Source organism: Pseudophryne corroboree, chromosome 10 (genome assembly GCF_028390025.1).
Source record: "Pseudophryne corroboree isolate aPseCor3 chromosome 10, aPseCor3.hap2, whole genome shotgun sequence".
Classification (NCBI taxonomy): domain Eukaryota; kingdom Metazoa; phylum Chordata; class Amphibia; order Anura; family Myobatrachidae; genus Pseudophryne; species Pseudophryne corroboree.
This window is the reverse complement of record NC_086453.1, coordinates 320,656,231-320,800,409: the sequence shown is the minus strand read 5'-3', so window position 1 is coordinate 320,800,409 and position 144,179 is coordinate 320,656,231. Positions and strand designations below refer to the sequence as shown.

The 144,179-nt window shown below is 47.0% G+C and overlaps 1 protein-coding gene across 1 annotated transcript; it reads left to right on the top strand.

Annotated features, from left to right (window-relative positions):
- The first annotated feature begins 46,927 nt into the window (after nt 1–46,927).
- LOC134965585 (nicotinamide N-methyltransferase-like) lies at nt 46,928–139,797 on the top strand. The gene is made up of 5 exons (XM_063941940.1): nt 46,928–47,009; nt 52,431–52,540; nt 56,812–57,055; nt 122,868–123,075; nt 138,013–139,797. The coding sequence occupies exons 3-5, from the start codon at nt 56,905–56,907 to the stop codon at nt 138,452–138,454; spliced, it is 801 nt and encodes a 266-aa protein (XP_063798010.1). The 5' UTR covers nt 46,928–47,009; nt 52,431–52,540; nt 56,812–56,904; the 3' UTR covers nt 138,455–139,797.
- Nucleotides 139,798–144,179: the final 4,382 nt, after the last annotated feature.

The following is a 144,179-nucleotide window of genomic DNA, read 5'->3' as shown; positions in this document are numbered from 1 at the left end:
ACCATTTTCTGGATTTCCAGAGCCTTTTCCACTGGAAGAAATACTCTCCGTACTTCTGTGTCCAGAATCATCCCTAAAAAGGACAATCTTGTTGTCAGTTCCAACTGCGACTTTGGAAAATTCATGATCCAACCGTGTTGTTGGAGTATTGACAGGTCCCACTGGAATACTCTGGCATGAAATCGGCCAAACTGTATGGCCTCTAAGGCCGCTACCATTTTCCCCAACAACCGAATGCATTGATGGATCAACACGCATGTTGGTTTCAATATTTGTTTGACCATTTTCTGGATTTCCAGAGCCTTTTCCACTGGAAGAAATACTCTCCGTACTTCTGTGTCCAGAATCATCCCTAAAAAGGACAATCTTGTTGTCAGTTCCAACTGCGACTTTGGAAAATTCATGATCCAACCGTGTTGTTGGAGTATTGACAGGGAGAGTGCGATGTTCTGCACCAACTGTTCCCTGGATCTCGCTTTTATCAGGAGATCTTCCAGATAAGGAATTATATTGACTCCTTTTTAACGAAGGAGGACTATCATCTCCGCCATCACCTTGTTGAATACCCTCGGTGCCGTGGAGAGTCTGAACGGCAACGTCTGGAACTGGTAATGGCAATCCTGTACTGCGAATCTCAGATAAGCTTGGTGAGGAGGATAAATGGGAACATGCAAGTAAGCATCCTTTATGTCTACTGACACCATGAAGTCCCCCTCCTCCAGACTGGAAATCACTACCCTTAGGGATTCCATCTTGAACTTGAACCTTTACAGGTAGAGATTCAGATTTTTCAGTTTTAAAATCCATCTGACGAGCCGTCCGGCTTCGGAACTACGAAGAGGCTTGAATAAAAACCTTCTCCTTGCTGAGACAAGGGTACCAGGACAATGACCTGATCCTGATATAATTTTTGAATTGCCGTTGTTATTGCCTCTCTTTCTGGAAGAGAAGCTGGCAAGGTCGATTTGAAAAATCGGCATGGGGGACGTCTTGAAACTCTAGTTTGTACCCATGGGACATTATTTGTAAAACCCATGGGTCCAGGCCAGATTGAATCCAGATTTAACTGAAAGGTTTCAGACGTGCTCCCACCCGAGCGGACTCCCGCAAGGGAGCCCCAGTGTCATGCTGCAGATTTGGCAGAAGCAGGGGTGGACTTCTGCTCCTGCGATCCGGGAGACGCTGCAGATTTTTTTCCTTTTCCCCTTCCTCTTCCTGCAAAAAAGGGGGAACCTTTTGCCTTTTTGTATTTGTTGGGCCGTAAGGACTGCATGTAAGAGTGATGTGTCTTTTTCGGCGGTGTAGGAGCATAAGGCAAGAATGTTGACTTACCTGCGGTAGCCGCCGAGACTAACGCATCCAGCCCATCACCAAACAAGGCCTCACCTTTATACGGGAGAGCCTCCATATTTCTTTTGGAATCTGCATCAGCATTCCACTGGCGAATCCACAATGCCCTCCAAGCCGATACTGCCATGGTAGCGGTTCTTGATCCCAAGAGACCAATATATTTCATGGTTTCTAGTATGTACGCAGCAGCATCTTTGATATGACCTAATGTTAGGAGTAGAGATGAGCGGGTTCGGTTCCTCGGGAACTGAAACCCCCCGAACTTCACCCACTTTACACGGGTCCGAGGCAGCCTCGGATCTTCCCGCCTTGCTCAGTTAACCAGAACGCGCCCGAATGTCATCATCCCGCTGTCGGATTCTCGCAACATTCGTATTCTATATAAGGAGCCGCGCGTCGCCGCCATATTCACTCGTGCATTGGAGATTGAACGGAGAGGACGTGGCAGCGTTCTCTCCCTGAAAAGATCCGTAATCTGTGCTCAGTGTGCTGAAAATATCTGTGCTCAGTGTGCTGCAAATAATCTGTGCTCAGTGTGCTGAAAATATCTACGTTCTCTGCCTGGAAATGCTCCATATCTGTGCTCAGTGTGCTGCAAATCTCTGCGCTCAGTGTGCTGCATTGTGGAGACTGGGGACCACCAGTATAATAATATATACTATTCTATAGCTTCTATACTGCTTGTCAGGACACATGGTCACAGTTACACCGCTCTGTACTGATATATACAATAGTATATATACTTTTCTATAGCTTCTATACTGCTTGTCAGGACACATGGTCACAGATACACAGCTCTGTACTGATATATACAATAATATATATACTTTTCTATAGCCTCTATACTGCTTGTCAGGACACATGTGTCACAGTTACACTGCTCTGTACTGTTATATACAATAATGTATATACTTTTCTATAGCTTCTATACTGCTTGCCAGGACACATGTGTCACAGTTACACCACTCTGTACTGATGTATACAATAATATATATACTTTTCTATAGCTTCTATACTGTTTGTCAGGACACATGTGTTACAGTTACACTGCTCTTTACTGATATATACAATAATATATATACTTTTCTATAGCTTCTATACTGCTTGTCAGGACACATGGGTCACAGTTACACTGCTCTGTACTGATATATACAATAATATATATACTTTTCTATAGCTTCCAGTATTACATTGCAGCATTTTGGTGACCAACAGTATACATATATAGTACAGTACAGTAGGCCATTGCTATTGATATAGTACTGGCATATAATTCCACACATTAAAAAATGGAGAACAAAAATGTGGAGGGTAAAATAGGGAAAGATCAAGATACACTTCCACCTTGTGCTGAAGCTGCTGCCACTAGTCATGGCAGAGACAATGAAATGCAATCAACGTCGTCTGCCAAGGCCGATGCCCAATGTCATAGTAGAGAGCATGTAAAATCCAAAAAAACAAAAGTTCAGTAAAATTACCCAAAAATCAAAATTAAAAGCGTCTGATGAGAAGCGTAAACTTGCCAATATGCCATTTACGACACGGAGTGGCAAGGAACAGCTGAGGCCTTGTCCTATGTTCATGGCTAGTGGTTCAGCTTCCCATGAGGATGGAAGCACTTATCCTCCCGCTAGAAAAATGAAAAGACTTAAACTGGCAAAAGCACAGCTAAGAACTGTACGTTCTTCTAAATCACAAATCCCCAAGGAGAGTCCAATTGTGTTGGTTGTGATGCCTGACCTTCCCAACACTGGACGGGAAGAGGTGGCGCCTTCCACCATTTGCACGCCCCCTGCAAGTGCTGGAAGGAGCACCCACAGTCCAGTTCCTGATAGTTAAATTGAAGATGTCACTGTTGAAGTACAACAGGATGAGGATATGGGTGTTGCTGGCGCTGAGGAGGAAATTGACAAGCAGGATTCTGATGGTGAGGTGGTTTGTTTAAGTCAGGCACCCGGGGAGACACCTGTTGTCCGTGGGACGAATATGGCCATTGACATGCCTGGTCAAATTGCAAAAAAAAATCACCTCTTCGGTGTGGAATTATTTTAACAGAAATGCGGACAACAGGTGTCAAGCCGTGTGTTGCCTTTGTCAAGGTGTAATAAGTAGGGGTAAGGATGTTAAGCACCTAGGAACATCCTCCCTTATACGTCACCTGGAGCGCATTCATCAGAAGTCATTGACAAGTTCAAAAACTTTGGGTGACAGCGGAAGCAGTCCACTGACAACTAAATCCCTTCCTCTTGTATCCAAGCTCCTGCAAACCACACCACCAACTCCCTCAGTATCAATTTCCTCCTTAGACAGGAACGCCAATAGTCCTGCAGGCCATGTCACTGGCAAGTCTGACGAGTCCTCTCCTAACTGGGATTCCTCCGATGGATCCTTGAGTGTAACGCCTACTGCTGCTGGCGCTGCTGTTATTGCTGCTGGGAGTCGATCGTCATCCCAGAGGGGAAGTCGGAAGACCACTTGTTCTACTTCCAGTAAGCAATTGACTGTCCAACAGTCCTTTGCGAGGAAGATGAAATATCACAGCAGTCATCCTGCTGCAAAGCAGATAACTCAGGTCTTGGCAGCTGTGGTGGTGTTAAACGTGTGTCCGGTATCCACCGTTAATTCACAGGGAATTAGAGAATTGCTTGAGGTACTGTGTACCTGGTACCAAATGCCATCTAGGTTCCATTTCTCTAGGCAGGCGATGCCGAGAATGTACACAGACGTCAGAAAAAGAGTCACCAGTGTCCTAAAAAATGCAGTTGTATCCAATGTCCACTTAACCACGGACATGTGGACAAGTGGAGCAGGGCAGACTCAGGGCTATATGACTGTGACAGCCCACTGGGTAGATGTATTGCCTCCCGCAGCAAGAACAGCAGCAGCGGCACCAGTAGCAGCATTTCGCAAACGCCAACTCGTTCCTAGTCAGGCTACGCTTTGTATCACCGCTTTCCATAAGAGGCACACAGCTGACAACCTCTTACGTAAACTGAGGAACATCATCGCAGAATGGCTTACCCTAATTGGACTCTCCTGGGGATTTGTGACATCGTTAAACGCCACCAATATTGTGCGTGCATTACTTGTGGGCAAATTCCAGCACGTACATTGAATTTAGTGGTGCAGAATTTTTTTTAAAAACGACAGGGGCGTGCAAGAGATGCTGTCGGTGGCTCGAAGAATTGCGGGCCACTTTCGGCATTCAGCCACTGCGTGCCGAAGACTGGAGCACCAGCAAACACTCCTGAACCTGCCCCGCCATCATCTGAAGCAAGAGGTGGTAACGAGGTGGAATTCAACCCTCTATATGTTTCAGAGGATGGAGGAACAGCAAAAGGCCATTCAAGCCTATACATCTGCCTACAATATAAGCAAAGGAGGGGGAATGCACCTGACTCAAGCGCAGTGGAGAATGATTTCAACATTGTGCAAGGTTCTGCAACCCTTTGAACTTGCCACACGTGAAGTCAGTTCAGACACTGCCAGCCTGAGTCAGGTCATTCCCCTCATCAGGCTTTTGCAGAAGAAGCAGAAGAGATTGAAGGAGGAGCTAAAATGGAGCGATTCCGCTAGGCATGTGGGACTTGTGGATGGAGCCCTTAATTCGCTTAACCAGGATTCACGGGAAGTCAATCTGTTGAAATCAGAGCACTACATTTTGGCCACCGTGCTCGATCCTAGGTTTAAAGCCTACATCGTATCTCTCTTTCCGGCAGACACAAGTGTGCAGAGGTGCAAAGACCTGCTGGTGAGCCACTTGTCAAGTCAAGCGGAACGTGACCCGTCAACAGCTCCTCCTTCACATTCTCCCGCAACTGGGGCTGCGAGGAAAAGGCTATGAATTCCGAGCCCACCCGCTGGCGGTGATGCAGGGCAGTCTGGAGCGAGTGCTGACATCTGGTCCGGACTGAAGGACCTGCCAACGATTACTGACATGTCGTCTACTGTCACTGCATATGATTCTGTCACCATTGAAAGAATGGTGGAGGATTATATGAGTGATCGCATCCAAGTAGGCACGTCAGACAGTCCGTACGTATATTGGCAGGAAAAAGAGGCAATTTGGAGGCCCTTGCACAAACTGGCTTTATTTTACCTAAGTTGCCCCCCCTCCAGTGTGTACTCCGAAAGAGTGTTTAGTGCAGCCGGTCACCTTGTCAGCAATCGGCGTACGAGGTTACTTCCAGAAAATGTGGAGAAGATGATGTTCATCAAAATTAATTATAATCAATTCCTCCGTGGAGACATTCACCAGCAATTGCCTCCAGAAAGTACACAGGGACCTGAGATGGTGGATTCCAGTGGGGACGAATTAATAATCTGTGAGGAGGGGGATGTACACAGTGAAAGGGGTGAGGAATCGGATGATGAGGAGGAGGTGGACATCTTGCCTCTGTAAAGCCAGTTTGTACCAGGAGAGATTGATTGCTTCTTGTTTGGTGGGGGCCAAACCAACCAGTCATTTCAGCCACAGTCGTGTGGCAGACCTTGTCACTGAAATGATGGGTTTGTTAAAGTGTGCATGTCCTGTTTATACAACATAAGGGTGGGTGGGTGGCCCAAGGACAATTCCATCTTGCACCTCTTTTTTTTATTTATCTCTGCATCATGTGATGTTTGGGGTTCATTTTTTTAAGTGCTATCCTGTCTGATGCTGCAGTGCCACTCCTAGATGGGCCAGGTGTTTGTGCCGGCCACTTGGGTCACTTAGCTTAGTCATTCAGGACTAAAAATAATATTGTGAGGTGTGAGGTGTTCAGAATAGACTGGAAATGAGTGGAAATTATGGTTATTGAGGTTAATAATACCATGGGATCAAAATTCTATGATTTAAGCTGTTTTTGAGGGTTTTTTGAAAAAAAAACACCAGAATCCAAAACACACCCGAATCCGACAAAAAATTTTCAGGGAGGTTTTGCCAAAACGCTTCCGAATCCAAAACACGGCCGTGGAACCGAATGCAAAACCAAAACACAAAACCCGAAAAATGTCCGGTGCACATCTCTAGTTAGGAGTATCTTGTCTCCATCTATTCTGTCAATGTCTAATGACAAGTTTTCTGACAACTTCTCAATAGCATTACTTGGGATCCGGTCTGAAGATCGACAGTGTCTAGGTCGACAATGTTTAGGTCGACCACTATAGGTCGACAGTCACTAGGTCAACATGGATGGAAGGTCAACAGGGTTTCTAGGTCAACATGTGCTAGGTCGACAGGTCTAAAGGTCGACATGAGTTTTTCACATTTTTTATTTTATTTTTATTTTTTCATACTTAACGATCCACGTGGACTACGATTGGAACAGTAAAGTGTGCAGAGCGAAGCGAAGGCACCATGCTCGAAGCATGGCGAGCGAAGCAAGCCATGCGAGGGGATGCGGTGCACTAATTTGGGATCCCGGTCACTTTACGAAGAAAATGACACCAAAAAAAAAAAAAATCCTCATGTCGACCTTTAGACCTGTCGACCTAGCACATGTTGACCTAGAAACCCTGTCGACCTTCCATCCATGTCGACCTAGTGACTGTCGACCTATAGTGGTCGACCTAAACATTGTAGACCTAGATACTGTCGATAAAACGAACCACACCCCATTACTCACCCACGCACAGACAATGGTAGGCCTGAGTAGTGATCCATTGGCCACATCAATAGATCACCTCCCTCACTTGCGCCTGTCGGCTCCTTAAGTGAAGCCATTCCAGGTGCAGAGAGAAACACCTTTCCTCTTTTATGACAGGGCCCTGTCTAAAATGTGGGATGACTCCCACCTTTAGGAAAAAGGTAAGCTGCCTGAATTCCTTTTGGGAATCTGAATTTTTTTTTCAGGTTAAAACAGACTCCCTCCAAGAGACTGTTCAACTCCTAAAGTGGAGGGAAAATTACATTACTTCTTTACTAAAGTAAACCCTTTCCTTGTGGTAAAAGAGGGGGCTTCATAACTTCTAACACCACCTTTATAGCTAAAACATGTTTTGAATGCTTTTTTGCTAACTTAGGACCTATTCCCCTGGAATCACTAGTGTCGACACAGGAATCAGAGTCCATGTCGGCATCAGTACTATTTGTGCAAATTTGTATGTGACCCAGAGGGGTCCCTGTGGATGAAAGGCAGAACTATTAAAAATCACATCTTCAACAGATTATTTTCAGTTTTCTGTATGAGATTCAGTCCAACCTCTTACTGATATGATTCACACTATCATGTAACCTTTCACCCAGTCAGGCTCTTGGTGTCATATTACACCTCTGTGTCCATAACATGTCTCCCACAGAGGAAGAGTTCCCTGCCACAGACATGTCACACACGTGCACAACCACACCACAGACACACCGGGACTTATAGGGGACAGACCCACAGTAAAATCTGTCAGAGGGACACAGATAGGATTTGCCAGTTCACAACCCAGCGCTAGTAACACAATGTCTGTGAACACAAAATGCCCACTGACATGCAGCGCTTTTATAATGTTAATCACACAATTATATAGCACCAAATTCACTGTGGCCCCCCCCTGTTTTGCACCCTGATACTTGTTCAGCAGTGGAGGAGGTACAGCATTCTTCTCTGCAGTCTGGAAGAGAGAAAATGGCGCTGAGCAGTGTGCTGGCTGACTGAGGAGGAAGCTCCACTCTTCAATGGCGTGTTTCTCCTCAGCTTTTATGAGGTAATTTTTTATACTGGCGGGGGTAGGACTGTGTCTCAACAACTAATGCCCCTTATTTATGCCAGTTTCCATAGGTTTTATGCTGCCCAGGCCCCCCCACGCCCTGGCGCCCTGCAGTGCCTGTGTATGTGTGGGCAACATGGTGCGCTGCGCTCCCACCAGCCGTGTGGTACCTTTAGCTGTCACTTTCTTGATTGAAGATCTGTCTTCTAACACTCACCTGTCTTCTGACTTCTGGCTCTGTGAGGGGGGTGACGGCGTGCTGTGGGAGTGAGCATCTAGGCACGGCTAGCGTTCAGTTCCCTTCAGGAGCTAATGGTGTCCTGTCAGCCAGAAGCAGAGCCATAATACGCTTTAGAAGTTGGTTCCTACTTCTGTTCCCTCAGTCCCACGAAGCAGGGAGACTGTTGCCAGCAGTCCTCCCTGAAAATAAAAAACCTAACATAAGTCTTTTCAGAGAAACTCAGTAGAGCTCCTCTGGAGTGCATCCAGTCTGCCTGGGCACATTTCTAAAACTGAGGTCTGGAGGAGGGGCATAGAGGGAGGAGCCAGTTCACACCCCTGAAAAGTCTTAAAGTGCCCATGGCTTCTGCGGAACCGTCTATACCCTATTGTACTGAAGAGGACCCCAGCATCCTCTAGGACGTATGAGAAATATATATATACTAGGTGCTTCATCGCGCCCTACGGGCGCTCTTTACACTGTCGCAAGGGGCTACGCCCCCTTAACCCTTGCATGCCTTTCTGGGGTTCAATATTTGTATTATATGGTGTATTACCTGCATTCCTTTGTTAGTGGATAAATATTGCACAATGAAAGGGTGTCCAATGGTGAAGGAGGCGCAGCCCCTTGCGACGGCGTGAACAGCATCTGCAGGGCACGATGTACAGAATGTAGCGGGTGCGGGGGGGACTGCAGATGGAGGAGGGTGTCTGCAGATGCTGCAGGTGGAGGGTGGCAGGTGTGGGGGGAGACATATATGGGGGGTGGATGGTGGAGGGAGTCTGGAGGTGCTGTGGGTGGTGGAGGGGCGGAGGAGTGGGAGCCACGGGTGGTGTAGGGGGTCTGGAGGCACAGCGTGTGGGGGAGGGGTGGAGTGCTGCATGTGGTGGAGGGGAAGGTGCGGAGGTGTGGTGCATTGAGGAGGAGTCTGGAGGCACTGCGGGTACTGTACCTGCCAAAAAGGTAGTTGGAGGGCATGCAGTAACAGGGCCAGGACAGGAGTGACAGGGTCAGAACAGGGGTGATGGGGCCAGGACAGGGGTGACAGGGACAGAACAGGGGTGACGGGGCCAGGACAGGGGTGACGGGGCCAGGACAGGGGTGACGGGGCAAAGACAGGAGTGACGGGGCCAGGACAGGGGCGACGGGGCTAGGACAGAAATGACAGGGACAGGATAGGGGTGACAGGGCCAGGGTAGGGGCGGCAGAACCAGGACAGGGGTGACAGGGCCAGTATAGGGTTGACAGGGCAAGCACAGGGGTGACAGGGCCAGGATAGGGGTTACAGGGCCAACATAAGGGTGAAAGAGCCAGGATAAGGGTGACAGGGCAAGGCCAGGGGTGACAGAGACATGACAGAACACAGGGCACGGGAGAGATTGGTATTAGGGACAAAACAGTGGTGACAGACAGATGTGTCTTACCGGAGTCACTGCTGCTGGCTGCTGCTGTTCCACTCCAACCTATTGGGATCTGCTGCTGGTGGAGATTTGGCATGGCTGACTCTCTCAGGCTGGAGTCCTGCTTCCTCTGCCCGTCTGCATCCCTCCCCCCCACTCCTCAGTCACACACCGCGGACCTCACGCAGCTGCCGGGCACTGTGGTAAGGGGAGACTGGGAGTGACTGGTTAGCCCCCAGGAGACGCTGCGACTGGAGGGAGGAGGGGGTCATAGCATGCACACGGAGCAGACCTCACGGCTGCTGGGCACTGTGGTAAGGGGAGACTGGGAGTGACTGGTTAGCTTCCAGGAGACGCTGCGGCTGGAGGGAGGAGGGGGTCAGAGCATGCAAGCAGCTCGGACTTCTGCAGCGCTACCCTCTGGCTAAAGTGTGTGAAGGAGCTGGGCGCACCTCACTGCGGGAGGCAGCGCTGCAGCTAGCGGTGGGTTTGCCGGGGCTGGAGATAACAGAGGCAGTACGGAACCTGCACAGCAGCAGGTGCCCCACAAAACTGCAGCTAAGAAGCGTGGAGTGTGCTAGAAAGTGACGCTCCTCCACGCCAGAGAGACCCTGCTGAGTATGCTGATGTGGGGGGTCAAGCACACAGTGAGCCGGTGCCCGTCTGTCTGTATGGCATACCCCCTCACACACCCACATACCTCCCAACTGTCCCGGGGGTTTCGGCAGCAGAGCCGGATTAAGGGGGGGGCAGGGGGTACGTACCGTGGGCCCCTAAGTTTTAGGGGCCCCCCCGGCTGGAGTAGCTCTGTCCCAGCTCAGAAGCTCCCCCGTCCTGCCAGCAACAGCGGCAGCATTGTGCTACAGTCAGCACACACTGCTGCATGTTGGTGTTGGCAGGTCTGTGGTGTTGCAGGGAGGCAGCAGTCTCCCTGCTTTCTTCTGCCTGTGCGGGTGTGTAGGGGGGAGCGACCACCTCCTCTGGATTTAGCCCTAGCTGAGGGGCCAAAATTCCATAAAAAAAAAAAAAAAAACAGGAATTTGCATAATGGGCGTGGCCACGTGGACATCAATTAGGCCACGCCCACAGCCCCACAGCAGGCACAGCAATGAGATAGGGCTCCCCTGTCTCAAGTGCCCTGGGCCCCCCTGACTCATAATCCGCCCCTGGAGGCATGCCAGCAGCTCACAGAGCGCTGGGCATGCCCCCTAACTGACGAAAACGGGGGTACGGTCCTCCCGTGAAGCCATGCCCCCTTTCGTTGGCCACGCCCCTTATCAACGCGCGTGTGTCCATCCTTCTGCCTGAAGAAAGCTGGGAGGTATGCACCCCTGCCTGTGCCTTGCCCATACTATCTGCTTCTGCTCCTAGTCTCCTATAGATTTGCACAGATCTGTGACTCATTTGAATAACTCCGCCCAGTGTTGTGACTCCGCCCAGCATTAGCAAATGAGTCACAAAGTCACAGATCTGGGCTATTATATAGGAGATATATATATATATATATATATATATACATCTATACATATATATCTATATATACATATAGATATTTAGATATATATCTATATAATTGCCAAGAACTGTCACTCTGTGACTGTGTGGATATTGCTGGGAGTGGCTAGGAGCTCTCATTGGGTTAGTAGCAGGTCTATCACACCCAGTCCACAGCTGATTGGGCGAGAAATGCCTTCCCACACAGGTTACATCCAATGGGAGGCTCTGCCCTTTGGCTGCTGTGTGTTCCGAGAGCAGGATTAACAATTAGAGATGAGCGGGTTCGGTTCCTCGGAATCCGAACCCCCCCGAACTTCACGCTTTTTACACGGGTCCGAGGCAGACTCGGATCTTCCCGCCTTGCTCGGCTAACCCGAGCGCGCCCGAACGTCATCATCCCGCTGTCGGATTCTCGCGAGGCTCGTATTCTATCGCGAGACTCGGATTCTATATAAGGAGCCGCGCGTCGCCGCCATTTTCACACGTGCATTGAGATTGATAGGGAGAGGACGTGGCTGGCGTCCTCTCCGTTTAGATAGAGAGTGAGACACTTGATTTACTGGAGCATTAGGAATTTAGGAGTACTCAGAGAGTGCAGAGTTTTGCTGATAGTTATACTAGTGGTGACCACCAGTTTTATTTATTATTTAATATAATCCGTTCTCTGCCTGAAAAAAAACGATACACAGTCACATACCATATCTGTGCTCAGCCTCAGTGTGCTGCATGATAATATCATCTATGTATATCTGACTGTGCTGAGTAGTGCTCACTGCTCACACAGCTTAATTGTGGGGGAGACTGGGGAGCAGTTATAGCAGGAGTACATATTTAACAGTGCACACTTTTGCTGCCAGAGTGCCAGTGTGACTGACCAGCAGTGACCACCAGTATATTGTCTGCCTGAAAAAGTTAAACACTCGTGTGGTGTTTTTTTTTTTTATTCTATAAACGCATTCTGCTGACAGTGTCCAGCAGGTCCGTCATTCATTATATTTCTATCTTCTTCATACTAGTAGTTTAGGAGTCTGCAGTGCTGACAGTGTCCAGCAGGTCCGTCATTATACAACATATACCTGTCCTGCAGTAGTGATATATATATATTTTTTATATCATTATCATCCAGTCTATACTAGCAGACGCGCAGTACGGTAGTCCACGGCTGTAGCTACCTCTGTGTCGGCAGTCGCTCGTCCATAATTGTATACCTACCTGTGGTGGGTTTTTTTTTTTTTCCATCGTCTTCATACTAGTAGTTTAGGAGTCTGCAGTGCTGACAGTGTCCAGCAGGTCCGTCATTATACAATATATACCTGTCCTGCAGTAGTGATATATATATATTTTTTATATCATTATCATCCAGTCTATACTAGCAGACACGCAGTACGGTAGTCCACGGCTGTAGCTACCTCTGTGTCGGCAGTCGCTCGTCCATAATTGTATACCTACCTGTGGTGGGTTTTTTTTTTCCATCTTCTTCATACTAGTAGTTTAGGAGTCTGCAGTGCTGACAGTGTCCAGCAGGTCCGTCATTATACAATATATACCTGTCCTGCAGTAGTGATATATATATATTTTTTATATCATTATAATCCAGTCTATACTAGCAGACGCGCAGTACGGTAGTCCACGGCTGTAGCTACCTCTGTGTCGGCAGTCGCTCGTCCATAATTGTATACCTACCTGTGGTGGGTTTTTTTTTTCCATCTTCTTCATACTAGTAGTTTAGGAGTCTGCAGTGCTGACAGTGTCCAGCAGGTCCGTCATTATACAATATATACCTGTCCTGCAGTAGTGATATATATATTTTTTATATCATTATCATCCAGTCTATACTAGCAGACGCAGTACGGTAGTCCACAGCTGTAGCTACCTCTGTGTCGGCAGTCGCTCATCATCCATAAATATACTAGTATCCATCCATCTCCATTGTTTACCTGAGGTGCCTTTTAGTTGTGCCTATTAAAATATGGAGAACAAAAATGTTGAGGTTCCAAAAATAGGGAAAGATCAAGATCCACTTCCACCTCGTGCTGAAGCTGCTGCCACTAGTCATGGCCGAGACGATGAAATGCCATCAACGTCGTCTGCCAAGGCCGATGCCCAATGTCATAGTACAGAGCATGTAAAATCCAAAACACAAAATATCAGTAAAAAAAGGACTCAAAAATCTAAAATAAAATCGTCGGAGGAGAAGTGTAAACTTGCCAATATGCCATTTACCACACGGAGTGGCAAGGAACGGCTGAAGCCCTGGCCTATGTTCATGGCTAGTGGTTCAGCTTCACATGAGGATGGAAGCACTCAGCCTCTCGCTAGAAAAATGAAAAGACTTAAGCTGGCAAAAGCACAGCAAAGAACTGTGCGTTCTTCGAAATCACAAATCCACAAGGAGAGTCCAATTGTGTCGGTTGCGATGCCTGACCTTCCCAACACTGGACGTGAAGAGCATGCGCCTTCCACCATTTGCACGCCCCCTGCAAGTGCTGGAAGGAGCACCCGCAGTCCAGTTCCTGATAGTCAGATTGAAGACGTCAGTGTTGAAGTACACCAGGATGAGGAGGATATGGGTGTTGCTGGCGCTGGGGAGGAAATTGACCAGGAGGATTCTGATGGTGAGGTGGTTTGTTTAAGTCAGGCACCCGGGGAGACACCTGTTGTCCGTGGGAGGAATATGGCCATTGACATGCCTGGTGAAAATACAAAAAAAAATCAGCTCTTCAGTGTGGAAGTATTTCAACAGAAATGCGGACAACATTTGTCAAGCCGTGTGTTGCCTTTGTCAAGCTGTAATAAGTAGGGGTAAGGACGTTAACCACCTCGGAACATCCTCCCTTATACGTCACTTGCAGCGCATTCATCATAAGTCAGTGACAAGTTCAAAAACTTTGGGCGACAGCGGAAGCAGTCCACTGACCAGTAAATCCCTTCCTCTTGTAACCAAGCTCACGCAAACCACCCCACCAACTCCCTCAGTGTCAATTTCCTCCTTCCCCAGGAATGCCAATAGTCCTGCAGGCCATGTCACTGGCAATTCTGACGAGTCCTCTCCTGCCTGGGATTCCTCCGATGCATCCTTGCGTGTAACGCCTACTGCTGCTGGCGCTGCTGTTGTTGCTGCTGGGAGTCGATGGTCATCCCAGAGGGGAAGTCGTAAGACCACTTTTACTACTTCCACCAAGCAATTGACTGTCCAACAGTCCTTTGCGAGGAAGATGAAATATTACAGCAGTCATCCTGCTGCAAAGCGGATAACTGAGGCCTTGGCATCCTGGGCGGTGAGAAACGTGGTTCCGGTATCCATCATTACTGCAGAGGCAACTAGAGACTTGTTGGAGGTACTGTGTCCCCGGTACCAAATACCATCTAGGTTCCATTTCTCTAGGCAGGCGATACCGAAAATGTACACAGACCTCAGAAAAAGACTCACCAGTGTCCTAAAAAATGCAGTTGTACCCAATGTCCACTTAACCACGGACATGTGGACAAGTGGAGCAGGGCAGACTCAGGACTATATGACTGTGACAGCCCACTGGGTAGATGTATGGACTCCCGCCGCAAGAACAGCAGCGGCGGCACCAGTAGCAGCATCTCGCAAACGCCAACTCTTTCCTAGGCAGGCTACGCTTTGTATCACCGCTTTCCAGAATACGCACACAGCTAAAAACCTCTTACGGCAACTGAGGAAGATCATCGCAGAATGGCTTACCCCAATTGGACTCTCCTGTGGATTTGTGGCATCGGACAACGCCAGCAATATTGTGTGTGCATTAAATATGGGCAAATTCCAGCACGTCCCATGTTTTGCACATACCTTGAATTTGGTGGTGCAGAATTATTTAAAAAACGAGAGGGGCGTGCGAGAGATGCTGTCGGTGGCCAGAAGAATTGCGGGACACTTTCGGCGTACAGGCACCACGTACAGAAGACTGGAGCAACACCAAAAACGCCTGAACCTGCCCTGCCATCATCTGAAGCAAGAAGTGGTAACGAGGTGGAATTCAACCCTCTATATGCTTCAGAGGTTGGAGGAGCAGCAAAAGGCCATTCAAGCCTATACAACTGAGCACGATATAGGAGGTGGAATGCACCTGTCTCAAGCGCAGTGGAAAATGATTTCAACGTTGTGCAAGGTTCTGCAACCTTTTGAACTTGCCACACGTGAAGTCAGTTCAGACACTGCCAGCCTGAGTCAGGTCATTCCCCTCATCAGGCTTTTGCAGAAGAAGCTGGAGACATTGAAGGAGGAGCTAACACAGAGCGATTCCGCTAGGCATGTGGGACTTGTGGATGGAGCCCTTAATTCGCTTAACAAGGATTCACGGGTGGTCAATCTGTTGAAATCAGAGCACTACATTTTGGCCACCGTGCTCGATCCTAGATTTAAAACCTACCTTGGATCTCTCTTTCCGGCAGACACAAGTCTGCAGGGGTTCAAAGACCTGCTGGTGAGAAAATTGTCAAGTCAAGCGGAACGCGACCTGTCAACATCTCCTCCTTCACATTCTCCCGCAACTGGGGGTGCGAGGAAAAGGCTCAGAATTCCGAGCCCACCCGCTGGCGGTGATGCAGGGCAGTCTGGAGCGACTGCTGATGCTGACATCTGGTCCGGACTGAAGGACCTGCCAACGATTACGGACATGTCGTCTACTGTCACTGCATATGATTCTATCCCCATTGAAAGAATGGTGGAGGATTATATGAGTGACCGCATCCAAGTAGGCACGTCAGACAGTCCGTACGTATACTGGCAGGAAAAAGAGGCAATTTGGAGGCCCTTGCACAAACTGGCTTTATTCTACCTAAGTTGCCCTCCCACAAGTGTGTACTCCGAAAGAGTGTTTAGTGCCGCCGCTCACCTTGTCAGCAATCGGCGTACGAGGTTACTTCCAGAAAATGTGGAGAAGATGATGTTCATTAAAATGAATTATAATCAATTCCTCCATGGAGACATTCACCAGCAGCAATTGCCTCCACAAAGTACACAGGGAGCTGTGATGGTGGATTCCAGTGGGGACGAATTGATAATCTGTGAGGAGGGGGATGTACACGGTGATGAATCGGAGGATGATGATGAGGTGGACATCTAGCCTCTGTAGAGCCAGTTTGTGCAAGGAGAGATTAATTGCTTCTTTTTTGGTGGGGGTCCAAACCAACCCGTCATTTCAGTCACAGTCGTGTGGCAGACCCTGTCACTGAAATGATGGGTTGGTTAAAGTGTGCATGTCCTGTTTATACAACATAAGGGTGGGTGGGAGGGCCCAAGGACAATTCCATCTTGCACCTCTTTTTTCTTTCATTTTTCTTTGCGTCATGTGCTGTTTGGGGAGTGTTTTTTGGAAGGGCCATCCTGCCTGACACTGCAGTGCCACTCCTAGATGGGCCAGGTGTTTGTGTCGGCCACTTGGGTCGCTGAGCTTAGTCACACAGCTACCTCATTGCGCCTCTTTTTTTCTTTGCGTCATGTGCTGTTTGGGGAGTGTTTTTTTGAAGGGCCATCCTGCGTGACACTGCAGTGCCACTCCTAGATGGGCCAGGTGTTTGTGTCGGCCACTAGGGTCGCTTAGCTTACTCACACAGCTACCTCATTGCGCCTCTTTTTTTTCTTCTTTGCGTCATGTGCTGTTTGGGGAGTATTTTTTGGAAGGGCCATCCTGCCTGACACTGCAGTGCCACTCCTAGATGGGCCAGGTGTTTGTGTCGGCCACTTGGGTCGCTTAGCTTACTCACACAGCTACCTCATTGCGCCTCTTTTTTTTCTTCTTTGCGTCATGTGCTGTTTGTGGAGTATTTTTTGGAAGGGCCATCCTGCCTGACACTGCAGTGCCACTCCTAGATGGGCCAGGTGTTTGTGTCGGCCACTTGGGTCGCTGAGCTTAGTCACACAGCTACCTCAATGCGCCTCTTTTTTTTCTTCTTTGCGTCATGTGCTGTTTGGGGAGTATTTTTTGGAAGGGCCATCCTGCCTGACACTGCAGTGCCACTCCTAGATGGGCCAGGTGTTTGTGTTGGCCACTTGGGTCGCTGAGCTTAGTCACACAGCTACCTCATTGCGCCTCTTTTTTTTCTTCTTTGCGTCATGTGCTGTTTGGGGAGTGTTTTTTTGAAGGGCCATCCTGCGTGACACTGCAGTGACACTCCTAGATGGGCCAGGTGTTTGTGTCGGCCACTAGGGTCACTTATTTTAGTCACACAGCTACTTCATTGCGCCTCTTTTTTTTCTTCTTTGCGTCATGTGCTGTTTGGGGAGTATTTTTTGGAAGGGCCATCCTGCGTGACACTGCAGTGCCACTCCTAGATGGGCCAGGTGTTTGTGTCGGCCACTAGGGTCACTTATCTTAGTCACACAGCTACCTCATTGCGCCTCTTTTTTTTCTTCTTTGCGTCATGTGCTGTTTGGGGAGTATTTTTTGGATGGGCCATCCGGCCTGACACTGCAGTGCCACTCCTAGATGGGCCAGGTGTTTGTGTCGGCCACTAGGGTCGCTTTGCTTACTCACACAGCTACCTCATTGCGCCTCTTTTTTTCTTTGCGTCATGTGCTGTTTGGGGAGTGTTTTTTGGAAGGGCCATCCTGCGTGACACTGCAGTGCCACTCCTAGATGGGCCAGGTGTTTGTGTCAGCCACTTGGTCGCTGAGCTTAGTCACACAGCTACCTCATTGCGCCTCTTTTTTTCTTTGCGTCATGTGCTGTTTGGGGAGTGTTTTTTGGAAGGGCCATCCTGCGTGACACTGCAGTGCCACTCCTAGATGGGCCAGGTGTTTGTGTCGGCCACTTGGGTCGCTGAGCTTAGTCATCCAGCGACCTCGGTGCAAATTTTAGGACTAAAAATAATATTGTGAGGTGTGAGGTGTTCAGAATAGACTGAAAATGAGTGTAAATTATGGTTATTGAGGTTAATAATACTTTGGGATCAAAATGACCCCCAAATTCTATGATTTAAGCTGTTTTTTAGGGTTTTTTGAAAAAAACACCCGAATCCAAAACACACCCGAATCCGACAAAAAAAATTCGGTGAGGTTTTGCCAAAACGCGTTCGAACCCAAAACACGGCCACGGAACCGAACCCAAAACCAAAACACAAAACCCGAAAAATTTCCGGTGCACATCTCTATTAACAATGGGGCTGATGGAGCTGCAGCTCTAGCTCCACACCCCAAAATAGGCCCACTGCATCTGCAGCAACATACCCCCCAACAATTTACACATAAAAATGGGGACAAATTCAAAAAGGGGCGTGTCCACGGGTACAGTGGCGTGGCCACGTCCCTTTTCTTGTACTTTCAATGGAAGTTTGGAGAGCCAAAAATCAGTACAGACCTTAAAAAAAAGGTACTGTACCTGCCAAAAAGGTACAGCTGGAGGGTATGCCACTGCATCTGCAGCAAGTCTCTGTGCTGTAGATAGGGGGGGTGGGTGGGGGGGAACTTTTACTGCAGCGTCCTATTGGGGTCATTCTGACCTGATCGCTCACTGCAGTTCATTGCAGTGCAGCGATCAGGTCAGAACTGCACATGCGCCGGCACTGTACCGGCGCATTGCTGACAGCCGACAGCTGTTGTTGCCTAGCGATCGCCTCTGCCTCAGGCAGACGCGGTCGCTGGGCAGGAGGGGGCGGCACGGCGGCATTTGGCTGCTGTTTTGTGGGCATGGTCTGGCCAATGCAGGCGTGGACAGACCGTGAGAGGGTGGCCCGCAGCAGCTGTGTGACATAACACTCAGCCGCTGTGACCAGGGCAGCGACAAGTAACTCCCGACCAGCCGCAGTAGCTGTGCTGGCTGGGAGTTACTCCACAAGTACTCCACAAGTACAAAAGCATGGCCGCTGTGCAATGCTTTTGTACTAGTGCGGCCACTGGCATAGATGTGTAGGAAAGCGTTGCAGCGGAAAGCTTTCATAGCCCTCCCTGCACCGCATACTCTCTGAGCCCCAGAGCCTCCTCTGCGCGTGATGTCACAGAAGTGCCTCCCCGCCACAGCCGCACACAGATCCCCAGAGGCCCTGACTCCGCAACACAGCACTTGTGCTGCCGGCCTGTAAGCCCCGAGATGGCTAATGTAACGGATAGAGTAGGTGATTTTGCGGAGGTTAATGTTTGGACGCTGAATCAATGTAAAAGGTGACAGTGCTGTGCAGTGCAGGGGGTGTGCAGTATCACTGACACTACACAGCACTCTCACCTTTTACATTGATTCAGTGAGTCAGTCATTCTGCCAGCCAGTCACTATTGTTAGCGCCGGTGTCCCAAAGCGCTGCATTACAGGGAAGTAGATGCACTAAATAAACTACAGCTCCCAACAGCCATTAGCGCCAAAGCATTCCCGGCACTAAGGCCTGCTGGGAGCTGTCGTTTATTGAGTGCATCTTCTTCCCTGTAATGTGGCACGTTGGGACACCAGCGCTAACAATTGTGATTGGCTGCTGTGCGAGTCTCCACTGCCAAAGGGAGGACAGCAGCCTTGCTGCTTCCAGGAGAAGCATTACCCAGCCCTCCCACACTCGCAGTACCTCTGGGCCACATCCGCTGCACTCGCACACACTGCCTGCACCACCCACGGTGGCTCCGGACCCCCTCCCCCACCCGCAACACCACCGCACCCACACCTCCCCCACCTGCCGCACCACCGCATCTGGCCCTACCCCACCAGCATCACCCCCACACCCGCGGTGGCTCTGGACCCCCACCCGCGGCACCTGCCCCTCCCCCACCACCACAACAGCCCCTCCCCCACCTGTGTCACCCTTGCAACCACCCCTCCCCCACCCCCGGAACCCCTCCCCCATCCGTGTCTCCCCCCACACGCCATTTCCCCAACCATAGCACCTAGGTGATTTATCAGGCCCTGCGTGCGCTGTTCACGCCGTTGCAAGGGGCTACGACCCCTTAACCATCACACGCCCTTTGTCTGTGCAATATTTAACCACTCACATATAATACAAATATTGCACGCCACAAGGGTATGCAAGGGTTAAGGGGGCATTGCCCCTTACGACGGTGTGAAGAGCGCCTCACCATAGCAAACTCACTTATCCTCAACGCACAATAAATAAATGATGGAGGTTTAGTTAGTGAATTGGCCAATGCACAGAAGCCTGCAAACCGAACGCCAAGTACCTGCATGAAGGTGGGGTACTTTGGTGTTCGGTTTGCAGGCTTCTGTGCATCGGCCGTCCTGGCAAAAATGAGTTAATCATTGAAACGTTGACCAGTAGAACTGCCTTACTGTCCTTTTTATTCTGAGTGCAGCAGAGGTGTGACTGTGTATATATATATATATATATATATATATATATATATATGTAAATATATATGTATATATATATATATATATATATGTATATATATATAGTGTTTTTTTTACATTATAACTTCTCTTATGTCCTAGACTATACTGGGGTCCACATTAGTACCATGGGGTATAGATGGGTGCACTAGGAGCCTTGGGCACTTTAAGAAATCAATAGTGTGCACTGACTCCTCCCTCTATGCCCCTCCTACCAGACTCGGTTTAGAAAATGTGCCCGGAGGAGCTGGTCATGCTTAGGGAAGCTCCTGAAGAGTTTTCTGTATTTATTTTCTGTTTGTCATTTTCAGGCAGGTCTGATTGGCACCAGACTGCCTGCTTCGTGGGACTTAGGGGGGAGAAAGGCCCAAATTCCTAAAGAGTTAATGGTCCCGTTTCTCCACTGACAGGACTCTGAGCTCCTGAGGGAGTCATTTGCAAGCCCCACCTCGGCGAGCGTACCCTCCCACAGCACGCTGCCACCCCTAACAGAGCTAGAAGATAGAAGAGTGATGAGTACAGCACCGGCGTCCCGGTTAGCGGGTCGCCGGCGGGAATGGTGGCACAAGGGTAGGAGCGCAGCTCTTAGTGCCGTCTGCACTTCAGGGGGCTCAGAGGACATACACAGACGTGTGTCATGTGGGGGTGCGCTGAGCCACCAATGCATACACACACTGGCTATCATACTAACAAGGGTTGTAACCCTCTGTTAGGCATAAAAATTACCTCAGGCCAGTATAAAAAAGCGGGAAGCCGAGCGCCATTAAGGGGACGGAGCTTCACTATGATTGGATCCAGCAGCTCACCAGCGCCATTTTCGCTCTGCAGCTTACACTGACAGGAATCACACGGAATCGCAGCTCCTCCACAAAGACTCCACGTCTCCTCATCGGTACCAGGGGGTCTTAGAAGGAGGGGGAGTGTTGTAGTATACTAAGCCCTATAAAGGGACTTAGTGTGGTGACCCAGCTAGGTTTTAGTTGGCTACAAGGGTGCTGTGTGGCTGGCTCCTTTTTCTGTGTCTCCCTGAGGGCTCTGTTTGGGTTAAACTGTGTTTTCACCTTCTGTCTGTGGGTGGGTGTGTGTGTGTGTCCCTAGCGTTACCATGTCCAGGGACTGTGTTTCCTGCACAGCTGAGTGTCTTTCCTCCCCTGGAGACTCACTACCCTGTACTCAAGATAGTGTACATTCTCAGGCTAGTGGGGCAGAACCCCCCATGGTTAGCTTCCATTAACCACTTAACTGACGATTTTTCCTTTCAATGCTAATAACATTGGCCCTCATTCCGAGTTGATAGCTCGCTGCCGTTTTTCGCAGCGTAGCGATCAGGCTAAAAATCGGCTGTTCTGCGCATGCGTATGGTACGCAGCGCGCACGAGCAAAGTACTTTTACACAAAACTATGCAGTTTTACACAAGCTCGAGCAACGCTTTTCAGTCGCTCTAGTGATCGTAGTGTGATTGACAGGAAGTGGGTGTTTCTGGGCGGCAACTCAGCGTTTTCAGGGAGTGTGCTGAAAAACGCAGGCGTGCCTGATAAAAATGCAGGAGTGGCTGGGGAAACGGGGAAGTGGCTGGCCGAACGCAGGGCGTGTTTGTGACGTCAAACCAGGAACTAAACATTCTGCAGTCATCGCAAGGTAGGAGTAAGTATCGAGCCACTCTGAAACTGCATGAAATTTTTAGTAGCAGAACTGCTAACCTTTCGATCGCACTTCTGCTATGCTAAGATACACTCCCAGAGGGCGGCGGCTTAGCGTTTGCACTGCTGCTAAAAGCAGCTAGCGAGCGAACAATTCGGAATGAGGGCCCTTGTTTTTATTTATTTATTTTGTTTAATAAAGTTTAAAAAGTATTTTTCTAAATATTTAACCATTATATTATGCACATCTGCAGAATGGATCTCCTCATCAAAAACGGGGGGACAGGGTAGGACGGCGCAGTCGCATGAAATCTGACCATGCCAGTTAAGTGGTTAGCTTCCATTAAAGGGATGATCTCTAATATTTCTACTAAATTATCCCATAATGAGAAAGAGACGCAATTCTTAAGACAGTCTATGGATGACCTGATGAATAGAGATTCAGTTCCAATACCAGCGTCTCACACCCCCGCCATTTGCCCACAAAAGCGTACTCTGGCCCAGCTCATGCAGGATGATACTGATGACGATACATCAGATCCAGAGGAGGGTGGAGTGGATGCGAGTGGGGGGGATGCGGTCCTGTCACAAGGAATACAGGCCCTGATAGAGGCTATCAGAAATGTCCTGCACATTCCTGACAAGACGGCGGAGGTAGAGGCGGAATCTTATTTTAATGTAAAAAAGAAATACTCAGCTACTTTTCCTGCATCAAAGGAATTGAATGCCCTGTGTGAAGAAACTTGGACTAACCCTGACAAAAAAATTCAGATCCCTAAAAGATTAATTACATCCTTTCCCTTTCCTTTGGAAGATAGAAAGAAATGGGAAAACCTGCCGATTGTGGACGCATTGGTTTCTAGGTTGTCTCGTGAGGTAGTCTTACCTGTTCCTGGGGCTGCATCCTTAAAGGACACAGCTGACCGCAAGATTGAAAACACTCTCAAATCGTTATACACTGCTGCTGGGGTGGCCCAGAGACCCACTATTGCTTGCGCATGGATCACTAAAGCCATTGCAAAGTGGTCAGGTAACCTAATTGACGGATTGGATACCTTACCCAGGAGGGAGATAGTTTTACTCCTGCAGCATATTCAAGACTCTGCTAACTTTATGGTGGCGGCCATAAATGATATTGGCTTGCTCAATGCAAGCACCACTGCTATGGCAGTGTCAGCACACAGGGGCTTGTGGCTACGCCAATGGACTGCGAATGTGGATTCCAGGAAAGGCGTGGAAAACCTACTATTCACAGGTGAGGCCCTTTTTGGAGATGAACTGGATAAGTAGATATCCAAGGCTACGGCGGGTAAGTCTACGTATCTCCCCTCCGCAGCACCCCCAGCTAGGAAAACCTACTCTGCTCCAACTCTGCAGTCTTTTCAGACACTGACATTCAAAGGCAAATCCAAAGGTTCTTCTACAGCCTTCAAAGGTATCAGAGGTAAACCCAGAAAACCAGCAGCTGCAGGTTCTCAGGAACAGACCTCCGGGTCTGCTTCCTCAAAGCCTTCAGCATGATGGGGGACCGCACTGCCTGGAAGACAGGCAGGTGGGAGCTTGTTTATGTTATTTCAGTCACATTTGGGAAACATCTTGCCAGGATCCCTGGGTCACAGACCTTATCACCCAGGGATACAGACTGGAGTTTCAGGAACTCCCACCTCACAGATTCTTCAAATCAGGCTTACCAGCTTCTCCGGAAGCAAGTATGACTTTACAGGCAGCAATTAAAAAACTGGTATAGACTCAAGTCATTGTTCCAGTTCCACTTCAACTACAAAACAAGGGTTATTACTCCAACCTGTTTGTGGTACCGAAACCGGATAGTTCGGTAAGGCCCATTTTAAACCGCAAATCACTAAACCCATATTTAAGGGTGCTCAAGTTCAAGATGGAATTTCTGAGAGCTGGAGGACTGGTGTCCTCTGGACATTAAGGATGCGTACCTTCATATTCCAATTTGGCCGCCTCCTCAGTCTTATCTAAGGTTTGCACTACAGTACTGTCACTACCAGTTTCAGGCCCTGCCATTTGGCCTCTCCACGGCACAGAGGTAATGGCAAAGATTATGTTTCTCATTCGCAAGCAAGGAGTGAACATAATACTATACCAGGATGACCTGCTGATAAAAGTGCTTTCCAGGGAGAGGATGTTGGAAAGTATTGCCCTCTCAACTCAACTACTTCAGGATCACGGATGGATTCTGAACCTACCAAAATCCCACCTGGAACCAACATGGAGGCTTCCGTTTCTGGGGATGATACTGGATACAGAGGAACAGAAGGTATTCCTTCTGTTGGAAAAGGCATTGGTGATCCAGTCGATGATGCAGGATGTTCTAAAACCAGCCCGGATATCGGTGCATCTATGCATTCACCTTTTGGGGAAGATGGTTGCCTCTTACGAGGCTCTGCAGTACGGAAGGTTTCATGCAAGGCCCTTCCAGCTGGATCTGCTAGATAAATGGTCCGGATTGCATCTTCACATGCACCAGAGGGTACATCCGTCACTAAAAGCCAGAATTTCTCTTCTGTGGTGGCTTCAGACTTCTCACCTGACCAAGGGTCGAAGGTTCGGGATTCAAAATTGTGTTCTGCTAACCACAGATGCAAGCCTCAGAGGTTGGGGAGCAGTCACCCAGAGGGAACAGTTCCAAGGAAAATGGTCATGTCAGGAAACCATTCTTCAGATCAACATTCTGGAACTAAGGGCCATATACAACGCCCTGCTACTAGCATTGCATCTTCTTCAAAATCATGTCATTCAGGTTCATTTTGACAATGTGATGGCAGTAACATACATAAACCAACTGGGCGAAATGAAGAGAAGAGCAGCAATGTCAGAGGTACAAGAATTCTCCTCTGGGCAGAAAGACACGTGGTGGCGCTGTTGGCAATCTTCATTCCAGGAGTAGACAACTGGGAAGCAGACTTCCTCATCAGACATGACCTCCACCCGGAAGAGTGGGGCCTTCACCCACAGGTGTTTGAGTCCTTAACACGTCGGTGGGGAATTCCACAAATAGACATGACGGCCTCTCGTCTCAACAAGAAGCTAAAGCAGTATTGTTCCTGGTCGAGGGACCCGCAAGCAGTGCCGGTGGATGCTCTGGTGACTCCATGGGTCTACCAAATGGTTTACGTGTTTCCAGCTCCTCCACTGATCCCAAGACTTTTCAAAAGAATAAAAAGGGAAAAGGTTCAAGCAATTCTCATTGCTCCGGATTGGCCAAGAAGGGCCTGGTACGTGGATCTACTGGAGATGCTCCTTGAGGACCCGTGGCCTCTACCTCTTCTAGAGGATCTTCTACAACAGGGGCCATTCGTCTATCAAGACTTACCACGGCTATGTTTGATGGCATGGAAGTTGAGTGTTAAATTTTAGCCCGGAAAGGCATTCCGAACAAGGTTATTCCAACCCTGATCCAAGCCAGAAAAGGGGGGAAAATATGTCTCGTGGTGTGAAAACAGGAGATTTCCTCCAGTGGAATTTCAACTGGGACGTTTTCTCCTTTTTCTACAGTCGAGTGTGGATGTGGGCCTAGGTTTGGGCTTCTTGAAGGTCCAGATTTCGGCCTTATCCATTTTCTTCCATAAACAATTAGCTTTCATCCCTGAGGTTCAGACGTTCTTGAAGAGGGTTCTGCACATCCAACCGCCCTTTGTACCTCCCACGGCACCTTGGGATCTGAACATGGTGTTGCAGTTCCTACAATCGGAATGGTTTGAGCCCTTACAGGAGGTTGACATAAAATTTCTTACGTGGAAGACCGTTACACTATTGGCCTTAGCTTCTGCAAGGTGTGTGTCTGAACTGGGGGCGTTGTCTCACAATAGCCCCTATTTGATTTTTCATGAAGATAGAGCTGAACTCAGAACTCGTCAGCAATTTCTTCCTAGGGTAGTGTCTGCGTTTCATATCAACCAACCTATTGTGGTTCCGGAGCTTACTGACACCTCTGCTACCTCAAAGTCCTTGGATGTTGTGAGGACTTTGAAGATCTACGTGAAGCGGACAGCTCGTCACAGGAAATCTGACTCGCTGTTTGTTCTTTATGATCCCATGAAAATTAGGTGTCCTGCTTCAAAGCAGTCTATTGCTCGCTAGATCAGGCTTACTATCCAGCATGCTTGTTCATGGGCAGGATTGCCGGTTCCTAAAGTACAAGCCCACTCTACTAGGTCGGTGGGTTCTTTCTGGGCGGCTGCCCGGGGGGGGGTTGCGGCTTTACAGCTCTGCCGAGCAGCTACTTGGTCAGTTTCGAACACGTTTGCTAAGTTCTACAAGTTCGATACTTTGGCCTCTGAGGACCTTCAGTGTGGTCAATCAGTTCTGCAGGAACCTCAGCACTCTCCCACCCAGTTTGGGAGGTTTGGTATATCCCCATGGTACTAATGTGGACCCCAGTATCCTCCAGGACGTAAGAGAAAATAGGATTTTAATTACCTACCGGTAAATCCTTTTCTCGTAGTCTGTAGAGGATACCGGGCGCCCGTCCAGTGCTTCGTTTTTCCTGCACTGTTACTTTGTTAAGTAATGTTGTTGGTTCAGCTGTTGCTTTTCCTGTTCAAGTTGGTTAGTATGGTTTTCCTCTTGTTTCTATGTGCTGGTTCGACTCTCACCTCTGTTCTGTTACATCCTTCCTGAGGATATGCCTGTCTCCTCTGGCACAGTTTCTAGACTGAGTCTGGTAGGAGGGGCATAGAGGGAGGAGCCAGTGCACACTATTGATTTCTTAAAGTGTCCATGGTTCCTAGTGGACCCGTCTATACTCCATGATACTAATGAGGACCCCAGTATCCTCTACGGACTACAAGAAAAGGATTTACCAGTAGGTAATTAAAATCCTATTTTTAGTTTTCACTTTTTTATACTGGGGCAGAGCCCATGCATGGACAGACAGAGCACCCTTGGACAGACAGAGAACCCCTGAAGGACACAGCAGCTGCTTGCTGGATAGACACAGCACCCCTAGATGGACACAGCACCCCTGGATAGATGGACAGAGCACCCCTGGACGGTCACATCAGCCCCTTGTTGGACACAGCAGGCAATTGATGGACAACACAACAGCACCCCTGGATGGCCAACACAGCACCCTTGTACAGACACAGCACCAACACAGCTTCACTATACATGTTCTACAGCCGGAGTGAAAAATGTGTGATCACCGGGGACCTTTTTTAGAATCCAAAATCCTCAAGAATATGACAGCAGAAGTCTGACATTTTGCCTCGTTTTGGGATCTGAGCCAGGTAGGAAAACCCAGGTCGTATTCGGATCCTGCCTCGGGTCACAATGTTCGGGCTGGTCCGGTTCTAAGAAGAAACCAGACCCACTCTATTTGTAAGTAACCCTATGTTTATGCAGAATGGCCGCAGGAACTGAGATGCTGGCAACATGTTTTCTGTGTATGATTGCAGATGTACGCTGAGATATGCCCCAAAGACAGCCGCGACACGTCTGCATTTTTGCTGCCACTCCCCATTACCTTTTCCTAAATGGTCCCCGACTGTCAATTTGCAGATAAATTGAAGATGTGCGCCAGACCATTTTTGCTTGATTTGGATTTAGCTCTGATTTGCCATTCGGCTTTGGATTTAGATATGGATTTGCCAAACTGCTGTGACTGGTTTTTGATTTGGACCTGGATTTGCATTTCTTTTTCCAAAAATTTTCAAAAAAAGCTAAAACCACATAATTTGGGCATTTTTTGTTCCTACAGTATTATTAACCTCAATTTCCACTTATTTCCAGTCAATTTTGACCACCTCACAGCTCACAATTTTGTTTTCACAAATATTGGCCAAAGGCTACAGTGAGTAGGATTGTTACTAAGCAACACAGAGCAGCAACACAAGCACACGGCAGTTTATAACACGTTTATGAAACATTGCCATATCGTACTGGGTTACAGTGCACAAAATAGTGCAAACAATAGATCTACCTGTATATATATATTTTTTTTTTTTGAACTCGGAGCTTGGTTCAAGCTGTATAGAGTCATAGGGTTTTGAACAATGCACACTAGAGTAAAGCAGACCAAACAGTACATACAATTGAGATATATGTTTTTTTGTCTGTTTTTGATCTTGCAGCTTGGTTAAAACTGTGGAATCACAGGGCTTACAGATGCACATGCACATAGCACACCAAACAGTACAAACAATAGAAATAGATATATATTTTTTTCTGTTTTCTAACTTGCAGCTCAGTTTGAACTGCATAGATCACTGAGATTATAGATGCACGTGAACAAAGCACACTAGCGTAAAGCGTACCAAACAGTACATTTTACAGCCGAGTACACCACAGTATACAGCAGCATGCTCCCTTTTACAGTCACCATACAGAGCACAACCACTTATAAGTCTTGACACAGTACAGCCAATATGGCAGAATATAGCGTAGCATTCAGCAGCATTCGATGAGCCCCTATATACAGTCACTATAAGCAATGCCACTTTTGAGACTCTGGAAACAGCACAGTGAGTATAGTGTAGCATACGGCAGTGTACAGCATGCCCCCTATACACAGTCACTATACAGCACGGTCACTTGTGAGACTCTGGACACAGCACAGCCATCATAGCAGAGTATAGAGCAGCACACAGCAGCATGCAGCATGCCCCCTATACACATCACAATGCACAGGGGCGGAACTCCCAGAGTCAGTTGCCGCTGGGCTCCAGCCCTGAAGGGGGTACATGGCTACTTCATGTACCCTGCACACTGGTGTGCACATGCTAATGTAAAAGCTATGGCCACCAGTGGAACAAGTATCACCCGCAGCACACTGCATGGTGCACCCTGTGACCCGCCTTATCGCTGTTTCCCCGAGTCCCAACATGCCAGGGCTGCTGACAGATTGGAGCACGGTGCTGCATTACATCATGGCCACACATGCTCCCTGCCCTGTCTGATCCTGCCGGGAAGAAGAGGTGCCTGCCCTAACTGTTTGTCCATCGGATCACTGTATTACAGGTAGGGATGTGTACCGGGCAATTTTTTTCTGGATTTGGATTTGGCTCTGATACATCAGCCGGCTTTGGATTTGGATTTGCCAAACCATCGTGACTGCATTTGGATTTGGATATTTGTCAGCAATTTACAAAAAAAACGAAAATTACTTAATTTGGGACTTAGGCCAAAGTCTCCAGTGAGCTGGATTGTTTACTAAGCGATAGAGCAGCAGCAAAAACACAATGCAGTTAGTAGCATATCTATGAAACACTGACACACAGCAGTGGGAGAAATGAATGGTGGTGCAAGTTCGAACTGTCCTTTGCCCTTCCCATCCACTCTTATGTAAACAATAGAACTTCATTTTAACTTGCAGTTCGCAGATCACTGTGTAGAATCACAGGGCTTCTAGATGCACGTGAAGAACACGCACTAGGGTACAGCACACAAATTGTACAGAAAAAATAGGAATTTAATTACCTAACGGTAAATCCTTTTATCGTAGTCCGTAGAGGATGCTGGGGTCCATTTTAGTACCATGGGGTATAGACGGTTCCGCAGGAGCCTTCAGCACTTTAAGACTTTTCAACAGTGTGAACTGGCTCCTCCCTCTATGCCCCTCCTCCAGACCTCAGTATAGGAACTGTGCCCGAGGAGACGGACAACTTCGAGAGAAGAATTTACATTAAACTAGTGGCGAGATTCACACCAGCTCACACCATACAAAACATGCCGCCTAGCATGGCTTTCAACCTAACCCATGCTAACGTGCATGCATAACGCAACAGCAACAGCTGTGAACATCTTAACACATGAGAACCTGTGTAAAAAGATAAAACGTAATTCTGCAGGAAAAATGAGCACTGGGCGGGCGCCCAGCATCCTCTACGGACTACGAGAAAAGGATTTACTGGTAGGTAAGTAAAATCCTATTTTCTCTTACGTCCTAGAGGATGCTGGGGTCCATTTTAGTACCATGGGGATGTACCAAAGCTCCCAGTACAGAGGGGGGGGGGGGGTGCTAGTGTTCCTGCAGAACTGACTGACCAAACTGAAGGTCGTCAGCAGCCAAGGTGTCAAACCTGTAAAACTTAGCAAACGTGTTTGCCCCTGACCAAGTAGCTGCTTGGCAAATTTGCAACGCCGAGACACCCCGGGCAGCCACCCAGGAAGAACCCACTTTCCTTGTAGAGTGGCCTTTACTAAACTTGGTAACGGCAATCCTGCCGTGGAATAAGCGTGCTGAATGGCACCTCCGATCCAGCGCGCAATAGTCTGCCTTGAAGCAGGACCCCCAATCTTGTTGGGGTCATAGAGGACAAACAAAGATTCTCTTTTCCTTATCCGAGCCGTTCTTGCACCATAAATCCTCAACGCTCTGACGACATCCAAGGACTTTTGAAATGGCTGAGGTGTTAGAAGCCACTGGCACCACCACAGGTTGGTTGATATGTAAATAAGACACAACCTTTGGAAGAAAATGCCGACGCGTCCACAGTTCAGCTCTATCTTCATGAAAAATTAAATAAGGACTCTTGTGTGACAGAGCCCCTAATTCAGACACTCGTCTGCCTGAGGCCAAGGCCAACAGCATGACCACTTTCCAAGTGAGAAACTTCAATTCTACCTCTTGTAGAGGCTCAAACCAGTCTGATTTTAGGAACTGCAACACCACATTAAGATCCCATGGCGCCGCAGGAGGCACAAAGGGAGGTTGGATGCACAGAACCCTCTTCATGAACATCTGGACCTCAGGAAGGGAAGCCAACTGTTTCTGAAAGAAAATGGACAAGGCCAAAATTTGGACAATGATAGACCCTAATCTCAAGCCAGCATCCACACCCGCCTGTAGAAGTAGGAGAAGACATCCTAATTTAAAATCCACCGCAGGAGACTTCTTGGATTCACACCAAGATACATATTTTCTCCAAATACGATGGTAATGTTTGGATGTTACCCCTTTCCTGGCCAGAATAAGTGTGGGAATGACTTCATTGGGAATACCCTTACGGGGTAGGATCTGGCACTCAACAGCCATGCCGTCAAATGCAGCCACGGTAAATCTTGATAAACAAACGGCCCCTCGCGAAGAGGAAGAGACTGAGGATCTTCCAGTAATAACTCCTGAAGATCTGGATACCAAGCCCTCCTTGGCCAGTCTAGAGCAATGAGAATTGCTCGAACCCTTGTTCTTCTGAGGATCTTGAGAACTTTTGGTATTAGTGGAAGTGAAGGGAACAGATACACCGACTGAAAACACCCACTGGGTCACCAGTGTTAGGCGCGGCGGTGTTCGGCCGTGCCCTGACAGAGCAGCGGTCACGGCCGCCGCGCCTCTCTCTCTCCCTGCTTCCGCACGGCGCCTAGCAACGCCGGGACGGCGTGCACGCGATAGCCGCCGGGTCCCTGGCAACGCTAGGACGCCGTGCGTGCAGGGCCGCCGGGTCCATGGCAACGGGGACGCCACAGGTGGACCGCGTTCCCCATTGCCATAAGATTACTCACCTGTTCTCCCCTGGTCGTCCAGCAAGGCAGCTGCATGACATTTATCAATTAGGCTCTGTACTGCCATTGGAGGGTTCCCTGTTATATGCCTCCTCAGTGTCTCCCACAAACGCCGGTGATAGCTTCCTGTATGCTGTTCCTGCCTTGTATAAGTTTGTTCCTGGTCAGCTGCATCTGGTCGATCCTGCTCCCTGCCCTCTTGTATTCTGAAGTTCTGAAGCCGGTCCTGGGAATCCTTCTGGTCCTTGTGAACCTGTTACTGTCATCTGGGGTTCTCGCCCGGTTTCGTGAGTAGCGGCATCTGCCGCGTGTTGCGGCCTAGGCCGCTTAGTATTCGCGTTTCTTTGAGTTGGTGCTTTTGCAGAGGTTTCCGCTTTCACTGTCCTCCCCAGAACTCGGCGGTGCCGTGTGGGGGAGTGGACAGTGGTTTCCTTTGTAGTTCTTTTTCTTTGGCGGCGTGCCGCACATACGTTTAGTTTTCAGGTAGTTAGTAGCCCCTAGCTTGGTTGTTTCAGTTAGAGGTCCCCTTGTTATTACCCTGTCTCAGTTCACGCTTTGTCTCTCTTTAAGACCTAGGGGCATCGGAGTTGGGCAGACCTAATCCGCCCTTCAAACGCGGCTGCCGTGGGCCCAAGAAATTATAGTCGTTCAGGCGTGAATTGACAACACGGGTAAGACAACGGAGGTAGGGTGCTAGGGGCTATTTCCATTCCATTTCCCTATCCCAGCATCACGTCCTGGTGCTCTGGACTCACTGCATAAGATCTCCCCTGTCCTGAGCATCAGGATCGGAACATTATCACCGGCCCACAAAAAGGGGTATAATTCTTTTTCCTTTGTATTGGTGGGCCTAGAAATTCGGCCTCATGAATCCGGCAGTTTTAGGGCCAAATCCCAGTCAGCTTTTGGTCAACCAGATTCAGGAATTAACTCAGATGGTTCAGGACCTTACTCTTCGGGTGAGATCGCAGGAAGATCTTTTGCGAGCCTCCCCGAGTATGGTTCCAGAACCAAAAATGCATTTACCTGACCGTTTTTCGGGTAACCGAAAAGATTTCTTTAATTTTAAGGAAGCTTGTAAGCTTTATTTTCGTTTAAGGCCCCGTTCCTCTGGTACTGAGTCTCAACGGGTCGGGATTGTGATGTCTTTACTCCAAGGTGATCCACAGACCTGGGCTTTTGGGCTAAGAGTGGATGATGCTGCCTTGTTATCAGTAGACGCCTTTTTTAAGTCCTTAGGCCTTTTATATGACGACCCAGATAGAGAAGCATCTGCTGAGAGCCACCTGCGTGCCCTTAAGCAAGGTAAAAATCCTGCAGAGGCGTATTGTACCGAGTTTTGCCGTTGGTCGTACGACTGTGGCTGGAATGACCCGGCCCTGCGCAGTCAGTTTCGCCTCGGTTTGTCTGAAGTTATTAAAGACAGTCTCCTTCAGTACCCCGCTCCTGAGACTCTAGACAAACTCATGGAGCTCGCTATTAAAATTGATCGTCGTCTCCGAGAGCGGAGGGCTGAAAGAGGAACAACTTTTAGGCCTAGTCCATGTGTGTATACTTTCCCTGAGGACGTCGAGGAGCCCATGCAAATGGGTCTCTCCCGGCTGTCCCCAGAGGAAAGAACCAGAAGGTTAAATTCTGGTCTTTGTTTGTATTGTGGTGGCAAGGGACATATCGCACGTGGTTGCCCGAATAAGCCGGGAAACGCTCTGACCAAGTGAATTGTGAGGGGGTTCACTTGGGTCTGCAGTTAATCTCCTCTAATGATTCTTTATTAGTTCCTGTAAAGATTTCCTTTGGTAGCCTCAGTTCGTTGGTGTCGGCCTTCGTCGACAGTGGAGCTGCAGGAAATTTTATGGATTTAGGTTGGGCTAAGGCTTTAGGCGTTCCGCAGATACCTTTGGATAAACGTATCACCATGCACGGCTTGGATGGTGGTCCGCTTTCCAATGGGGTAATTACTCACCGCACACCTCCAGTACAACTGACAGTGGGGGCCCTACATTCAGAAAAAATAGAATTTTACCTTACACATTGTCCGGCAGTTCCAGTAGTCTTGGGTCATCCCTGGCTTGCCTTTCATAATGCCACCATAGATTGGCGGTCTGGGGAGATTTCCCAATGGGGTCCCTTTTGTGTAAAGGAGTGTATTTCCCATCCAGTCCGGGTTGCGGCAGTTACCCCAGAACATATTCCTTTGGAATATCAGGATTTTGCCGATGTTTTCTCCAAGGGTAATGCGGACATTCTGCCTCCCCATCGGTCCTATGATTGCGCTATTGATTTAACCCCAGGTGCCACTTTACCAAAGGGGAGATTATATGCCCTGTCTGGGCCGGAAACCACGGCTATGGATAATTATATTCAGGAGAGCCTGAAAAAAGGCTTCATTAGGCCCTCGAAATCTCCTTTGAGTGCAGGGTTCTTTTTTGTTGAGAAAAAAGATGGGTCGCTCAGACCGTGTATTGATTTTCGGGCTCTGAATAAAATTTCTGTTAAAAACACCTACCCCTTGCCCTTGATTTCAGTACTGTTTGATCAGTTACGCTCTGCCGTTATCTTCTCTAAGATCGATCTTAGAGGAGCTTACAATCTCATCCGAATAAGATCTGGGGATGAGTGGAAGACGGCTTTCAGCACACAGTCGGGTCATTATGAATACTTGGTGATGCCGTTTGGGCTGTCAAATGCTCCTGCGGTATTTCAAGACCTCATTAATGATGTTCTTCGTGACTTTCTAGGGAAATTCGTAGTCGTTTACTTAGATGACATTTTGATTTACTCTGAGTCTATGGAACAACATATTTCCCATGTGCGACTGGTCCTTCAAAAACTACGGGAGAATGATTTATACGCTAAACTGGAGAAATGTGATTTCCACATCACAGAAGTGTCCTTCTTGGGGTATATTATTTCTCCCCAGGGGTTTTTCATGGAACCGAAAAAACTCCAGGCCATCCTTAATTGGGCGCAACCCACGAATTTAAAAGCAATTCAGCGCTTTTTAGGGTTTGCAAATTATTATAGGCGTTTCATTCATACCTTTTCTGATTTGGTCGCTCCTATAGTAGCATTGACTAAAAAAGGAGCGGACCCTTCCAATTGGTCGCCTGAAGCTGAGTCTGCCTTTCTGGCCTTGAAGCAGGCCTTTGTCTCGGCTCCTGTTCTCAGGCACCCTAACCCGGAGCTCCCCTTTATAGTTGAGGTAGATGCCTCAGAGGTTGGAGTGGGAGCTATCCTTTCTCAGGAAGATCCGGAGTCTCAGGAATTACAACCTTGTGCCTTCATGTCCAGGAAATTCTCCTCCGCAGAATCCAACTATGATGTTGGTAATCGAGAATTGCTGGCAGTTAAATGGGCTTTCGAGGAGTGGAGGCATTGGCTGGAGGGAGCTAGGCATACCATTACAGTGTTTACTGACCATAAGAACCTGCAGTATATTGAGTCAGCTAAACGGCTTAATGCTCGGCAGGCACGTTGGGCATTGTTTTTTACTCGTTTCAGGTTTATTATCACCTTCAGGCCCGGTACAAAGAATACGAAAGCTGATGCCCTGTCACGTTGTTTTCTTCCGGTTCACAATAACCATCCTGCTACTACCCCCATAGTTCCATCATCTGTCATCTGGGCAGGCCTCACACAGGATTTATTTACTCAGTTAGTCCAGCTTCAACGGCAGGCTCCCAAACTTACTCCTGCTGATCGTCTCTTCATCCCTGAATTTCTGAGAGGCACTATTTTAGCTGAGTTTCATGACAACAAAGTCTCTGGTCATCCAGGTATCACTTAGACCTTGGAGTTAGTCTCTCGCTCGGTGTGGTGGCCAAATCTTTCTAAAGATGTAAGGAAATCTGTCTATTCCTGTCAGGTTTGTGCACAGCATAAGGTTTCTCGTTCGTTGCAGATCGGGCAACTCATACCTTTAGCCGTTCCTCTCAGGCCATGGTCACATATATCCATGGATTTCGTGGTGGACCTTCCTCTTTCAGCCGGATTTCGAGTCATTTGGGTGGTAGTAGATCGTTTTAGTAAGATGGCTCACTTCATTGCTCTTCCCCGATTACCCTCTGCTCAAGGGTTGGCAGTCTTGTTTCTCCGCCATGTGTTCAGGCTCCATGGGTTGCCCAGGGATATTGTCTCTGATCGGGGTCCGCATTTCATCGCCCGTTTCTGGAAACGTTTTTGTGCCTCATTAAATATGAAACTCTCTTTAACATCTGGGTACCATCCACAATCTAACGGACAAACCGAACGAGTTAATCAGTCGTTAAAACAGTATTTACGGTTATATTCGGCCAAACTTCAGAATGATTGGTCTGAATTTCTTCCTTTAGCTGAATTTGCCTATAATAACTTGTCATTCTTCCACCAAGGAGTCCCCATTCTTTTCGGTCGTTGGCTTTCATCCTAGAGCCAACTCTTTTTTCCCTCATTCTCCAGTCTCCTCGTTGACCTTAACCTCCCATCTCAGAACGATTTGGAGAAAGGTGCACCTTGCCCTGAAGAAAGCTGCCTTCCGAGAAAATAAATTTTCTGATAGGCTCCGACGTCCTTGCACTTTTAAGGTGGGAGATAAGGTGTGGTTGTCAACTCGCAACATCAAGCTCCGACAACCCTCGGCTAGATTGGGACCCAAATTTATTGGACCATTCCTTATCATTAAGAAAGTTAACCCAGTTGCTTTTCGGCTACGTTTGCCGAGATCACTCAAAATTGGCAATACTTTTCATTGTTCTCTTTTGAAACAGTATTTTTCTTCCAGGAGATTTCCTCGGAGGACTTCCCAGGGTACATCTCCAGTGGATGTTCAGGGACAACAAGAGTTCTTGGTGAAGAAGGTTTTAGATTCTAAGCTTTCTCGTGGCCGGCTTTATTTTTTAATCCACTGGAAAGGTTATGGCCCTGAAGAAAGGTCTTGGGTGTTGGATAAGGATTTACATGCTCCTAAACTTAAGAAGATATTATTTCAGGAGTTTCCTCAGAAACCCGGCTCTAGGGGTTCTTTAACCCCTCCTCAAGGGGGGGTACTGTTAGGCGCGGCGGTGTTCGGCCGTGCCCTGACAGAGCAGCGGTTACAGCCGCCGCGCCTCTCTATCTCCCTGCTTCCACACGGCGCCTAGCAACGCCGGGACGCCATGCACGCGATAGCCGCCGGGTACCTGGCAACGCTAGGACGCCGTGCGTGCAGGGCCGCCGGGTCCATGGCAACGGGGACGCCACAGGTGGACCGCGTTCCCCGTAGCCATAAGATTACTCACCTGTTCTCCCCTGGTCGTGCAGCAAGGCAGCTGCACGACATTTACCAATTAGGCTCTGTACTGCCATTGGAGGGTTCCCTGTTATATGCCTCCTCAGTGTCTCACACAAACGCCGGTGATAGCTTCCTGTATGCTGTTCCTGCCTTGTATAAGTTTGTTCCTGGTCAGCTGCATCTGGTCGATCCTGCTCCCTGCCCTCTTGTATTCTGAAGTTCTGAAGCCGGTCCTGGGAATCCTTCTGGTCCTTGTGAACCTGTTACTGTCATCTGGGGTTCTCGCCCGGTTTCGTGAGTAGCGGCATCTGCAGCGTATTGCGGCCTAGGCCGCTTAGTATTCGCGTTTCTTTGAATTGGTGCTTTTGCGGAGGTTTCCGCTTTCACTGTCCTCCCCGGAACTCAGCGGTGCCGTGTGGGGGAGTGGAGTGGACTTTGTAGTTCTTTTTCTTTGGCGGCGTGCCGCACATACGTTTAGTTTTCAGGTAGTTAGTAGCCCCTAGCTTGGTTGTTTCAGTTAGAGGTCCCCTTGTTATTACCCTGTCTCAGTTCACGCTTTGTCTCTCTTTAAGACCTGGGGGCATCGGAGTTGGGCAGACCTAATCCGCCCTTCAAACGCGGCTGCCGTGGGCCCAAGAAACCATAGTCGTTCAGGCGTGAATTGACAACACGGGTAAGACAACAGAGGTAGGGTGCTAGGGGCTATTTCCATTCCATTTCCCTATCCCAGCATCACGTCCTGGTGCTCTGGACTCACTGCATAAGATCTCCCCTGTCCTGAGCATCAGGATCGTAACAACCAGTGCATCCACTGCTATTACTTGTGGGTCTCTTGACCTGGATCAATATTTCTGATGCTTCTTGTTGAGAGATGATGCCATCATATCTACTTAAGGAACGCCCCAATGATCTGCTACCTCTGCAAAGACTTCTGGGTGGAGGCCCCATTCTCCTGAATGGAGATCGTGTCTGCTGAGGAAGTCTGCTTCCCAGTTGTCCACTCCCGGAATTAAAATTGCCGACAGAGCTTTTGCATGTCTTTCTGCCCAGAGGAGTATCTTTGTCACCTCTGCCATTGCCGCTCTGCTTTTTGTTTCACCCTGGCGGTTTATGTAAGCTACTGCCATTACATTGTCTGACTGGATCTGTATGGGTCGACCCTGAAGAAGGTATGCCGCTTGATGAAGGCTGTTGTACACAGCTCTCAATTCCAGAATGTTTATGTGAAGGAGTACTTCTTGACTTGACCATCGTCCTTGGAAGCTTTCCCCTTGCGTGACTGCTCCCCAACCTCGGAGGCTTGCATCTGTGGTCAGCAGGATCCAAGTCTGAATCCTGAACCTGCATCCCTCCAGGAGGTGAGAACTTTGAAGCCACCACAAGAGTGAAATACTGGCTTTTGTTGACAGGATTATCCTCCGGTGCATGTGTAGGTGTGTCCAGTAGGTCCCATTGGAACAGCCTGGCATGGAATCGGCCAAATTATAGAGCCTTGTAGGCCGCTACCATCTTCCCCAGCAGGCGGATGCACTGATGAATTGATACGCGTGCTGGTTTTAAAACTTGTTTGATGATCCTCTGATAACCTCCTTCTGGGTTCCAATTGTGATTTTGGAAGGTTTATGATCCAACCGTGCTGTTGAAGCACTGTCAGGGAAAGTGCAATGTTCTGCACTAGTTTCTCCCTGGATCTCGCTTTTATGAGGAGATCATCCAAGTATGGGATGACTTTGTCTCCTTTCTTGCGAAGAAGAACCATCATCTCCGCCATCACCTTGGTGAATATTCTCAGGGCCGTGGAAAGCCCAAAAGGCAATGTTTGGAACACAAAACAAGAAAAATTCCTGGCGCTGTGATTACATAGGTGTGTATGCTGCTCTCTCAGGGGCAATTGGTATTTTACCCCTACAATAGAAAAAGAAAAGGAAAAACCAAATGAGAGAGCGCTATTCACATCTAATGTGGATTTTATTTTTCCTTAAATATTAATATTTCCTAAACGCACATTATATATTTATAGTGCCGGCCGGCAATACACAAAATCAATAAAATATCACAATAAAATCAATATTTATGCTCTAAATGATTAATTTCATATGCACATTTGAGTTGCTGTGGTTATAACCCAAATGTGCATATGAAATTAATCATTTAGAGCATAAATATTGATTTTATTGTGATATTTTATTGATTTTGTGTATTGCCGGCCAGCACTATAAATATATAATGTGCGTTTAGGAAATATTAATATTTAAGGAAAAATAAAATCCACATAAGATGTGAATAGCGCTCTCTCGTTTGGTTTTTCCTTTTCTAATGTTTGGAACTGGTAGTGGCAGTCCTGCACCACAAACCTCAGGTATGCCTGATGCGGCGGGTAGATGGGAACATGTAAATAAGCATCTTTGATGTCCATCGATACCAGAAATTCATTTTCCTCCAAGCTGGAGATCACGGCTCTCAGGGATTCCATCTTGAATTTGAACCTTTTCAAATAAAGGTTCAGAGTCTTTAGGTCTAAAATCGGTCTGACCGAGCCATCCGGTTTCGGCACTACAAACAGGCTTGAATAAAACCCTTTTTCCTGTTGTGACACAGGAACTAAGGAAATTACGTTGTCTTGACATAATTTCTGTATTGCGTTCAGCACTTTTGCTCTGTCCTGAACAGAAGCTGGTAAGGCTGATTTCAAAAATCGGCATGGGTGAAGGTCCTGAAATTCCAATTTGTACCCTTGGGATACTATCTGCAATACCCAAGGATCCAGATCTGTGTGAACCCAGACCTGGCTGAAAGACAGTAGACGTTCCCTCACCCAATCGTAATCCGGGAGGGGAGCCCCAGCGTCATGCTGAGGGCTTCTCCATTGTAAGGTAGCACCTCAATATTCTTTTTTGATTCAGCATCAGCATTCCATTGGCAGATCCACTGAGCCCTGCGGGCTGAAATCGCCATAGCGGAGGATCTTGAACTCAGCAACCCAATATCCTTCATAGCTTCAACTAAGTAACCTGCAGCATCTTTGATATGGCCGAGAGTTAGGACTATTTCATCCTTGTCAACTGTGTCTATGTTAACAAGCAAGTTGTCAGACCATTTTTCCACAGCATTACCTACCCACGCACAAGCAATGGTGGGCCTGAGCACCGTTCCGTTAGCCGTATATATGGATTTTAGGGTTGTTTCTAATTTACGGTCAGCTGGATCTTTTAGTGAGGCTGAACCAGGGGCAGGCAAAACTATTTTCTTAGACAGCCAAGAAACTGAGGTGTCAATCATTGGGGGTGTCTCCCATTTGTGCCTGTCTTCCTCAGGTAAAGGATACGCTACACGTATCCTTCTGGGAAGGGTACCCATGTGATGAAGTCACCTGGCCGCGGTACATGTGCCCCAATATTTGCGCAAATGTGTGCTAAGAACTTCAATTATACTCCATTTTAATTGTGAGAGTTTATTTAAATTATTTTTACTATCAGTGCTCTTAGTGCTAGGAGTGTGCATCTGCATCTCTCTTCCCCCAGCATAGTATTAGAAGCCTCAGCATGATAGCACCTCATGAAATCTTTAGTATTAGGGTGTGCAGTCCAGGCCCCACCTATTTCCTCTATGTTTGTGTATATAATGTACACTGGAAGGCAAGGCTTCCTTCCTCTGGTATTGGCACCCCTCCCATTCACCCTCAGGTGTTTTAATTAGTTAGGTTCCTGTATTTCAGATCACACATTGATAAGGCCCTATTTAGAGGTAAGTCCTGTATAAATTTATTTAATGTGATAGTATTAGGAATGTTAGGGACCCACGTGATGAAGTCACCTGGCCGCGGTACATGTGCCCCAATATTTGCGCAAATGTGTGCTGAGAACTTCAATTATACTCCATTTTAATTGTGAGAGTTTATTTAAATTATTTTTACTATCAATGTTCTTAGTGCTAGGAGTGTGCATCTGCATCTCTCTTCCTCCAAGGGTAATCTTCTTCTCTGGGTTAGCCCAGGATTCTTCAAAGAACGCATTCAACACTTCCTTTATAGCAACTATCATACATTGTATGCTTTTGGCTAATTTGGGGTCTACCCCTCTCAAATCCCCAGTGTCGACGTCAGAGTCGGAATCTGTGTCTGTGTCCCCTTGCATTATCTGGGCCAGAGCCCTTTTCTGGGAACTGGATGGGACCCGAGTGGATGATATGGAGGGGTCAGTAAACAGTGCATCCTCCACAGACTGCCTCCAATATTTAGTTTGTTGTTCAGACTCAGAGAATTTCTTTGCAAGCATTGACATATTCTTTTGCAACATTCTCACCCACTCCGGCTCCTTCTGAGAGGGAAGGGCCACCACATTACCCTCTTGTGCATCTAAAATGGGTTCTTCCTGTGAAGAACCCTCCCTGATGTCTGACATGTTACACACTTGTACACACACGCCACCCTATCACACAGGGGAGCTATTGGGGACAGACCCACACTAGTCAGTCAGAGAGACACAGAGGGATTTGCCAGTCCACACACTGCGCCTTATTGTGAATTGTGGAAATATTACCCACTTACAGCGCATATACCAATAATAGGCCCACAGACCTAATTATAATGAACACTCTCTGCTCCTTCTATAACACCCTGTACTTTTATCAGCGTTGTCATGAGGAGAAACAGCGTTCAGGAGCTTCACACTGGAGTTTCTGCAGGAGAAAATGGCACCCAGTGAGTGTTCTGGCAAATCTGAGGAGAAGCCCCGCCCTTCAGCCTCAGCAATGTAATATTTATACTGGCTGGGGATGGCACATGAGCGGCTGTACATGTATGTACCCTTTTTGCCAGTGAGAGCAGAGCGTGACCCCCCCGCGCGCTCTGCACCCTTGTGATGAGAGACATGGCGCGCAGCTTCCCGCCGCTGCGCGTGTACCTGTATGCCACCAACGATGACCGGAGGATCCCCTCTCTGCAGGACTCCGGTAATATACTCACCAGCCTTCTGACTTCTGGCTCTGTTAGGGGGTGGCAGCAGTGTTGTGGGAGTGAACGCTGGCCAGGCTTGGGCTGTGTTCAGTACCCTTCAGGAGCTAATGGTGTCCTGTCAGCGGAAGCAGAACCATTAACTAATTGAGAAGTTGGTTCCTACTTCCCCCCCTAAGTCCCACGAAGCAGGGAAGCTGTTGCCAGCAGCTTCCCTGTAAAATAAAAAACCTAAGAAAGTATTTTTCCAGCAAAGCTCTGTAGAGCTCCACTAGTGTGCATCCAGTCTCCTGGGCACATTTTCTAAACTGAGGTCTGGAGGAGGGGCATAGAGGGAGGAGCCAGTTCACACTGTTGAAAAGTTTTAAAGTGCCGAAGGCTCCTGCGGTACTCCCCATGGTACTAAAATGGACCCCAGCATCCTCTAGGACGTAAGAGAAATAGAACTTTATTTTTTTAACTTGCAGTTCTCAGATCACTGCACGGAATCACAGGGCTTACAGATGCACGTGAAGAAAGTGCAATAGAGAACAGTGCACCTCCTAGTGCAAACAATAGAAACCAACTATATATTTTATATATCTTGCAGCTCCTTTCAAACTGCATTAACCACAGGGTTAGGTTAGCTTTGCATGAAGAATACACACTAGGGTACAGCGAGCACACCAAATAGTACAAACAATAGAAATTAATTATTATTATTATTTTTTATATAACTTGCAGCTCCTTTCAAACTGCATGAATCACAGGGTCAGATGCATGTGAAGAAAGTGCACTAGGGCACTGCGCACCCCCTTGTGAGACTCTGAGGCTGGAGTGGACACAGCACAATTATAATTATAACAGCAGAGTCAACACAGTGTAACTACTACAGTACAGCCCTTTGTGAGACTCTGGACACAGCAGTTGCAGGCTTGCAGCAGTGTATCCCTTATACTGAGTCTGACACAATCTGTTCCACTTTCTTTCCCTACTAAATATTAATGTTCCAATACAGGTTGAGTATCCCATATCCAAAATGCTTGGGACCAGAAGTATTTTGGATATCTGATTTTTCTGTATTTTGGAATAATTGCATACCATAATGAGATATCATGGCAATAGGACCCAAGTCTAAGCACAGAATACATTTATGTTTAATATACACCTTATACACACAGCCTGAAGGTTTTTTAATACAATATTTGGAATAATTTTGTGTATTTAACAAAGTTTGTGTACATTGAGCAATCAGAAAACAAAGGTTTCACTATCTCAATCTCAATCAAAAAATTCCGTATTTCGGAATATTTGGATATGGGATAGTCAACCTGTATATATATTTTTTTAATGCAGAGTTCTGTTTTTTTATGCAGAGTAAGCGCAACACATCTCAGCATGCTGCTATCTCCGGGAAATGGCGGCCCGGCTGCAATGCATTTTTAAAGAATCCAAGTCCCGCGAGAATCCAATGCCAGGACTATGATGTTCAGCCTTGCGCTGGGATCTGAGTCTGGTGGGAACAGGCTCGGGTGCACTCGGATCCCCGTGTTCTGAGTGGTTCGGATTCCTCAGAATCTTAACCGCTCATCCCTAATTACAGGTGCGGGCGGCTCAATACTATTGTGGAATGCGCATTGGCCTTATATTCTCATCTATATTCATCGCCCTTATATTCTCATCTATATTCTCATCTATACCAATGCATAGGGGGCTAGTCTCCAGACAGGGTGTGGCCAGTCACCATAGAGGCTTGGCTAACCATTAGCAAGTGAATGTTCTACACACCTTGATAAATATATATAGTAAATATACTGTAGTACTGCTATTGCATGCATGATAATGTACCAGATTAATAACAGCAATGCACTGTAGAAAGATGAGCATGTTCAGTTCCCTGAGAACCGAACCCCCTCCCCCGAACATCAGATCCCGAGTCCCGAGCCTGGATCCCAATCTGGCTTGGGACTTCCAACCAGACTTGGAAAAAAGATTGAGGCAAAACGTCATCATCCCGCTCTCAAATTCTCGCAGGAATTGGATCGCATATAAACATCCGGGCATCACCGCCATTTTCACTCAGGACTGGGAGAGTGAGGGAGACAGACCTCTGTCTCTCTCTGTGGGTGTCCCTGGCTGTCACTGGTGTTTCATGCATAGCAGCTGTACATGGGTGTTGCTGTCCTGGCTGTCACTGTGTTGTACAGGGTGCAGGGGCACTGTCCTCCTCCTGTATGCTGTAAAATATAAGGGTGCTGCTGGCCCTGTATGTTGTCAAAATTCAGGGGTGCAGTTGTTAAAAATTAAAAGCACACTGCTCCTGTATGCTGTAAAATATTGGGAGCTGCTGGCCTTTTATGGTGTAAAAACTCAGGGGTGCAGTTGATAAAAAATTAAAAGCACACTGCTGTATGCTGTAAAATATAGGGGTGCTGCTATTAATATAACATTACACTGGCCTTGTATGCTATTAAAATTCAGGGGTGCAGTTACTAAAAAAATAAAAAAACACACTGCTGTATGCTGTAAAATATAGGGGTGATGCTGTTCAAATTACATTACACTGGCCCTGTATGCTATACAAATGCTGAGGAGCACTTGTTAAAAATTTAAAGTACACTGCTATATGCAGTAAAATATAGTATTGTTGCTGTTCAAATAACATTACACTGGCCCTGTATGCTATAAAGATTCAGGGGTGCAGTTGTTAAAAAATAAAAGTACACTGCTGTATGCTGTAAAATATAGGGGTGTTGCTGTTCAAATAAAATGACACTGGTCCTGTATGCTAGAAAATGTCAGGGGTGCAGTGAAAATCAATGTACACTGACCCTGTCTTGCATGCTGTAATAATTCTAGGGTGCAGTGAAAATCAATGTAAACTGGTCCTGTCTTGTATGCTGTAATAATTCTAGGGTGCAGTGAAAATCAATGGACACTGGCCCTGTCTTGTATGCTGTAATAATTCTAGGGTGCAGTGAAAATCAATGTACACTGGCCCTGTCTTGTATGCTGTAATAATTCTAGGGTGCTGTTAAAATCAATGTACACTGGCCCTGTCTTGTATGCTGTAATAATTCTAGGGTGCAGTGAAATTCAATGTACACTGGCCATGTCTTGTATGCTGTAATAATTCTAGGGTGCAGTGAAAATCAATGGACACTGGCCCTGTCTTGTATGCTGTAATAATTCTAGGGTGCAGTGAAAATCAATGTACACTGGCCCTGTCTTGTATGCTGTAATAATTCTAGGGTGCTGTTAAAATCAATGTACACTGGCCCTGTCTTGAATGCTGTAAAATTACAGGGGTGTTGTTAAAATACAGGGGTGCTGGCTCTGTCTGCGGTTGCGATGACTAGGCCTGACCTTCACAACACTGTATGGGAAGAGGAGGCTCCTACCACCATTTGCACTCCCCCTGCAAGTGCTGGGAGGAGCACCGCCAATCCAGTTGCTGATATTGAGATTGAGGATGTCACTGTAGAAGTACACCAGAATGAGCAGGGTATGGCTGTAGCTGACGCTGCGGAGGAAGTTGACTATGAGGATTCTGATGGTGATGTGGTTTGTTTGAGTAAGGCACCAGTGGAGACTGTTGTTGGCCATGGGATGAAAAGGCTCATTGTCATACCTGGGCAAAATACCAAAAAAGCCATCTCTTCGGTGTGGAATTATTTCTCCACAAATCCGGACAACAGGTGTCAAGCCATCTGTTGCCTTTGTCAATCCATAAGAAGTAGAGGTAAGGACATTTACCACCTAGGAACATCCTCCCTTATACGTTACCTGCAGCGCATTCATCATAAGTCATTGTCAAGTTCAGAAACTTTGGGTAGCAGCTTAAGCAGTCCAATGACACCTAAATGATGTGGTTTGTTTGAATATTATTTCTCTGTGAGGATGAGGATGTAAACACTGAAGGGGGGGGGTCTGAGGATGATGACAACATCTTGCCACTGTAAAGCCAGTTTGTGCAAGGAGAGACTAATTGCTTCTTTTTTGGTGGAGGCCCAAATAAACCAATTATTTCAGCCACAGTCATGTGGCGGACCCTGTCGCTGAAATGATTGGTTTGTTAAAGTGTGCATGTCCTGTTTATACAACATAAGGGTGGGTGGGAGGGCTCAAGGACAATTCCATCTTGCACCTTTTTTTTCTTTGCATTATGTGCTCTTTGGGGCCTAGTTTTTAAAACTGCCATTCTGTCTGCCACTGCAGTGCCACTCCTAGATGGTCAGGTGTTTGTGCCGCACACTTGTGTTGCTTAGCTTAGTCACCCAGCTACCTCGGTGCACCTCTTTTTTTTTCTTTGCATTATGTGCTCTTTGGGGCCTAGTTTTTAAAAGTGCCATCTTGTCTGACACTGCAGTGTCACTTCTAGATGGGCCAGGTGTTTGTGCCGCACACTTGTGTCGCTTAGCTTAGTCACCCAGCGACCTCAGTGCACCTCTTTTTTTTTCTTTGCATGATGTGCTCTTTCGGGCTTAGATTTTTAAAACTGCCATCCTGTCTGCCACTGCAGTGCCACTCCTGGATGGGCCAGACTTGTGTTTCGCTTAGCTGAGTCACCCAGCGACCTCATTGCACCTCTTTTTTTTCTTTGCATGATGTGCTCTTTGGGGCCTAGTTTGTAAAACTGCCATCCTATCTGTACTGCAGTGCCAATCCTAGATGGGCCAGGTCAGTGGCCCAACTACCGCCTGTGCAAGCAGTGCCTTGCACTGGGGCCCACCGCTGTCAACGGGCCCAAAGCCAGCAGCATTTCATCTCTTCAGTGGCATCACCTGAGTGTGCTCTGGTCTTGGCCGGTACCCTGACTGAGTGAGAGCGAGGATGTCAGGGAGACAGCCTTCACTGTGAGGAGACAGACCACTGGACGGTAGCGAGAGCCTCAGCAGCAGACTTCAGAGGCTGAACAAACAAACAGTATGTGTATGTGCTATTCGTAATGGGTGTGTGTGTGTGGGGGGGGTGCTGAGCATCAACAACAGTGACTGCAGCAAATCACTTGTGAAAGGTGCAGATGCTGCAGAGAGATCTGTCTTGACAAGTACTTACATTCCAAAAGTGATTTGTTGCAGCCACTGCTGTCGTTTCTCAGCAGCCCCTCGGCGGACCCCCTGCTGCCTGTGAGCCATGTGTGTGAGGAGAAAGGCTGCCGGCTTCCAGTACCAGCAGCATGATGCCCCCCTGCACAGACAGAAGAATAGGCAGCAAGTTTGGGCATCCTGGTGTGCAGAGCCCCCTGCCCCTGCTCACTGCCCGAACAGGAGGTCAGGACCCTGCACAGGTAATGGCACTGCATCCTACTGCATATTTGTGCTTCTGCTGACAGGTCATACACTGCACCGTGTATACTGCAGGACAGATTCAATGTAAAGTATACCAATTATGACTTACTCCTACTGTGATTCAGTGCTGCAACATACAGGAGAGCAGAGTAGGACCTGTTCCTGGGCCTTATACAGTGACTTAGGAGCCATTTATCATGGATTGCATATTCAATGCGATCTGGATGGTATCTTATCACCTAGGATCGCATTGCAATATGCAATCTTATCACCCAAATGTATTATTGTGCACACGCAGGGACAGGGCTCCAAAAAGGAGCCCGTCCCTGTGATGTGCTGTGGTGGCTGCCGTGGCTTCTGCACATGTGCGGTCAGCTAAAATCGCACTGCACAGTGGCCACTGCCCTCTGCTCGGCCACAAGTGTGATGTGTAGCCCATAGTGTACAATGGGATACCGCCATCTTCAGGTGGTGGTAGCTGTGAGGGCCTATATCGGGAATGCATAGCATTCCAGATATTGGTAATTCAGGCAACATCTCATCCTCCATAGAAACCTATGGGGGATGCAGCTGCCAGCAGGAATGGAGCCATTGCAGCAGGTATCTGCAATACCTGCTCCGGTCCCTCCTTCTTACATTTGGGAGATACTTAATATTTGCAGTTAACCCCCGGAAATGGGTGTTTTGGGGGATTTAGCCGCAAATATACAAAAATAAAATGGCCCCTTAGTACAGCAGCATATGGTAGTGGAGAGTGTGGCTTAGATAAAACATGTAAATTGGGCAGAATATCAGGGAATTGTTTAGCCCATCTAAGCCAGTGATCACCAGCAGGGGAGTATGTCGGTATTAATGTAGCAGGCCTGGACTTAGGGGTCCCTAGCTGTACCGGCTGTAGTACCTGTACTGGGCCCCACAATATCTGACAGTAGCCCAGCTTCCGTGCAGAGTCCTGGACACTGACTCCTATCCTGGAATCTTTATTCACCCTAATGTACCACTGGTGAGTCGCTGGGATATCAGAGCCCATCCCGGCACTCACTGAGAAATAATGTGACAACATACTTCCTCCCTTGCCCCCTCAGCTGTCCGACTGCTCATGTGCCAACGGTCATTGGCATATGCGCAGGCTGGAGCCATGGGGGAGCAACACCATAAATTTTGCCTCCGGGCATCTGGTATGAACTTACACCTCTGTATATTTATACTGTATATATATATATATATATATATATATATATTTATACGGGAGCATGCAAAGAATCTCTAATTTTGAGTTGGGGGGAGGGGGGTGGACTTGGATGGGATGAGAGGGGGGGCCCAAAGCATTTTGTTGCACCTGGGCCCACCGCTCGCTAGTTCCACCACTGGGCCAGGTGTTTGTGCCGCCGACTTTTGCCGCTTAGCTTAGTCATCCAGCGACCTCGGTACAACCTTTTGGCCTAAAAACAATATTGGTGGTCATTCCGAGTTGTTCGCTCATTGCCGTTTTTCGTAATGCAGCGATTAGGTGGAAAATGCGCATGCGCTAAGTTATTTAACACAAAACTTAGTAGATTTGCTGTTGTTCGTGCGGCGCTTTTCAGTCGCACTGCTGATAGGTGAGTGATTAACAGGAAAGGGGCGTTTCTGGGTGGTAACTGCCCGTTTTCAGGGAGTGTGCTAAAAAACGCAGGCGTGCCAGGTAAAAACTCAGGAGTGGCTGGAGAAACGTGGGAGTGGCTGGCCGAACGCAGGGCGTGTTTGTGACTTCAAAGCAGGAACTAAACGGACTGAGGTGATCACAGTCTAGGAGTAGGTCTTGAGCTACTCAGAAACTGCAGCAAATTATTTAGTAGCAATTCTGCTAATCTTTCGTTCGCTATTCTGCTAAACTAAGATACACTCCCAGAGGACGGCGGCCTAGCGTGTGCAATGCTGCTAAAAGCAGCTAGCGAGCGAACAACTCGGAATGAGGGCCCTTGTGAGCAGGGCCGTAACTACGTGTGTGCCAAGTGGGCTTGGCACACAGCGCAGTTGCCCTGAGGGCGCACGGCCAGCGGCATGTAATGAGTCAAATTGACTCATTACATGCCGCCTCTGCCGTGCGCCGCGCTGTGGAGGGAGAAGAGGACCAGCGCCGGGCAGCGGAGAAGGAGGAGGAGGGAGGGGGAGCCGCAGCAGCGCTATGTCATTGGTAGTAAGCGCCGCTGCAGCATCCCCCTCTCCTTCTGTATTGGCTGCCCGGCGCTGCTGTGGATGCTGGGATGCGGTTCCTCCATCCCAGCATCCACAGCAGCGCCGGGCAGCCAATACGGAAGGAGAGGGGGATGATGCAGCGGCGCTTACTACCAATGACATAGCGCTGCTGCGGCTCCCTGCTCCCCCTCCCTCCTCCTCCTTCTCACCTCACTGCCTGCACCGAGGGAGCTGCACGAGGAGCCTGACTGCCAGCAGGGAGAAGGTAAGTATATCTCTCTTTCTCTCTCGCTCTCTCTCTCTCAGGTGGTCACCGTCTGCCGCAATGTGTAAAAAGGGGGATGGCTGCCGCAATGTGTAAAAAGGGGGATGGCTGCCGCAATGTGTAAAAAGGGGGATGGCTGCCGCAATGTGTAAAAAGGGGGACTGGCTATAAAAAGGGGGACTGGCTGCCACAATGTGTAAAAAGGGGGCCTGGCTGCCGCAATGTGTAAAAAGGGGTCCTGGCTGCCGCAATGTGTAAAAATGGGGACTGGCTGCCGCAATGTGTAAAAAGGGGGACTGTCTGCTGTAATGTGTAAAAAGGGGGATGGCTGCCGCAATGTGTAAAAAGGGGGATGGCTGCCGCAATGTGTAAAAAGGGGGATGGCTGCCGCAATGTGTAAAAAGGGGGACTGGCTGTAAAAAGGGGGACTGGCTGCCGCAATGTGTAAAAAGGGGGCCTGGCTGCCGCAATGTGTAAAAAGGGGTCCTGGCTGCCGCAATGTGTAAAAAGGGGGACTGGCTGCCGCAATGTGTAAAAAGGGGGACTGTCTGCTGTAATGTGTAAAAAGGGGGACGCTGTCTGCTGTAATGTATAAAAGGGGCTCTACCTCGTGTAGTGGCGCTACTGTGCAGCGTAATTTGAATAATGTAGACTACTGTGCACCGTAGTATGAATTGCTATTATTTTGTGACCACGCCCCTTCCCCGTGAAGCCACGTCCCTATAAATTTTGTGCACGCCTATGGCGCGCACTGCCCCTATCTAACATGGGGGGGGGGCGCCACTGTCGTTTCTTGCACACAGCGCTAAAATGCCTAGTTACGGCACTGCTTGTGAGGTGTGAGGTGTTCAGAACAGACTGGAAATGAGTGGAAATTAATGTTACAGAGGTTAATAATACTGTAGGATCAAAATGACCCCAAATTCTGTGATTTTAGCTGTTTTATGTTTTTTTTTCAAAAATCATCCAGATCCAAAACCAAAACACAAAACACGAAAAGTGCCCGCCGCACATCTCTAGTAGAACGTACACCATACTGTATTGTTGAACATATAATGTAACATACTGTATGTATAATATTTCATTAGTACAGTCTGGAACCTGAGCCCTAGTGGAGGATGTGACCCCTTAAGCAGTGGGGCCCTCTGTACCCTTGTGGGCCAGACCGACCCTGCCAACAGCCCCACAAATAGTTACTCAGAGCAACTACATAAGAAAATGCTTATGTTGTATATAAACCTTCTATCTATTTCACATATACATCTAGACACACATTATTTGATGTTTTAAAGAACTCAGTTTAGTGTGAAGAAAAAAAAAGTTGTAAAATGAATGACCACATACCCCGTCCTGTCATTATACCCCTCATTACTTGTTATAGAAATGATATGGGTTCCATTTAACGATGATTATTATGACTGGTGACATATTTTGTATAGTATTACAGTAGTAATAATGAAAATGTCACCCTCAGTTAATAGAACTTATGGGGTCTCGTGATGTCCCTCTCCACAGCAGCATCCTTTGCTCTATTGCTGCAGCCTATCGATGTGTATGTGCACGCATGATGGCCACCTGCGCTTGCATATTACACTTCCAACCAGTGGGAACTCTGCAAAGCCTCAAAGCCTCATTGCAGCCACTGGAGACCATGGGCCTAATTATACATGATCGTAGCCGTGCAAGATTTTGCATGGCTATGATCAGTTATTCAGACATGCGGGGGGACGCCCAGCACAGGGCTAGTCCGCTCCGCATGTCTGGCTCTGCCCCGCCGCACAAGTATAAAAGCATTGCACAGCGGCAAAACTTTTGTACTTGACGACTAGCTGCCTATCAGCGCGGCTCCTGTGCGCTGGCAGGGAGCTACTCGTCGCTATCCAGGTCACAGCGGCTGCGTGTGACATTACACAGCCGCCGTGGCCCGCCCCCCCGCATGGTCCAGGCATGCCTGCGCTGCCCGGTCTGCTTCCCTAAAACGGCGGCCAAATGCCGCCAGCCCACCCCCTCCCACCCAGCGACCACCTCTGGCTGTCAATCAGGCAGCGGCGATTGCAGGGCTGAGACATCCGTTGACTGTCTGGCAAGCGCCAGTGCACTGCGGCACTGGCGCAGTTCAGGCCTGATAGGCTGCTGTGCGAAGACGCACAGCAGCGATCAGTTCTGAATTAGGCCCCATGTCTGTCAATAACACCAGCTACAGATATAGCTGAGCCTAGGCCTGTTTGCTAAACATGGAACAGAGCTCGTAATCCCTTCAGTGAGTGCTAAAGGGATTAATACTTGATATTAAATGGAGCCCTACATAATTGTTGCTGTATACAGCCCGTAGCAGTGTTTTATAGCAGAAACCCAAACACGGGATGTATATGTATTACTATGTTTATACATGGGGCAGAGACAGAGTAGCTGTTGTTTTACATACTTAATGAGCAGTTATATTAACAAGTTTCAAATTATATTGTAACTTGTGACATTAATTATGTTTACTTGTAATGCATGTGCTGTTTATCTAATATTTAATGTGTGCTCACATTGCTCAACAAAACATATTTATATCTGCTATTCGCCCACATTAGTATCATATGACTCTACTTTGTCAGGAATGATCCCAACGCTGTTAAGCACTATCATTTACATGAATACGATCCAAAAGATTTTCTTACTAAGTATCTTTCTCCAACTAGTGACAAGCAACTGTTTTATGAAATTATAATATTCCCTATGAAGGAGCTTCAGAAACTTAACATTTCAGGTATGTATGTGAGTTGGTTTATGTCTGTCTTGCACTATGGATAGTGAATTGGTTTATATCCATCTTTAGCCGCAACTTTTCCTTATTAAGTTCCTGGCTTCAGACTACTTCAAATACTGATCCCTGACAGGTCCTAATCAGCCACCGGTGTTCCTGCATCCCCTAATGCTGAGCTTACATTTCTGGCTCAGGTGAATGCATCCACCATTTTTGTGTCTACAGATTTCTGGCTTTCCCTTGTTGCTCACTCCATTGGCAGATCCACATCCAGTTTGGTTTCATTATGAGCACCATTTGCATGTATACCAGTTCTATGGAATCCACCGAGTGAGGTAAGAATTCGTACTTAATTTACCTGGTATTAAGGTCATTTGACGATTTCCACATTTGCCTAACCATGAGAGTATTCATAATTTGTATCTTGGGACATCGTTGCCTGTATCAGCTATCAGACTATAATGACCCTATTCATTGCATTTACTTACCTTGACTTGTTTATCCATTCTGAATATTGACATTCCGGATTCTCCTGCTTGTGCTGTGTTGATCATATGAATAAAACTGCCATTTTTACTGTACCCACACCTTGTGATCTTGTTACAATCACAACAGCAAGATTACCCTGAGCAATGGAAAGTTTGAATAACCTTGCAAGTCAGCCAGGGTTACACAACGTTACCTGTGATTAGATTGTGACCAGGGGTGTCACTAGAACTTTGTGGGCTCCATAGCAAAATCTTGAAAGGAACCCCCATATATATACATATGAAGTTAAGGACAATCACTGTAATATTATATGAAATACAAATAAAATGGGAGGGGGAAACATGGGAAGAAGGGGGGGGGGTGTATGGACAACAAGACTAGTCACAAGAAAAAACCTATTCGTTCCTCTTCTTTTTCTTACTGTAGAGGAGATAAACTATTGAGTTAAATGCTCACGTACCGCTGAGCGACAGTGGAGGAAATCGCGTAATAAGGCCGACTTCCTCCACTACAAATGTATGCTCTCATCCTACTTTGCTGCACTTACCCTCTCAATACAGTCTTACTTCAAAAACCTTATCTCCTCCCAATCCTCAAACTCCAGGCGCCTCTTTGCCACTATCAACTCGCTCCTCTGCCCACCCCCGCCTCAACTCCCCTCTTCGCTTTCTGCTCTTGACTTTGCCACTTGCTTCACATCCAAAATTGACTCCATTCGTCAGGACATAACATCCCACCAGAAACTGAGCAACCTCCTCCTCCATACCTCAACCCTCCCTCTCCTTCCCTCTTACCAACTCTGACATCTTTATTCCCTGTATCTGGAGAGGAAGTTATAGTCCTCATCCGGTCCTCACCCCCTCCACCTCTCCACTTGACCCTATTCCTTCTCCGCTTCCTCTCTTCTTCTGCCTGTTCCCATCTTGCCCATCTACTCAATCACTCTCATCAGGCACTGTCCCTTCTGCCTTCAAGTATGCACTTGTCTCCCCTATTTTTTTTAAAAACCTACCCTTGATCCAACCAATCTCTCCAACTACCGACCCATCTCTCTTCTCCCTTTTGCCTCCAAACTCCTTGAGCGTATTGTCTACAACCGCCTCACTGTCTTTCTTTCTTCCCACTCACTGCTTGACCCTTTCCAGTCTGGTTTCTGTCCTCAGCACTCCACTGAATCTGCCTTCACAAAAGTCTGCAATGACCTACTTGCTGCGAAATCCAGGGGCCACTACTCTCTGCTTATTCTCCTTGACCTCTCTGCTGCTTTTGACCTGTAGACCACCCTCTCCTCCTGCAAATCCTTTACTTCCTTGGTTTGCATGATACTGCTCTCTCCTGGCTGTCCTCCTACCATTCTGACCGTTCCTTCTCTGTTTCCTCTCATGACTCCACCTCCCCCCACTTCCTCTACCAGTAGGTGTCCCCCAAGGTTCTGTTCTTGGGCCTCTCCTTTTCTCTCTCTACACATCCTCATTAGGTGAGCTCATTAGCTCTTTTGATTTAAAATATCATCTCTACGCTGATGATACTCAAATCTACCTTTCCTCCCCTGCTCTCCTCACTCGTATCTCCAACTGTCTCTCTGCTATCTCCTCCTGGATGTCCCAGCGCTTTCTTAAACTTAACATGTCTAAGACTGAGCTGATCATCTTCCCTCCCTCCCGCATAACCTCACCTCCCACAATTTCATTATCCATTGATAGCACAACTATCTCCTCTAGCCCACAAGTGTGATGTCTTGGTGTAATCCTTGACTCCTCCCTCTCCTTTAAACCACACATTCAGTACCTTTAAAAAACCTGCCATTTCCATCTCAAAAACATCTCCAGGTCAGACCCTTTCTCACCCAGGATGCTACTAAGACCCTCATTCACTCACTGGTCATCTCCAGATTAGACTACTGCAATCTCCTCCTATCTGACCTCCCTCAAAAATGCCTCTCTCCACTTCAATCTACCCTCAATGCTGCTGCCCGTCTCATCTTCCTCACCAAACGTACTACATCCACATCCCCTCTCTTGCAGGACCTTCACTGGCTACCCTTCCCATTCAGAATCCAATTCAAGCTTCTCACACTCACCTACAAAGCCCTCACTCACTCTTCTCCCTCTTACATCTCTGACCTTATCTCTCTTTACATTCTCACCCATCCTCTTTGCTCTGCTAATGCACGCCATCTCACCTGCCAACTAATTACCTCCTCCCACTCCTACCTACAAGATTTTGCACGTGCTGCTCCCTATCTTTGGAATGCTCTACCTCTCCCCATCCGACTCTCCACCTTTCTACAAAACTTCAAACGGGCTCTCAAGGCCCATTTCTTCACCAAATCCAGTCAACTCTCCTCCTAACCCTCTTGTCTATACTCACTGTCTACCCCTTCTGTGTCACTCTGGTCTGTTAGCACCTCACCTTTTAGATTGTAAGCTCGCAAGAGCAGGGACTTCTTTCCTCATGTGCCTTTCCTTTTCTTACTTACACTATCTTATACTCCATACTCCCTTTGATGGCACCTAGACCCGGGTTTTCTATACCTGTCCTATATTGTCTTGTACTGTAAGTGCTGTTTTCTTGTTTGCTCATTTTATTATGTACTGTGTAATGGGCGCTGCGGATCCCTTGTGGCGCCATATAAATAAAGGATAATAATAATAATAAATTTAATGATGAAGAAACCAAGTGGTAGATTAAAATTTCTGAATGTGTTTCTGAGTGTTATCATCAAAACTTACAATAAAGGTGTTCCACTTATTATAGAACTTAGAGACACCCTTCTCCACATCCGACATTGTGGCTTGTCTCTCCCAGAAAAGTGTATTTAGAACAGAATATTTTAATTCAGCTAAAGATGGGGTCTGTTTGCGTATCCAGTGTAAAAGTATCTGCATTGATGTAACATTTATAACTTGCATACTATAACAGTATACAGAGCAGCTGATTGGTTGCCATGGGCAACTTCTCCACTTGTATCACTGCTCCACTTGTATCACTGCTTAGTACATATCCCTTTATCTCTATCCAAGACTCAGTACATCTCCCCCTCACTCACAACAGTTCTTTTAAGTAATCAAAGGAATCAAATGAAATCTAATTGTATATACCCTAGTGTCAAAAGAGGATTCTCACTGGCTACTTAGGATAAAATATTAGCAACAGCTTATAAACCCGGATTTTTACCGCAGCAGTGGCCGCCGAGGGAAGGGGGGGCGTTGTTGCGGCATTGGGGTCGCTGGGCATACCAAACCGGGCGTGTCAGGAGTGTTTTCGGGGTGACTGCATAACGTCGCACGCAGCCGTTCTGAAGAAAAAAATATGGCTGCCAACCACCTGACAGCTCAGCCCGGCTGTGCTGCCAGGGTTCAACCATAGATCCGATGCCTCCGTAACCTGTTTTTACAGACGCACCGGAGGGCAGCCTCACACATGCTGGGTGGCCTTGCCCTGTGCTGGGTGGCCCCCACCATGTGCGGAGATGAACACAGATCTGGCTGTATATGCAGCCATCTGCGCTTATCGCTGAATTAACCCCAAAATGGAAGGTGATAACGCACCAGCCAATCAGCTCCTAACTAATGACAGGAGCTGATTGGCTGGTGCGTTATTGCATTCCACTGTATCACTTCTCCAGGCGTAATACTCTGCCCACCTGTTCATTGCTTTTACTTAGCTTGATTTGTTTATCCGTTCTGAATACTGACATTTCAGACTCACCTGTTTGTGCCGCAGTATATTGGTCATATGAATAAAACTGCCATTGTTACTGTACACACCTCATGATTTCTGCTACAAACAAAACAACACGATTACCGTGAGAAATGGAAAGTCTAAACAACCTTGCAAGTGAGCCAGGGCTACACGATTTTACTCGTGATTAAATTGTGACCATAATTAATGTATGTTTACTTATAATATATGTACTAATGTATGTTTACTTATAATATATGTACTAATGTATGTTTACTTATAATATATGTACTAATGTATGTTTACTTATAATATATGTACTAATGTATGTTTACTTATAATATATGTACTAATGTATGTTTACTTATAATATATGTACTAATGTATGTTTACTTATAATATATGTACTAATGTATGTTTACTTATGTCATAGGTTGTTACCCAAGCACTGCTCGTACGATATAACAAAGTGTATTTATACCTGCTACTCAGTCATACTATTATCCCAAGACTCCGCAGTGTCAGGATGGATCCCAGCTCTGTTAAGTTCTATCATACACATGAGTTTGATGCAAAAACAATACTTGAGAAATATTTTTCTACAACTACTGATGAAAAAATATTTAGGGAAATTGTATTATTTCCTTTAAGAAGTCTTCAGAAACTACAGGCTTCAGGTATGTATTGCATTATATCACTATAATATTAGGTGGTTCATATCTTTGAGATACAAAAAATATAATCTCAATATAAACATACCTTTTAAAGAGGGGTCCATAGGAGGAGGTCTGGATGAATTGTTTACTTTGATGTACTGTATACTGCACTGTTGCAGATGGATGAAAGCGTTCAACATGAGGATATTCCATAGAAATTGTTTACATTCACTCATTGTAAAAAATAAAATATATAGGGGCATATCTATAAAAGTTCAGGCACAAAATATAATAATCCACTTAGGGTGCTTCTTAATTACACAGTTTCTTCTTTTCTACAGTATGTGGCTGCTTAACAAATACACATATAATAATAATAATAATAATTAATAATAATAATAATTTTATTTATATAGCACTCTTTCTCCAATAGGTCTCAAGGCACATATATGGAAAAGGAACAAAAGTTCAGCAGCGCTGTTATCACTAGTTCAAGCATCCTGATACTATATAACTTTAAAAATACATTTCCATGTATATTAGAATATCGGTAACAATAAATCAATTTATTCTTATGAAAAAGAATATATACAGTGTTTCTCCGTATTTATTCTATTGTAACTTCACTCGCAGCAACAATCTGAAAGTATGTGTACTTATACAACTTTTCCTGTTTTGCTTCATTTGCCATGAAATGCTTAGCGTGGCTAAGATGCTCCAGCAGCGACTGGATGGATTCCCATTTTTTTTTTTTTTTGACATAAATTAATTTGCATAAAGTAGCAGATTAAAATAGCATATCTTTAAAAGCAATCACAAGGCGTGACTAAATTGCTAATTAAATTGCATGACTAATCTGGCCATACGGCTAAATTGGGGAAAGGTGTGTGTGTGTGTGTGTGTGTGTGTGTGTGAACACACCTGTATAGACTCTAAAGTGCACTCCAATATATATTCCAACTCCTCCCCTCCTAATGTTCGTATTGGAGGACCAATCAAAATCAACAAAGTCAGAATGTATAATTTAGAAAATCCATAAATGCTTTAGTGCTTCTAAAATAGTTCTTTATACATAACGCCACACCAGGATGCCTTAATCTCTCAGGTTCAGCAGGGATATATATGTCGGGATTGATAGGAATTATAGCTTTAACTGCACCTTCAGGAAGCCAATGTTATGTGGTAAATCTAAGCTCAATGGATAGATGTTATACTGTACCCGAGATACCCATGACGCTGTACACCTTGTTCTTCCTGTGTACACTACTTCAGGATTCCTAGTGCAAAACGCAGCTGACCTCCCACTGCTTATCATAAACTTTAGTCACCCCTTGTGGCTTTCAATGACCCCGTTCTCTGCGACAGATGTGTTTCTACCCTATGATGGGTCTTTGTTTAATGACACCGGTCTATTTTTAAACTTGCAGCTCGGTTCAAACTGCGTATATCACAGGGCTTATAGATGCATGTGAACAAATCACACCAAACAGTACAGTTTACAGTAGAGTATAGCACAGCACACAGCAGTGTGCCCCCAATACACAGTCACTATACGGAAAAGCTACTTGTGAGTCTGGACACAGCACAGCCAGTATAGCAGCGTATTGTACAGCACACAGAAGCATGTAGCATGCAACCTATACAGTCACTATAAAGCACAGCCACTTGTGAGTCTGGACCCAGCACAGCCAGTATAGCAGAGTATTGTGTAGCAAACAGCAGCGTGCAGCCTACACCTATACACAGTCACTATGCAGCACAGCCAGTATGGCAGAGTATAGCACAGCAGAGTGCAGCATGCCCCCTATACACAGTCACTATACAGCCCAGCCACTTGTAAGTCTGGGGACAGCACAGCCAGTATAACAGACTATAGCACAAAACACAGCAGCATGCAGCATGTCACCTACAGTATATACAGTCCTTATACAGCACATCCACTTGTGAGACTCTGGAGTCTGGACAAAGCACAGTATGGAGCAGCATGAAGTGTGCCACCTATGCACAGTCACTATACAGCACAACCCCTTGTGAGTCTGGACACAGCACAGCCAGTATAGCAGAATATAGCGAATCATGCATTGTGCCACCTATACACAGTCACTATACAGCACAGCCCCTTGTGAGTCTGGACATAGCACAGCCAGTATAGCAGAATATAGCACATCATGCAGTGTGCCCCCTATACACAGTCACTATACAGCACAGCCCCTTGTGAGTCTGGACATAGCACAGCCAGTATAGCAGAATATAGCACATCATGCAGTGTGCCACCTATACACAGTCATTACAGCACAGCCCCTTGTGAGTCTGGACATAGCACAGCCAGTATAGCAGAATATAGCACAGCATGCAGTGTACCACCTATACACAGTCACTATTCAGTACAGCCCCTTGTGAGTCTGGACACAGCATAGCCAGTATAGTAGAGTATAGCACAGCATGCACTGTACCACCTATACACAGTCACTATATAGCACAGCCCCTTGTGAGTCTGGACACAGCACAGCCAGTATAGCAGAATATAGCGAATCATGCATTGTGCCACCTATACACAGTCACTATACAGTACAGCCCCTTGTGAGTCTGGACACAGCATAGCCAGTATAGTAGAGTATAGCGCAGCAAACAGCAGCATGTGTTCCAGTGAAATGGTGCTGAGTCCCGGCCTTATATAGAATCCTAAGCCGGGAAGATGACGTTCAGCCCCGAGATCACATCTGAGTCGGGTGGGAAGCTCTGAGCCACGGCTCGGATCCGGACCACTCATCTCTAATAAATACGGAGACATGTATTTCCTTTTTCACAAGAATAAAAGGATTTATTGTTGCAAATATTCTAATATACATGGAAATTTATTTTTAACGTTATACAGCATAAGGAAGTTTGAACTAGTAATAACAGCACTGCTAAACTTTTGTTCCTTTTCCATATATGTATCAAAGCTGTTTTTGTGTTACAAATCCATAAAAGTTTTTTTTTTCATGTTTCATGTTTTTTTCATATTTCTATCACAATTTTATCGCATCGTTGCACAAACTCAGAGTGCCCTGGTAACCAGCCCAGTACAGGGACACCGGTAACCAGCCCATCTCCTTGTTTTATAACCAGTACCCAGCCCAGTTCATTGTTGCGCAAACGCAAAGTGCCCTGGTAACCAGCCCGGAGCAGGCACACCAGTATCCAGCCTGGCTCCTTGTTGCGTCACCAGTACAACCGGTATCCTGGTACATTGTTGCGTACCCATAGTGCTCTGGTAACCGTTTTGGTCCGGCACGCCGGTAACCAGCTCTGTTTCCAGTTCTACCTCTGACAGCCTAATCTCCATCTGTCCGAATTCAAAAGCCAATTAGCTTTCTTAAAATACCTGCATGAGGAGGACCTACATTTGACCTTCCTTGCTCAGGCCCAGCTCCGGTTCCTCTTCCCAATCACCGGAAGTATCCCTGAGTACCCCAACCTATAGTCTTGTGACAGAATATTCAGACCCGATGGACTCGGGGGATTGGAACGCTGAAGTAAGTGCGATCCAGAGTTTGGCTTCACGTGTACAGAGCCAGGAGGCAGCTCATGGACATGTGCTGCAGGTTCTTCGTGAGCTATCGGATCATCTGGATGGAATACAAGCAACATTGTCTTCAGCAGCCCCCTCTGTTGCAGCTCCAGTGGCGGCACCTAGTGTCCCGCAGCCTCAGGTGGCGGTCAGGTCTCGCCTCCAATTACCCACACCAACTCGATATAGTGGGGAACCAAAGCCATGCCAAGGTTTTTCAAATCAATGCAAGGTTCACTTGGAGTTGCACAACTTCCGACGGACAGATCTAAAGTAGCATATATTATCTCCCTGCTCAAGGGGTCAGCGTTGGAGTGGGTGTCTCCATTGTGGGAACACTCTGATCCTCTGGTCTCCAACTATACAGAATTTATAACCTCTTTGTGAAGGATCTTTGACAGATCCACCGCAGCCTCTGCAGATTTACTTCGTATCCGACAAGGATCTCGCTCAGTTGGGCCGTACATATTCCAATTCCAAACTATCGCCTCAGAATTGTGCTGGAATAATGAGGCTCTTTGGGCTCCATTCTGGAATGGTCTTTCAGATCGACTGAAGGAAGAACTGGTCACCACAGACTTGCCCGATCCTCTTGAGGAACTAATCTCACTTTGTGTTAAGGTGGATCTTCATCTGTGAGAATGGGGGAACAAGTGACTCGATCTCTACCTCCCAGTTGTGTGTCACCGCCTGGTCAGGATGAACCAATGCAAATCAATCATTCCCGTTTGTCTCCTAAAGAACGCCAGTGTCGTGGTGAGGGAAGGCTGTGTCTGTACTGCGGTGCCGCTGATCATTTTCTTAAGTTCTGCAAAGCTCGTCCGGGAAATGGACAAGCCTAGCTAGTTCTGGAGGATTCAAGCTAGAAGCCATGAGCATCTCCAGAGAAGGACTGTTTAGTTTCCATAGAACTATCTTCCGAGTCTACAACTAAGTCCTTACTGACATTGGATTCTGGAGCTGCTGGAAATTTTATCGCGGCCAGTTGCGTGCAAGAGATGCTGTTGAAAGTGAGACCCATAAACTGTCCTATCGTGCTAACTGCAACTAAGGGAACCTGGATTTCCAATTGTACCGTTTCCAGTAGCATAGAGTTACTCAATGTACAGATCGGAGCTTTGTACCCTGAATTCCTGGAGTTCCTAGTGGTCCCAGAGATGTCTCACAATGTCGTTCTTGGATTACCTTGGTTCAAAATTCATAACCCACACATCGACTGGAGATCTTACAAATTCTGTCCTGGAGTTCCTTAGAGATGAGCGGGTTCGGTTCCTCGGAATCCGAACCCGCCCGAACTTCAGGTTTTTTTACACAGGTCCGAGCGACTCGCGAGGCTCGGATTCTATTGCGAGACTCGGATTCTATATAAGGAGCCGCGCGTCGCCGCCATTTTCACACGTGCATTGAGATTGATAGGGAGAGGACGTGGCTGGCGTCCTCTCCGTTTATAGAGAAGAGAGTGAGACTAGAGTAGAGAGAGACACAGTATTTACTTTAGTAATTTTGGGGAGCATTAGGAGGAGTACTACTACTTGCTGAAGTGATAGTGTGACTGTATATCTGACTTGTGGGGGAGACAGTGGGGAGTAGTTAGAGTCTGAGAGCAGGAGTACATATTTTAACGTACAGTGCACACTTTTGCTGCCAGAGTGCCACACTGCCATTGTGACCACACTGACCACCAGTATATATTGTGATTGTCTGCTTAGGAGTACTACTTGCAAGTTGCTGATAGTGTGACCAGTGACCTGACCACCAGTTTAATTAATCACCACCAGTTTAATATATATATATATATATATATATATATATAATTGTATATAATATATATATAATTGTATACCACCTACCCGTGGTTTTTTTTTTCTTTCTTCTTGATACATACTACTATAGTAGCTTACTGTAGCAGTCTGCGGTGCTGCTGAGCTGACAGTGTCCAGCAGGTCCGTCATCAGTCATTACATAATAAATATATATACCTGTCCGGCTGCAGTACTAGTGATATTATATATATATATATATATATATATATATATTAATTTCATCTCATTATCATCCAGTCTATATTAGCAGCAGACACAGTACGGTAGTCCACGGCTGTAGCTACCTCTGTGTCGGCAGTCGCTGGTCCATCCATAATTGTATACCACCTACCCGTGTTTTTTTTTTTTCTTTCTTCTTGATACATACTACTATAGTAGCTTACTGTAGCAGACTGCGGTGCTGCTGAGCTGACAGTGTCCAGCAGGTCCGTCATCAGTCATTACATAATAAATATATATACCTGTCCGGCTGCAGTACTAGTGATATTATATATATATATATATATATTAATTTCATCTCATTATCATCCAGTCTATATTAGCAGCAGATACAGTACGGTAGTCCACGGCTGTAGCTACCTCTGTGTCGGCAGTCGCTGGTCCATCCATAATTGTATACCACCTACCCGTGGTTTTTTTTTTTTTTCTTCTTGATACATACTACTATAGTAGCTTACTGTAGCAGTCTGCGGTGCTGCTGAGCTGACAGTGTCCAGCAGGTCCGTCATCAGTCATTACATAATAAATATATATACCTGTCCGGCTGCAGTACTAGTGATATTATATATATATATATATATATATATATATTAATTTCATCTCATAATCATCCAGTCTATATTAGCAGCAGACACAGTACGGTAGTCAACGGCTGTAGCTACCTCTGTGTCGGCAGTCGCTGGTCCATCCATAATTGTATACCACCTACCCGTGGTTTTTTTTTTCTTTCTTCTTGATACATACTACTATAGTAGCTTACTGTAGCAGTCTGCGGTGCTGCTGAGCTGACAGTGTCCAGCAGGTCCGTCATCAGTCATTACATAATAAATATATTTACCTGTCCGGCTGCAGTACTAGTGATATTATATATATATATATATTAATTTCATCTCATTATCATCCAGTCTATATTAGCAGCAGACACAGTATGGTAGTCCACGGCTGTAGCTACCTCTGTGTCGGCAGTCGCTGGTCCATCCATAAGTATACTAGTATCCATCCAACTCCATTGTTTACCTGAGGTGCCTTTTAGTTGTGCCTATTAAAATATGGAGAACAAAAATGTTGAGGTTCCAAAATTAGGGAAAGATCAAGATCCACTTCCACCTCGTGCTGAAGCTGCTGCCACTAGTCATGGCCGAGACGATGAAATGCCAGCAACGTCGTCTGCCAAGGCCGATGCCCAATGTCATAGTACAGAGCATGTAAAATCCAAAACACCAAATATCAGTAAAAAAAGGACTCAAAAATCTAAAATAAAATTGTCGGAGGAGAAGCGTAAACTTGCCAATATGCCATTTACCACACGGAGTGGCAAGGAACGGCTGAGGCCCTGGCCTATGTTCATGGCTAGTGGTTCAGCTTCACATGAGGATGGAAGCACTCAGCCTCTCGCTAGAAAAATGAAAAGACTCAAGCTGGCAAAAGCACAGCAAAGAACTGTGCGTTCTTCGAAATCCCAAATCCACAAGGAGAGTCCAATTGTGTCGGTTGCGATGCGTGACCTTCCCAACACTGGACGTGAAGAGCATGCGCCTTCCACCATTTGCACGCCCCCTGCAAGTGCTGGAAGGAGCACCCGCAGTCCAGTTCCTGATAGTCAGATTGAAGATGTCAGTGTTGAAGTACACCAGGATGAGGAGGATATGGGTGTTGCTGGCGATGGGGAGGAAATTGACAAGGAGGATTCTGATGGTGAGGTGGTTTGTTTAAGTCAGGCACCCGGTGAGACACCTGTTGTCCGTGGGAGGAATAGGGCCATTGACATGCCTGGTGAAAATACCAAAAAAATCAGCTCTTCGGTGTGGAAGTATTTCAACAGAAATGCGGACAACATTTGTCAAGCCGTGTGTTGCCTTTGTCAAGCTGTAATAAGTAGGGGTAAGGACGTTAACCACCTCGGAACATCCTCCCTTATACGTCACCTGCAGCGCATTCATAATAAGTCAGTGACAAGTTCAAAAACTTTGGGCGACAGCGGAAGCAGTCCACTGAACAGTAAATCCCTTCCTCTTGTAACCAAGCTCACGCAAACCACCCCACCAACTCCCTCAGTGTCAATTTCCTCCTTCCCCAGGAATGCCAATAGTCCTGCAGGCCATGTCACTGGCAATTCTGACGAGTCCTCTCCTGCCTGGGATTCCTCCGATGCATCCTTGCGTGTAACGCCTACTGCTGCTGGCGCTGCTGTTGTTGCTGCTGGGAGTCGATGGTCATCCCAGAGGGGAAGTCGTAAGACCACTTTTACTACTTCCACCAACCAATTGACTGTCCAACAGTCCTTTGCGAGGAAGATGAAATATCACAGCAGTCATCCTGCTGCAAAGCGGATAACTGAGGCCTTGGCATCCTGGGTGGTGAGAAACGTGGTTCCGGTATCCATCATTACTGCAGAGCCAACTAGAGACTTGTTGGAGGTACTGTATCCCCGGTACCAAATATCATCTAGGTTCCATTTCTCTAGGCAGGCGATACCGAAAATGTACACAGACCTCAGAAAAAGAGTCACCAGTGTCCTAAAAAATGCAGCTGTACCCAATGTCCACTTAACCACGGACATGTGGACAAGTGGAGCAGGGCAGGGTCAGGACTATATGACTGTGACAGCCCACTGGGTAGATGTATGGACTCCCGCCGCAAGAACAGCAGCGGCGGCACCAGTAGCAGCATCTCGCAAACGCCAACTCTTTCCTAGGCAGGCTACGCTTTGTATCACCGGTTTCCAGAATACGCACACAGCTGAAAACCTCTTACGGCAACTGAGGAAGATCATCGCGGAATGGCTTACCCCAATTGGACTCTCCTGTGGATTTGTGGCATCGGACAACGCCAGCAATATTGTGTGTGCATTAAATATGGGCAAATTCCAGCACGTCCCATGTTTTGCACATACCTTGAATTTGGTGGTGCAGAATTATTTAAAAAACGAGAGGGGCGTGCAAGAGATGCTGTCGGTGGCCAGAAGAATTGCGGGACACTTTCGGCGTACAGGCACCACGTACAGAAGACTGGAGCACCACCAAAAACGCCTGAACCTGCCCTGCCATCATCTGAAGCAAGAAGTGGTAACGAGGTGGAATTCAACCTTATATATGCTTCAGAGGTTGGAGAAGCAGCAAAAGGCCATTCAAGCCTATACAATTGAGCACGATATAGGAGGTGGAATGTACCTGTTTCAAGCGCAGTGGAGAATGATTTCAACATTGTGCAAGGTTCTGCAACCTTTTGAACTTGCCACACGTGAAGTCAGTTCAGACACTGCCAGCCTGAGTCAGGTCATTCCCCTCATCAGGCTTTTGCAGAAGAAGCTGGAGGCATTGAAGGAGGAGCTAAAAGGGAGCGATTCCGCTAGGCATGTGGGACTTGTGGATGGAGCCCTTAATTCGCTTAACAAGGATTCACGGGTGGTCAATCTGTTGAAATCAGAGCACTACATTTTGGCCACCGTGCTCGATCCTAGATTTAAAACCTACCTTGGATCTCTCTTTCCGGCAGACACAAGTCTGCTGGGGTTCAAAGACCTGCTGGTGAGAAAATTGTCAAGTCAAGCGGAACGCGACCTGTCAACATCTCCTCCTTCACATTCTCCCGCAACTGGGGGTGCGAGGAAAAGGCTCAGAATTCCGAGCCCACCCGCTGGCGGTGATGCAGGGCAGTCTGGAGCGACTGCTGATGCTGACATCTGGTCCGGACTGAAGGACCTGACAACGATTACGGACATGTCGTCTACTGTCACTGCATATGATTCTGTCACCATTGAAAGAATGGTGGAGGATTATATGAGTGACCGCATCCAAGTAGGCACGTCAGACAGTCCGTACTTATACTGGCAGGAAAAAGAGGCAATTTGGAGGCCCTTGCACAAACTGGCTTTATTCTACCTAAGTTGCCCTCCCACAAGTGTGTACTCCGAAAGAGTGTTTAGTGCCGCCGCTCACCTTGTCAGCAATCGGCGTACGAGGTTACTTCCAGAAAATGTGGAGAAGATGATGTTCATTAAAATGAATTATAATCAATTCCTCCGTGGAGACATTGACCAGCAGCAATTGCCTCCACAAAGTACACAGGGAGCTGAGATGGTGGATTCCAGTGGGGACGAATTGATAATCTGTGAGGAGCGGGATGTACACGGTGATATATCGGAGGATGATGATGAGGTGGACATCTTGCCTCTGTAGAGCCAGTTTGTGCAAGGAGAGATTAATTGCTTCTTTTTTGGTGGGGGTCCAAACCAACCCGTCATTTCAGTCACAGTCGTGTGGCAGACCCTGACACTGAAATGATGGGTTGGTTAAAGTGTGCATGTCCTGTTTATACAACATAAGGGTGGGTGGGAGGGCCCAAGGACAATTCCATCTTGCACCTCTTTTTTCTTTCATTTTTATTTGCGTCATGTGCTGTTTGGGGAGTGTTTTTTGGAAGGGCCATCCTGCGTGACACTGCAGTGCCACTCCTAGATGGGCCAGGTGTTTGTGTCGGCCACTAGGGTCGCTTAGCTTACTCACACAGCTACCTCATTGCGCCTCTTTTTTTCTTCTTTGCGTCATGTGCTGTTTGGGGAGTGTTTTTTGGAAGGGCCATCCTGCGTGACACTGCAGTGCCACTCCTAGATGGGCCAGGTGTTTGTGTCGGCCACTAGGGTCGCTTAGCTTACTCACACAGCTACCTCATTGCGCCTCTTTTTTTCTTTGCGTCATGTGCTGTTTGGGGAGTGTTTTTTGGAAGGGCCATCCTGCGTGACACTGCAGTGCCACTCCTAGATGGGCCAGGTGTTTGTGTCGGCCACTAGGGTCGCTTATCTTACTCACACAGCTACCTCATTGCGCCTCTTTTTTTCTTTGCGTCATGTGCTGTTTGGGGAGTGTTTTTTGGAAGGGCCATCCTGCGTGACACTGCAGTGCCACTCCTAGATGGGCCAAGTGTTTGTGTCGGCCACTAGGGTCGCTTATCTTACTCACACAGCTACCTCATTGCGCCTCTTTTTTTCTTTGCGTCATGTGCTGTTTGGGGAGTGTTTTTTGAAAGGGCCATCCTGCGTGACACTGCAGTGCCACTCCTAGATGGGCCAGGTGTTTGTGTCGGCCACTAGGGTCGCTTATCTTACTCACACAGCTACCTCATTGCGCCTCTTTTTTTCTTTGCGTCATGTGCTGTTTGGGGAGTGTTTTTTGGAAGGGCCATCCTGCGTGACACTGCAGTGCCACTCCTAGATGCGCCAGGTGTTTGTGTCGGCCACTAGGGTCGCTTAGCTTACTCACACAGCTACCTCATTGCTCCTCTTTTTTTCTTTGCGTCATGTGCTGTTTGGGGAGTGTTTTTTGGAAGGGCCATCCTGCGTGACACTGCAGTGCCACTCCTAGATGGGCCAGGTGTTTGTGTCGGCCACTAGGGTCGCTTATCTTACTCACACAGCTACCTCATTGCGCCTCTTTTTTTCTTTGCGTCATGTGCTGTTTGGGGAGTGTTTTCTGGAAGGGCCATCCTGCGTGACACTGCAGTGCCACTCCTAGATGGGCCAGGTGTTTGTGTCGGCCACTAGGGTCGCTTATCTTACTCACACAGCTACCTCATTGCGCCTCTTTTTTTCTTTGCGTCATGTGCTGTTTGGGGAGTGTTTTTTGGAAGGGCCATCCTGCGTGACACTGCAGTGCCACTCCTAGATGGGCCAGGTGTTTGTGTTGGCCACTAGGGTCGCTTATCTTACTCACACAGCTACCTCATTGCGCCTCTTTTTTTCTTTGCGTCATGTGCTGTTTGGGGAGTGTTTTTTGGAAGGGCCATCCTGCGTGACACTGCAGTGCCACTCCTAGATGGGCCAGGTGTTTGTGTCGGCCACTAGGGTCGCTTATCTTACTCACACAGCTACCTCATTGCGCCTCTTTTTTTCTTTGCGTCATGTGCTGTTTGGGGAGTGTTTTTTGGAAGGGCCATCCTGCGTGACACTGCAGTGCCACTCCTAGATGGGCCAGGTGTTTGTGTCGGCCACTAGGGTCGCTTAGCTTACTCACACAGCTACCTCATTGCGCCTCTTTTTTTCTTTGCGTCATGTGCTGTTTGGGGAGTGTTTTTTGGAAGGGCCATCCTGCGTGACACTGCAGTGCCACTCCTAGATGGGCCAGGTGTTTGTGTCGGCCACTAGGGTCGCTTAGCTTACTCATACAGCTACCTCATTGCACCTCTTTTTTTCTTTGCGTCATGTGCTGTTTGGGGAGTGTTTTTTTGGAAGGGCCATCCTGCGTGACACTGCAGTGCCACTCCTAGATGGGCCAGGTGTTTGTGTCGGCCACTAGGGTCGCTTATCTTACTCACACAGCTACCTCATTGCGCCTCTTTTTTTCTTTGCGTCATGTGCTGTTTGGGGAGTGTTTTTTGGAAGGGCCATCCTGCGTGACACTGCAGTGCCACTCCTAGATGGGCCAGGTGTTTGTGTCGGCCACTAGGGTCGCTTATCTTACTCACACAGCTACCTCATTGCGCCTCTTTTTTTCTTTGCGTCATGTGCTGTTTGGGGAGTGTTTTTTGGAAGGGCCATCCTGCGTGACACTGCAGTGCCACTCCTAAATGGGCCAGGTGTTTGTGTCGGCCACTAGGGTCGCTTATCTTACTCACACAGCTACCTCATTGCGCCTCTTTTTTTCTTTGCGTCATGTGCTGTTTGGGGAGTGTTTTTTGGAAGGGCCATCCTGCGTGACACTGCAGTGCCACTCCTAGATGGGCCAGGTGTTTGTGTCGGCCACTAGGGTCGCTTATCTTACTCACACAGCTACCTCATTGCGCCTCTTTTTTTCTTTGCGTCATGTGCTGTTTGGGGAGTGTTTTTTGGAAGGGCCATCCTGCGTGACACTGCAGTGCCACTCCTAGATGGGCCAGGTGTTTGTGTTGGCCACTAGGGTCGCTTATCTTACTCACACAGCTACCTCATTGCGCCTCTTTTTTTCTTTGCGTCATGTGCTGTTTGGGGAGTGTTTTTTGGAAGGGCCATCCTGCGTGACACTGCAGTGCCACTCCTAGATGGGCCAGGTGTTTGTGTCGGCCACTAGGGTCGCTTATCTTACTCACACAGCTACCTCATTGCGCCTCTTTTTTTCTTTGCGTCATGTGCTGTTTGGGGAGTGTTTTTTGGAAGGGCCATCCTGCGTGACACTGCAGTGCCACTCCTAGATGGGCCAGGTGTTTGTGTCGGCCACTAGGGTCGCTTATCTTACTCACACAGCTACCTCATTGCGCCTCTTTTTTTCTTTGCGTCATGTGCTGTTTGGGGAGTGTTTTTTGGAAGGGCCATCCTGCGTGACACTGCAGTGCCACTCCTAGATGGGCCAGGTGTTTGTGTCGGCCACTAGGGTCGCTTATCTTACTCACACAGCTACCTCATTGCGCCTCTTTTTTTCTTTGCGTCATGTGCTGTTTGGGGAGTGTTTTTTGGAAGGGCCATCCTGCGTGACACTGCAGTGCCACTCCTAGATGGGCCAGGTGTTTGTGTCGGCCACTAGGGTCGCTTATCTTACTCACACAGCTACCTCATTGCGCCTCTTTTTTTCTTTGCGTCATGTGCTGTTTGGGGAGTGTTTTTTGGAAGGGCCATCCTGCGTGACACTGCAGTGCCACTCCTAGATGGGCCAGGTGTTTGTGTCGGCCACTAGGGTCGCTTAGCTTAGTCATCCAGCGACCTCGGTGCAAATTTTAGGACTAAAAATAATATTGTGAGGTGTGAGGTATTCAGAATAGACTGAAAATGAGTGGAAATTATGGTTTTTGAGGTTAATAATACTTTGGGATCAAAATGACCCCCAAATTCTATGATTTAAGCTGTTTTTTAGTGTTTTTTGAAAAAAACACCCGAATCCAAAACACACCCGAATCCGACAAAAAAAATTCGGTGAGGTTTTGCCAAAACGCGGTCGAACCCAAAACACGGCCGCGGAACCGAACCCAAAACCAAAACACAAAACCCGAAAAATTTCAAGTGCACATCTCTAGAGTTCCTTTTGTTCTTCGAATTATCTCATGTCAGTTTGTCCTTTGCAATCCTCCTTTCCAAGCCCTACCAGGAGTTTTCTGACATATTCTGAGAACGTGCAGCCGATTGTTTACATAGGTTTACATAGGCCTTGGGATTGTCAAATTGACTTTATCCCCAGGAAACCCCACCAAGGGGCCAAACTTATCCACTGTCTTTACCTGAGACCCAAGTAATGTCAGATTACTTTAAAGAGAGTCTTTAGAAAGGATTTATCTGACCATCCTCTCCTCTGGCTGGAGCTGGGGGTTTTTTCGTTAAAAAGAAGTACAGCGGCCTACGTCCTTGCATTGATTATCGTGGATTGAACAATATTACCATCAAGAATAGGTACCCATTGCCACTGATGACCGAACTGTTCGACAGAGTTCATGGAGCCAAAATCTTCATTACATTAGATTTACGAGGTGCGTAAAACCTCATACGTATTCGGGAGGGTGATGAATGGAAAACTGCACTCAACACCAGGGATGGGCATTACGAGTACTTAGTAATGCCGTTCAGCCCAAGTAATGCTCCAGCCATTTTCCAAGGTTTTGTAAATTAGATTTTCTGAGATATGCTGTATCTATGCGTAGTGGTCTTTTTGGATGATATCCTCATTTTCTCCCGCAGAATTATCTGTATGGCAAGATCCAACTGTACCTTTTGAAGTGGCCACAAAACCCTTCCTTGGTTACATTATCTCTGGGCCAGAATTACGTATGGATCCTAAGAAGGTCAAGGCCATCCAGGACTGGCCTCAACCACTTACTTTGAAAGCCATCCAGAGATTTTTAGGCTTCGTAATTATTCTAGAAAATTTATCAAGGGTTTCTCTACCCTGGAAGCACCCATTACCGTCTTGCCCCCGAAAGATGTGAGCCTGAGCTTATGGTCCTCAGAAGCCAGTAAAACATTTGTTCAGTGAAAATCTGCATTCATGTCTGCTCCAGTTTTATTGCAATCAAATTTCGACAAAGCCTTTGTTCTGGAAGTTGACGCTTCCTCACTTGGTGTTGGAGTCATTCTTTCTCAGTAATCTTTGATGCGAAACTGCACCCCTGTGGCTAATACTCACAGAAGTTTACACCTGTCAAGCTAAAATATTCCATAGGAGATCAAGAACTTTTAGCGATTAAGTCGGCACTAGATAAGTGGAGATATCTGCTAGAAGGCGCTAAACATATCTACACCGATCACAAAAACCTGCTATACTGTACATTAAAAGTGCTCAGTGTTTAAACCCTTGGCAGGCTAGATGGACACTCTTCATTCCAGCTTCTCTTTTGCCATCAAGTACCGAGCCAGAGTTCTCAACGGGAAGGCGGACGCCCTGTCACGATCCTTATCTACTACTGATGAAGTGTGTACTGATGAGAAGCATTTGATCCTCAACCCAGTATCCATTTCTGCGGCTCCCACATCTCTTGATCCACCACCTGGAAGATCATCGGTGACTGCTGGATTATTCACCAAGTTGTTACAATGCGCTCATGACTCCAAGTTTTCTGGTCATCCGGGTATTCGAAGAATGTTTGAATTTTTGCAAAGAAGATATTGGTGGCCATCTATGTTGAGGGATGTCCAAGATTTTGTAGTCTCTTGCCCTCAGTGTACACAACACAAGATTCCCCGGTTTCCTCCTGCAGGGCTACTTCATCCTCTGCCCATTCCAAGACAACCTTGGGCCCACATTTCCGTGGACTTTGTCACCGGTTTACCAACTTCCAAGGTTTACAATACTATATGGGTGATTGTAGATCGCTTCTCGAAGAAAGCACATTATGTTCCTTTAACGGGTCTTTCCTCAGCACCCAAGTTGGCATAATTGTTCATTCGGGAGTGCTTCTGACTACATGGTCTCCCTCATGAAATAATCTCAGACCGTGGAGTTCAGTTCACTGCAAGATTTTGGAGGGCACTCTCTATTGTTTTGCAAATCAAATTAAAATTCTCATCCGCTTATCACCCGCAAATGAATGGGCAGACAGAGTCAATCAGGACCTAGAAACATTCCTCCAAATTTATCTCTCACCCACCCAAAATAATTGGGTAGAGTTACTGCCCTGGGCAGAATTTGCTCACAATTCCCAGAACCATACCTCATCTGGCGAAACTCCCTTTCCGTGTAAACTATGGATTCCATCCACGCATTCCTGAATTATAGTCGGTCCCAATGGTGGCCATCCCAGCTGTTTCATCCAATCTCCAGCATTTCAGCAGTATCTGGTACTCAGTGCATGCAAATCTGAAAAAAGTCTCTGTCAAGTATAAACTCTTTGCGGACAGGAAACGTCGGGCAGTACCCCAGTTTAAGGTCGGTGAGAGAGTCTGGCTTTCCACCCTTAACCTTAGACTTAAGCAGTGGCATAACTACTGCCCCCGCAGCCCTCACGGTGGCTTGGGGGCGCAGGGCTGCGGGGGCGACGCCACTGATTTAGCACAGATTGACATGCGGATGAGCGTTCGCATGTCAATCTGCTGTCTCCTCTCCCTCCTTCCCTGCGCTGCTGTGAAGGAGGGACACGGAGGGCACAGCGCGCGCCTCTCCTGTGTCCCTCCTGGGTCTTCGGCAGGTCTAATAAATGAAGTGCCGTTTGTGAGCCCTGATTGGCTCACGAACCGGCACTTCCTTTAACAGACCTGCCGGAGACCCAGTAGGGACACAGGAGGGGCACGCGCTGTGCCCTCCGTGTCCCTCCATCACAAAACAGCGGGGGAGCGCGCGCGGGGGGGGGATTTAACTGGCACTGGGGGAGCATATGTGGCAATGAGGGGGCATATGTGGCACTGTGGGGGAATATCTGGCACTGGGGGCATATGTGGCACTGGAGGGGTATATGTGTACCTGGCACATGGGGGGGCTATATTTGGCACTGGGGGCATGTGAGTACCTGGCACTGTGGGGGAATATCTGGCACTGGGGGCATATGTGGCGCTGGGGGGTATATGTGTACCTGGCACATGGTGGGGGCTATATTTGGCACTGGGGGCATGTGAGTACCTGGCACTGTGGGGGAATATCTGGCACTGGGGGTATATGTGGCACTGGGGGTATATGTGTACCTGGCACATGGGGGGTTTATATTTGGCACTGGGGGCATGTGAGTACCTGGCACTGTGGGGGAATATCTGGCACTGAGAGCACAGACCTAGCATCAAGCACTACCCCCTACCAATGAGCATGACACCCAGTGCATGAAACCCCTGGCAACGAGCATGACATCCAGTGCATGAAACCCCTGGCAACGAACATGACACCCTGAGCATGAAAACCCCTGGCACCATGCATGGAACCAAGAGCATGAAACCCCTTGCAACGAGCAGGTAATTTAAAAGTAATTAGAAGCCTTACTGTAGGACTTTATGTGTAATGGGCATTACAGTGTGTGGCATAATGTATCACGGACATTGCGGTGTGTGTCATAATGTGTCACAGGCATTACGGTGTGTGGCATACTATATCACGGGCATTGTGGTATGTGGTAAAATGTCTCAGGGGCATTGCAGTGTGGCATAATGTATAACGGGCATTGCGGTGTGTGGCATAGGGTATAACGGGCATTGCAGTATGTGTCACAGGCATTACGGTGTATGGTATACTATATCACGGGCATTGTGATATGTGTTATAATGTCTCCGGGTCATTGCAGTATGTGGCATAATGTATCACGGACATTGCGGTGTGTGTCATAATGTGTCAGGCATTATGCTGTGTGGCATACTATATCACGGGCATTGTGGTATGTGGTATAATGTCTCAGGGTCATTGCAGTGTGTGTCATAATGTGTCACAGGCATTGTATGTGCTATAATGTAATAGGGGCATTGCAGTGTGTGGCATAATGTATCGCGGACATTGCGGTGTGTGTCATAATGTGTCACAGACATTGTATGTGCTATAATGTATCAGGGGCATTGCAGTGTGTAGCATAATGTATAACGGGCATTGCGATTCCTGTCATAATGTGTCACAGGCATTACGGTGTGTGGCATAATGAGTCGGGGCATTACGGTGTGTGCATATTGTGTCATGTGCATTATTGTGTGTGGCATAATGTCTAAGGGCCATTGCAGTATGTGGCATAAGGTATACTGGGCATTACTATAAGGAGGAAAAATGACAAATAATGTAAGGGGCATGAATCAGGATTATTTTTTTTCCTGTGGTGGCTAACATCTGGGCATGCAGGTTGCAAAACTGGGGTATAAGGAAGTCTTTTCCTGCAATGCCACGCCCCTTTATGTGAAGCCACGCCCATTTCAACGAAGCCACACACCCTTTGCCAGTGCCAATTATGGGGAATGGGGGGGGGGGTGCGCCGGAGTATTTTTTGGCTTGGGGGAGAAAAATTTCCAGTTACGCCGCTGGACTTAAGGTGCCCACCATGAAGTTTGCTCCAAAATTCATCAGCCCGTTTCCAATCTTACAAATTCTAAATCCAGTTGTTTACAAGTTGAGCATGCCATCTCATTTCCGGATACAAAATTATTTTCACATCTCTCTCCTTCGTCCACTAATTCTAAATCGTTAACACCAGTATAACCCAAGGGTCTCTCCAGTCCAAACTGAGGTGGGGACAGAGTTTAAAATCAAAGAGATTCTTGATTCACGTTACTATCTCAAACATCTGCAATATCTGTCGGCGTGGAATGGTTACGGACCTGAAGAGATTATTTGGGTGAATGCTGCTTACATTTCTGCACCTCGTTTAGTACGGATCATCCACTCCAAGCATACTCAGAAACCAGGAAAGTGTCCAGTGGCCACTCCTAGAGGATGGGGTACTGTCATGAAGCGGCACATGCCGCGCTTACTATAGCTGTGAGTGTCCGGCAGGCTGTCAGCGGTGGTGGTGTATCTGATGCCGGCCGCGGGTCATGGGCAACGCCATTAACCCGGAGCCCAGACATTCAGTGTGGCGCTCACGTAGGCAGAGAGTCTTGCGACCTCACCACCCAATAGGAGCAGGGCGAGAGGTACAAAGGAAGCACAGAGGGAAGCCTCTGTGCCTGAATATTGTCGCTCACCAGCTGCATGTACAGGCTCATGCTAGGACTCAGTTTACACTGTGTGGACTTTGTACAAGCCTCTTTGTATTATCCTCAGCCAGACTGGCTCCCAGTGCTTTTCAGTATCACCAGTAACCAGTCCGGACACAGTAGCATTTCCAGTATTTCCAGTAACAAGCCCGGCTTCTAGTAGTGTTTCCAGTGCAACCAGTACTCAGTCCGGTTTGATGTTTTGCAACCCAGAGTGCCCCAGTAACCAGCCTGGTACAGGCACACCGGTAACCAGCCGGCTCCTTGTTGCATCACCAGTATAACCGGTACCTAGCCTGGTTCATTGTTGGGCAAACCCAGAGTGTCCCGGTAACCTGCCAAGAACAGGCACACTGGTAACCAGCCCAGCTCTTTGTTGCTTCACCAGTACAACCGGTATCCAGCCCAGTACACTGTTGCATACCCATAGTGCTCCGGTAACCAGCTCTGTTTCCAGTTCTACCTCTGACAGCCTAATATCCATCTGTCCAAATTCAGAAGCCAAGTATCTACCTCTAAATACCTGCATGAGGAGGACCTACATTTGACCTTCCTTGCTCAGGCCAAGCTCTGGTTCCTCTTCCCAATCACCGGAAGTATCCCCGAGTAACCAAACACATAGTCTTGTGACACATGCCTGGGCAAAATACCAAAAAGGCTCACCTTCGTTGTGGAATTATTTCTCCACAAATTTAGACAACAGGTGTCAAGCCATGTGTTGCCTTTATCAATCAATAATAAGTAGGGTAAGGACGTTAACCACCTGGGATGCAGTCAATTTACCTCCAATCAAAATCCCGACGGTCGAAATCCCAACAGCAATTGACCGACGGTCAAAATACCGACAGGGTCAAAATACCGACATGGACAAAATACTGACATTTAAAATACCGACAAGGTCAATATACCGACATGTAAAATGCCGACAGGTCAAAATACCGACATGAGTTTTTAATTATTTTTTCATTGAAACCGTTTTGTTCATACTATACCATCCCAGTGGACCTGGAGGGAGAATATAACAGTGTCCTGAGCGCAGCGAGGCACCGTGCCCGAAGCATGGCGAGTGCAGCGAGCCATGCGAGGGGACGTGGTACACTTATATGGTGTCCATGTCAACCTATATCGACATACACACACAAAAAAATGAAAAATGCATTTTGGTATTTTGACCTGTCGGCATTTAACATGTCGGTATTTTGACCTTGTCGGTATTTTAAATGTCGGTATTTTAAATGTCGGTATTCTGTCCATGTCGGGATTTTGGACCCTGTCGGGATTTTGACCGTCGGTCAATTGCTGTCGGGATTTCGACCGTTGGGATTTTTATTGCAGGTATTTCATACTGATCCCAACCACCTAGGAACATCCTCCCTTATACGTCATCTGCAACATATTCATCATAAGTCATTGTCAAGTTCAGAAACTTTGGGTAATAGCATAAGCAGTCCACTGACACCTAAATTCCTTCTTCCTATTGTATCCAAGCTCCTGCAATCCACACCATCAACTCCCTCAATGTCAATTTCCTCCTCAGTCAGGAATGGAAGTAGTCCTGCAGGCCATGTCACTGGCATGACTGACAAGTCCTCTCCTATCCGGGATCCCCTGGAGGATCCTTGAGTGGTATGCCTACTGCTGTTGTTGCTGCTAGGAGTCGATCGTCATCCCAGAGAGGAAGTCGGAAGACCACTTGTACTACTTTAACTAAGCAATTGACTGTCCAACAGTCCTTTGCGAGGAAGATGAAATATGACAGCAGTCACCCTGTTGCAAAGCGGATTACTGAGACCATAACAACTATGCTGATGTAAAATGTGCATCTGGTATCTGCCAGTAGTACAGTGGGATTTAGATAGCTGATGGATGTACTGTGTCCCCAGTACCAAATCCCGTCTAGATTCCACTTCATTAGGCAAGCGAATCCCAGACTGTACAGGGACATTAATAAAAGTGTCCTCAGTGTCTCACAAACACCAACTCATTCCTAGGCAGGCTATGCTGTGTATCACCGGTTTCCGTAAGAGGCACACCACTGACATCCTCTGACGGAAACTTAGGGACATCATTGCACAATGGCTTATCCCACTTAGACTCTCCTGGGGATTTGTGATATCTGACAATGCCACCAATATTGTACATTCATTACATCTGGGAAAATTCCAGCATGTCCCATGTTTTGCATACACAATGAATTTGGTGGTGCAGAATTTTTTTTAAACGACAGGGGCATGCAGAAGATGCTGTCGGTGGCCAAAAAAATTGCGGGCCACTTTTGACATTCAGCGACTGTATGCCAAAGAATGCAGTGCCAACAAACACTCCTGAACCTGCCCTGCCATCAACTAAAGCAAGAGGTAGTAACGAGGTAGAATTCAACCCTCTTATATGGTTCAGAGGATTGAGGAGCAACAAAAGGTCATTCAAGCCTATACAGCCACCTATGATATAGGCAAAGGAAGGGGAATGCACCTGACTCAATTGCAGTGGAGAATGATTTCCGTGTTGTGCAAGGTTCTCATCCCTTCGAATTCGCCATACGTGAAATCAGTTCAGACACTGCCAGCTTAAGAAGGGTCATTCCCCTCATCAGGCTTTAGCAGAAGCAGCTGGAGAAATTGAAGGAGTAGGTAAGACAGAGTGATTCTGCTAAGTATGTTGGACTTGTGGATGAGCCCTTCATTCACTTTGCTGGGATTCAAGGGAGGTCAATCTGTTGAAATCAGAGCACTACATTTAGGCTATCATGCTCGATCCTAGGTTTAAAGCCTATGTTGTATCTCTCTTTCCGGTGGACACAAGTCTGCAGAGGTGCAAAGAACTGCTGGAGAGAAAATTGTCAAGTCAAGCGGAACGTGACCCATCAACAGTTCTTCATTAGCCAACCCACTGGCGATGATGCAGGGCAGTCAGGAGAAAATGTTGACATCTGGTCCAGACTGAAGGAGCTGCCAACAATTACTGACATGTCTAGCGTCACTGCACGTGATGCTGTCACCATTGAAAGAATGGTGGAGGATTATGTGGGTGACAGCATTCAAGTAGGCATGTCAGACAGTCTGTATGTATACTGGCAGGAAAAAGAGGCAATACGGTGGCAATAAGTGGCTTTATTTTACCTAAGTTGCCCCCCCACCCCTCTAGTGTGTACTCCAAAAGAGTGTTTAGTGCAGCAGGTAACCTTGTCAGCGATCGCTGAGTCCGTATATACACTGGCAGGAAAAAGAGGCAATTTGGAGGCAATAACTGACTTTATTTTACCTAAGTTGCCTCCCCCCCACATCCAGTGTGTACTCCGAAAGAGTGTTTAGTGCAGCCGGTAACCTTGTCAGTGATCGCCGTAGGAGATCGTAGGAGTAACCAAAGCATTTTCAGAATTCTGCTGTCTCCCATTTGCCTGGGCAGTGAATGAGAGATGAGAGATTCCTACTAGTGCCAGTCCCTATAAATATTAGCAGTTTCTAGGCACTGGTACTAGTAGGAATCTCTCATCTCTCATTCACTGCCCAGGAAAATGGGAGACAGCAGAATTCCGAAAATGCTTTGGTAGTCGTGTCTACTCTCTATCTATTACCATCCTCACATCCCCTGGAGACTTAAACATTTTGAGAATATCTGAAATCTGGATATTGTATTCAACGAATACTTACAGTCATGTAAATCTGTGGTCCTGTGTGCCTATTAAATCTGTGTATTTTATCTCTATATGTTGTATAATCTTGTTTCATATTTTGCCTTTCTGTGGAACATTGGTTCCTTGTTTGTATGTCTGTTTATTGTAGGCCTTTTATAGGCCATTATAAGCGTAATAATAAGTTATGTTTTATTAGGATTGATCTCTATACCTTTTATAAGAGTCTTACCAAGCAAGTCCTGCTTGTCCCTTCCCTTAACCCCTGGTTTATACCATAAGATTTTTTCATGGTAACTAAATTAGACCCTTTGTGAGGAAACCTATAGTAGCCACAATCAAAATAGATTAAGGGGGTATTCAATTAGTTTTTTTTTAGTGAAAAGGCATTTGCGAAAAATGCCTCAAGATCAGCAAAAACGGCACGTGTTTTTTGCATGCACAGGTGAGAAAACATGTAGATTCGCCAATCCACATGTTTTTAGCTCCTGCTGAATTTTTCGCCTGCTCAAAAAAACAGTCCTGCTATTAAATAGGGCGAATCCCCATTCACCCTTAAATTAGCCTAGGCGGAAAAAAAAATACCTAATTGAGTATCCCCCTAAGTTGTTAAAAATCTGGTTACAGGAAAAATACAGTATTGAAAAGGGAATTGAAGTTATCAGCAGCAATCTACATACTGGAGTCAAGACAAGAGGCTCTGTATCATTCATTTAACTGAAAGGATAAGCGATCTTATATTGTTCAGCATAGACATTGCTTCTGTGAGGAATGATTGTTTCTCTGACGTCCTAGTGGATGCTGGGACTCCGTAAGGACCATGGGGAATAGCGGCTCCGCAGGAGACTGGGCACAACTAAAGAAAGCTTTAGGACTACCTGGTGTGCACTGGCTCCTCCCACTATGACCCTCCTCCAGACCTCAGTTAGAATCTTGTGCCCGGCTGAGCTGGATGCACACTAGGGGCTCTCCTGAGCTCCTAGAAAAGAAAGTATACTTTTAGGTTTTTTATTTTCAGTGAGATCTGCTGGCAACAGACTCACGGCTACGAGGGACTAAGGGGAGAAGAAGCGAACCTACCTGCTTGCAGCTAGCTTGGGCTTCTTAGGCTACTGGACACCATTAGCTCCAGAGGGATCGAACACAGGCCCAGCCTCGGTCGTCCGGTCCCGGAGCCGCGCCGCCGTCCCCCTTACAGAGCCAGAAGCAAGAAGATGGTCCTGGAAATCGGCGGCAGAAGACTTCGGTCTTCAACAAGGTAGCGCACAGCACTGCAGCTGTGCGCCATTGCTCCTCATGCACACCTCACACTCCGGTCACTGATGGGTGCAGGGCGCTGGGGGGGGGGGGGGGGGCGCCTTGAGCAGCAATATTAAACACCTTGCTGGCATAAAACTCACATAATATAGTCTTAGAGGCTATATATGTGAAAAATACCCCTGCCAGATATCCATAAAAAAGCGGGAGAAGTCCGCAGAAAAAGGGGCGGAGCTATCTCCCTCAGCACACTGGCGCCATTTTTCCCTCACAGCTCCGCTGGAAGGATCGCTCCCAGGCTCTCCCCTGCAGTTTCAAGACTACAAAGGGTAAAAAAGAGAGGGGGGGCACTAAATTTAGGCGCAGTAGTATACATATAAGCAGCTATAAGGGAAAATCACTCAGTTATAGTGTTAATCCCTGTGTTATATAGCGCTCTGGTGTGTGCTGGCATACTCTCTCTCTCTGTCTCCCCAAAGGGCTTTGTGGGGTCCTGTCCTCAGTCAGAGCATTCCCTGTGTGTGTGCGGTGTGTCGGTACGGCTGTGTTGACATGTTTGATGAGGAGGCTTATGTGGAGGCGGAGCAGATGCCGATAAATGTGATGTCACCCCCTGCGGGGCCGACACCTGAGTGGATGGACTTGTGGAAGGAATTACGTGAAAGTGTCAACTCCTTACATAAAAGGTTTGACGACATAGCAGATGTGGGACAGCCGGCTTCTCAGCTCGTGCCTGCCCAACTGTCTCAAAAGCCATCAGGGGCTCTAAAACGCCCGCTACCTCAGATGGCAGACACAGATGTCGACACGGATACTGAATCCAGTGTCGACGACGATGAGACTAATGTAACTTCCAATAGGGCCACACGTTACATGATTGAGGCAATGAAAAATGTGTTGCACATTTCTGATGTTACCCCAGGTACCACAAAAAAGGGTATTATGTTTGGGGAGAAAAAACTACCAGTGGTTTTTCCCCCATCTGATGAATTAAATGAGGTGTGTGAAGAAGCGTGGGCTTCCCCCGATAAGAAACTGGTAATTTCTAAAAAGTTACTAATGGCGTACCCTTTCCCGCCAGAGGATAGGTCACGTTGGGAAACATCCCCTAGGGTGGATAAAGCGCTCACACGCCTGTCAAAGAAGGTGGCACTACCGTCTCCGGATACGGCCGCCCTGAAGGAGCCTGCTGATAGGAAGCAGGAGGCTATCCTGAAGTCTGTATATATACACTCAGGTATTATTTTAAGACCGGCTATTGCTTCAGCATGGATGTGCAGTGCTGCAGCTGCGTGGTCAGATTCCCTGTCGGAAAATATTGATACCCTTGACAGGGACACTGTATTGCTAACAATAGAGCATATAAAAGACGCAGTCTTATACATGAGAGATGCACAGAGGGATATTTGCCGGCTGGCATCTAAAATAAGTGCAATGTCCATTTCTGCCAGGAGAGGGTTATGGACTCGGCAGTGGACAGGGGATGCAGATTCTAAAAGGCATATGGAAGTTTTGCCTTATAAAGGTGAGGAGTTGTTTGGGGATGGTCTCTCGGACCTCGTTTCCACAGCGACAGCTGGGAAGTCAGCTTTTCTACCCCATGTTCCCTCACAACCAAAGAAAGCACCGTATTATCAGGTACAGTCCTTTCGCCCCCAAAAAGGCAAGCGGGTTAAAGGCGCGTCCTTTCTGCCCAGAGGCAGAGGGAAAAAGCTGCAGCATACAACCAGTTCCCAGGAACAAAAATCCTCCCCCGTTTCCTCTAAGTCCACCGCATGACGCTGGAGCTCCACAGGCGGAGCCAGGTACGGTGGGGGCCCGTCTCAAGAACTTCAGCAATCAGTGGGCTCGCTCATGGGTAGATCCCTGGATTCTTCAAGTGGTATCTCAGGGGTACAAGCTGGAATTCGAGATGTCTCCCCCTCGCCGTTTCCTTAAATCTGCCTTGCCAACAACTCCCTCAGACAGGGAGGCTGTGCTAGAGGCAATTCACAAGCTGTATTCCCAGCAGGTGATAGTCAAGGTGCTCCTCCTTCAACAAGGACGGGGTTACTATTCCACAATGTTTGTGGTACCGAAACCGGACGGTTCGGTGAGACCCATTTTACCTGCATGTCCCCATTTACCATCCTCACCAGGAGTACCTCAGATTTGTGGTACAGGACAGGATTGTCATTACCAATTCCAGACGTTGCCGTTTGGTCTGTCCACGGCACCGACGGTATTTACCAAGGTAATGGCCGAAATGATGATACTCCTTCGAAAAAAGGGAGTTTTAATTATCCCGTACTTGGACGATCTCCTGATAAAGGCGAGGTCCAGGGAGCAGTTGTTGGTCGGGGTAGCACTATCTCGGGAGGTGCTACAACAGCACGGTTGGATTCTAAATATTCCAAAGTCACAGCTGGTCCCTACGACACGTCTACTGTTCCTGGGGATGGTACTGGACACAGAACAGAAAAAAGTGTTTCTCCCAGAGGAGAAAGCCAAGGAGCTGTCATCTCTAGTCAGAGGCCTCCTGAAACCAAAACAGGTGTCGGTGCATCACTGCACGCGAGTCCTGGGAAAAATAGTAGCTTCCTACGAAGCAATTTCATTCGGCAGGTTCCATGCAAGGACCTTTCAGTGGGACCTGTTGGACAAGTGGTCCGGATCGCATCTTCAGATGCATCGGCTGATAACCCTGTCTCCAAGGACCAGGGTGTCTCTGCTGTGGTGGCTGCAGAGTGCTCATCTTCAAGAGGGCCGCAGATTCGGCATACAGGACTGGGTCCTGGTGACCACAGATGCCAGCCTTCGAGGCTGGGGGGCAGTCACACAGGGAAGAAACTTCCAGGGACTATGGTCAAGTCAGGAGACTTCCCTACACATAAATATTCTGGAACTGAGGGCCATTTACAATGCCCTAAGTCAGGCAAGACCCCTGCTTCAAAACCAGCCGGTACCGATTCAGTCAGTCAACATCACGGCAGTCGCCCATGTAAACCGACAGGGCGGCACAAGAAGCAGGATGGCGATGGCAGAAGCCACAAGGATTCTCCGATGGGCGGAAAATCACGTGTTAGCACTGTCAGCAGTGTTCATTCCGGGAGTGGACAACTGGGAAGCAGACTTCCTCAGCAGGCACGACCTCCACCCGGGAGAGTGGGGACTTCATCCAGAAGTCTTCCAGCTGATTGTAAAACGTTGGGAACGGCCACAGGTGGACATGATGGCCTCCCGCCTAAACAAAAAGCTAGAAAGATATTGCGCCAGGTCCAGAGACCCTCAGGCAATAGCTGTGGACGCTCTAGTGACACCGTGGGTGTACCAGTCGGTTTATGTGTTCCCTCCTCTTCCTCTCATACCCAAGGTACTGAGGATAATAAGAAAAAGAGGAGTAAGAACTATACTCATTGTTCCGGATTGGCCAAGAAGAGCTTGGTACCCAGAACTTCAAGAACTGATCTCAGAGGACCCATGGCCTCTGCCGCTCAGACAGGACCTGCTGCAGCAGGGGCCCTGTCTGTTCCAAGACTTACAGCGGCTGCGTTTGACGGCATGGCGGTTGAACGCAGGATCCTGAAGGAGAAGGGCATTCCGGAGGAAGTCATCCCTACGCTGATTAAAGCTAGGAAAGAAGTGACCGCAGTGCCGTAACTAGGCATTTTAGCGCTGTGTGCAAGAAACGACAGTGGCGCCCCATGCAAGATAGGGGAAGCGCGCGCCTACGCAAAATTTATAGGGGCGTGGCTTCACGGGGAAGGGGCGTGGCCACAAAATAATAGCAATTCATACTACGGTGCACAGTAGTGTACATTATTCAAATTACGCTGCACAGTAGCGCCACTACACCAGGTAGAGCCCCTTTTATACATTACAGCAGACAGCATCCCCCTTTTTACACATTACAGCAGACAGCGTCCCCCTTTTTACACATTACGGCAGCCAGTCCCCCTTTTTACACATTGCGGCAGCCAGGACCCCTTTTTACACATTGCGGCAGACGGTGTCCCCCTGAGAGAGAGAGAGAGAGAGAGAGAGGGGGATATACTTACCTTCTCCCCGCTGACAGGCTCCTCGTGCTGGCATCGATCTCCCTCTCGGTGCAGGCAGTGAGATGAGAAGGAGGAGGAGGGAGGGGGAGCAGGGAGCCGCAGCAGCGCTATTTGATTGGTAGTAAGCGCCGCTGCAGCATCCCCCTCTCCTTCTGTACTGGCTGCCCGGCGCTGCTATGAATGCTGGGATGAAGGAACCGCATCCCAGCATCCATAGCAGCGCCGGGCAGCCAATACAGAAGGAGAGGGGGATGCTGCAGCGGCGCTTACTACCAATCAAATAGCGCTGCTGCGGCTCCCTGCTCCCCCTCCCTCCTCCTCCTTGAACCCGGCGCTGGTCTCCTCTCCCTCCAGCCGCGCACGGCGCACACAGAGGCGGCATGTAATGAGTCAATTTGACTCATTACATGCCGCTGGCCGTTGCGCCCTCAGGGCAACTGCGCTGTGTGCCAAGCCCCCTTGGCACACATGTAGTTACGGCGCTGAGTGACCGCAAACCATTATCACCGCATATGGCGAAAATATGTTGCGTGGTGTGAGGCCAGGAAGGCCCCAATGGAGGAATTTCAGCTGGGCCGTTTTCTGCACTTCCTACAGTCAGGGGTGACTATGGGCCTAAAATTGGGTTCCATTAAGGTCCAGATTTCGGCTCTATCGATTTTCTTCCAGAAAGAACTGGCTTCACTGCCTGAAGTTCAGACATTTGTTAAGGGAGTGCTGCATATTCAGCCCCCTTTTGTGCCTCCAGTGGCACCTTGGGATCTCAACGTGGTGTTGGATTTCCTAAAGTCGCATTGGTTTGAGCCACTTAAAACCGTGGATTTGAAATATCTCACGTGGAAAGTGGTCATGCTGTTGGCCTTGGCTTCGGCCAGGCGGCTTTGTCATGTAAAAGCCCTTATCTGATTTTCCATATGGATAGGGCAGAATTGAGGACTCGTCCCCAGTTTCTCCCTAAGGTGGTATCAGCTTTTCATTTGAACCAACCTATTGTAGTGCCTGCGGCTACTATAGACTTGGAGGATTCCAAGTTGTTGGACGTAGTCAGGGCCCTGAAAATTTATGTTTCCAGGACAGCTAGTGTCAGGAAAACTGACTCGCTATTTATCCTGTATGCACCCAACAAGCTGGGTGCTCCTGCTTCAAAGCAGACTATTGCTCGCTGGATCTGTAGTACGATTCAGCTTGCACATTCTGCGGCTGGACTGCCGCATCCTAGATCAGTGAAAGCCCATTCCACGAGGAAGGTGGGCTCTTCTTGGGCGGCTGCCCGAGGGGTCTCGGCTTTACAACTTTGCCGAGCAGCTACTTGGTCGGGGTCAAACACATTTGCAAAATTCTACAAGTTTGATACCCTGGCTGAGGAGGACCTAGAGTTTGCTCATTCGGTGCTGCAGTCATCCGCACTCTCCCTCCCGTTTGGGAGCTTTGGTATAATCCCCATGGTCCTTACGGAGTCCCAGCATCCACTTAGGACGTCAGAGAAAATAAGATTTTACTCACCGGTAAATCTATTTCTCGTAGTCCGTAGTGGATGCTGGGCGCCCATCCCAAGTGCGGATTGTCTGCAATACTTGTATATAGTTATTGTTTAACTAAAGGGTTATTGTTGAGAAATCTGTTGAGAGGCTCAGTTATATTTCATACTGTTAACTGGGTATAGTATCACGAGTTATACGGTGTGATTGGTGTGGCTGGTATGAGTCTTACCCGGGATTCAAAATCCCTCCTTATTGTGTCAGCTCTTCCGGGCACAGTATCCTAACTGAGGCTTGGAGGAGGTTCATAGTGGGAAGAGCCAGTGCACACCAGGTAGTCCTAAAGCTTTATTTAGTTGTGCCCAGTCTCCTGCGGAGCCGCTATTCCCCATGGTCCTTACGGAGTCCCAGCATCCACTACGGACTACGAGAAATAGATTTACCGGTGAGTAAAATCTTATTTTTCACGCTCTTTCCACATTATTTTAGTATTACCTAAATGTATGAAAGGGCGTTTGGACCAGTTTTCATAAAAAAAAGTCCTCCAAGCACTTAAATTTGTTTTTTTTTTTTAGAAAGCAGATTGCATTTCCAATTACAAGTATGGGAAATGCAATCTGATTTACTAGAGTAAATTATAAAATAATTACGAGGGAGTTGTGATAACAATGCCATATTCAGATGTCATTATGCAGGCTTCCTCCTCATTTCAACTATCCCTGCCCTGCCCCTCCTGCCTGCTGACCGGCAAAGAAGGGCATGGAGTAGGCTTAACAGACCACAGGCTGATCACACTGACAATAAATAGTTAAAATAGAAACTAAGAAAATTAAACTTACCTGCACTCAGGGATCTGTGAACTGTGCAGTCAGCTGAGTTCTCCGACAGGCACTTTCACTGCAGCTCAGCTGACTGCACAGATCAGCTGACCAGGTCACAGTGGAGTCACTGATCACCCGTCTTGCTGCAGAGAAGTTTTATTATAATTTTTCTAACTAGGGAGTGGAAGCACAGGGCCAAGAGTGAAGGTGGGGGGAGTGAAGTTGATGGGCAGCAAGGGCGGGAGAGTAGCTGGAAGCTCATGTGCAGTAACACTATAAGAGTTGGGGTTTTATTGCCAAAAAATACCATGAAAATGCTTGGAGATGATTTACAGTGTCAGAGCTTTCCTGCAAGCACTGTATGCAATATTTAAATCTTTCATGCAATGTTTTCAAGTATCTTGTGAATTTAGGCAAATGTCTCACAATACATCAGCATCTGAGCTGCAGATTGTTATAAATATGCCTCCTATGAGTATTAGTCCTGGTTGCAGCACTTGCAATGTTCAAATCAAATGGTCCTTTTGGTAATGCTAACAGTGAACAAAATGGACAAAACCAATGAAGGATATGTCACTGCAATGACTGCATCTTCTGATGCAGCACTCAGATTTGCAAAGCTGGCAGAAGGTGCCTATATATCACAAATCAGGGTCTTATATACCCATTTGTACTATCCGTTGCAGTCACAACATGTTAGCCTTTATTTCTCCTGGCTGTCCACGAGTTGCCATGCATTGCACACAGACTGTCCGGCTGTATGGGTGCAGCCATACTGTATCTGTCATGTGAACTCTCCTGTCCAATCAGACCCAGAGCTGCACTCACATGAAATGCTCCACCAAAGGGTGTTATCAGCACCCTGTTTAATCCAGCTCCGGTGACTTTCTCTTTGCCAGAACAGCTTAGCTCTAAGGAAGAAGATTAACTAAAAGTCAATTTGGGGTTTATTTGAAATCAACCAGAATAGAACCTCCCCACAAAATCAACTACAATGTTTCTATCCGGACCGTTACTAGCTGTGTGCCAGTGGTGCCTTGCCCACAGCGCATATGCACTGTGGGTGTACCATCTGGCAGCACAGCCGCTTGCTTACTCACAGCCAACCGCCTTCCGCTGCTGCAGTGCTGCAGTATATGTAGTGGTGTATGGTCAAGTCCTTCTTTGCTGCTGAGTACACCGCTATACAGTCTTGCAGTGTCAGTGCCACTTACCCCCGTATCGGATGATCCCCCCCCCCCACTGCAGTGTCTCCAGGGAGAGACACGATGATGTGCCCTGCGCCGTGAGGATCCATGGCATTTGGGCGGGGGGGGGGAGGGATAGAGAGGAGGGGGCAGATCACAGTTCAGCCCAGCGAGTCAGAGTGAGGAGTTGAATAGTGCATAAGGCGCATTGCTTTAAAGGGGCTCTACCTGATGTAATGTGTAAAAGGGACTCTAACTGGTGCTTTGTGTAATAGAGGACTACCTGGCGTAATGTGTAAATAAGGGCTGTACCCGGCGTAATGTGTGAAAGGGGGCTGTATCTGGCGTAATGTGTAAAAGAGGATGGCTCTACGTGGCATAATGTATATAAAGGGCTCTGCTTTACTCTGGTGTAAATTGGGAAATGGAGCTCTACCTTGCATAATGTGTAAAAAGGAGGCTCTGCTTACCATAATGTCTAAAAAGGGGGCTCTGCCTGCTGTAATGTGTAAAAAGGGGGCTCTACTTGCCGTAAATTTATAAAAAGGGTACTCTACCTAGCATCAGGGCTGCCATTAGAACTAGTGGGGCCTGCGACTGACAAAATAGGCAACCCCCTCTTCCCAGAAACATAATTAAAAATATATTTAAAAAATAATTAAATATAAATATATATAGAAAAAAAAATTCCTATGCACATACAGAGCAATACCATATTATGTCCCTTGCACCAAATTAAGTCTCCACAGTTATGTCCCTATCACCATATTGTGACCCCAAAGTTATGCCCCTGTCACCATCTTATGCCCCACACAGTAATGCCCCTGCACCATATTATGCTCACAGTTATTATGCAGTATACGCTCATTGGGGTAAATTTACTAAGATTCGTATTTTCCCGTTTCAGGTCAAAGTTCAATCACGAATGACATCGAAAGTGTAAAACTGCAACTTTTTGAATTGATTACGACTAATTTACTAAGCTGTCGTATTCGGGTTTTTCTTTTGTTCCGATGTCGATGTCATTCGTGGGTTTTTTTCTATTTTTACGGCAGTGATTAGCAAAACACTGCCGACTTTTTTACAATGAATCTCGGCCGGATCTGTGTGATCCGTGCTGGGGTTCATTTTTTTTGTTTTTTTTAAATTAAACACTGTCAAATATTTAAAAAAAAATTGCGTGGGGTCCCCCCTCCTAAGCATAACCAGCCTCGGGCTCTTTGAGCCGATCCTGGTTGCCGAAATATGGGAAAAAAAATGACAGGGGTTCCCCCATATTTAAGCAACCAGCATCGGGCTCTGCGCCTGGTCCTGGTTCCAAAAATACGGGGGACAAAAAGAGTAGGGGTCCCCCGTATTTTTAAAACCAGCACCGGGCTCCACTAGCTGGACAGATAATGCCACAGCCGGGGGTCACTTTTATATAGTGCCCTGCGGCCGTGGCATCAAAAATCCAACTAGTCACCCCTGGCCGGGGTACCCTGGGGGAGTGGGGACCCCTTCAATCAAGGGGTCCCCCCCCCCAGCCACCCAAGGGCCAGGGGTGAAGCCCGAGGCTGTCCCCCCCATCCAATGGGCTGCGGATGGGGGGGCTGATAGCCTTTGTTGTAAAAGAAAAGATATTGTTTTTAGTAGCAGTACTACAAGTCCCAGCAAGCCTCCCCCGCATGCTGGTACTTGGAGAACCACAAGTACCAGCATGCGGCGGAAAAACGGGCCCGCTGGTACCTGTAGTACTACTACTAAAAAAATACCCAAAAAAACACAAGACACACACACCGTGAAAGTATAATTTTATTACATACATACACACATACATACATACTTACCTTATGTTCCCACGCAGGTCGGTCCTCTTCTCCAGTAGAATCCAAGGGGTACCTGTTGAAGAAATTATACTCACGAGATCCAGGGGTCCAGGGTCCTCGGGGAATCCAGGTGTAATCCACGTACTTGAAAAAAATAACAAAACGGACACCCGAGCCACGCACTAAAAGGGGACCCATGTTTGCACATGGATCCCCTTTTCCCGACTGCCAGAAACCCACTCTGACTGATGTCTAAGTGGGTTTCTTCAGCCAATCAGGGAGTGCCACGTTGTAGCACTCTCCTGATCGGCTGTGTGCTCCTGTACTGAGTGACAGGCGGCACACGGCAGTGTTACAATGTAGCGCCTATGCGCTCCATTGTAACCAATGCTGGGAACTTTCTGCCCTGCGGTTGACCTAAAGTGACGTCACCTCTGAGCAGAAAGTTCCCAGCATTGGTTACAATGGAGCGCATAGGCGCTACATTGTAACACTGCCGTGTGCCGCCTGTCACTCAGTACAGGAGCACACAGCCGATCTGGAGAGTGCTACAACGTGGCACTCCCTGATTGGCTGAAGAAACCCACTTAGACATCAGTCAGAGTGGGTTTCTGGCAGTCGGGAAAAGGGGATCCATGTGCAAACATGGGTCCCCTTTTAGTGCGTGGCTCGGGTGTCCGTTTTGTTATTTTTTTCAAGTACGTGGATTACACCTGGATTCCCCGAGGACCCTGGACCCCTGGATCTCGTGAGTATAATTTCTTCAACAGGTACCCCTTGGATTCTACTGGAGAAGAGGACCGACCTGCGTGGGAACATAAGGTAAGTATGTATGTATGTGTGTATGTATGTAATAAAATTATACTTTCACGGTGTGTGTGTCTTGTGTTTTTTTGGGTATTTTTTTAGTAGTAGTACTACAGGTACCAGCGGGCCCGTTTTTCCGCCGCATGCTGGTACTTGTGGTTCTCCAAGTACCAGCATGCGGGGGAGGCTTGCTGGGACTTGTAGTACTGCTACTAAAAACAATATCTTTTCTTTTACAACAAAGGCTATCAGCCCCCCCCATCCGCAGCCCATTGGATGGGGGGGGACAGCCTCGGGCTTCACCCCTGGCCCTTGGGTGGCTGGGGGGGGGGGACCCCTTGATTGAAGGGGTCCCCACTCCCCCAGGGTACCCCGGCCAGGGGTGACTAGTTAGATTTTTGATGCCACGGCCGCAGGGCACTATATAAAAGTGACCCCCGGCTGTGGCATTATCTGTCCAGCTAGTGGAGCCCGGTGCTGGTTTTAAAAATACGGGGGACCCCTACTCTTTTTGTCCCCCGTATTTTTGGAACCAGGACCAGGCGCAGAGCCCGATGCTGGTTGCTTAAATATGGGGGAACCCCTGTCAATTTTTTCACCATATTTCTGCAACCAGGATCGGCTCAAAGAGCCCGAGGCTGGTTATGCTTAGGAGGGGGGACCCCACGCAATTTTTTTTGAAAAAATAAGCACTTTCCCACCCCTTCCCACTGATATACATGCACGGATCTCATGGATCCGTGCATGCCTATCCAATCACGAATAAAAAAAAAAGGTCTGTTTTTTTTAGCACTTTTTTACGAGTTGTAATTTTTCACGGCAGTGTTTGTTTTTTTTTGCTTTGCACTTCTTAGTAAATGACCGAGATTCATACTTAAACAGCCGCGTTTTGACCGATGGTGTATTCATTCGTGATTTTTTTCCTAGGACTTCAAAATATTACGAATGCCCTCATCACTGCCGTGATTATTGCTTAGTAAATTACCGAGATGACACTTTGATGAAAAAACGGCATCTCGGTCAAAATCGGGAGCTTAGTAAATTTACCCCATTGTCAGGGGTTCTGCTGGTTGTCGGGGGTTCCATCGCCCTGGCCGTTGCCGCCGCTGTGGGTCTGCATCTAGGTGGGGGCCACTGTTTGCACCTGCGTGCTTCAAACTATTAAAAACATCTCTCCCAAAGTGGCAGCTGCCTCAGATAAGACAGTTATTAAAGATACTAGAGGCCTCCTCTAGTATCTTTTAATAACTGTCTCCTTTGAAGCGGCAGACATTTTGGGAGAGACATTTTTAATAGATCCCAGCAGGTGGGCAGCATGAGCAGCCCAGGCCCTCCCCTCTCTGTCAGAGAGGCCAGGCCCAGGACAGCTGTGCCCCCAGTAGCCCCCTGATGGCGGCCCTGCCTGGCGTATTGTGCAAAAAAGGAGCTCTGCCTGGTATAATGTGTAAAAAGGGGACTCTGCCTTGAGTAATGTGTAAAAAGGAGTCTCTACCTGGCATAATGCATATAAGGACCTCTACCTGGTGTAATGTGTATAAGTGGGTCTACTGTATGGCGTAATTTGAATAATGGAGACTACAGTGAGGTGTAATATGACCACGTCCCTTCCCCATAAAGCCACGCACCAAAGTGGGCATAGAAAGTGTGTGTGGGGGGGGGGGGGGGGCACCAATCTTATATTTGGCGGAGGGCACCAAAATATCTAGTTACGGCTTTGGTTTCAATTCCAAAATGCTAATTTACTAAAAGTTGATTATGAGTTCCATTTTAAAATTGTTGGGTGATGTGAGTTATATTTGATGTTCTCAATGTGTTCTAGTCACCAAAAATCAACCAAAAAATCGATCCAAAATCCACCAAAATAGACCAAATTATACAGAAGCATTCCAATTTGCCAGAACAGGTCACATGCACTGTATTACCCACAAACACTTTCACTCCTATGCTAATTTGTATATCCACAATTTTTTGGAAATCATTGCTACCTTTCAATGTCCCCACATGCTTCTCTCCCATGTTTTTTTCCATCATATTGAGGTTTCAGACAATTGAAAATGAATTAAAATCAAATAGAACTGTTTCTGATGGTTCTATTGAAAATTGTGTTTTTGGTTCTATTTTCAAATCGACAATTTGTAAATGCGCTTTTCTTATCAATGTCTATGAGCAAGAACAGACGGTCTATTTGAAGGGGTTGCTGTTATGTGACCAATACTGATGCCAGGATCCCGAACCCTACATGCCGATCAACAGGGACTATTCCCACTCGTGGGTGTCCACGACACCCATACAGTGGGAATAGAACCTGTCTTGAGTGCAGCGAGCCACCGCGCCCGCAAGGGACTTTGTTGCGCTACCCCCCACTGGCCACCTAACATTCGGGATCCTGGCATCGCTATTGTGACTGGCAGTCTCCTGACCTCCGGACACACATACCCGGCCCATTTGTAGTTTTGTTTTTGTGTATAGTCAAATTTCTGGTCATTTTGAGGGGATTTTGAGCCAGTTTTGCCTTTAGTAAGTACCTGATTGCCAAATGTACCACCATATCACCTCAAAATGGACTGAAACTGAAAACTGACCTTTAGTAAATATTAGTGATGAGCGTCGGAAATTTTTCGGGTTTTGTGTTTTGGTTTTGGGTTCGGTTCCGCGGCCGTGTTTTGGGTTCGAACGCGTTTTGGCAAAACCTCACCGAATATTTTTTGTCGGATTCGGGTGTGTTTTGGATTCGGATGTTTTTTTAAAAAAACCCTAAAAAACAGCTTAAATCATAGAATTTGGGGGTCATTTTGATCCCAAAGTATTATTAACCTCAAAAACCATAATTTCCACTCATTTTCAGTCTATTCTGAACACCTCACACCTCACAATATTATTTTTAGTCCTAAAATTTGCACCGAGGTCGCTGGATGGCTAAGCTAAGCGACCCAAGTGGCCGACACAAACACCTGGCCCATCTAGGAGTGGCACTGCAGTGTCACGCAGGATGGCCCTTCCAAAAAACACCCCCCAAACAGCACATGACGCAAAGAAAAAAAGAGGCGCAATGAGGTAGCTCTGTGAGTAAGCTAAGCGACCCTAGTGGCCGACACAAACACCTGGCCCATCTAGGAGTGGCACTGCAGTGTCACGAAGGCTGGCCCTTCAAAAAACTACTCCCCAAACAGCACATGACGCAAAGAAAAAAAGAGGCGCAATGAGGTAGCTGTGTGAGTAAGCTAAGCGACCCAAGTGGCCGACACAAACACCTGGCCCATCTAGGAGTGGCACTGCAGTGTCACGCAGGCTGGCCCTTCAAAAAACTACTCCCCAAACAGCACATGACGCAAAGAAAAAAAGAGGCGCAATGAGGTAGCTGTGTGAGTAAGCTAAGCGACCCAAGTGGCCGACACAAACACCTGGCCCATCTAGGAGTGGCACTGCAGTGTCACGCAGGCTGGCCCTTCAAAAAACTACTCCCCAAACAGCACATGACGCAAAGAAAAAAAGAGGCGCAATGAGGTAGCTCTGTGACTAAGATAAGCGACCCAAGTGGCCGACACAAACAACTGGCCCATCTAGGAGTGGCACTGCAGTGTCACGCAGGATGGCCCTTCAAAAAACTACTCCCCAAACAGCACATGACGCAAAGAAAAAAAGAGGCGCAATGAGGTAGCTGTGTGAGTAAGCTAAGCGACCCAAGTGGCCGACACAAACACCTGGCCCATCTAGGAGTGGCACTGCAGTGTCACGCAGGATGGCCCTTCAAAAAACTACTCCCCAAACAGCACATGACGCAAAGAAAAAAAGAGGCGCAATGAGGTAGCTGTGTGAGTAAGCTAAGCGACCCAAGTGGCCGACACAAACACCTGGCCCATCTAGGAGTGGCACTGCAGTGTCACGCAGGCTGGCCCTTCAAAAAACTACTCCCCAAACAGCACATGACGCAAAGAAAAAAAGAGGCGCAATGAGGTAGCTCTGTGACTAAGATAAGCGACCCAAGTGGCCGACACAAACACCTGGCCCATCTAGGAGTGGCACTGCAGTGTCACACAGGCTGGCCCTTCAAAAAACTACTCCTCAAACAGCACATGACGCAAAGAAAAAAAGAGGCGCAATGAGGTAGCTCTGTGACTAAGATAAGCGACCCAAGTGGCCGACACAAACACCTGGCCCATCTAGGAGTGGCACTGCAGTGTCACGCAGGCTGGCCCTTCAAAAAACTACTCCCCAAACAGCACATGACGCAAAGAAAAAAAGAGGCGCAATGAGGTAGCTCTGTGACTAAGATAAGCGACCCAAGTGGCCGACACAAACACCTGGCCCATCTAGGAGTGGCACTGCAGTGTCACGCAGGCTGGCCCTTCAAAAAACTACTCCCCAAACAGCACATGACGCAAAGAAAAAAAGAGGCGCAATGAGGTAGCTCTGTGACTAAGATAAGCGACCCAAGTGGCCGACACAAACACCTGGCCCATCTTGGAGTGGCACTGCAGTGTCACGCAGGCTGGCCCTTCAAAAAACTACTCCCCAAACAGCACATGACGCAAAGAAAAAAAGAGGCGCAATGAGGTAGCTCTGTGACTAAGATAAGCGACCCAAGTGGCCGACACAAACACCTGGCCCATCTAGGAGTGGCACTGCAGTGTCACGCAGGCTGGCCCTTCAAAAAACTACTCCCCAAACAGCACATGACGCAAAGAAAAAAAGAGGCGCAATGAGGTAGCTCTGTGACTAAGATAAGCGACCCAAGTGGCCGACACAAACACCTGGCCCATCTAGGAGTGGCACTGCAGTGTCACGCAGGATGGCCCTTCAAAAAACTACTCCCCAAACAGCACATGATGCAAAGAAAAATGAAAGAAAAAAGAGGTGCAAGATGGAATTGTCCTTGGGCCCTCCCACCCACCCTTATGTTGTATAAACAGGACATGCACACTTTAACCAACCCATCATTTCAGTGACAGGGTCTGCCACACGACTGTGACTGAAATGACGGGTTGGTTTGGACCCCCACCAAAAAAGAAGCAATTAATCTCTCCTTGCACAAACTGGCTCTACAGAGGCAAGATGTCCACCTCATCATCATCCTCCGATATATCACCGTGTACATCCCCCTCCTCACAGATTATCAATTCGTCCCCACTGGGATCCACCATCTCAGCTCCCTGTGTACTTTGTGGAGGCAATTGCTGCTGGTCAATGTCTCCACGGAGGAATTGATTATAATTCATTTTAATGAACATCATCTTCTCCACATTTTCTGGATGTAATCTCGTACGCCGATTGCTGACAAGGTGAGCGGCGGCACTAAACACTCTTTCGGAGTACACACTTGTGGGAGGGCAACTTAAGTAGAATAAAGCCAGTTTGTGCAAGGGCCTCCAAATTGCCTCTTTTTCCTGCCAGTATAAGTACGGACTTTCTGACATGCCTACTTGGATGCGGTCACTCATATAATCCTCCACCATTCTTTCAATGGGGAGAGAATCATATGCAGTGACAGTAGACGACATGTCCGTAATCGTTGTCAGGTCCTTCAGTCCGGACCAGATGTCAGCATCAGCAGTCGCTCCAGACTGCCCTGCATCAGCAGTCGCTCCAGACTGCCCTGCATCACCGCCAGCAGGTGGGCTCGGAATTCTGAGCCTTTTCCTCGCACCCCCAGTTGCGGGAGAATGTGAAGGAGGAGATGTTGACAGGTCGCGTTCCGCTTGACTTGACAATTTTGTCACCAGCAGTTCTTTGAACCCCAGCAGTCTTGTGTCTGCCGGAAAGAGAGATCCAAGGTAGGTTTTAAATCTAGGATCGAGCACGGTGGCCAAAATGTAGTGCTCTGATTTCAACAGATTGACCACCCGTGAATCCTTGTTAAGCGAATTAAGGGATCCATCCACAAGTCCCACATGCCTAGCGGAATCGCTCTGTGTTAGCTCCTCCTTCAATGTCTCCAGCTTCTTCTGCAAAAGCCTGATGAGGGGAATGACCTGACTCAGGCTGTCAGTGTCTGAACTGACTTCACGTGTGGCAAGTTCAAAGGGCAGCAGAACCTTGCACAATGTTGAAATCATTCTCCACTGTGCTTGAGACAGGTGCATTCCACCTCCTATATCGTGCTCAATTGTATAGGCTTGAATGGCCTTTTGCTGCTCCTCCAACCTCTGAAGCATATAGAGGGTTGAATTCCACCTCGTTACCACTTCTTGCTTCAGATGATGGCAGGGCAGGTTCAGGCGTTTTTGGTGGTGCTCCAGTCTTCTGTACGTGGTGCCTGTACGCCGAAAGTGTCCCGCAATTCTTCTGGCCACCGACAGCATCTCTTGCACGCCTCTGTCGTTTTTTAAATAATTCTGCACCACCAAATTCAAGGTATGTGCAAAACATGAGACGTGCTGGAATTTGCCCAGATTTAATGCACACACAATATTGCTGGCGTTGTCCGATGCCACAAATCCACAGGAGAGTCCAATTGGGGTAAGCCATTCCGCGATGATCTTCCTCAGTTGCCGTAAGAGGTTTTTAGCTGTGTGCGTATTCTGGAAAGCGGTGATACAAAGCGTAGCCTGCCTAGGAAAGAGTTGGCGTTTGCGAGATGCTGCTACTGGTGCCGCCGCTGCTGTTCTTGCGGCGGGAGTCCATACATCTACCCAGTGGGCTGTCACAGTCATATAGTCCTGAGTCTGCCCTGCTCCACTTGTCCACATGTCCGTGGTTAAGTGGACATTGGGTACAACTGCATTTTTTAGGACACTGGTGAGTCTTTTTCTGAGGTCTGTGTACATTTTCGGTATCGCCTGCCTAGAGAAATGGAACCTAGATGGTATTTGGTACCGGGGACACAGTACCTCCAACAAGTCTCTAGTTGGCTCTGCAGTAATGATGGATACCGGAACCACGTTTCTCACCGCCCAGAATGCCAAGGCCTCAGCTATCCGCTTTGCAGCAGGATGACTGCTGTGATATGTCATCTTCCTCGCAAAGGACTGTTGGAAAGTCAATTGCTTGGTGGAAGTAGTAAAAGTGGTCTTACGAGTACGACTTCCCCTCTGGGATGACCATCGACTCCCAGCAGCAACAACAGCAGCGCCAGCAGCAGTAGGCGTTACACGCAAGGATGCATCGGAGGAATCCCAGGCAGGAGAGGACTCGTCAGAATTGCCAGTGACATGGCCTGCAGGACTATTGGCATTCCTGGGAAGGAGGAAATTGACACTGAGGGAGTTGGTGGGGTGGTTTGCGTGAGCTTGGTTACAAGAGGAAGGGATTTACTGGTCAGTGGACTGCTTCCGCTGTCGCCCAAAGTTTTTGAACTTGTCACTGACTTATGATGAATGCGCTGCAGGTGACGTATAAGGTAGGATGTTCCGAGGTGGTTAACGTCCTTACCTCTACTTATTACAGCTTGACAAAGGCAACACACGGCTTGACAAATGTTGTCCGCATTTCTGTTGAAATACTTCCACACCGAAGAGCTGATTTTTTTGGTATTTTCACTAGAGATGAGCGGGTTCGGTTCCTCGGAATCCGAACCCGCCCGAACTTCAGGGTTTTTTACACGGGGCCGAGCAGGCTCGGATCCTCCCGCCTTGCTCGGTTAACCCGAGCGCGCCCGAACGTCATCATCACGCTGTCGGATTCTCGCGAGGCTCGGATTCCATATAAGGAGCCGCGCGTCGCCGCCATTTTTCACACGTGCATTGAGATTCATAGGGAGAGGACGTGGCTGGCGTCCTCTCCGTTTATAGAGATTCGAGAAGAGAGTGAGACAGTCTCACTAGAGAGAGACACAGTAGTAATTTTGGGGAGCATTAGGAGGAGTACTACTACTACTAGTACTTGCTGAAGTGAAGTGATAGATAGTGTGACTGTATTGTATTATCTGACTTGTGGGGGAGACACTGACAGTGGGGAGCAGTTAGAGTCTGAGAGCAGGACTCAGGACTCAGGAGTACATACTACATATAACGTACAGTGCACACTTTTGCTGCCAGAGTGCCACACCAGTATAATATATATTGTGATTGTATGCTTAGGAGTACTACTTGCAAGTTGCTGATAGTGTGACCAGTGACCTGACCACCAGTTTAATAATCACCACCAGTTTAATTAATATATATATATATATATATATATATAATTGTATATAATTAATATATATATAATATTATAATTGTATACCACCTACCCGTGTTTTTTTTTTTTTTTCCTTTCTTCTTTATACATACTACTATAGTAGCTTACTGTAGCAGTCTGCGGTGCTGCTGAGCTGACAGTGTCCAGCAGGTCCGTCATCAGTCATTACATAATAAATATATATACCTGTCCGGCTGCAGTACTAGTGATATTATATATACATATATATATTGATTTCATATCATTATCATCCAGTCTATATTAGCAGCAGACACAGTACGTTAGTCCACGGCTGTAGCTACCTCTGTGTCGGCACTCGGCAGTCCATCCATAATTGTATACCACCTACCCGTGGTTTTTTTTTTTTCTTTCTTCTTGATACATACTACTATAGTAGCTAACTGTAGCAGTCTGCGGTGCTGCTGAGCTGACAGTGTCCAGCAGGTCCGTCATCAGTCATCATTACCTAATAAATATATATCTACCTGTCCGGCTGCAGTACTAGTGATATTATATATACATATATATATTGATTTCATATCATTATCATCCAGTCTATATTAGCAGCAGACACAGTACGTTAGTCCACGGCTGTAGCTACCTCTGTGTCGGCACTCGGCAGTCCATCCATAATTGTATACCACCTACCCGTGGTTTTTTTTTTTTCCTTCTTCTTGATACATACTACTATAGTAGCTTACTGTAGCAGTCTGCGGTGCTGCTGAGCTGACAGTGTCCAGCAGGTCCGTCATCAGTCATCATTACCTAATAAATATATATCTACCTGTCCGGCTGCAGTACTAGTGATATTATATATACATATATAAATTGATTTCATATCATTATCATCCAGTCTATATTAGCAGCAGACACAGTACGTTAGTCCACGGCTGTAGCTACCTCTGTGTCGGCACTCGGCAGTCCATCCATAATTGTATACCACCTACCCGTGGTTTTTTTTTTCTTTCTTCTTGATACATACTACTATAGTAGCTTACTGTAGCAGTCTGCGGTGCTGCTGAGCTGACAGTGTCCAGCAGGTCCGTCATCAGTCATCATTACCTAATAAATATATATCTACCTGTCCGGCTGCAGTACTAGTGATATTATATATACATATATATATTGATTTCATATCATTATCATCCAGTCTATATTAGCAGCAGACACAGTACGTTAGTCCACGGCTGTAGCTACCTCTGTGTCGGCACTCGGCAGTCCATCCATAATTGTATACCACCTACCCGTGGTTTTTTTTTTTTCTTTCTTCTTGATACATACTACTATAGTAGCTTACTGTAGCAGTCTGCGGTGCTGCTGAGCTGACAGTGTCCAGCAGGTCCGTCATCAGTCATCATTACCTAATAAACATATATCTACCTGTCCGGCTGCAGTACTAGTGATATTATATATACATATATATATTGATTTCATATCATTATCATCCAGTCTATATTAGCAGCAGACACAGTACGTTAGTCCACGGCTGTAGCTACCTCTGTGTCGGCACTCGGCAGTCCATCCATAATTGTATACCACCTACCCGTGGTTTTTTGTTTTCTTTCTTCTTGATACATACTACTATAGTAGCTTACTGTAGCAGTCTGCGGTGCTGCTGAGCTGACAGTGTCCAGCAGGTCCGTCATCAGTCATCATTACCTAATAAATATATATCTACCTGTCCGGCTGCAGTACTAGTGATATTATATATACATATATATATATTGATTTCATATCATTATCATCCAGTCTATATTAGCAGCAGACACAGTACGTTAGTCCACGGCTGTAGCTACCTCTGTGTCGGCACTCGGCAGTCCATCCATAATTGTATACCACCTACCCGTGGTTTTTTTTTTTCTTTCTTCTTGATACATACTACTATAGTAGCTTACTGTAGCAGTCTGCGGTGCTGCTGAGCTGACAGTGTCCAGCAGGTCCGTCATCAGTCATCATTACCTAATAAATATATATCTACCTGTCCGGCTGCAGTACTAGTGATATTATATATACATATATATATTGATTTCATATCATTATCATCCAGTCTATATTAGCAGCAGACACAGTACGTTAGTCCACAGCTGTAGCTACCTCTGTGTCGGCACTCGGCAGTCCATCCATAATTGTATACCACCTACCCGTGGTTTTTTTTTTTCTTTCTTCTTGATACATACTACTATAGTAGCTTACTGTAGCAGTCTGCGGTGCTGCTGAGCTGACAGTGTCCAGCAGGTCCGTCATCAGTCATCATTACCTAATAAATATATATCTACCTGTCCGGCTGCAGTACTAGTGATATTATATATACATATATATATTGATTTCATATCATTATCATCCAGTCTATATTAGCAGCAGACACAGTACGTTAGTCCACGGCTGTAGCTACCTCTGTGTCGGCACTCGGCAGTCCATCCATAATTGTATACCACCTACCCGTGGTTTTTTTTTTCTTTCTTCTTGATACATACTACTTTAGTAGCTTACTGTAGCAGTCTGCGGTGCTGCTGAGCTGACAGTGTCCAGCAGGTCCGTCATCAGTCATCATTACCTAATAAATATATATCTACCTGTCCGGCTGCAGTACTAGTGATATTATATATACATATATATATTGATTTCATATCATTATCATCCAGTCTATATTAGCAGCAGACACAGTACGGTAGTCCACGGCTGTAGCTACCTCTGTGTCGGCACTCGGCAGTCCATCCATAAGTATACTAGTATCCATCCATCTCCATTGTTTACCTGAGGTGCCTTTTAGTTGTGCCTATTAAAATATGGAGAACAAAAATGTTGAGGTTCCAAAATTAGGGAAAGCTCAAGATCCACTTCCACCTCGTGCTGAAGCTGCTGCCACTAGTCATGGCCGAGACGATGAAATGCCAGCAACGTCGTCTGCCAAGGCCGATGCCCAATGTCATAGTACAGAGCATGTCAAATCCAAAACACCAAATATCAGTAAAAAAAGGACTCCAAAACCAAAAATAAAATTGTCGGAGGAGAAGCGTAAACTTGCCAATATGCCATTTACCACATGGAGTGGCAAGGAACGGCTGAGGTCCTGGCCTATGTTCATGGCTAGTGGTTCAGCTTCACATGAGGATGGAAGCACTCAGCCTCTCGCTAGAAAAATGAAAAGACTCAAGCTGGCAAAAGCAGTAGCACCGCAAAGAACTGTGCGTTCTTCGAAATCCCAAATCCACAAGGAGAGTCCGACTACAATTGTGTTGGTTGCGATGCCTGACCTTCCCAACACTGGACGTGAAGAGCATGCGCCTTCCACCATTTGCACGCCCCCTGCAAGTGCTGGAAGGAGCACCCGCAGTCCAGTTCCTGATAGTCAGATTGAAGATGTCAGTGTTGAAGTACACCAGGATGAGGAGGATATGGGTGTTGCTGGCGCTGGGGAGAAAATTGACCAGGAGGATTCTGATGGTGAGGTGGTTTGTTTAAGTCAGGCACCCGGGGAGACACCTGTTGTCCGTGGGAGGAATATGGCCACTGACATGCCTGGTGAAAATACCAAAAAAATCAGCTCTTCGGTGTGGAAGTATTTCAACAGAAATGCGGACAACAGGTGTCAAGCCGTGTGTTGACTTTGTCAAGCTGTAATAAGTAGGGGTAAGGACGTTAACCACCTCGGAACATCCTCCCTTATACGTCACCTGCAGCGCATTCATAATAAGTCAGTGACAAGTTCAAAAACTTTGGGTGACAGCGGAAGCAGTCCACTGACCAGTAAATACCTTCCTCTTGTAACCAAGCTCACGCAAACCACCCCACCAACTCCCTCAGTGTCAATTTCCTCCTTCCCCAGGAATGCCAATAGTCCTGCAGGCCATGTCACTGGCAATTCTGACGATTCCTCTCCTGCCTGGGATTCCTCCGATGCATCCTTGCGTGTAACGCCTACTGCTGCTGGCGCTGCTGTTGTTGCTGCTGGGAGTCGATGGTCATCCCAGAGGGGAAGTCGTAAGACCACTTTTACTACTTCCACCAAGCAATTGACTGTCCAACAGTCCTTTGAAGAGGAAGATGAAATATCACAGCAGTCATCCTACTGCAAAGCGGATAACTGAGGCCTTGGCATCCTGGGTGGTGAGAAACGTGGTTCCGGTATCCATCATTACTGCAGAGCCAACTAGAGACTTGTTGGAGGTACTGTGTCCCCGGTACCAAATACCATCTAGGTTCCATTTCTCTAGGCAGGCGATACCGAAAATGTACACAGACCTCAGAAAAAGAGTCACCAGTGTCCTAAAAAATGCAGCTGTACCCAATGTCCACTTAACCACGGACATGTGGACAAGTGGAGCAGGGCAGGGTCAGGACTATATGACTGTGACAGCCCACTGGGTAGATGTATGGACTCCCGCCGCAAGAACAGCAGCGGCGGCACCAGTAGCAGCATCTCGCAAACGCCAACTCTTTCCTAGGCAGGCTACGCTTTGTATCACCGGTTTCCAGAATACGCACACAGCTGAAAACCTCTTACGGCAACTGAGGAAGATCATCGCGGAATGGCTTACCCCAATTGGACTCTCCTGTGGATTTGTGGCATCGGACAACGCCAGCAATATTGTGTGTGCATTAAATATGGGCAAATTCCAGCACGTCCCATGTTTTGCACATACCTTGAATTTGGTGGTGCAGAATTTTTTAAAAAACGACAGGGGCGTGCAAGAGATGCTGTCGGTGGCAAGAAGAATTGCGGGACACTTTCGGCGTACAGGCACCACGTACAGAAGACTGGAGCACCACCAAAAACAACTGAACCTGCCCTGCCATCATCTGAAGCAAGAAGTGGTAACGAGGTGGAATTCAACCCTCTATATGCTTCAGAGGTTGGAGGAGCAGCAAAAGGCCATTCAAGCCTATACAATTCAGCACGATATAGGAGGTGGAATGCACCTGTCTCAAGCGCAGTGGAGAATGATTTCAACGTTGTGCAAGGTTCTGCTGCCCTTTGAACTTGCCACACGTGAAGTCAGTTCAGACACTGCCAGCCTGAGTCAGGTCATTCCCCTCATCAGGCTTTTGCAGAAGAAGCTGGAGACATTGAAGGAGGAGCTAACACGGAGCGATTCCGCTAGGCATGTGGGACTTGTGGATGGAGCCCTTAATTCGCTTAACAAGGATTCACGGGTGGTCAATCTGTTGAAATCAGAGCACTACATTTTGGCTACCGTGCTCGATCCTAGATTTAAAGCCTACCTTGAATCTCTCTTTCCGGCAGACACAAGTCTGCTGGGGTTTAAAGACCTGCTGGTGAGAAAATTGTCAAGTCAAGCGGAACGCGACCTGTCAACATCTCCTCCTTCACATTCTCCCGCAACTGGGGGTGCGAGGAAAAGGCTCAGAATTCCGAGCCCACCCGCTGGCGGTGATGCAGGGCAGTCTGGAGCGACTGCTGATGCTGACATCTGGTCCGGACTGAAGGACCTGACAACGATTACGGACATGTCGTCTACTGTCACTGCATATGATTCTCTCACCATTGAAAGAATGGTGGAGGATTATATGAGTGACCGCATCCAAGTAGGCACGTCACACAGTCCGTACTTATACTGGCAGGAAAAAGAGGCAATTTGGAGGCCCTTGCACAAACTGGCTTTATTCTACCTAAGTTGCCCTCCCACAAGTGTGTACTCCGAAAGAGTGTTTAGTGCCGCCGCTCACCTTGTCAGCAATCGGCGTACGAGGTTACATCCAGAAAATGTGGAGAAGATGATGTTCATTAAAATTAATTATAATCAATTCCTCCGTGGAGACATTGACCAGCAGCAATTGCCTCCACAAAGTACACAGGGAGCTGAGATGGTGGATTCCAGTGGGGACGAATTGATAATCTGTGAGGAGGGGGATGTACACGGTGATATATCGGAGGATGATGATGAGGTGGACATCTTGCCTCTGTAGAGCCAGTTTGTGCAAGGAGAGATTAATTGCTTCTTTTTTGGTGGGGGTCCAAACCATCCCGTCATTTCAGTCACAGTCGTGTGGCAGACCCTGTCACTGAAATGATGGGTTGGTTAAAGTGTGCATGTCCTGTTTATACAACATAAGGGTGGGTGGGAGGGCCCAAGGACAATTCCATCTTGCACCTCTTTTTTCTTTAATTTTTCTTTGCGTCATGTGCTGTTTGTGGAGTGTTTTTTGGAAGGGCCATCCTGCGTGACACTGCAGTGCCACTCCTAGATGGGCCCGGTGTTTGTGTCGGCCACTAGGGTCGCTTATCTTACTCACACAGCTACCTCATTGCGCCTCTTTTTTTCTTTGCGTCATGTGCTGTTTGGGGAGTGTTTTTTGGAAGGGCCATCCTGCGTGACACTGCAGTGCCACTCCTAGATGTGCCCGGTGTTTGTGTCGGCCACTAGGGTCGCTTATCTTACTCACACAGCTACCTCATTGCGCCTCTTTTTTTCTTTGCGTCATGTGCTGTTTGTGGAGTGTTTTTTGGAAGGGCCATCCTGCGTGACACTGCAGTGCAACTCCTAGATGTGCCCGGTGTTTGTGTCGGCCACTAGGGTCGCTTATCTTACTCACACAGCTACCTCATTGCGCCTCTTTTTTTCTTTGCGTCATGTGCTGTTTGGGGAGTGTTTTTTGGAAGGGCCATCCTGCGTGACACTGCAGTGCCACTCCTAGATGGGCCCGGTGTTTGTGTCGGCCACTAGGGTCGCTTATCTTACTCACACAGCTACCTCATTGCGCCTCTTTTTTTCTTTGCGTCATGTGCTGTTTTGGGAGTGTTTTTTGGAAGGGCCATCCTGCGTGACACTGCAGTGCCACTCCTAGATGGGCCCGGTGTTTGTGTCGGCCACTAGGGTCGCTTATCTTACTCACACAGCTACCTCATTGCGCCTCTTTTTTTCTTTGCGTCATGTGCTGTTTGGGGAGTGTTTTTTGGAAGGGCCATCCTGCGTGACACTGCAGTGCCACTCCTAGATGGGCCCGGTGTTTGTGTCGGCCACTAGGGTCGCTTATCTTACTCACACAGCTACCTCATTGCGCCTCTTTTTTCTTTGCGTCATGTGCTGTTTGGGGAGTGTTTTTTGGAAGGGCCATCCTGCGTGACACTGCAGTGCCACTCCTAGATGGGCCCGGTGTTTGTGTCGGCCACTAGGGTCGCTTATCTTACTCACACAGCTACCTCATTGCGCCTCTTTTTTTCTTTGCGTCATGTGCTGTTTGGGGAGTGTTTTTTGGAAGGGCCATCCTGTGTGACACTGCAGTGCCACTCCTAGATGGGCCCGGTGTTTGTTTCGGCCACTAGGGTCGCTTATCTTACTCACACAACTACCTCATTGCGCCTCTTTTTTTCTTTGCGTCATGTGCTGTTTGGGGAGTGTTTTTTGGAAGGGCCATCCTGCGTGACACTGCAGTGCCACTCCTAGATGGGCCCGGTGTTTGTGTCGGCCACTAGGGTCGCTTATCTTACTCACACAGCTACCTCATTGCGCCTCTTTTTTTATTTGCGTCATGTGCTGTTTGGGGAGTGTTTTTTGGAAGGGCCATCCTGCGTGACACTGCAGTGCCACTCCTAGATGGGCCAGGTGTTTGTGTCGGCCACTAGGGTCGCTTAGCTTAGTCATCCAGCAACCTCAGTGCAAATTTTAGGACTAAAAATAATATTGTGAGGTGTGAGGTATTCAGAATAGACTGAAAATGAGTGGAAATTATGGTTTTTGAGGTTAATAATACTTTGGGATCAAAATGACCCCCAAATTCTATGATTTAAGCTGTTTTTTAGGTTTTTTGGAAAAAAACACCCGAATCCAAAACACACCCGAATCCGACAAAAAAAATTCGGTGAGGTTTTGCCAAAACGCGGTCGAACCCAAAACACGGCCGCGGAACCGAACCCAAAACCAAAACACAAAACCCGAAAAATTTCCGGCGCTCATCTCTAATTTTCACCAGGCATGTCAATGGCCATATTCCTCCCACGGACAACAGGTGTCTCCCAGGGTGCCTGACTTAAACAAACCACCTCACCATCAGAATCCTCCTGGTCAATTTCCTCCCCAGCGCCAGCAACACCCATATCCTCCTCATCCTGGTGTACTTCAACACTGACATCTTCAATCAGACTATCAGGAACTGGACTGCGGGTGCTCCTTCCAGCACTTGCAGGGAGCGTGCAAATGGTTGAAGGCGCATGCTCTTCACGTCCAGTGTTGGGAAGGTCAGGCATCGCAACCGACACAATTGGACTCTCCTTGTGGATTTGTGATTTCGAAGAACGCACAGTTCTTTGCTGTGCTTTTGCCAGCTTGAGTCTTTTCATTTTTCTAGCGAGAGGCTGAGTGCTTCCATCCTCATGTGAAGCTGAACCACTAGCCATGAACATAGGCCAGGGCCTCAGTCGTTCCTTGCCACTCCGTGTGGTAAATGGCATATTGGCAAGTTTACGCTTCTCCTCCGACAATTTTATTTTAGATTTTTGAGTCCTTTTTTTACTGATATTTGGTGTTTTGGATTTTACATGCTCTGTACTATGACATTGGGCATCGGCCTTGGCAGACGACGTTGATGGCATTTCATCGTCTCGGCCATGACTAGTGGCAGCAGCTTCAGCACGAGGTGGAAGTCGATCTTGATCTTTCCCTATTTTTGGAACCTCAACATTTTTGTTCTCCATATTTTAATAGGCACAACTAAAAGGCACCTCAGGTAAACAATGGAGATGGATGGATACTAGTATACTTATGGATGACGAGCGACTGCCGACACAGAGGTCGCTACAGCCGTGGACTACCGTACTGCGTCTGCTGCTAATATAGACTGGATGATAATGAGATAAAAAATATATATATATCACTACTGCAGCCGGACAGGTATATATTATATAATGACGGACCTGCTGGACACTGTCAGCTCAGCACTGCAGACTCCTAAAGTAAGCTACTAGTATCAAGAAGATAGAAAAAAAAAACACCACGGGTAGGTGGTATACAATTATGGATGGACGAGCGACTGCTGACACAGAGGTAGCTACAGCCGTGGACTACCGTACTGCGTCTGCTGCTAATATAGACTGGATGATAATGATATAAAAAATATATATATATCACTACTGCAGCCGGACAGGTATATATTATATAATGACGGACCTGCTGGACACTGTCAGCTCAGCACTGCAGACTCCTAAAGTAAGCTACTAGTATCAAGAAGATAGAAAAAAAAAACACCACGGGTAGGTGGTATACAATTATGGATGGACGAGCGACTGCCGACACAGAGGTAGCTACAGCCGTGGACTACCGTACTGCGTCTGCTGCTAATATAGACTGGATGATAATGAGATAAAAAATATATATATATCACTACTGCAGCCGGACAGGTATATATTATATAATGACGGACCTGCTGGACACTGTCAGCTCAGCACTGCAGACTCATAAAGTAAGCTACTAGTATCAAGAAGATAGAAAAAAAAAAAAACACCACGGGTAGGTGGTATACAATTATGGATGGACGAGCGACTGCCGACACAGAGGTAGCTACAGCCGTGGACTGCCGTACTGCGTCTGCTGCTAATATAGACTGGATGATAATGATATAAAAAATATATATATATCACTACTGCAGCCGGACAGGTATATATTATATAATGACGGACCTGCTGGACACTGTCAGCTCAGCACTGCAGACTCCTAAAGTAAGCTACTAGTATCAAGAAGATTGAAAAAAAAAAAACACCACGGGTAGGTGGTATACAATTATGGATGGACGAGCGACTGCCGATACAGAGGTAGCTACAGCCGTGGACTACCGTACTGCGTCTGCTGCTAATATAGACTGGATGATAATGATATAAAAAATATATATATATCACTACTGCAGCCGGACAGGTATATATTATATAATGACGGACCTGCTGGACACTGTCAGCAGAATGCGTTTATAGAATAAAAAACACCACACGACGAGTGTTTAACTTTTTCAGGCAGACAATCACAATATACTGGTGGTCAGCAGACAATCACAATATACTGGTGGTCAGTGGTCACTGGTCAGTCACACTGGCAGTGGCACTCTGGCGGCAAAAGTGTGCACTGTACTTAAAATATGTACTCCTGCTATAACTGCTCCCCAGTCTCCCCCACAATTAAGCTGTGTGAGCAGTGAGCACTCAGCACAGTCAGATATACAGTATTACATATGATGCAGCACACTGAGGCTGAGCACAGATATGGTATGTGACTGTGTCACACTGTGTATCGTTTTTTTTCAGGCAGAGAACGGATTAATTAAACTGGTGGTCACTGGTCACACTATCAGCAACAGCAAGTAGTACTCCTAATATGCTCCCCAAAATTAGTAAATCAACAATCAAGTGTCTCTACTCTAGTCTAAACGGAGAGGACGCCAGCCACGTCCTCTCCCTATCAATCTCAATGCACGTGTGAAAATGGCGGCGACGCGCGGCTCCTTATATAGAATCCGAGTCTCGCTATAGAATCCGAGCCTCGCGAGAATCCGACAGCGGGATGATGACGTTCGGGGCGCGCTCGGGTTAACCGAGCAAGGCGGGAGGATCCGAGCCTGCTCGGACCCGTGTAAAATAAGCTGAAGTTCGGGGGGGTTCGGGAAACCGAACCCGCTCATCCAGGGCCGGTGCAAGGTTTCTCTGCACCCTAGGCAAACAGTCAGCAGCCCCCCCCCCCCCCAGCTCCCCCAGGAAACCACCTCATAATCTATTGGTTTTGGTTTGGATATTGGGGTTACGGTATTAGGAATAGGAAATAAGGGTTGATTTATCAGTGCGGGTTAAGGTTAGGTGTTATTATTAGGGAGAGGTGCATATATATAACTATATATATAACTATATAAAATATATTACATCCTGGCGCTCGGGATGCCGGCTGTCAGAATACGGACAGTGGCATCCCGAAGATTAAAATTCCAACACTTGCTAATTATGTAAACTAACCCTGATCCCTAATCTTCCACCACTCCCCCCCCCCCCCCTCCCCTTCCTAATCTTAACCCTCCCCAGTGGGAAATTCACATTGTAGCACACTGAATGAGCCGAAATTCACATTATAGCACACTGAATGAGCCGAAATTCACATTGTAGCACACTGAATGAGCCGACATTCACATTATAGCACACTGAATGAGCCGAAATTCACATTATAGCTAGAGATGAGCGGGTTCGGTTTCTCTGAATCCGAACCCGCCAGAACTTCATGTTTTTTTTCACGGGTCCGAGCGACTCGGATCTTCCCGCCTTGCTCGGTTAACCCGAGCGCGCCCGAACGTCATCATGACGCTGTCGGATTCTCGCGAGGCTCGGATTCTATCGCGAGACTCGGATTCTATATAAGGAGCCGCGCGTCGCCGCCATTTTCACACGTGCATTGAGATTGATAGGGAGAGGACGTGGCTGGCGTCCTCTCCATTTAGATTATAAGAGACTGAGAGAGATTTACTGGAGCTGACTAGGAGGAGTACTGTTACTGTAGAAGTGTAGAGACTGAGTGGAGAGAGTTTACTAGTGAGGACAGTGCAGTTTACTTTATAATCCGTTCTCTGCCTGAAAAAAGCGATACACAGCACACAGTGACTCAGTCACATACCATATCTGTGTGCACTGCTCAGGCTCAGGCCAGTGTGCTGCATCATCTATTATCTATATATAATATTATATATATCTGTCTGACTGCTCAGCTCACACAGCTTATAATTGTGGGGGAGACTGGGGAGCACTACTGCAGTGCCAGTTATAGGTTATAGCAGGAGCCAGGAGTACATAATATATTATATAGTGAGTGACCACCAGACACACAGTGCAGTTTATTTAATATATCCGTTCTCTGCCTGAAAAAAGCGATACACACAGTGACTCAGTCAGTCACATACCATATCTGTGTGCACTGCTCAGGCTCAGGCCAGTGTGCTGCATCATCTATATATATTATATATCTGTCTGACTGCTCAGCTCACACAGCTTATAATTGTGGGGGAGACTGGGGAGCACTACTGCAGTGCCAGTTATAGGTTATAGCAGGAGCCAGGAGTACATAATATTATATTAAAATTAAACAGTGCACACTTTTGCTGCAGGAGTGCCACTGCCAGTGTGACTAGTGACCAGTGACCTGACCACCAGTAAATATAATATTAGTAGTATACTATCTCTTTATCAACCAGTCTATATTAGCAGCAGACACAGTACAGTGCGGTAGTTCACGGCTGTCGCTACCTCTGTGTCGGCACTCGGCAGCCCGTCCATAATTGTATATACCACCTAACCGTGGTTTTTTTTTCTTTCTTTATACATACATACTAGTTACGAGTATACTATCTCTTTATCAACCAGTCTATATTAGCAGCAGACACAGTACAGTGCGGTAGTTCATGGCTGTGGCTACCTCTGTGTCGGCACTCGGCAGCCCGTCCATAATTGTATATACCACCTAACCGTGGTTTTTTTTGTCTTTCTTTATACATACATACTAGTTACGAGTATACTATCTCTTTATCAACCAGTCTATATATTAGCAGCAGACACAGTACAGTGCGGTAGTTCACGGCTGTGGCTACCTCTGTGTCGGCACTCGGCAGCCCGTCCATAATTGTATATACCACCTAACCGTGGTTTTTTTTTCTTTCTTTATACATACATACTAGTTACGAGTATACTATCTCTTTATCAACCAGTCTATATTAGCAGCAGACACAGTACAGTGCGGTAGTTCACGGCTGTGGCTACCTCTGTGTCGGCACTCGGCAGCCCGTCCATAATTGTATATACCACCTAACCGTGGTTTTTTTTTCTTTCTTTATACATACATACTAGTTACGAGTATACTATCTCTTTATCAACCAGTCTATATATTAGCAGCAGACACAGTACAGTGCGGTAGTTCACGGCTGTGGCTACCTCTGTGTCGGCACTCGGCAGCCCGTCCATAATTGTTTATACCACCTAACCGTGTTTTTTTTTTCTTTCTTTATACATACATACTAGTTACGAGTATACTATCTCTTTATCAACCAGTCTATATTAGCAGCAGACACAGTACAGTGCGGTAGTTCACGGCTGTGGCTACCTCTGTGTCGGCACTCGGCAGCCCGTCCATAATTGTATATACCACCTAACCGTGGTTTTTTTTTCTTTCTTTATACATACATACTAGTTACGAGTATACTATCTCTTTATCAACCAGTCTATATATTAGCAGCAGACACAGTACAGTGCGGTAGTTCACGGCTGTGGCTACCTCTGTGTCGGCACTCGGCAGCCCGTCCATAATTGTATACTAGTATCCAATCCATCCATCTCCATTGTTTACCTGAGGTGCCTTTTAGTTGTGCCTATTAAAATATGGAGAACAAAAATGTTGAGGTTCCAAAATTAGGGAAAGATCAAGATCCACTTCCACCTCGTGCTGAAGCTGCTGCCACTAGTCATGGCCGAGACGATGAAATGCCAGCAACGTCGTCTGCCAAGGCCGATGCCCAATGTCATAGTACAGAGCATGTCAAATCCAAAACACCAAATATCAGTAAAAAAAGGACTCCAAAACCTAAAATAAAATTGTCGGAGGAGAAGCGTAAACTTGCCAATATGCCATTTACCACACGGAGTGGCAAGGAACGGCTGAGGCCCTGGCCTATGTTCATGGCTAGTGGTTCAGCTTCACATGAGGATGGAAGCACTCAGCCTCTCGCTAGAAAAATGAAAAGACTCAAGCTGGCAAAAGCAGCACAGCAAAGAACTGTGCATTCTTCGAAATCCCAAATCCCCAAGGAGAGTCCAATTGTGTCGGTTGCGATGCCTGACCTTCCCAACACTGGACGTGAAGAGCATGCGCCTTCCACCATTTGCACGCCCCCTGCAAGTGCTGGAAGGAGCACCCGCAGTCCAGTTCCTGATAGTCAGATTGAAGATGTCAGTGTTGAAGTACACCAGGATGAGGAGGATATGGGTGTTGCTGGCGCTGGGGAGGAAATTGACCAGGAGGATTCTGATGGTGAGGTGGTTTGTTTAAGTCAGGCACCCGGGGAGACACCTGTTGTCCGTGGGAGGAATATGGCCGTTGACATGCCAGGTGAAAATACCAAAAAAATCAGCTCTACGGTGTGGAGGTATTTCACCAGAAATGCGGACAACAGGTGTCAAGCCGTGTGTTCCCTTTGTCAAGCTGTAATAAGTAGGGGTAAGGACGTTAACCACCTCGGAACATCCTCCCTTATACGTCACCTGCAGCGCATTCATAATAAGTCAGTGACAAGTTCAAAAACTTTGGGTGACAGCGGAAGCAGTCCACTGACCAGTAAATCCCTTCCTCTTGTAACCAAGCTCACGCAAACCACCCCACCAACTCCCTCAGTGTCAATTTCCTCCTTCCCCAGGAATGCCAATAGTCCTGCAGGCCATGTCACTGGCAATTCTGACGAGTCCTCTCCTGCCTGGGATTCCTCCGATGCATCCTTGCGTGTAACGCCTACTGCTGCTGGCGCTGCTGTTGTTGCCGCTGGGAGTCGATGGTCATCCCAGAGGGGAAGTCGTAAGCCCACTTGTACTACTTCCAGTAAGCAATTGACTGTTCAACAGTCCTTTGCGAGGAAGATGAAATATCACAGCAGTCATCCTACTGCAAAGCGGATAACTGAGTCCTTGACAACTATGTTGGTGTTAGACGTGCGTCCGGTATCCGCCGTTAGTTCACAGGGAACTAGACAATTTATTGAGGCAGTGTGCCCCCGTTACCAAATACCATCTAGGTTCCACTTCTCTAGGCAGGCGATACCGAGAATGTACACGGACGTCAGAAAAAGACTCACCAGTGTCCTAAAAAATGCAGTTGTACCCAATGTCCACTTAACCACGGACATGTGGACAAGTGGAGCAGGGCAGGGTCAGGACTATATGACTGTGACAGCCCACTGGGTAGATGTATGGACTCCCGCCGCAAGAACAGCAGCGGCGGCACCAGTAGCAGCATCTCGCAAACGCCAACTCTTTCCTAGGCAGGCTACGCTTTGTATCACCGCTTTCCAGAATACGCACACAGCTGAAAACCTCTTACGGCAACTGAGGAAGATCATCGCGGAATGGCTTACCCCAATTGGACTCTCCTGTGGATTTGTGGCATCGGACAACGCCAGCAATATTGTGTGTGCATTAAATATGGGCAAATTCCAGCACGTCCCATGTTTTGCACATACCTTGAATTTGGTGGTGCAGAATTTTTTAAAAAACGACAGGGGCGTGCAAGAGATGCTGTCGGTGGCCAGAAAAATTGCGGGACACTTTCGGCGTACAGGCACCACGTACAGAAGACTGGAGCACCACCAAAAACTACTGAACCTGCCCTGCCATCATCTGAAGCAAGAAGTGGTAACGAGGTGGAATTCAACCCTCTATATGCTTCAGAGGTTGGAGGAGCAGCAAAAGGCCATTCAAGCCTATACAATTGAGCACGATATAGGAGGTGGAATGCACCTGTCTCAAGTGCAGTGGAGAATGATTTCAACGTTGTGCAAGGTTCTGATGCCCTTTGAACTTGCCACACGTGAAGTCAGTTCAGACACTGCCAGCCTGAGTCAGGTCATTCCCCTCATCAGGCTTTTGCAGAAGAAGCTGGAGGCATTGAAGAAGGAGCTAAAAGGGAGCGATTCCGCTAGGCATGTGGGACTTGTGGATGCAGCCCTTAATTCGCTTAACAAGGATTCACGGGTGGTCAATCTGTTGAAATCAGAGCACTACATTTTGGCCACCGTGCTCGATCCTAGATTTAAAGCCTACCTTGGATCTCTCTTTCCGGCAGACACAGGTCTGCTGGGGTTGAAAGACCTGCTGGTGACAAAATTGTCAAGTCAAGCGGAACGCGACCTGTCAACATCTCCTCCTTCACATTCTCCCGCAACTGGGGGTGCGAGGAAAAGTCTCAGAATTCCGAGCCCACCCGCTGGCGGTGATGCAGGGCAGTCTGGAGCGACTGCTGATGCTGACATCTGGTCCGGACTGAAGGACCTGACAACGATTACGGACATGTCGTCTACTGTCACTGCATATGATTCTCTCAACATTGATAGAATGGTGGAGGATTATATGAGTGACCGCATCCAAGTAGGCACGTCACACAGTCCGTACTTATACTGGCAGGAAAAAGAGGCAATTTGGAGGCCCTTGCACAAACTGGCTTTATTCTACCTAAGTTGCCCTCCCACAAGTGTGTACTCCGAAAGAGTGTTTAGTGCCGCCGCTCACCTTGTCAGCAATCGGCGTACGAGGTTACATCCAGAAAATGTGGAGAAGATGATGTTCATTAAAATGAATTATAATCAATTCCTCCGCGGAGACATTGACCAGCAGCAATTGCCTCCACAAAGTACACAGGGAGCTGAGATGGTGGATTCCAGTGGGGACGAATTGATAATCTGTGAGGAGGGGGATGTACACGGTGATATATCGGAGGGTGAAGATGAGGTGGACATCTTGCCTCTGTAGAGCCAGTTTGTGCAAGGAGAGATTAATTGCTTCTTTTTTGGGGGGGGTCCAAACCAACCCGTCATATCAGTCACAGTCGTGTGGCAGACCCTGTCACTGAAATGATGGGTTGGTTAAAGTGTGCATGTCCTGTTTTGTTTATACAACATAAGGGTGGGTGGGAGGGCCCAAGGACAATTCCATCTTGCACCTCTTTTTTCTTTTCTTTTTCTTTGCATCATGTGCTGATTGGGGAGGGTTTTTTGGAAGGGACATCCTGCGTGACACTGCAGTGCCACTCCTAGATGGGCCCGGTGTTTGTGTCGGCCACTAGGGTCGCTAATCTTACTCACACAGCTACCTCATTGCGCCTCTTTTTTTCTTTGCGTCATGTGCTGTTTGGGGAGGGTTTTTTGGAAGGGCCATCCTGCGTGACACTGCAGTGCCACTCCTAGATGGGCCCGGTGTTTGTGTCGGCCACTAGGGTCGCTAATCTTACTCACACAGCTACCTCATTGCGCCTCTTTTTTTCTTTGCGTCATGTGCTGTTTGGGGAGGGTTTTTTGGAAGGGCCATCCTGCGTGACACTGCAGTGACACTCCTAGATGGGCCCGGTGTTTGTGTCGGCCACTAGGGTCGCTAATCTTACTCACACAGCTACCTCATTGCGCCTCTTTTTTTCTTTGCGTCATGTGCTGTTTGGGGAGGGTTTTTTGGAAGGGACATCCTGCGTGACACTGCAGTGCCACTCCTAGATGGGCCCGGTGTTTGTGTCGGCCACTAGGGTCGCTTATCTTACTCACACAGCGACCTCGGTGCAAATTTTAGGACTAAAAATAATATTGTGAGGTGTGAGGTATTCAGAATAGACTGAAAATGAGTGTAAATTATGGTTTTTGAGGTTATTAATACTTTGGGATCAAAATGACCCCCAAATTCTATGATTTAAGCTGTTTTTTAGTGTTTTTTGAAAAAAACACCCGAATCCAAAACACACCCGAATCCGACAAAAAAAATTCGGTGAGGTTTTGCCAAAACGCGTTCGAACCCAAAACACGGCCGCGGAACCGAACCCAAAACCAAAACACAAAACCCGAAAAATTTCAGGCGCTCATCTCTAATTATAGCACACTGGATGAGCCAAAATTCACATTGTAGCACACTGAATGAGCAGACATTCACATTATAGCACACTGAATGAGCCGAAATTCACATTATAGCACACTGGATGAGCCAAAATTCACATTATAGGACACTGAATGAGCCGAAATTCACATTAATGCACACGGTACGAGCCAAAATTCACATTAAAGCACACTGAATGAGCCGAAATTCACATTATAGCCCACTGAATGAACCGAAATTCACATTGTAGCACACTGGATGAGCCGAAATTCACATTGTAGCACACTGAATGAGCCGAAATTCACATTATAGCACACTGAATGATCCGAAATTCACATTATAGCACACTAAATGAGCCGAAATTCATATTATAGCACACTGAATGAGCCAAAACTCACATTGTAGCAAAAGGAATGAGCCGAAATTCACATTATAGCACACTGAGTGAGATGAAATTGTGACAGCAGGGACAGCCAGAGTGACGACAGGGACAGCCAGAGTGACGACAGGGACAGCCAGAGACGACAGGTAGAGACGACAGGGAGAGTGTAACGACAGTGACAGCAGGGAGAGAGAGAGTGACAGTAGGGACAGGGACGGTAACGACAGGGAGAGAGGTGACAGCAGGGGAGCATTACCTCATTTGTTGCTGGTGGCTGGCAGCGGTGAGCTGCTGGCGGCGGAGAGCGGCGGGCGGCTGGCAGCGGTGAGCGGTGGCCGGGTGCGAGCTAGTACAGCGCTCTACACAGCCGCTGGCCGACGCGCAGGGACGGGGAGCACTTCCCTTGCCTCCTGCTGCACTTTCAGTTCCTCATTTCCGGGTCAGTGGAAGAAGTGGCGGTATACTATACCGCCGTATACCACCCCACTTTGACCACTGTATATGTGTATATATATATATATATATATAAAACACAGGGTAGAGTGATGCTGTGTGACATTAAGGCAGGTCCACACGCCGGTCGCTGCTCACACTCCTGGCTGCACAGGGACAGGGAGAGCAGACGCCGGACTTTGCCAGGGAATGATTGTGCGGTGATACCAGCATGTAACCCGCCGCCACTGCCCGCAGCTCCCTGGCTGCATTGCGCTGCTACTCATTGTTCTCCGCCTGGCTGACATCCGAGGCGGGGACATGCGCATGGAAGGGGGTGTGCCGGTGCGGGAAGCAGCTCAAGCAATGGATCCGCGTGTAGTTGGTGACATATATCTTCGCCCCGGCCCCCGGGTGAAGGTCCGTTCTCCTCCTCTGGCTGCAGCAGCTCCGTGGCCTCTTTGAAGGGTTTCAGGACCCATTGGAGAAAGCAGGTCTTTTACGTGGTCATCGGGATAGGACGGAGGGGGAGCAGGGCCGGTGTAAGGGTGTTCGGCACCCCACTGCAAGCAATAAATTTGCGCCCTCCCACCCATACATAATAAAGGGACCGTGCATGCCAAAGGCTCGCGCCACAGAAAAGGAGTGTGAACTCACAAGGAAGGGAGACGTGGCCACACAACAGAACCCCCAAGTCAAATTACGCCACACATTTAGACAATCTTATTCACATTACACTGCACATAGTGCTCCTGATTCATATTACACCACATAGTAATGTCCCTTATTCATGTTACGACGCACAGTAGTGCCCCATATTCACGTTATGTCACAGTAATGTCCTTTAGCAGTACCCCTTGTACATGTCACGCAACACAGTAGTGCCCCTTATACACAATGCCCACAAAAGTAGTGCCCCTTACACATAAGTCACACAGTAGTAGTGTCATACATAATGCCCATAGTAGTAGTGTCCCTTACACATAACGCTCACAGTAGTATTGCCCCACATAATGTCCACAGCAGTAGTGCCCCTTACATATATGTCCACAGGAGGGGAGGGGAGGAGAGAGAGGGGGGAGTGTGGTCCTTATGCTGGGCATACACGGGCAGATAAAATGATTGTCAGGCATTTTATCTGACCCTGCTGATATCTGGCACATACACTGTGAGATCTCTCACAGTGGATGTCATGTGATATCTGTGATCTATCCCCCAGCAAGGATACATTTCCCATGTGAATGAACAGGGGAAATATCCACCGGTCGGCCACAGTAGGGCATACACTGCCAATTCGGCCGATCAGACACTTAGAAAATATTGCATCAGAGGGACATGCTGGATGATCCAGCATGCTTGACCGATCAATATTTTTGGTTGCAATTATCTAATAATTCTAGCGTGTATGCCCAGCATTACACGGGAGAGCAGTGTCGGGTAGTCTGGCGACTGAAGAGCTGCTTCACGCTGCCAATGCGGCTGCCATCATACAGGTACAGGCAGCGGGGAGGAGTGGGAGGAGATAGGAGGGAGGAAGGGAGCCGACGCTACACGCTTCCGGTGCGGCTGCCATCATACAGGTACAGGCAGCGGGGAGGAGTGGGAGGAGATAGGAGGGAGGAAGGGAGTCGACGCTACACGCTTCCGGTGCGGCTGCCATCATACAGGTGCAGGCAGCGGGGAGGAGTGGGAGGAGAGAGGAGGGAGTGAGGAAGCTGCTGCTTCACGGTTCCGGTGCGGCTGCCATCATACAGGTGCAGGCAGCGGGGAGGAGTGGGAGGAGAGAGGAGGGAGGAAGGGAGCCGACGCTGCACGCTTCCGGTGCGGCTGCCATCATACAGGTGCAGGCAGCGGGGAAGAGAGAGGAGGGAGGAAGGGAGCCGACGCTGCACGCTTCCGGTGAGGCTGCCATCATACAGGTGCAGGCAGCGGGGAGGAGTGGGAGGAGAGAGGAGGGAGGAAGGGAGCCGACGCTACACGCTTCCGGTGCGGCTGCCATCATACAGGTGCAGGGAGTGGGGAGGGGTTGGAGGAGAGAGGAGGGAGGGAATAGCTGACGCTACATGCTGCCGGCGTGGCTGCCATTATTCAGGTGCAGGTAGTGGGAAGGAGGGGGGAGGAGAGAGGAGGGAGCTGACGCTAGAAGAGCTGTTTCACACTGCCGGTGCCACTGCAATCATACAGTTTGACATAGCAGAGTGGGTAGAGCGCATATCCAGCCATGCGCCTCCCCGCTTTGTATACTCTGCTGAGTGGGTAGTGTTGGCTCCAAATACACCCTAAAACCTAAAAACCCAAAATTTAATGTACACATCAGTGATAATAGTAAAATAACATATCCAACTACAAGTTGTATTAATAGACAACCCACACACACACACACACACACACACACACACACACACACACACACACCACACACACACACACACACACACACACACACCATACACACACACACACACAACACACACACACACACACACACACACACACACACCATATACTTGCTCAGCTGGAAGAAGAAGGCTCTTTGGTTTCTGAGTCTGCACTCTCAGAAGGATGGAACTTGGAAGCAGCCCATGGGTGGAGGAGAGGAGGAGGAAGGTACTTGGGGAGGAGAGGGATCAGTGATAGTGACATGGAGGGAGTGGAGCCTCCAGGAGAGGAGGCTAGCGATAGGTTAACGGAGGGAAGGGGTGGAGCCTCGCTGGGAAGGGGCGGAGTCTCACGGGAGAAGGGGCGTGGCCTCGGTAAAACAGACAGTGTGACTGACATCGGGACACTGACTGTAAGCACAGCCTGAATGACACAGCTGCAACACGGACCGGGGTCTCTGTGAGAGCGGTGTCTGGGCAGTGTGTTCCCTCTGTAGGCTCTGCTTAAACTGCACAGTGTCAATGTTTCTACAGCCGCTGCCCCCTGCTACTATTGGCTGGAAACATCAGTGGGCGGCCCTCCCGCCTCCCTAGTCAGTGCCGAGGAGGACCTGCGTCTTAGTTATGCTGCCGGCGCCGTTGCCAGTATCACACTGTCAGGGCTGTAACACACACTCCGGTTTTTCCCGGATGGCAAAAAGCCGGACAAACTTTGTCCGGCTTTTTGCCATCCGGGAGAAACCGGCAGTGTCTGTCACACAGGACGGCTTTGAGCCGTGTGTGATGCTGTGCGCATGCGCAGCATCAGACACGGCTTCAGAAAAAAACGTTGTGTGTGAAAGCTCCCCTTCACACACATGGTTTACTGGCTCCAAAGACGGCCCGGCGGCCGCCCGGCCGCCGGACCTTCCAGTGGTGAGACCCGGCTGCAACCCGGCAGCCGGGCAGGGGCCGTGCAGTGTGAAGGGACCCTAGCCCTCACACTGTTTACTACAATGCCGGCACGGGAAAAAGCCGTCCGGCTTTTTCCCGGCCGGCAAAACCCGGGTAGTGTGTTTCAGCACTCAGTATCACAGATGCAGCGGCAGCCGGCGACAGCAGTAATGTACCACAGCAGAGCAGGGAGAGCGCCTCCCCAGGTCAGCTGAGCGGGTAGCGCCGGGCCTGGGGGGGAGTGAGGAGGAACGCGGTCACTTTTTTTTTTTTTTTAATATAGTTACAGTCAGTGCCGCCCTTCCAGCGCTGCCGCCCATAGGCAGATGCCTAAAGCTGCCTAGTGGTGGCGCCGGCCCTGCGCTCATCACTAGTAAATATACCTCTTAGTGCCTGTCTTGAATCAGGGATGCTGCAATTGTTTGATTTCCTGCACATGCTCTGCTGTATTCAGCATCTGATCTCCAGCAAGAATTATCTCCTGCCCCTGTTCTCAGCCAGTGTTCATTTCACACCAAGCACCTGCCTTTCTTTCAAGTACCACAAGCTTTCAGACTTCCTGAAAGCATACCATTTGTTATAGGTGTCTGGTCTCCAGTGACGTGCGGTGGGGTGAGGCAGGGGAGGCAGAGCCTTTCCTGTCATACTGACATTTGCACCAGAGTTTTGACTGTATACAGTATATGAAAAATACAAAGAATATGTTAGAAATATCTTCTTTGCATTATTCTAATCCTTTTATAATCCTTTTAACAGTCAAAACTCTGGAGTAAAAAGTCTATGGCAGGGGAGGCAGTGCCCTCGCCTGCCTACCTTCTCTGTACATCTCTGATCAAAACTCCCCAGATTTCACGGAGTTTATACCTCTGCATCGGTGTATAATATCCAGATGCACCCTTTGGCTCATATATTGTGTGTAAATCTGGCTCTGGTGCTAGCCAGTGCCTCCTGAGCCATTTAGCTCACCGCACGTCCCTGCTGATCTGATAGCTGAGTTTCAGGTTCCAATTTCAGTTCTGCTTATCAGCGTGCTGGTTCCAGGTCTGTTCCTGTTTATAGGGTACAGGGTATCGGTCTTGAGTTACTAATTTCTGTTTCCAGTTCTAAGTTTTAAATTCTCCAGTTTAAGCTTATTAGGTTCTGAGTCTCTATTGTTCATGTGCTTCTGAGTTCCCAGTGAAAGGTTTCAGCTCCATGTTCCTGGGTTCAGGTATTGGGATTGAGTTTTCTATGATCAATTCCTGGTGCTGTACTCCTGCTGCCTGTACTGCTTTGGTGCTGGTGGTCCATACATGAACAGACATCATATCAATCTGCCCAGTTTCAATCCAGCTTCAACTGGACCCAAGGGTGTCAACATGGATAAATATTAAAAAACAAACAAAAAAAACAGACATTTATGATAATATGGAATTTTGAGCTACAAATTGTTTTTTTTTTAATAAGTAAGAAAATGAGAAATTACACTTCAACAAGTCAATTGAAATAAGTATAGAAATGAAAACATTCCCCTGCATTGTCAATATCATGCCATACACGTACAGTGGGAATGCTATTTCACCATGTTCCAGGTTCTTTTAAAACATTTTTCATGACTTTTAAATTCCACAAACAGAGTTCTAATTAAGTTTTTATTGCTAGTTTCTTAAAAAAAATAACAGTTTTAAAAATGCAAGAAAAATAAATCAGATTTGCAGGAGTAAGCATTGCTACTTAGCCTTTGGACACTTACAAAACTACTAACACAGCATGGGCTATGACCAGTGGCGTCGGAACATGGAGGGCAAGGGGTCACCATGCCCCCCCAAACATGAGAGAGGCGCAGGCGCTGGGGAGGGGGGACGCTTACCTCCAGATCCCCTGCTGAGTTGCCTACTTCAAAAGTCTGCCATCGGCGCCGCAGTGTGCTGCCCCCTGTCCGGTCCCAGCCAGTTCTTCACCACTGATGCATTACTTGGAGGAGGCGGGGATCTCCCAGCCGGTCCAGCATGGCCACGCCTCCTCCCAGTAATGCATCCCTGTAGAGTGAAGAGCCGACCAGGATAAGACATGTGGCAGCAGGATGTGGTGCTGGCAGCAGCCTTTTTACAGTAGGAGTCCCCGCTGGGGGTTGAATCAGGGGGGAGCACCAAAATGGTTAGTTTACTTTGCCACCCACCCACAAAACATTCCTGCACCCCTGCCTGTGACCATGACAAGGCTTATAGCACTGTTCTTCTGAGCGTTTTTCTTAGCCTAAAAGGTCTTCAACAAACTAGCCCCATGCATGCTCAAAGGAGAAGCGGCATTGTTGGAGATTTCATTCCATGGCAATACTGTGATGTTCTTTTTGTTTTATTTTTGCAGGTAACATTAAAGGAGGAATCTTAATTGACTTTTCCACTGGACCTTCCCTTTCCCATCTGTTCCCAATATGTGAAGATTTCCATGACATCACTCTTCTAGAAACAAATGATTTCTGCATTAAGGAACTGGAGAGCTGGATAAATAAAGAAGAGGAAGCTTTCGATTGGTGTCATTTAGCTGAATTTCATCCAGAACTGGAAGGCTACAGGTATAGTAATATTGGTTACAGTATAGGTCACACTTCTGAATTGGCTTCTCTGCAGCTCATAAATAGGGTTAATAAACACCCTAAAGGCGTATGCTTTGGAGTGTGAACCAGGTACTCAAACCTCTTACCATTCTTAACCTTAAATTATAACCACTTAACTTTAAACATAGAAAAATCTGAGCAGGAAGTTGCGGAAGGGGCGGGGGGAGCACCAGGGCAAGGCTCTGCAGGGACATTTCCATCAGAGTTGAGTGTGCTCCCCACATTCTCATTTCCACCCTTACTGTTCCCATGAGACCAGAACATTTCCAATGTGATCGCAATAATGTTATCCAAAATGTTCTCCCTTCCATTGGTTACCTGCAAATGTTTTCTTACCATGTGTTTTTTTCCTCTCTTCCACCCCTTTGTGTGCTATTCCTGTAATGAGTACCTTCATGATTGCACACTCTGCCAGTGTGACCTATGCAGTACACCCCAGATGGTGGCCTTGGATGGTTCCTCTGCGGGCAGGATGTTCTTTGTGTGGTTCTTTCCATACAGGGTATATCATACTACTACTACTACTACTACTACTACTACTACGACTACACAAGTGTCAGATTACCATGCACTGGGCCCTTGTATGGCTCACCTTCCATAGTGTAACCTTCTATGTGCGCCCAACATGGCTGCCTTATCTGGTACGCTTTTGTAAGGGATGAAAAATACATGGACCTGGTGGTTTTGTTGGATCCCTACTCTGAGCATTAGGATGCTACAAACACCCCATTTTGTGTCATCTCTTCTAGGGGTGGTCTTTTCCACCCAGGGTAATCCTACGCAGTGCGCCCAAGATAGCTGACTCACCTGGTTCCTTGTGTGCGTGGACTACACAACCCTTGGAAGTTATTACCCAAAATGGTCACATCAATTCTGCACTATGCTTATTGTGTGCTAAAGGTTTTCTTTTTATGTCTGTATGGCTTGTCTAATTCTGTATTACTTAAATATTCTGTATTATGTGCATTGTTCTTGGTGTAGGTAAAGCACTTTGGGTCTTTTTGGAGAAAGAGCGCTATATAAATAAAATTATTATTATTATTATTATTATTATTATAACTTAAGTAAAGAGCCAAACCCAATATTTGCCATAAAAATTAAGCCAGATTTATTTTGACAGAAAAAATAAAAAACAAATTATGGGGAGAGGGTGAGAAACAGCAATAAATACAAAAATCCGATCACCCAACATTTTTTGGAGAACAACCATTTTATGGTGCACCTATCCAGTAGAACAGTTAAGCCTGTCCAGAGCTGACAGTTCACCAAACTAAGGCAGTGCACATCCAACAAACCTTTTGAAACTACTACATTTACATACCTCCCAGGAGGGACAAAATGCTCTGTTTCTGGACATCCCTCTTAATCTGTGATTGCCATCACCTATGGTGAAACACCTTTCTTATTGATTAATTAGTGTCATGAGCCACCGCTGTGGCTCATTCCTGTTTGCATTCTATTTATGTGTTTTATGTTATATTTCTGTTTGCATGCCAGGTTTTCTCATGTACTTGTTTAGAGTACTGTTGCGGGTCATCTTTGGTGAGTCTGTGTAACTGCAGCCTGTCTCCTGTATATGTGGCCTGTGCAGCCTCACCTGTCAAATAATTAGGCCATTATGTGGTGAGTCTGTGTAACTGCAGCCTGTCTCCTTTATGTGTGGCCTGTGCTGTCTCACCTGTCAGTTATTTAGGCCATTATTTTGTGTCTGGCTTCCAGCCATCCTGATTTGGGTGTGCTTCCTTTATTACTCAGCCCACCTTTCACCTGACGCTGGTGATAGATACATGTTCCTGTTTGTACCTGTGTCCAGGCCCTGTCCTATGGTGGAATCTTGAACCTGTCAGCTCCAGAGAGATCCTGTCTGTTTGTGTTGTACCCGTGACCTGGAGACCCTACTCAATTGATAACCTGACCAGATCCAACCAGCCTTGTATTCAGGTTTTGCAAAGCAGTGTGTGGAGTTTCCACACAGACACTGTCTTGCTTATATTTCTATATTATAACATCACTCATATATTCCGTGTTTTAGCTTTCAACACTCTGTGCCTTGGTTCCTATGTTTGGATTTTGGCGGCTGCACCACATATAAACTGTTCATGGGCCCTCATTCTGAGTTGTTCGCTCGCTAGCTGCTTTTAGCAGCCGTGCAAAAGCTAAGCCGCCACCCTCTGGGAGTGTATTTTAGCTTAGCAGAAGTGCGAACGAAAGGATTGCAGAGCGGCTACAAAATTATTTTGTGCAGTGTCAAAGTAGCTCCAGACCTACTCAGCGCTAGCGATCAATTCAGACTGTTCAGTTCCTGTTTTGATGACACGAACACGCCCTGCGTTCGGACAGCCACGCCTGCGTTTCCCCAACCATGCCTGCGTTTTTATCTGGCACGCCTGCGTTTTTCCACACACTCCCTGAAAACGGTCAGTTGACACCCAGAAACGCCCACTTCCTATCAATCACTCTGCGGCCAGCAACTGAAATGCATCGCTAGACCTTGTGTGAAACTACATTGTTCGTTGTAATAGTACGACGCGCGTGCGCATTGCGGCACATACACATGCGCAGAAGTGCCTTTTTGTGCCTGATCGCTGCGCTGCAAACGAAATCTGCTAGCGAAAAACTTGGAATGACCCCCATTGTCCTTTCTGTATTCTTGCCCATTGGTAGTCACTCTAGTCTTAGTTAGCTTCCCCATTATTCCCTCGCAGTCTCAGTTGGTGCCTTGTTACCTCGTAAGACCTGGGGGCATCGGAGTCTGGGCAGACCTAATTCGCCCATTCAAACGCAGCTGCTAAAGGAGAAGACTAGCTCTGCAGGCACCAACCGACCACTGGGGGGAGTAACAGAGTCAGGGGTTAGAGTATGCATTGCTGCGGTCATTCATAACTGGCCGCAGCTTCATTCGTGAGTACTGGAACTCCTCAGCTGCCACCCACTCCCCAGAGTTCCAGATACTCAGTTCGTAACAATTAGTTCAACACAGGTGATGGTAATCATAGATTAAGAGGGAATTCCAGTAACAGAACATTTTGGGGTCAATTCAATTTGCCAACAGTTGAATAGCGCCGGGAACTAATTCCCGGCGCTATTCAACTGTCGCCAAATTGAATTGACCCCTTTGTCACTCCTGGAAAGGGTCAGGTTGGGAGGTATAGATCCTATAGGTTGTAAGATTGCGAGCAGGGCCTTCCTACCTCTATGACTGCTTGTTATTATTACCCAGTTTAGTTTTATCATTGTGTACAATTGTAAAGTGCAACGGAATTTGCTGCGCTATATAAGAAACCATTCCTCACCGCAAGCCAAACCACAGCCGGACACACCCAGCACTGAAACCAGACAAAACATAATGTAAACAATCAGGATAACAATGGGATATGATGAAGCGACAGCGGATTTGCACCAATCGGTCAATGCTTTTCCGGCCTTACAGCATGCAGGGGTCCTTCCATATAACCCCGCCTCCTTGCACAGGCAAATCAGTTTTTTGTTTGGTGCGGCAGGAGCCGGACCATGGTCAGAGGGCTGCTGGTTTTTAGCAGCCCTAAGCTATCTTATTTTATTTTTATAGTCTTACTATTTTTTCAAGTGATCTTTCTAAACAGCGTCTTATATGTACCTTAGAAAGAGACGCTCAGACAACTCTCCACCGGGTCGCGACAACACTTACCCACGAGTACAGTGCTGTTTCGTCGGGCATCTGTGTTGGATATACCAGCAGGTCCAGCAGACTTTACCAGGCTGTGGCCGGAGCACGGGGAGAAAATAAGGCTTAATAATGGAATACGGACACAGCCGCACTGTTTTGGGAGGAGACTACCAAACAGTCGCTGACATGGCTGCCACCACGGGTGCACCAGTGCTAGGCCTTAGGGATCAGAGGCTCCAGGAATAGTATGAGGCCACGATCTTTAGGGTTGATGTCAGCAATGGGGAGTCAGATGCTCTCCTAGTCGCCCCTCTGCCCAGTTCATGACCAGTTTCCTCTGAGTCTCCCGCCATGAACTGTTTCCCGCTTCCGTCTCAGATGCTGTACATGAAGTTGCAGCATAGGCGGCTGTGTGACTGGTGCGTCGGTGTTCACTGAGCGTCTGTGTTCACAATAGGTTCGTGGAGCGGCAGTGTACACTAGTAGAGTCTGGATCCACTCAGCATTTGCTAATGTATTGATCGGTCCTGGAAGCGAGGGGAGTCTCCCTGTATCCCACTCTACTGATTCCGGGTAATACAGCACTGTCTCTATCTACCCTTTTGAGTACGAATAGTTAGATAAGTGCCTATTGTAGCATACATAGTAACATAGTATTTGAGGTTGAATAGAGGCAAATTGCCCATCGTGTTCAACCTGTTTTAAGTTGTGATGATTCTACATACTTGCTAAATAATGTTTTATGACTATTTAGCTACTATAACTCATGTTACCCCCGGATTAACCACGTTGATATTTTAAGTATTATAACCTTGGATAGCTTTTTCATTCAGAAATGTATCCATTCCTTTTTTAAATCCAATTACAGAGTCCGCCATTACCACCTTCCCTGGCAGGGAATTCCACATCCTGATTGCCCTAACAGTGAAGAACCCTTTCCTCCGTTGCGTTCGGAACTTTCTCTCCACCAGTCGCAGCGAGTGCCCACGTGTCCTAAACTGTGTTCTTTTAATAAATAATTCCTCTGATAACTCTTTGTGATGTCCCTTTACATATTTGAAGATATTAATAATATCTCCTCTTTTACACTCGCATGAAAATCCCGGGATATTGCACGTGAACGCGCATCATCCCGGGATTTCTGTCAGTGTAAAAGGGTACAGGGACAATTTCCCGGGTCGAACATCCCGGGATTTCATCCCAGGTCTAAAGCAGGGTTGGTCCCGGGACCGTCCCGGGAAGCTGGGTAGTGTGAAAGGGTCAGTCCCAGGATTCACTATCCCGGGACTGTTAAAAGGACTCGGATTGGAGCTTTCTTGGGCTCAGAAAAGCTGATGTCATCTTTTCTGAGCCCAAGGCCATTTCTAATGACATACTAATGCATTTGCAGGGATATCCCGGGATCAGTGTAAATGGGGCTGTCCCGGGTCGATCCCAGGTCTTAGTGCAGTGTGAAAGGGGTCAGTCCCGGGAATGCATCCCGGGATGCATCCCGGGAAGCATCCCGGGAGTGACCCGGGAGTGCGAGTGTAAAAGGTGCCTCTTTTCTAGTGTATACATATTCAGCCTAGTAAGTCTTTCCTTATAGTCCAGTCCTTATAGGCCTTTAATCAATTTAGTAGCTCGCCTTTGAACACTTTCGAGTTTACTGATGTCTTTTTTATACAATGGTGCCCAAAACTGAACACAATATTCCAGGTGCGGATGTACCAATGCCTTATACAGCAGGATGATTACATCCGAGTCCCTTGTCTCAATTCCTCTTTTTATGCACACTAGCACCTTACTTGCCCTCTTTACTGTGTTTTGACATTGTGTACGGTTATTAAGCCTATTATCAATGAATACCCCCAAATCTTTTTCCAACTCTGTTTCCCCTAGGCGTTCCCCATTTAATATGTAGGATGCAAGTTTGTTTTTAGTCCCAAAATTCATAACCTTGCATTTGTCTGTATTGAATCTCATTTTCCATTTAGACGCCCAGGGGTATATTTACTAAGGTCCCGATTTTACCCGATTTGCTGTTTTTTCTTCAAAGTGTCATCTCGGGAATTGACTAAACTAAAATCTCGGCAGTGATGAGGGCATTCGTATTTTTTTGGAAGTCAAAGAAAAAAAAATACGAATGAATACACCATCGGTCAAATACACCTGTTATTTCATACAACTCGGTAATTTACTAAAAATTCTATTTCACAAACACTGCCTGCAATAGCCAAACACTGCCGTGAAAAAATACAAATCGTAAAAAAAAGCAGTTTTAAAACAGACCTGCTTTTTTTTACCATGTTCTGATAGTCATGCACGGATCCATGAGATCCGTGCATGTTTATCGGTGGCAAGGGGTGGGAAAGTGTTAAAAATCTAGAAAAAAAATGTGTGGGGTCCCTCCTCCTGAGCAAAACCAGCCTCGGGCTCTTTGAGCCGGTCCTGGTTGAAATAATATGGGGAAAAAATTGACAGGGGTTCCCCCATATTTGATCAACCAGCACCGGGCTCTGCACCTGGTCCTGGTGCCAAAAATACAGGTGACAAAAAGCGTAGGGGTCCCCCGTATTTTTAACACCAGCACCGGGCTCCACTAGTCAGAGAGATAATGCCACAGCCGGGGGACACTTTTATATAGGTCCCTGCGGCCCTGGCATTAAATCACTAACTAGTCACCCCTGGCCGGGGTACCCTGGAGGAGTGGGGACCCCTTAAATCAAGGGGTCCCCCCCTCCAGCCACTCAAGGGCCAGGTGTGAAGCCCGAGGCTGTCCCCCCATCCAAGGGCGGCGGATGGGGGGCTGATAGCCAAGTGTAAAAAAAAAGAATATTGTTTTTTGTAGCAGTACTACAAGTCCCAGCAAGCCTCCCCAGCAAGCTGGTACTTGGAGAACCACAAGTACCAGCATGCGGTGGAAAAACGTGCCCGCTGGTACCTGTAGTACTACTACAAAAAAATACCCAACAAAACACAGAACACACACACCGTGATAGTAAAACTTTATTACATACATGCACACCTACATACATACATACTTACCTATGTTCACACGAGGGTCGGTCCACTTCTCCATGTAGAATCCTCGGGGTACCTGTGAATAAAATTATACTCACACAATCCAGTGTAGATCGGTCCTCTTCTACTTGTAATCCACGTACTTGGCAAAAAAACAAACCGAAAAACCCGAACCACGCACTGAAAGGGGCCCCATGTTTACACATGGGACCCCTTTCCCCGACTGCCGGGACCCCCCGTGACTCCTATCAAAGAGGGTCCCTTCAGCCAATCAGGGAGCGCCACGTCGTGGCACTCTCCTGATTGGCTGTGCGCTCCTGAGCTGTCAGTCAGGCTGCGCACGGCAGAGATACAATGTAGCGCATAGGCGCTCCATTGTATCCAATGGTGGGAACTTTGCGTTCAGCAGTTAACCGCAAGTAACCTCAACCGCTGACAGCAAAGTTCCCACCATTGGATACAATGGAGCGCCTATGCGCTACATTGTAGTCCTGCGTTTACTGCCCTTGGGAATAAAGTTATGAATATTGCTATCCAGCAACCCTTTTAAAACATCCCACATCCCAGTGTTCTTGTTACTAAACAGAACCTCCCACTCTATGTCGTTAAGTGCACATCTAAGCATACTGAAATTATCCTTCCTAAAGTTAAACGTTTTGGTGGAACCCCTGTAGCTATGTTTCCTGAAACTGATGTTGAATGTGATCATATAGTGATCACTGTTACCCAAAGTCTCCCCAACTTTAGTGTTTGATATAATGTCCACATTATTAGTAATTACTAGATCCAGGGTAGTTTTACCCCTAGTTGGGTCCTCAACTAATTGAGACAAGTAGTGATCACTAAACATATTTAAGAACCCGCTGCCCCTCGCTTTAGCACATGAATCATTACTCCAGTTTATATCCGGGTAATTAAAATCCCCAATGACAAGGATGTCGCCCAATCCCGCAGCCGTTTTGATTTGCTGCAATAGTTGTTCTTCTCATGTATGCTAATATCCGTCTGTTTGTAGCATGTGCCTATGACTAGTTTTTTTGCATCAATTCCCCCACTTGAGATTTCAACCCATAGTGACTCCACGTTATCACCAGTCTCCTCATAGATAACCTCCTTTAGGTATGGTTTAAGTGATGGTTTAACATAAAGACATACACCTCCTCCTCTTTTGTTAGCCCTGTCCCTCCTAAAAAGAGAATACCCCTCCAAGTTAGCAACCCAGTCGTGAGAGTCGTCCCACCATGTTTCCGTAATACCTATAATGTCATACTCAGCCTTTGATGCTAACAATTCCAATTCCCCCATTTTACCTGCTAGACTTCTTGCGTTTGCAAGCATACATTTTAGTTTATCGGTTCCTTTATTTGTTTGTTTTCCTAAAGATATCCCATCCTGGTTAACTAGTGCATCCGTAGAGTTAATGATACAGACTGTCCTTCTCGCTCCCTCTCCAACCCCACCGTACTTAGTATTGCCCACCTTACTTTTCTCTTTGGTCAACCCAATGTTCCCATCTAAAATCACCGCCCTGACATAAGTATTTTCCCTTAAGTCCCGTACAACATTTTCTATAGGCTGTAATGATGACACATAATTGTTATTATTTAATGCTTTAGCAATACCTTTCTTAACACCCTTAATATTGCATATGAGTCTTTATACATTTACTGTTTCTTTTGCAACTGCGTCTGAAGACGTTAGATCTGTTTAAACATGATGCAGTAATATGTTCTTCAACATACTTAAAATGTAGTTGTAGTTGATGATATGCTCATATTGCTTGTTATACTAATGTGTAACGTGACTGACTGCTAAAGTGTGATTGCTATATTACTATATTTTACTGTTACTATATTACTATATTTCTGTCAGTTTGTTTATTCTGATCCTCAATGCTGGTGCATGGGTGGGGTCGGATTGTATATCACTTCAAGCAGTTTAAAGTGATTACAGTCACAAATTGTGTAGTACACTGTGCAAGTGTTGATCATTTGTCATGTCTAAGAGTGGCAAAGGTGAGGAAGGTACACTCACAGCAACACCAACACTCATATCATGTTTGTCTTGCAAAGCTGTGTTATCCTCTCAAGATCTGGTTCAGGATGGTTTGTGTGCAAATTGTTTTAGCTTTCACCAGGGGACTGTTTAAAAAGGGAGGTGGCTCCTAAAATAGATACGCATGTAATTCGATTACTGTGAAAATCTACAATACCTTTGCCTTCAACATCATAAAATGATGTCACAGATAAGAGAGTGGATGGTTTTCTAAAAACCATATTTTTCTGTCTGGGGCAGTCATAAGGCCAGCCATGGCTTCAGCTTGGATGGCAAAAGCAGTGGCTGCCTGGGCTGATGCATTGGAGGGGGATTTTTCAATAGCTTCTAGAGAGCAAAAATTCCATATAGCTCATATAAAACAGGCTTCAATGTTCTTGGAAGAAGCAGCATTGGATATGGGTAGTATTGCCTCCAGGGCATCAGCTTCAACAATAGCTGCTCGCAGAGCAGTTTGGCTACGAATGTGGAAAGCTGATTCAGAATCTTAGAAGGTTTTGGAAACGTTGCCCTTTTCTGGAGATATTTTTTTTGTAAAGAATTGACAGATATTCTGGAGTCAGAAACAGACTCCAAGAAGGTCAAGTTTCCTTCCACATACAATTTCAAACCTAAATTTCCGGCGTTTCATCCCTTTCGGTCTCAAGGAAAAACTAAAGGAAAAAGCGATGGCAAGCAGCCCCAATACAACAAGTCTGGTAAGACTAAAAAAGCAGTAGGCTACCAGAGGACCGGTTGGGAAAACAGACAATAAACCATCAGCCTGATGGTGCGGGCCTCCACCTGGGGGACCCCAGGGTGAGGGGCCGACTTCTTCAGTTTGCACAGATCTGGCAGCAGTCTGCAACAGATGCCTGGGTGCAGGAAGCGGTATCTCTAGGTTTTGCATTTGCCTTCAAGAAGCACCGTCCTCCAAGGTTTTTTTGTACCAGCCCGCCTCGGGTAGAGACAAAGGCCAGGGCTTTGTTAGAGGCAGTTCAGAAGCTGCTTCACTCAGGAGTAGTCATTCCAGTTTCTCCTGCACAACGAGGACAGGGTTTTTACTCCAACCTGTTTTTAGTTCAGAAGGACATTATGCCTTGGATACCTTTGCCTCTCATGATGCTGAACTTGGGCGAAGGATTCTCAAGAGCGTCCCCACCACTAAATTTCCAGGGGCAGAGAAAGCTGGGCAAAAGGGTGCACATCATAGTGCTGCCCTGTGATCTAGCCTGCCTGAGCTGGCGAGATTATCACAGGGCTCACTCTGGTATTTTTTCTACTTTTTTTTTAGTAAATTCGGGCCAGATCGCATTTCCTATTATAAGTATGGGGAATGCAATCTAAGTTACTAAAAAAAATAATAATCACAATTAAAGGGTTTAGAGCAGTTTTTCATGAAAACTGCTGCAAATGCCTTTTAACGCATTTCAATAATACTAAAATAATGTGAAAAGGGTGTGAAAACAGAAAACACCCCTTTTCACATTATTTTAGTAAAAATAATGTTAATAAATGGGCCCCTTAATTTCAAACAAGTAAAATATTTTCAATAAAAATCCAGATACCAGGTGTGCAATGAAAATAAAGCCAGATTTATTATGACAGAAAAAAACAAAAAATGAAGCAGAGTGCATGAGAAAGGAATGGCGTCTTATGTACTGTAGCAAATGTCTTTTAGGAGAGTGTTGCAGTACCCATGCAGTGCGATCAGCATTTCCAAAGTAAAGCTGTGTATGTAACAGTCTGGGATTCAGTGGCTGGCTGGCACATTTTAGCCAGGGGGGCACGCACAAAGCACTGGCCCATGAGTGGCAGCCCATCCTTAAAGTACCTTGGGAGTACCTAATTTTCAACCATCAGGTGGTACTCCCTGTTCTGGTAACACCATCCCTAGAAATGTAACCAGAACAAAATAAAAAATAAAAAAAGATTCCATGTAATAAAAAAAAATGTGTTGTTGACAGCACTTCTGACATGCTTGACAACCACCCATCCTATTCTCTATGTTTTAAATAAAGCACACCCATTCATCCTATAAAATACTTACAGTACCTCCCCAGTATATTACATGATTATACCTGCTACAGTATATACTAGATGTAACTCACAGTGACAGCTGTAGCGATAAACGATGTCCCTGTAAAGACTCCTCCTGAAAATCTGACACTGCAAATGTGCACTGTGTCACTTTCTGGAGCCGGATGGAGGCCTGTAGGGGAGGGATCATAAACTCCCCCTCCTGCGAGAATGCCTCCATACGTATAAAGCAGTTTAGACCATCTGAGGGTAGTGTGAACCAGTGGGACTAAACTTTGCTTTTTGGGGTTTGGTACATAGGGGTAAGACTGTAGTCTCCTTTGACAGTAATGGGGACTGAGGTCTGCTGGTGGAGATAGCCTTTTGAAGGAGATCTCTGAAATCTCCTGGATTGTATTGAATTGTCACATACGGCGATACATACATGATGGGTTAAATCCAGGCGGTCAGAATTCTGTGATAATCTGAGGAGTGCAACCTGAGCTCCATACCGGAGAGGTTGTGCTGTGCATATACAGTATAATATATATATATATATATATATATATATATATATATATATCTATATATCTATATATCTATCTATATATATATATATATATATATACATACAGTGGTCGAAATGGAAAAATAGGGGCGGGCTTCAAGGGGATGGGGCATAGCCACAGTATAGTACCAGTTTACATTTAATCACACAGTAATGTCCGATAGTCACATTAAACCACACAGTAGTACCCCTTATACACATTATGCCAGGTAGAGCTCCCTATACAACACAGGACAAACAAAAACACAGGAAAAACAACTGATTCTTGCACTTTACATTATTTGTCATTTCTGCTCTTTATGTAATGCCCCTTACACACTATGCCACACCGTAATGCCTATTCCACATTATTCCACACACCGTAATGCCCATTCCTTATTATTTCGCACACAGTAATGCCCATTCCACACTACTCCACACATCGTAATGCCCATTCCGCATTATTCCACACACCATAATGCCCAATCGACATTATTCCACACACCATAATGCCCATTACACATTATTCCACACACCATAATGCCCATTACACATTATGCCACACACTGTAATGCCCATTACAAGTTATGCCACACATTATGCCATACACTGTAATGCCCATTCCACATTATGCCACATACAGTTATGCCCATTCCACATTATGCCACACACTGTAATACCCATTACACATTAAGCCACACATTATGCCATACACTGTAATACCCATTACACATTATGCCATATACTGTACAGTTATACCCTTGACACCATTTTATGCTCCACACACAATAATTTCCCTTACAAATTACGCCCACAGTAAGGCCCTTACAATTATTTTTAAATTACCTGCTTATTGCCAGGGGTCTCATGCTCAGTGCCAGGGGTCTAATGCTCGTTGCCAATGGTTTCATGCTCGTTTCCTTCGGTTTCATGTTCGTTGCCAGGGGACTTAAACTCATTGCCAATGGTTTCATACCCTGGGTTCACACACACGTGTAAAAAGGGACTCTACCTGTGTAAAAGGGGGACTCTACCTGCCTAATGTGTAAAAGGGGACTCTACATGCAGTACTGTGTAAAAGGGAGCATTGCCTGGCGTACTGTGTAAAAGGGAGCTATGTTGCCATGCCACTTTCCCATGAATCCACACCCCTATATTTTTCCACGCCTGAGGTGCGCATTGGCCCTGTTTTATATTTGGTGGTGGTGGTGGCTCTGTCTTATCTTTTGGCTTCCTGCTACATACCTACTTGAATACCTATATACCAACTTCCTTCCTTTTAGGATTTTGATTTTAAAGAATTTAATGGAACTGCACTGCTAAGAAAAACTATGTTTAGTGATAATTGCAGAAAATAAATTGTCACTGTGTCAGGACACCACAGTGGTTCTACTTAGCTCAGTGAGACCCTGTGATCTACAGTACTGCATATAGGTGGTCATTCCGAGTTGTTCGCTCGGTAATTTTCTTCGCATCGCAGCGATTTTCCGCTAATTGCGCATGCGCAATGTTCGCACTGCGACTGCGCCAAGTAAATTTGCTATGAAGATTGGTATTTTACTCACGGCATTACAAGGTTTTTTCTTCGTTCTGGTGATCGTAATGTGATTGACAGGAATTGGATGTTTCTGGGCGGAAACTGGCCGTTTTATGGGAGTGTTTGAAAAAACGCTACCATTTCTGGGAAAAACGCGGGAGTGGCTGGAGAAACGGGGGAGTGTCTGGGCGAACGCTGGGTGTGTTTGTGACGTCAAACCAGGAACGACAAGCACTGAACTGATCGCACTGGAAGAGTAAGTCTCGAGCTACTCAGAAACTGCACAGAGAAGTCTTTTCGCAATATTGCTAATCTTTCGTTCGCAATTTTGATAAGCTAAGATTCACTCCCAGTAGGCGGCGGCTTAGCGTGTGCTAAGCTGCTATAAGCAGCTTGCGAGCGAACAACTCGGAATGACCACCACAGAGCACTGTTCACTGCTTGTATCCTACACCTCTCCCAACATACAGTCACTGACTGGTTGTCTGTATTCTCTGCTCAAGCTTCACTCCATGCTGAGATTCTGCTGTATATTCAAGTTTCTGCTAAATAAACCACTCCACTGGTTAAGTACTAGGCTGCTCAATGACATCAGGGCATCCACTGGTGTGTACATATCCTCTGCCATGCCAACAGTGGCGGCTCCAGATGTGATACTGAAGCGCAGTCCGAAAGTCATATCGGGGAGCCCAACCAACTCAAATGCTGCCAAACATCGCCGGCCAGTTGGTGTGGCTTCCCTATTTGAATTCCGGACAGCACCACCTCTGAAGCCGCCACTGCGTACCACCACCAGTACTACACACACATTCCAACATAGAGATAACAGGTACACCTGACACAGCGGGAGCTTCACAGGCGCAGCTGACACAGCTGAGCTGACCTTCCATTGTGAGCAGCACTTAGGTGCTATCCATCACACCGGTCAGGACAGTATATATTTAAGTATTGAAGTATTTAATGTTGTTCTTATTCTAAATACATTTCTTTATACTGTGCTTACAGGTGTACTGCTCTGAAAATGACTTACTACAGTACTCGTGGCTGGGTGTGGATTATTGGGGCGACGACAGTAACTAGGTCGACAGTCATTAGGTCGACCACTATTGGTCGACAGTGACAAGGTTGGCACCTGAAATAGGTCGACACGGTCATTATGCTGACGTGGAAAGGGTCGACATGGAAAAAAGTCGACGTTTCTTTTTAAAAACAAAATTGTGTCATTTCGCTTTGCTCGCCATGCTTCGGGGAAGGTGCTTAGCTCCGCTACCGCTGCGCTCTGCACAGGTCACTATTCCAAATCGTAGTCCACGTGGATCGTAAGGTATGAAAAAGTAAAAAAAAAAGTGAAAAACGACTTTTTCATGTGTTGACCTTTGCCAAGTCGACCTAGTGACCATGTCGACCTAATGACCATGTCAACCAATAGTTGTCGACCTAATGAGTGTCGACCTGAGCGTTGTCGGCCTAAAGACCAGATACCGTAAAACTGGCACATGCACAGGTCAATTGCTGATATATGAAGACTTGCTGTTGCAATAGACAGATGCTGCAGCTAATGGGTGTGGAACACTTAGGGGGGTATTCAATTAGTGCCGATTTTTCGACCAGTCAAAAAAACTGCACTTTTCGCTCATTTTTAGGTCAAATTTACATTCTACCTACGCAATGCCCGTGTCGTTTTTTCGACTGGTCGAAAAATCCGGCACTATCAAAAACCATGTGTATCGGGCAGATATAACATGTGCAGAGAGAGTGAGATTTGGGTGGGCAATTTTGTTCCTGTGCAGGGTAAATACTGGCTGCTCTATTTTTACACTGCAATTTAGATTTCAGTTTGAATACACCCAACCCAAATCTAACTCTCTCTGCACATGTTACATCTGCCCCCCCCCCGCCCCCCTTTACCCCTGCAGTGCACATGGTTTTGCCCAACTGCTAACAAATTTCCTGCTACGATCAACCCATTCCTATTAGGCCCATAGTTTCTGGGGTGTTAGGCTCTTCAAACATTTTCAGTAACTTAGTTAATGACATGAGCATAAACATTTATAGAAAGAACCTTGCATTTTCAAGTCCTTTAAATCTATTATTCATTATCTTTTTCAGTGAAAAGTGGATGGAAAAAGAAGAATCTCTAAGAAGAAATATTAAACATATTGTGAAATGTGATCTCGACAAAGAGAACCCCGCCGATCCCTTTGTCCTAGAGAAAGCCGATTGTCTGATAACTGTGTATATATTACACCATATTAGCGAAGATAAAGACTCTTATCGCAAGAACCTGATAAAATTGTCTTCCATGATAAAAGTGGGTGGTCATCTGATTATAGTTGGGGGATTTAATGCAACATTTTTCTCAATTGGTCAGCACAAGTACCATGCCTTAAACATTGATGAAGACTATGTAAGAAAGGTTATAGCAGATGTGGGCTTTACCATTGAACATCTTCAGACATTAGAGAGCAAATTATGTCATGATGATGTAACGTATGACCACCTTTATGTCCTTACAGCACGTAAAGTGAAGGAAGTTAAGTTAAACGAGTGACAGGGGTGGAAAAATGAATGCAGACTGAGGCCAAAAGAAAGCACCAATAGGAGTAATCAGTTCTATTTTTTCTTTTCTTTTTTTTGGGGACTGACCACTCAGAAAGGGACGCTAGATGCTAATATGGGTAGAAAAAAATTCAGCTAGGAGTGAACTATTGTGTGCTAAAATGATTCTAATAATTTTTCATCCTGTAAATTTCCTCTGCCATTGCACAGAGATATAGGGGGTAATACAGAGTTGTTAGCAAACCTGTTAGGCGCGGCGGTCCGTGACGCCGCTCCGACTGTTGCTGAGCGACGTCACGGTCGCCGCACCTCCCTCTTCCCCCGCCCGGCGCCTAGCAACGCCTGGACACCGTGCGTGCTGTAGCCGCCGGGTCCCTGGCAACGCTAGGACGCCGGGCGTCCACAGCCGCCAGGTCCATGGCAACGGGGACGCCACTGGCGGACCGCATTCCCCGTTGCCAGATACTGATTTCTTTTGATTAGTTGCTCGTGCAGCAGGGCAGCTGCACGACAACTATCAATTAGGGTCTGGGGGCTGGTCTTGCTGGCTCCAGTGTCATTGGTCAGTGGGGCCTTTTTATTGGAATCAAGCACATTGCAGCCTCGCCGGTGATAGCTTCCTGTATGCTGTTCCTGCCCTGCAGAGTTATTGTGTCCAGCGTGCTGTTATCTGGTCGATCCTGCTTCCTGTATTCCTGAGTCCTGGAGTTCAGAAGCCGGTCCTGGGAATCTCTCCAGTTCTCTACTCGAGTGTACCTGTAAACAGTCATCTTGGGGTTCTCGCTCGTTGGGGTTCTCTCCCGGTTTGGTGAGTAACGGCTTCTGCCGTGTCTTGCGGCCTAGGTCGCTGAGTCCTTGTGTTTATTTTGCACTGGTGTTTTTGCGGAGGTTTTCGCTCTCACTGTCCTCCCCGGTACACAACGGTGTCGTGTTGGGTGTGGACAGTGGTACCTTTGTTGTTCTTTTTCTTTGGCGGCGTGCCCCACATATATTTAGTTTTAGGTTTCTTAGTAACCCCTAGCTCTCTGTTTGGTTTAGTTAGAGGTCCCCTTGTTGTCATCCCGTCTCGGTTCACGCCTTGTCTCACACTAAGACCTGGGGGCATCGGAGTTGGGCAGACCTAATCTGCCCTTCAAACGCGGCTGCCGTGGGCCCAAGCAACCATAGTCTCGCAGGCGTGAACTGACCACGCAGGTGAAACAACGGAGGTAGGTTGCTAGGGGTTACCATCACACCTGGCCATTATTTCAGCGTCACATTCTGGTGCTTTGGAGTTGCTACACTACACCTTTGTTCAGAGCACCAAGAACGTAACAAAACCAAAAAAGTTACCAATTGGGCAAAACCATGCTGCACTGCAAGTGGGGCAGATGTAACATGTGCAGAGAGCGTTAGATTTGAGTGTGGTGTGTTCAAACTGAAATCTACATTGCAGTGTAAAAATAAAGAAGTCAGTATTTACCCTGCACAGAAACAATATAACTGACCCAAATCTAACTCTTTCTGCACATGTTACATCTGCCCCACCTGCAGTGCAACATGGTTTTGCCAAATTGGTAACTTTTTTTGGTTTGCTAACAACTTTAAATAACCCCCATAATTCCACCATCGCTATATTAAGCATATCCTCCTGCACAGTTTCATGTAATCATTAGATTTTATGGTATTAATAAGCATCCATAAGAACGATATGTAATTGTTCTAATACTATAGGTACTCTATGCTTCAGTTAATGATCATTTGCAAACATTATGCTTTATGTGTATTTAAAAATAAATTGTCAAATAAGTCTCCACAATCCTGAAATATAAAGAGACACACATGCTTTAAGGATTTGTTTTGTCTTTTATAACGGATTTAGATATTTTCATTTAGAGTTACGTCTCCTTGTTAAGTGGTAGAAAGGACACCTACAGTATTATTACAGACCAGCTAAATTATTACATGGCGAGTCATCCCTTTTTAAAATTGCTTTTTAAGGTTGCTTGACAATTGGATGAAAATACTGGATAACATTTATTAGTATTGTGACATTCAATCTGATTTTGTAACTTCTAATATTTTCAGTTGACATTTCCTAAAATTAATATATATCTGAAGAACAATAAATACGAGGGCGCACAGATAACACTAAAAGGCCCACGTGGTGCACGTGATGAGTGATAAAATATATTATATGTAAAGCTACAAACAAGTGAAAAATGCTTAAGTGTTTATTTATAAATGACACTCCTCCATATAATGTGGCAGCAGCCTTAAACAATGTGATATGTGCTTGGAAACACATATAAAACGTGAATCAAGAAAGTGAAGAAAAAGGCGCCATCTAGTGTCTTAAATATATAGTGTAAACCCAGTACTGATAAATGGACAATCCTTATCTAATACAGTCTTTCTTCGGTCACATGACCAATAAGGGTATAATATGGAAAAGATGAAACAAATATAACATAGCGCGTACAGTTTTCATACAATTGTTATTCATAAGATCAGTTGTATATATATAAAACCTTCTAAGGATAAACGTGTCCTAAAATTTATAATCCACAGCCAGGGATATTAAAGGTTTTTCACACAATTTTAATACAACAAATAAATACAAATGGTAAAAATGTAAACGTACAAGATAAAAGAAAATTTAAGCTTATCTGTCCACATAAAAGATCGGATACATCCTGTCTCCAGTATATTTAAAAAAATGATCGGGGCCGCTCTGACATTACACACCCTCCCAGAAAACGCTTGGGAGCGCTGGCGTTTTTCCTGACACTCCCAGAAAATGGGCAGTTACCACCCACAAATGTCTGCTTCCTGTCAATCACCTTGCGTGCGCCATGCGATATAAATTTTCTCACCATTCTGTCGCTGTTTTGGTTTGTGTCTGCGCATTGCAGTGCATACGTATGCGCAGACATTCAATAATCGGCAGCTGTGTGAATTCGCACAGCAGCAATCAGGTCTGAATTAGACCCTAAACTTGATGTAATAGGCCCACGATTAAGAAACACATTGTATTATTATAATTTCCTGGCATTACTGTAATAATTCGGTGTGAAGAGAGCATCCTCAAGAACAAGACTGAACTAGGAAACGTCTCTTTGTCAAGTGATTCGATTGGGTCGTTTCCTATCTGACATCATGAAGATAGTGTGGGTGGAGTTTTCTCCAGAGGTCCAAGCAATAATAACCATCCAGAAAAATCAGTAATCTAATAAAGTTTATATGAAGATATAAACATAAAAAAACAAAGCTCAAACATCCTCTGGTGGTGCTCCCCTAGAGTTTGGGTAAATGTAATAGCACAAAGAGACAAAGAAACTCTTATTTTTGTGGGGGCACTCTTAATTATAAACAGTTAAAAATCAATATTTATTTATATTTTTTTTAAACTGAAAAATGCACAACACACAAAAAATTCCATGTTTACATCAGGCTGAACCAAGCATCGTTCTGGGAATATCCTAGTGACAACCAGTGCAAAGCATAATCGAGAAACATCAGTCTTTTTTAATTATACAAATTTCAGCATTATTTCTGTTAATGCAACTCAAAAGCATGTAGTTTAATAATCCACATTCATAATGCCAGAAAGCAGGATGAGTCAAGTCCGATAATATGTTGCAAAAAGGTTTGTCACTAGGTAGAAGAATATAATTTGTGAGAATGTATCCGATAAAAATGTACAGTATCAAATCAGACAAAAAATGTAGACCGTGAAAATATCTCTAGGGATGGGTTTGTAAAGTTGGTTAGGCGGATTAAAATGTTCAGGGCTGGTGCTAGACTGTTCGGTGCCTCACTGGAAATACAAATCTTCACGCTCCTACAAATATGTCCTCTTGGCATCTCTTTACAATGTTTAACATTTTGAAATGTAGCATTCAATGGGGTATATTCAATTGCAGTCAAAAACTGCCGTCTGTCGAAAAGACGGCAGTTTTCGACTTTTTAAGGTCGAAACGTGATTTGACCTATTCAATGCTTTTCGACAAGTCGAGGCATTCGACTTGTCGAAAAGCATGTGGATCAGTGGCATAGCTGCCAATCCACGTGTTTATGTCGAAAACGGGGCCAAATCTGACAGGTTTTGGCCCACTTTTCGACCATCTCAGTCTAACAAAATGATGTCGGAATGAGATGCGACCCAGAGGAGGCGAGGGAGGGGAAGCCGCAGGGAGACGGGGGGACAGACGGCAGGCACACAGGAGAGATCAGCGCTACAGTAGTGCTGCAGCTGGATGTCACTCAGCCGCCCGACCTCACAGCAGCTTCCACCCAGCTCCAGCACGCTGCTGGAGCCGGGTGGAAGCTGCCGTGAGGTCGGGCGGCTGAGTGACATCCTGCTGCAGCGCTACGGTAGCGCTGATCGTAGTGCAGATCTTCCTGTATGCCCGCCAGCTGTCCACCCGCGGCTCACCCCCCTTCTCCTTCTCTGTGTCCCATCTTAATTCGACTTGAAAAAGTTGAATAAAGATGTGGATTGAATAGGGGTTGTCGGATCCATTCTGACAGACACATGTCGGAATGGATCCGACTTTAATTGAATATACCCCAATATGTTGTAAAATACCTCTGACGTTGTAAAATACCTCTGATGAAACCGCCCCCTTTAGAGGCGGAGAAACACATCAGGTGACTGAGATACGATTGTGGAACGCAGCAGGAAGCCCCAAACCCGGAAGCCGCGGACCGCGGCAATACAGTGTCCCCTGCAGCTCTGGGCTTGGTGCCCGACTCCGTCTCCTCCCTGGCCAACAGCGGCAACCGTTAGTGCAGGACACCGCCAACAAGTTTCAGGTACACATCCCTGGGGAACCGCCGCCACCAGCCAGTGGACCAAGTGAGTTTTATTAAATGGACATACTACAGACGTGGATACCGTCCGTCTGCAGTCATTACACTCCTGACTATCGGACTCTCATACCATCAGTCCGGTATTGGCGTAGTTAACAGGCCTTATTAAACAATGAACTACTAACCTGCTACTGTGCTCAGTGTGCCTAAACTATCAATGACCACTAACAGCCGGCTTATGCATGCTAATAAGTTATATACAACAGGCTATGTGTATGACTGTCAGCAAGTCTTGAGATACAGGACACTTGTCTTTTGAATTGATTGTTTTTACTGTTGTGACATTTAGGATTTAAGTTGTATAGTGTCTACTTTAAATCATTTTTACCATTAAAATTTGTATATTTACAAAACCAGCAGCTGTTGCAAAGATATCTTTTTGGAGCGCCCACATTATTTTTTATTATGTTGTAAAATAAGTGATAAAGGGTACAGTAGTGTGTGCAGGGTTAGGAGGGTAAGGGTACAGTAGTGTGTGCAGGGTTAGGAAGGAAAGGGTACAGTAGTGTGTGCAGGGTTAGGAGGGTAAGGGTACAGTAGTGTGTGCAAGGTTAGAAGGGTAAGGTCAGGGATGTAGCGAGGGTGGTTCTGGTGGAGCGCGAGTCTGTCCAACCCCCTCTCTCCAACTGCTATACCATGGGCTGCTGTACAGGAGGCCACAGAGCAGGAAGAGGAGAAGCAGAGGGGCAGACACTGATTCGGACTCACAGACTAGGTAAGGTACAAGGCAGACCAGAGGCTTCAGGCAACAGGAAACACTGACAGCCAGAACATGCAGGAGCTCTGCCGCCCTCTTTATATGTCTCACTGTCTGCTTATAGCTGTGTAGCAGGGTTATTTCTGTCCTGCAAAACCACTCTCTG

Coding starts and splice junctions, on each gene's coding strand:
- LOC134965585 (XM_063941940.1), top strand. CDS start 56,905: ATGGATCCCAGCTCTGTTAAGTTCTATCATACACATGAGTTTGATGCA. Junction 57,056..122,867: donor TCAGAAACTACAGGCTTCAG/GTATGTATTGCA, acceptor TTATTTTTGCAG/GTAACATTAAAGGAGGAATC. Junction 123,076..138,012: donor CCAGAACTGGAAGGCTACAG/GTATAGTAATAT, acceptor TATCTTTTTCAG/TGAAAAGTGGATGGAAAAAG.